The following is a 121889-nucleotide window of genomic DNA, read 5'->3' on the forward strand; positions in this document are numbered from 1 at the left end:
AGTTTGTGACTCTCAGTGGTTTAACAATACAAACAAAATAAAGATTCCCCCCACCTCCTAATTAGGCTGCTGAAATTTAGAAAGTGTGGGAAAACAGGAATAGAAAGGATTTAAGTCTGAGAGCGCTTGTTTTGGTACTGAACACACCTTCCTGGGCTCAGCATGTGCTTAGAGGCAAACTTGTCCTGCAATTGTGTCTGCCTTCCTGAGCCACTATTTTACACCTGGCTTCAGCTGGTGGACCTGGGGTTGTAGTTCTTACAGGGAAGTCTGTCTATAATAATAATAATAATAATAATAATAATAATAATAATAATAATAATAATTTATTATTTATACCCCGCCCATCTGGCTGGGCCTCCCCAGCCACTCTGGGCGGCTTCCATAGAAACCAAAAATACAGTAAAATATCACACGTTAAAAACTTCCCTGAACAGGGCTGCCTTAAGATGTCTTCTGAATGTCAGGTAGTTGTTTATCGCTTTGTCATCTGCTGGAAGGGCGTTCCACAGGGCGGGTGCCACTACCGAGAAGGCCCTCTGTCTGGTTCCCTGTAGCTTTGCTTCTCGCAATGGGGGAACCGCCAGAAGGCCCTCGGCGCTGGACCTCAGCGTCCGGGCAGAATGATGGGGGTGGAGACGCTCCTTCAGGTATACTGGACCGAGGCCGTTTAGGGCTTTAAAGGTCAGCACCAACACTTTGAATTGTGCTTGGAAACGTACTGGGAGCCAATGTAGGTCTTTCAAGACCGGTGTTATATGGTCTCGGCGGCCGCCCCCAGTCACCAGTCTAGCTGCCGCATTCTGGATTAGTTGTAGTTTCCGAGTCACCTTCAAAGGTAGCCCCACGTAGAGTGTATTGCAGTAGTCCAAGCGGGAGATAACCAGAGCATGCACCACTCTGGCGAGACAGTCCGCAGGCAGATAGGGTCTCAGCCTACGTACCAGATGGAGCTGGTAAACAGCTGCCCTGGACACAGATTTGACCTGTACCTCCATGGACAGCTGTGAGTCCAAAATGACTCCCAGGCTGCGCACCTGGTCCTTCAGGGGCACAGTTACCCCATTCAGGACCAGGGAATCCTCCACACCTGCCCGCCTCCTGTCCCCCAAAAACAGTACTTCTGTCTTGTCAGGATTCAACCTCAATCTGTTAGCCGCCATCCATCCTCCAACCGCCTCCAGACACTCACACAGGACCTTCACCGCCCTCACTGGTTCTGATTTAAAAGAGAGGTAGAGCTGGGTATCATCCGCATACTGATGAACACCCAGCCCAAACCTCCTGATGATCTCTCCCAGCGGCTGCATGTAAATGTTGAAAAGCATGGGGGAGAGGACAGAACCCTGAGGCACCCCACAAGTGAGAGCCCAGGGGTCTGAACACTCATCCCCCACCACCACTTTCTGAACACGGCCCAGGAGGAAGGAGCGGAACCACTGTATGACAGTGCCTCCAGCTCCCAGCCCCTGAAGATGGTCCAGAAGGATGTTATGGTCGATGGTATCAAACGCCGCTGAGAGATCCAGCAGAACTAGGAAACAGCTCTCACCTTTGTCCCTAGCCCGCCGGAGATCATCAACCAGTGCGACTACTTCTGCACTAGAGTATGTTCCAAGCAAATGCCTCTACAGCTACATTCACTTCAAACGTAACATTTTCCTTTGTCAGCAGCCACAGTCTCATTAATTCCAAAGGTCTTAAAAGCCAATTGTTTCAAAAAGAAAATAGGAAGAAAGCAAACAGATGAATGCTTTCACCCAGACACTAAGCTACGGCCATATGGTAGAGATCAAATGTCTGGATTCTTAGAGAAAGGCTGGAGTGTATTTTTAAAATGTGGACACTCAAGCAACACATGTATGTGACGCACTCAGAGTCGGAATGACATTCAGGAGTGAAACCACCTGCACCATCTGTTTCAAAGAGAAGAAGAGATCTGTGGTCCATTATGCCATGGGAGCAAAGAGAGTAGCACTGCTTGCATTTGCAACTGTTTATTGAAAGGGCTACATGAATGCTACTAACGCGTGGGTAGTACAAAAGTAGGGGCGGTAACATTCAGCTTCTAAACAATCCAACATTTAAACGGTACAGAACTTAGAAAAGGTACTGATGAGAAGCTGTGTCACTTATTGTTGCAGGTGTCACAGCAGACACAACCTGGCAGGCACCTGTGACCCATGAGTGACATAGTTATGGAATGCGAAGTAGCACAGGGGTCCATCACCATCCCAGCAAACAGAGCTCCATGAAACAAGGTGAAGCGCAGCTTTTGTTAAGTAACTAGCAGCTGCAAGGAAGGGCGGGGGCGGGGGCAATTACCAACTTTCTCTCCCTGTCAACATCCTGACAAAAGTCTCATTAGAAGTTCCTTTCACTTCAAGGGAAACCTCCCCTAATCCCAATGAGAGATTTCCTTCCAGTGCAGCTTCTCAGAAAGGATTTTGGGGGTGGGACATCTATCACAGTCCTATGGTCAAATTCATCGTACTGGGATCCCACGGGTGATTTACTTGTATTGTCAAATACAAGTGCGTCGTGCCTTCTCCTTTTTGTGGTCTGGAGGATGCCTATTCCCAGTTCCCACGGCGTCGTTTCTGCCCGAGCTGGTGTGTGTGTGTCTGTTTATAAAAACCCTGAGTGGAAGAAAGCGGGTGGTTTGCTGAGCTTTCAGGGTTGCGTTACTACGAATTTGTCTTTGGGTCACTTAGAAACCTGCAAGGTGGTGGTTGTGGTAAATGGAGGCACAGACTACAATCACACGAAAAAAAGGAGGGAAAAACACTTTCGGAGGAACCGCCCGACAGGTTCCTCCAGAAACCCCCAGCGCACTACGGGCTGCGGCGCCAGCAAAAACCTTCCCGCAGGTGGAAGGCAGCAGGCGAACGCCCTGAGGAGGTAACTGGTGACTATGCAAGCTGTAGCCACTGCTTGACAAACCTTCCGAAGGGGAGGCTAACGTGAAGCCGAGCTCGACTATACACAGCAGAGAGAGGCGCCTCGGCTTGAAAATGCCGCGCAGCGCCCTCCCCCGCCTCTTTACTGGTATACGCGTGAGCGTTGTAATTTTGGGAAGCTCCTCTCTTCCCTCTCTATATCAGCCGCCCTCAAGCGGTGGCTTCCAAACGGAACCGGAAGTGGGGGAAGGAGCGTGACTAGCCTTCGGTTGCCCTATCTCTATGTTGTTCTGCGCCGGCGGCCGCCCCGCGTTCATAGAGATAAAGAAAGCTCCCTCACGGCCTTTCCGCTTCAAAGGTTCTAAACTTCCGTGGCCCTGCGCGCATGTCACGAGGCGGGACGAAGATGGCGGCGCTCTGCGGCGACGGCGGCGGCTTCCGGTGTCCGGCGATCCGTTGAATGGGCGAAGCGAGGAAGTTAGTTCCGGAGGAAGGCTGCTCCCGCGGGTGAGAAGTTAGCTCTGTTTCTTGGCTTGCGCAGCTCTCGAACCCTGTGCTGTTCACTCTTGCGCGGTGAGTTCCAGAGACGTCGCTGAAGCAGCAGCAGCAGCAGCAGCAGAATGACGAGCAAGGGTAACGAAACGCGGAACCCCGCGGAAGGTGGACCCCCCAAACTGCAGTTTGTCCCCTTCAGCAGCGCCTTGGATGCTGGCTTTTGGCATGAGCTGACCCAGAAGAAGCTCAATGAGTACAAGCTCGACGAGACCTCCAAGGCGATCAGAGGCTATTACTATAATGGCAAGTACACCGTGGGCCGTTTCTCTTCTCCAGGGGTGGGTGGGAGGGATTGTTGACCCCAGTAATAGTGGTTCATGCTGCTGGATCACGCCCTGCGCAGGTTAAAGGCAGGTTCTCACGATGCTGAGGACGTGTATGCTGACAAAATGAAGCAATTATAGCATTGCTTCACTACGCGAAGTGTAACCTGCTCCTCCTGCGCATGTTTACTCTCGAATTCCGCGGCATAGGATATTGTACCCAACCCCACACATTTCACTCGGAGTAAGACCCACTGAACTGAGCGGCAGTTAACTTTTGAGCCAAACGTGCATAGGATCTCGGGGTTTTCAGTTGATGAGGATGCTTTGTGGGGCCCCCCTGCAGAGGCTTCAACTTCAATGTCCATGTCACTGAAAAAAATGTACTCATTTATATTTGTATACCGTTTAATCATCAAGACTTCTAAGCAGTGTATATAAAGCAGTATAAAATATACATCAAAATACTGGTTACAGATAGGTAGCCGTGTTGGTCTGCCATAGTCAAAACAAAAAAAATTCCTTCCAGTAGCACCTTAAAGACCAACTAAGTTAGTTCTTGGTATGAGCTTTCATGTGCATGCACACTTCTTCAGATACCACACGAAAGCTCATACCAAGAACTAACTTAGTTGGTCTTTAAGGTGCTACTGGAAGGAATTTTTTTTGTTTTATCAAAATACTGATAAGATCAAATGTTGAAAACAAGCTCCCCTATGTTTTCCCCAAAATACAGTGGTACCTCGGTTTAAGAACAGCCCTGTTTACGAACTATTTGGTTTATGAACTCCGCAGAACTGGAAGTAGTGTCCTGGTTTGCGAACTTTACCTTGGTCTAAGAATGGAAGCTGAACGGTAGAAGGGCACTGGCAGCAGGAGGCCTCATTAGGGAAAGCACACCTTGGTTTAAGAACGGTTTCGGTTTAAGAACAGAATTCGGGAACAGATTAAGTTCATAAACCGAGGTACCACTGTATAAGTAAAACTGGCGGTTTGAAAATATATAAAATAAAATGGTATGTTGAAATTCATGCAATAATTAACAAAGCTTTTAGAAGGCACCAGAAGCAATTAACGTGTTTGACTAATATCAATGGGCAGGGAGTTCCAGACGGTAGCGATTGCCACACTGAAAGATCTGTTCCTTGGAAGCATGGAGCAAACATGACATGGCCCTTGTAAAACTGTCTGTTCTGCAGATTGAAGCAGTCTGTTGGGCATATAGGGAGAGTAAAGTGATCCCTCAAATAAACTGACCCTAAACACTTGAGAACTTATTCTAGCAAAGAAGTGCCATGTCCCTGCACTGCAACAACACAGTCCCAAGTCAAGTCTGTGGAAGTCTTTTTGCACTCAAACTTAAGCCCCTTATGTTTTATCTAAGCTTAGGAGCCTAGCTTGCTCTGGATGACAGGAGTCTGTGGGTACTGATAGACAAATTTATTTCTGTTTCTCCTATCTGGAACAGAGAAATAGGAAGTACTTCATAGTTATTTTCTGTTAACTCCTTTCCTCTTTCTTGAACAGCTGGTGTTTCACTCTTTCTCCATTAATGTGTGAAGAAGCCCACTGACTGCATACCACTGCCTCTTCAAATTGAACAGAAAAAAATTACAACCCCAAATTATTTATCTAGGCTATCTACTTTACCTTATAGTGGTGGGTGGGTGAGGAGGGGGGAAGGAAGCAGAAATACGTCCTTTTCAATCACATTGTCCTTCATAGAATACTTCTTCTGTGAAATGGGGAACCAGTTATGAAACCACCATATGAAGAAAGACTATCTTGTGAGGAAAGCGCATATATACTCAGTCATTAAGCAATCTTATGAGGGAGTATATTAAGATTGTTCCTTGTCTAGCGCACAATGTTGCTTCCCTTATGGGAAAAATGTACCATCAAACATATACCCATAGATACAGCCATCCTAAAAAACTTTTTTTCCGTTTGTTCTTCTAGGAGATCCTGCTGGTATGCCAGCTCGTTTAACACTGGAATTTAGTGCTTTTGATATGTAAGTAACTTAAATGGTTCCTATGTTATCTTTATTTCTCTATTTCTCCGCTTGCAAGCAGCCACTATGGCTTGACATATGCTTTCATATGTAGCAATATCTGTGCTGTTCTTTTTAGATTTTTTTCCATTCTGGATCCTCACAATGCTGACATTGCATTAGAGCAATTCCATTTCTCCCACACCATCCTACTTTGCCTCCTAGTAACCAAAAAAATCAAGACTTCTTCTTTTTTTAAGAACTACAATGACCCTGCAAAAACGCTTATGTGAGAATGCTTTTTTGCACACCATTCCTCATTTACTGGTTTTAATGACGCTTAGGTGCTGTCCTTTTCATTTTTACTACACCCCATTCTATCATTTGGTAGCATGGTGGGAAAATGTTTCTCAGCATTGGAATTCTGAATGAAATTTTAATATATAAACAGAAAACAAAGGACTGTCAGTACCTTTTCACATGCACATGAAGGTAGAATGAATTTGTGGAGGGGAGACGAAGTGTGACATGACAAGTGTTCCATAAAACTGGGGTCCCTGAATTAAATGCATGGTTCCTGCTAGATACAAGCTGTGCATCCCAAGTGATGGGGGATTCAGTGATCAGGCAGGGATATAAAGGAACAGGTGTCCTTGAGGTATCATGGACCCAGATTGTTAAAGAGCCCTGTAAACTCAAGCAAGATCCTTGAACATTGTCAGAGGAGCAGGGGAAATCACTTCCAATGGTCAGTCGGAAAACAGAAATGATTGATGAGCAATACTATGTAAAGGGTGTGGCATTCTAGAGATAAAATGATCTATGGATTTTGTGACTTCCAGTAGATTAGCATGAACTTTGAATGCATGCCTTTTAATATGTCAGATGTGGTTTTTAAAGCCCCATCCTAGCTGTAAAAAGAGGACATGCATCTCTACTTGTGAAAGATGATCCATGGTCCTATTCCTCTTTTCGACAACCAGGTGGAGATTCTGCAAAACTGAAGAACAGTGGCCTTAGGCATAACTGTTTGCATTCTGTTTCTGGTTGGAAATGTGCCTCACTCAGTTTCTGGTTCTTCTCCCATAGCTATATTTTTATGAGACATCTAATCCAACTTCGGTTCCTTTTCCCTCTGCGGCTGAGATCCATGCAAATAAATGTTAGATGAGTTTGAAATTGTTCTGGTTTGGATATGCAATGTATATTGATCGGGGTGGGGGAACCTGTGGTCCTCCAGGTATTGTGGAACACACAGTTGCCATCAGCTTCAGCCAGTATGGGCAGTGATCAGGGATGATGGGAGTTGTAGTTCAACAGCATCTGAGTGGTCCATGGGTTTTCCACCACCCACCCCTACGTAGCAGCCTTGCAAAACTGAATAAAACATCCAGTTTTCATAGTTTCTTTCCAGATGTTTGGGGGGGGGAATGTGCAGAGTACCAATAGCTCTGGTTTGTGTTAAAACCATAACAAATACTGGAATATAGTTGGAAGAGTTTTTGTCTTTTTCCTTAGGAATGCCCCAACACCAGCACATTGCTGTCCTGCTATTGGAACATTGTATAACACCAATACTTTGGAAGCATTCAAATCCTGTGATAAGAAGCTTCTTCTTGAGCAAGCCGCAAATAAGGCAAGATAAAAGTGTTACTATTGGAAGCCGCTTTTGAAAACAGCACTGAAACTGTGGCAGTGGCGAAAAGGACCTATGAAGTTGTGATCCTGGAAGCTATTTACAATGTGATCCTGTACATGCTTATTTTGAAGAGAGCTCTGCTGAGTTCTCCAGTTGAGTGTGTGCAGGATTTCATTATTTGTTTCTCAGGCTCACTTCAGGAATGAGATTAAGCAACTTCAGTGCCATATATTGCCAGAAAATTGTATGTTGTGTGGTATTGGCTTTGGTGACCTGTTTTGATGCTATCCAAGGAGTAGAAAAATAAAGGCTAAGATGACAAATCTCAACACAGATTGCTTTATTGAGTTTATTGCCCTCTGTCCTCCTATATGGCAGATATTATACCATTGGGAAGCAAATACATTAACCAATATATCCACTATTTCAAGGAACTTTTATTTAAGCATTTAGTGCCTTCCCACTGAGTTCATTGGGCTCAATCAAGGATTGTGGCCTAATTGATGCAAATGTTATGCCTGTACTGTACTCATAAGCTGGTTTAATTCTGAAGTTTTTTTTCTGAAATAACTTGATCATTTGTAGCTTTGTGAGAATGCTGAGAATTCTAATGGCAATATTATAATGAAACCTTGACTGTTAATGCTGTTTAAATTTGCAGTGTAGGAATGCCCATGTATTTGGCCTTGTAAAGAATGTAGATTACTGTTACACGGTTTTTGAAATACCTTCTATATTTCTAGCATATGCTGTTGGGAGAGATCAGGGGTCTCTCTAGGCCAGTGTTTCCCAACCTTGTGCCTCCAGCTGTTTTTGAATTACAACTCCCATCATCCCTGACTAGCAAGACCAGTGGCAAGGGATGATGGGAATTGTAGTCCAAAAACAGCTGGAGGCACAAGGTTGGGAAACACTGCTCTAGGCCTTTGCATTTGAAATAAATTTCAGATACAGCATGAAAGTGAAAGCTCTCCATGGGAAAAATTCAGATGCACAAAGAAGGAAAGGGAGCAGTCCACAGAATTGCATGTGTTCTCCCCATCCGAAATGAATTCTTCTTTCCCTGTTCAGCATTATGTATGATTATCGTTCACCTGCATGCTCTGACTAAGCTAACATTAGTCCATTTATTTAAGTAAGTCTATTCTGACTTGGTGGCATAAAACATATAAGAACAGTATATATTAATATTGTTGCAATGATGAGACAAATTCTAATACTTTCCTTTACTGATGATGATTTTCTTTTTCTTTTCTACTGTTAGATATGGGATGCAATAACATCAGGGACTGCTGTTGAGAATCCTATCTTACTGAACAGATTTATCCTATTAACATTTGCTGTGAGTAAATGGTGTTTTTTATTTTAAAAAAATTCTAGACGATTCACAGCTAAAAACAAAGCATTTGCCTAATAGTCAACGAAGACTAGCTGATGGGTCATGAATCTAATGCGCCCAGGCTGAAATGTCAGGTTTACACTGCAGTCTTCTGTGATTCCTGGAAAGGAATCTTCTGTGTCTGGAAATACCCCTTTCTATCCTTGACATATAGAAAAATGAGAGCAAGTGGTACTTTCTAATTTATTAAGGACCTAGTTTTGTACTGTATAAGAAAATGTTGTGCGTCACTGTAAAAGCGATGCCACAGTGAATGTGATGGCTCCTAATTTTGATTTTACAGAATTGGGTTCCTAGAATCCTATTCCTAATTGGCATTTTGTAGCCTATGCTGGCCTAAAAGTTTTATATGCTTCCCCTCTGCTATTCTCTCTGTGCATGTCAGTGAAGTGTAGTTTATGGCAGTACCCAGTTGTCTGACATTGCATGGGTACATTGGGAATGCTGTATTATGCATTCGCTAAATGGCTAATTTGAATAGTAATCATTGGATCAAACAACTATTTCCAAGCTATTACGTTTTGCAGTTATTTCATTATTGTAGTTTTAAAATGTTCTAACGTGTTCATACAACTTCCTCCTTAGGATTTGAAGAGATATCGTTTCTATTACTGGTTTTGTTATCCTGCACTTTGTCTCCCAGAAGGCATCCCTTTGATTCAGCAGCCTGTGTGCCTAGGTGCAAAGTTCTCTGCTACTCAGGTATTTTTTAAAACAACAACAACAACACTACTAACCTAAAACTTTTAGGAATTTTTTTGTTGTCAGAATGGTTTATTCATTGTAGCACTAAGTGGGGTGTGCGTGCATGGAACAAGGTCTGTTCATTCAATGGGATTTACCCCATTCTCCTCCCATGTACCTCCTAAACCTGTTTTGGGTTTCCCTCCAATCCTCCAGAACTGCTTTAGAGGCAGGGAAGGGGCATGCAGAGGGAAGGAGGGAAGTCCCACTGCGTGATCGAACCTTGTTCCCTGCACACCACGACTTAGTTGAATCCCACCCATTACTTCTTTATTTATGGAACTCCATTCCTGTATGTGGTACTTAAAGGAGAACCTCTGGGTTTCCTAAGGCCACATTCCTTCACCCCAGGCGATAACCCTCACCGACACTGCTTCATGTCCTTCAGCCCTACTGTTGGGCTGTAACGTATCCTTAAACTGTGAAAATGCCTTTTGTTTTCCTGGATGGAAAGTGGAGAGAGGGATGTCCTCTGCCTTCTGTGTGGTTGTGATGTGTAGAACAGGTGACAATATTGTTCCTGAGTGCCTTTGTCACTGCTGTTGAGCACATACGTGGCCTTGGTACACTAGTGACCTGTATGTGATGAAATGGGGTGGTGGCTAGACCTCAGGTGGTGGGAATCTCAGTCTGAACTAAGTAGCATTTAAGAAACAACACTGAATTGAGCAAGCCTGTGTTCTGTCTTCGTTTTAGATTGAAGCTCTCCAGAATGCATATGATGAACTTTGTCAGAAAGAAGGCCTTACAGCTCTGCCTTTTTTTCTAATCAAGTACCACGACGATTCTGTTCTTGTCTCCTTGCTCAGAAACTGGGACGACTTCTTTTCTGATCCCAAGGAGAAGGTAAAACCCACCCTGAACACAAGATTCTCTATTGCAATTCTCATTTACACCTTTGACTCCATTTACTGGCTTCACAGGACATGAAAATAATTCCTAGATCCATAAGCTTTTTCTTGTTGAGGTTAGGAGAGGAGAGCAGGTTAGTTGGATATCTGAAAGAGGATTTTACGTAGGTTAGTTGGGTGTCAGACTTTTCTAAGTGCTGGAGGTCACTTACTTTACCTTGCTGTGCTCAGATGCTTTATGGCTTTTCTTCAGCCTAGCTCTGATGCCATAAGTCAGGTATGGCCAAACTTGGCCCTCTAGATGTTTTGGGACTACAACTCCCATCATCCCTAGCTACCAGGACCAGTGGTCAGAGATGATGGGAATTGTAGTCCCAAAACATCTGAACGGCCAAGTTTGGCCATGCCTGCCATAACTGAACCAGCTTCTGGGGTAAAATGGCTCGGAACAACTGAATGTTGCAAGATAAGAGAAGAGGCTGGATTTTGCTCCTTTCTCTCTTGCATACTAGGAAGTAGACCTCCCTTCCTCCTTTTTAAATAAAAGGGAAGGCATGTTTAATAACACAGACTCCTCTAGTCATTAGCCAACTCCGTTAATTTAGCCTTTTGACTGGGGCAGCTACTCAGGCACCTGCTGCTGGGTAGGGGTTTCACCACACATCAGGTTTCTTCCCTCTCCTGCCAGCAGATCTGCTTTATTTATCCAAGATGCTACATGTAGAGCTTGTGTGTTCCTTGATGGTACTTGTCTCGCAAACTGATGAATGTTAAAATGTAAATGGAAAACCGATGTGCTGCAAGGTTACAATTGTATATGTTCAGCTCTGTGTCTCTTGCATATTTACAGTTGTACTGTGGTCAAATAAAATTAGCATACAGTACATACTATTAGTATTTAGTAAGTGTATTAACTGTTAATGGTATCTTTTTTTCTTTGCAGGTGACAATTGGTGTTTACGATCCCTGTAATTTTGCCCAGTATCCTGGTTGGCCACTGAGAAACATCTTGGTCCTGGCAGCACACAGATGGTATTTATTATGATTCCTTAAATGTGGCTTTCCCCATGGCTACAAACCTAAACCCATTTACCTTGAAGCAAGTCCCATAGCTCCCCTTGCCTCCTAAATTTCCAGAAGGTTATCCAGCCCTCTGGATTGGATTTAGTGAGGGGGACAGGGAATCACCAAAAATTGCATTCCTACTCTAGTATGCTGATGGAATCCTTTCATCAGAAGATGAACTGCACTTCATAGTACCCTTGGTTATGGTTAGGATTGGATCTTTCTCTGGAAAGATCACCAAAACATGGTATTAATTTATGAGCTTTGGGATTTTCTACAGTATTGTCAGGGCAAGAGGCTCCTTCAAATTTCAGTTTTGTGTGATAACCCTGAACTGACCTTTGGCTGAGCCAATTGTACAATGCATACCAAGAATTTACAAATGAAGATTGCAGTTCTTAAGAGCCCTCCCATAGGTTCCGTCTATTGAAACACAGGTGATTTTTCTGCTATGTGGTTTAGCAGAGCACATTGCTCTCGCAGATTGCTTTTGGTGCACTTGTTCATCTTGCTGTTCCTTATTACAGTGAATAGGTTTGTCTCTCGGAAATGTATATGGCCTGTTGGACTGTATCCAAATCAAATCCTGCTGGGAAATTTTCTTGGCATCACATTCAGATAATTACCTGTTGTTAATCCTGGCTTTCTGGCTCTGCTGCTGTTACAGAGTTCTTTATTTCTGACAGGGGCAGCCACCTTCCTTCTGTTCAAGTACTCTGCTTCCGAGACAGGACCATGCAGGGAGCAAGAGACATTTCACACAGCACCCTTTTTGAAATAAAGCTTCCACAAGTGACACAGAATTCAGGTAATCCATTTGGACGGGTGGGGCTCTGTGTCTAGTGAACTGTGGTCAATATTCCTCCTTGGGAGATTTTTTTCCTCTCTCTCTCCATCATGCTGTGATGATGAAAACAGTGTGGTACTCATCCCTGACTTTGTATGTTAAAAGCTGCTATCAGTAAAGGCTTCTTCAGTGAAAAGGCCTTGGAAGGTGCCCATCCTCTCTAAATCGTATGCCAGTTTTGAAAGCGTTTCCTGTACTTGGAAACCATTTATGCCTCTGGTGTTTCCATTATGGTGTACTCATCAACGTAGCTTTTCACAAAAAGCTGTTCAAGAGGAAGGTGGCCTTGTTTCTATGGCATTAATTGCCAGAGATCATGCTAGAGGCAACCAGCTAATAGGATTTGTTTTGGACCGTTCATTTGACTTCATAGTTACCTTCTTTCTTGTGCTTTATTGTCTGAAAAAGGCACACTTGCCGTTCATCCACAACCTTCTGAACCCATCACTTCATTAAGAGGCCTTTTTATTCGCTTCAGGGACATCAGCAAGTCCTGTTCTCCAATTGTATATTGGCTGCCAGGCCAGTTCCAAGGATAATTCAGAGTCTTAGTTCTTTAAGCCAGGCAAACCCTCCTGTTGGGCAGCGTCAGGCAGCAGATACTGGGAGTAGGCAACAGTGGTGCAGTGCTGAAAAACAAAGACGTGTGGGTTCCATGGCCTGCCCTGCATCCTCTAAGCTGACCTGCTGCCTTTAGGTATGGTGGAGCACGCTGACACATCAGTGCTGAAGTAAGATTCAGGACCGCAGTGCCTCAATGACCGCCTCTCCCCATATGAACCAACCTGGACCCTACAATCAGCATCTGAGGCCCTTCTTTGTGTACCCCCTTTTCTACAGTGGCTCCCATCTTGCAGAATGCTGTCCCCAAGAAGGCTCACCTAGCGCCTTCATTACATTTCTTAGGTGCCAGGTGCAAACATTCCTCTTCTCCCAGGCCTTTGGACAATTAAGAAATCTATGCCCTTTTAAACTCTGGGTTTTCGTTTGTTACTTCCTTGTGTATTTTTGTGTTTTTGTATTGTAATCCTCAGATGAAGGGTGGTATAGAAATTTAATAAATAATATAAACAAACAAACAACCAGTTCAGTTGGCCTTTTTGTGTAGAAAGGGGGGGTAGGGGGAAAACCCCCATCTTGTCTGCCTCAGGCAGAAAAATGTCTTGGGCAAACTTTTCCCAAAGTAGACTGAGTTTCCATCTTCTCCCATATGATTCTGCCCAGTCTCTGATCATCTGGGGCTATTTTGTGTTCCCTGCAGCCTTCAGAGGTGTATTTAGTTAGTGGCAACATGCAAGAGTTCCTTTTCTCTCTTATGTCATTCTGTTTTCATTTGAATGCTTTTCTGTTTTAGTGATCATTTGATTTCTCTGCTAGTTACACTTTTTTCAGTTGGCTCCCAGTTTTAATAACTGTGAGCTGCTTTGGCCTTTTCTAGTTGTCTGGAGTAAGTGGGCTGTACATTTTATTTCTAATATACACTGTATGTTTAGATGTTCATCTCCACAGATTGGGATAAAATGTGATTTGGGGCCACTCGAGGAGTTTAGTAGCTCAGTTAGGGTTAGAATGTAGGTCAGATCCATCATTCCTTTGATTTGCATTACTTGATTCCCATTTAAGAACCTCAAGAAACTGAGCTTTTAAAGTAAGGCAGTGCTAAAAAAAGAAAGAAATAGCTGCCACTAGCAACAATGCCAGTCAATTGCTGCATTATGAAACTGATTACAGAGCTTAATCTGCACTCATGTGTTGGCTTCAGAATGTAAAGTATGCTAGAATTTATTTTATAGATTACTACTCTATAAAGTCCTCAGCTGCACAATAAAATATTCTATCATCCAAAGTCTCACTTTTATGGCAAGTTCTAGTGAAATCTGGATTCTTGTAATCTAGAATACTTTTCAATATATTCTAGAACAGCCAATAGCTTTTTTCTTTTTTGCAAGGTTTCCACTAGACTGACGTGGGACACCTTTGAAATTACAGTAGTGACTTCATATAACTGTAGTTCTCCACTACTCAAACTTTTAACAATTTGCCATTTACGATGAGTGGGATTTTGCTGTCTCAAACAACATTTGTATTCTTCAACACAGTTATTTTTCTCTGGTGAGGCAGGTTGTCCAAAAGCTGTTGGATGGGAGAAAAACCAAAAAGGAAGCATGGGCCCAAGAATGGTCAATCTGAGCGAGTGCATGGACCCGAAAAGGTACGTACCATTACAAGGCTTCACACTCTGAAAGGCAGCTTTGCAAGATAAGAAATACAAGTTGGGAATGCCACTTAAATACCTGAGGAAGCCAGCTCTTAGCATTACGGACTCATTCACTATTTACTCACTGTCTACAGAATTGTTTTTATTTTTTCCTAAAGAATCTCTTGGCCGTTAGGTCACTATGTGTACTTACTTATCAGTTCCCATTTCTTTTCTTTTTTAAAAAATAATTTTTATTAACAGGCCAATCAAATCACATTAATTCCAAATCACATTAGTTCCAAATTATACAGCCAAATTTTAAAAATTTTATTGGGGGTACCCATACTTCGAGCTCCGAAAGGGATCCAAACATCACTCTTGTTGCTGCTTTAATTACACAGTTCTGTCCAGATAGTCTCTTTGTTATTTTCCTCATCTTCTTGTTGTTATCATATATTCCTTTCTTTGTGATCTCTGATAATCTTCACAAGCGGGTTGAAAACAAACATATCCTGTGTGGATTTTACACTCTCCAAGAGCCATATCACATAAAGGACAGGCGCCATTTCCACACCTCCGCAAAGAACATTCCCACAGTCTGTCCGTTGATTTCCACAGGCCTGCGAATCTGTATCTCAGGGGGCCCTGCCAGGTCAAATCCACATTCCGATAACCATACATTCACATTCCAATGACCATGGTCCTCCTCCCCCTCGTCCTCCTGTGGGCAGGCCTGTCTTAACAAATCTCCATTTGAAACTGCGTCACAAAGCTTTCTTTCCATCCGACGTTTCCACCAGTCCTCTGTTTGATCAGTAATTCATTTCCACACAGTTCTTAATCTCCTGCTTGTGATTAGTAATTTGCAACAATTCTTTCTCTCTGGGAGGGAGGATTATTGGGTACTCACATAAGACAAAAAAAGAAAAGTTTTTCCTCCCCCCCTTTCTGTTTCTCTCCGACATACCGATCTTTTAATGATGAGTCTTCACTTGATTTATTGTCCAGCCCGTCGCTTCGCTCACAGAGATCCTATTAATCAGCAGTCTTTACTCCCGATCTTCACTTGAAGTATGTGCATTTCCTTCTATTTCCAATTATATATTTCGAGCTGATGCAAACCAGTGCGCGATTCGGAGACAGCCTCCGGGAGAGCCGACTCCACCTGAGGGCTTCGTGCCTAGTGTCCTCACCCCCTTCTTTCGAATCTGGGGGTGAATTATGGACACAGCAGGCAAGGCAGTACCCCCCCCCCATTCCCTTGGGGGGCAAGGGAGGCTGCATACTCCCATATCAGCCTCTTAATTACCTCGTGTGGGTCGGAGAGATGTTATTGTCGGCCATCTTCCAATGCGCCCCCTGGTGGCGCCCCCTGGTGGCCCCCCCCATCAGTACCCATTTCTTTGACAGTTTGAGGACTCTCGGTTCTTGGTTATCTTGTAGATTGCAGTCTTCCTAACTACGGAAGCCTCTGGATGTGAAAAAGGAGTACAATGGTACCTCTGATTATGTACTTAATTCGTTCTGGAGGTTCATTCTTAACCTGAAACTGTTCTTAATCTGAAGCACCACTTTAGCTAATGGGGCCTCCCGCTGCTTCTGCAACTCTGCTGTGCGATTTCTGTTCTCATCCTGAAGCAAAGTTCTTAACCCGAGGTACTATTTCTGGGTTAGCGGAGTCTGTAACCTGAAGCGTATGTAACCTGAACCGTATGTAACCCGAGGTACCACTGTACAGTAGAACCTCTACTCACGTCCATGATCCGTTCCAAAGGCCCATCCTTATGGCGAAACGGGTCAATAATAGAAGCGCCGTTGTGCGCAGGCGCATCCGGCAGCAGCCCGCTTCTGTGCATGTGCGGACGGTGGCAGTCGCTTCTGCTTGTGTGCGAATCACGGCAAACCCGGTGTTTACGTCCGGGTTTGCCGTGGTCACGACTTGGAACAGGCCTAAGTAGAGCGGGACGTAAGTAGAGGTTCTAGTGTATATTAGCAAGGGAGGTATGTGCAGCAGCTGCGCTGGTGCCTTTCAAACTTCAATGAATCCATTCCACAGTTGTTTTTTGAGGCCTACCTGTTACAGAGGATTCTGGGTACATTCAACTCACATTAGGCACTGGCGAGGCATTTTTTTACTTAATCAGTGTCTTCCATGAGCTGAAAGGGCACCTTAGAGCACACTCAGCACAATCCTTGGGCCACATCCTGCCCGCGAGCACACGGTGGACGTGCTCTGTTTCAGCGAGGCTTGTTTGCCATTACTGATTGAAGGATGCCAGGTTGAGTGGAGTTCCCATAACAACATCTATTATATTCTGCTGATTAAGTTTTATGAATCTTGTGCAAAGAACCATGTAGGAAATGCAATCTGCTTTAGGAACAGCAAATCTCTCATCATTTGTTACCTTCCTCCCTTGTATTTGGGGCTCTGAAGCATCAATTGCAGCTTCCCTTGAGAGTCAGATTGGAAATTTAACCCAGAGCCAGAAGACCACAGTTAACTACTTGTTTATTACATTGACTTAAAGGAACATAATTTGCATAACATAACAGATGCCAAGCTGCAGGTCATGAAAAGGTTGGTCGTTTTACAGCATTTAAATTTTGAAATTGTTTCCTGCTAGTATAGAGAAACTCCCATCAGCCTCCGGAAGCTGTGCACAGAGAGAATTATAGAAATGCCAAAAGACGAAAGGCTTTCCCCTCATGGTTCATTGTTTCTGATATTTCAGCAATTTTACCAATGCATTTTCAGGTTTTTCTTCCTCCCTTCTTAGATGGTGAGATTTAAAGCCTTCTTTTTAAATTAAAGTTGTGGGTTCTTGGGAGACTTGGGGTTTTGTAAACTAGAAAAGTACCATAAGGACTTGTATGTTATAACAAGCAGGAAATCTGCAGCTGTAAAATGGTCTGTTCTGTTTCCCTGCTACATTTTCACCCTAATTGTGAGGAGAGCTTAACATAGCCATTTGGGGCTTCTCTTACAATTATTCTGATACTTTCATAAATTTTGATGCCAAATTCTGCTTTCATATTTAGATGAAAAGCTAAATTAAGTTCTAAATAAATACATGAAATCTGGAAAAAAAAGGCCTGCAGAAGTTTGCTGGAGTATGTAGCAAAATATTTTTGCAGACAGCTGAAGAATTCAAGTTACCAGGGTAGTAGTTTTATTTCAAGTTTGGTTTTACAAAATTGTTTATCAATATTTTAGATTAGCATTCTTTTCTCTAGATTGTGTCAGATAGTGTTACAACAGGGTTATATTTGGATATTGTATGGATACATTTTATATTTTATATTTAATATTGGCATAATTTACAACCCTTCCAGTACAGTGGTACCTCGGGTTACATAAACTTCAGGTTACATACGCTTCAGGTTACAGGTTACAGGGGGCAGATTCTGAATGGGGAGAAGAAAATCAGAAGTTCCATTGTTTAAACCAACTTCCAGTTGAATTTAAATTCCATGAACAGGCAGACATTGTTCAGTGTCGCCCTATAAATTTTTCACTATCTGATTTCCCATTGTAAATGAGCACATCATATCTAGGAACACAAACAGGTGATAATTTGTTCTTGTTTCTGTATTACTGGGATGGAAATAATTCTGACGGGTTCTTCTAAGTGACAGAGCAGTACAAGAGTGATCTCTTTGGATGAGGGTGTTATAATCTGATCTGATGCTGCCTCTGTTACATGTATAAAAAGCTGATAAGGCTTTAACCAAGACAGCTAAATTTATTGCAGAACCTAAATGTTAGATTTTCTTTTTTGTCCTATAGCTTTTAGACTGTGGTGATATTAGTTGTCTTAATACAGTGGTACCTCGGGTTACATACGCTTCAGGTTGGTTACAGACGCTTCAGATTACAGACTCCGCTAACCCAGAAATAGTGCTTCAGGTTAAGAACTTTGCTTCAGGATGAGAACAGAAATCATGCTCCGGCGGCGCGGCGGCAGCAGGAGGCCCCATTAGCTAAAGTGGTGCTTCAGGTTGAGAACAGTTTCAGGTTAAGAACGGACCTTCGGAACGAATTAAGTACTTAACCCGAGGTACCATTTGGAGATGGGGACAAGAAGAAAATGTAATGCACTATTGTAAGCTATAATTAAAATACAGAGGAGATGAAGGACATCAGTGGTGTACTGATGTTTCAACCGAAGGGGGCGAGCATAACCAGTCTTTAACTTCCTGTTCTATTTTAATTTATAGGTTAGCTGAATCATCGGTGGATCTTAACCTTAAATTGATGTGTTGGCGGTTAGTGCCTACTCTTGACCTGGAGAAAGTTGTGTCTGTGAAGTGTCTTCTCCTAGGAGCTGGTACGCTGGGTTGTAGTGTAGCCAGAACTTTGATGGCAAGTACTGAAGCTACTCCACATATTCAAACCTGTCCCATTATTTTGTATCAGTATCTATGAAGCAAAATAGGTGTCGAATAAGAGTCCTCCTTTCTTCCTCCTGTTCATGGGATTCTCTCTTTGACAGCCCCTACCCTGGAGGCTCAAAAGTGTGCTCACAAAAGAGTTGTTAACATGCAGAAAGCAGGCTGGGCCATAGTATCCTTCGCAATGAGATGTACAAAATTTGCCAAACTATACCTTAACAAATGAACACTATCTACCGTATTTTTCGCTCTATAAGATGCACCAGACCACAAGACACACCTAGTTTTTGGAGGAGGAAAACAAAAAATATATATATTCTGAATCCCAGAAGCCAGAACAGCAAGAGGGATCGCTGCGCAGTGAAAGCAGCAATCCCTCTTGCTGTTCTGGCTTCTGGGATAGCTGCGCAGCCTGCATTCGCTCCATAAGACGCACACACATTTCCCCTTACTTTTTAGGAGGGAAAAAGTGAGTCTTATAGAGCAAAAAATATGGTAATTAAGGTGCATTTAACTCTCCAGGAGTTTGGAAGGGAAATGGTTTCTATCAAATGGCTGCATCATTTGTTTTTAGCTGCATTTTTAGTGGTGTAGCGCAGCTTGTGAAATATCAACCTGAATCTTGAGTAAAAGCCTGGGATTAACAGGAATAAAACATAAACTGTGATTAGTGCATATATTCCATTCTACTCTTCTATTTTACTTTTGCTATTAGTTGAAATAGCATAATTGTTCTCAAAGTGTGAGGTGGATTTCTCTGAGGAGTCATTGAATATGGAATGAGCACACTACTGACCACACTTAGTGTGTGTCCGGAGGATGGCAACACAAGAACGGGCCTTTTCTGTGGTGGCTCCCTGTTTGTGGAATGCTCTCCCCAGGGAGGCATATCTTTAGGCTTGAGGCAAAAACGTATATAACTAGGCCTTTGGCCAATTAACATTCTATGGCCTTTTAAATGTGTTTGTGGGAGAAGGGTTATTGGTTTGTTTTTGTATATTATGTATTTTGTGTTCTCATTTTGTAATTTTTTTGTTGTGAATCACTCTGTCTTTGGATAAAGGGCGGTATACAAATTTGACAAATAAAAAGTAAAAAAAATAGATTAGTGGTAATTCTTGCCTTACTCAAAGAACTATTTCATTGCTTGTGGTTTTCTACTCAGGGATGGGGAGTCAGGAAGATCACATTTGTGGACAACGCAAAGATTTCTTATTCCAACCCTGTGCGGCAACCACTCTATGAATTTGAAGACTGCCTCGGAGGTGGGAAGTCCAAAGCACTTGCAGCAGCAGACAGGCTCCAAAAAATATTCCCAGGAGTGGTGAGTAAAATGCATTGAGATGTGATTTAATGATCAAAACACTTTATTAGTTTCAATAATGGCCTAGGATTTCTTCTCATGCCCATTCTTCAAAAGTGAACTAAGCCACAAGGAAATAATTCTGATGTTACGGTGACTGACTAGCTTTGACAGCTAGTCATTTACACGGAAAAAAGAACTGAAATTAAACCTGCTTGAAGCAATCAAAATAAAAATGAGGCACAAAGGAAGAGTTTAGGAAAAGTAAGCTGAGCACTATTTAGCTGTGCTTAGTTCTTCATCAAAATGAAGTGACAGAGGAAAAGTGTCATTTAGCACAGAGTGTTATTCACACAGCCATAAAAATAATCTCTACCACCATACCATTTATAGCAAATACAGGGTATATCTGTCTTATTAGAGACCCTTACTTGAAATGCATGCAATTGCAGACTGATAATTCTAATTATATTTGCTTGAGAGTAGACATACCAGCTTATTATTTCAGACAGCAATTGCAGGGGAAAAATATTACACGTTGGCGGAATCCAGTTGATCTTTCTAGCATGACTGCTGCAACGAAGGCATCTGCTAACTGCTTCTTCAAGTGCACGCACCCCCCCCCAAAAAAAGATAGGTTGGGGACTCAGGAACTGTCTGGGACAGATTTTGAGGGACAGGGCTACAGCTGAGAGGAGAATTGGCAAGAATAGCATGCCTCCCCATTAACTGGTGCCTCTCCTTGGACCGAAAGCCTTTTAAACCAATCATCAGCTTTCCTCAGAGAAAACCTGGAACTGGAGTGTTAAACCAGGATGCCATGCAGCATGAAGTAGAAAATTCAGCACCTTCCTAAATTATATTTATTTGCATATTTACATTTCTAACTCACCCTTTATCAGAACATTATATTAGAATAAGCTCCAATCACATAAACAGTAGGCAGCCATGGAAAGATGGAAGAAAACTAGCCCTACAGGTGTTGTCTGAAAGACTGCGCTGTATATTTTGGATTGTATTCAGTACTGTGTGCACTAAGTTCTGCCCTTCCTCTGCTCTCCCTGTCTGCTGCCAAAATCTACTCTAGAGGATCCCCAACCCTTTGGAGTAGATTTTGGGGGTGCACACAGGGCTGGAGAGGAGAGGGAAGCTCCATTATGCAAGTGGAAGCCAGTTGCACAAGCTGAACTGTTGGACACAAGGCTTTATATAAACATTTCTGCCCCATCAGTTCACTCCTCTGGGTGGCAAGAACAATAAAATGAATAATAAAACCAGTCATAATTAGGCTTTGTCTGCACGAGACATATGGAAACTGTTTCGATTTAACAGTTTCATTATTGGTTTTTATTGCAGTTGGAGCTTTTTAATTAGTCTCACAACCGTCTCACTTATACAAAATATTTCTCCATTCGTAATTATTGACAGCTTTTACTAAACGGAACTAAATTTCTCAGCCTTGTGAATCCTCCAACTAACTCCCTGTGCATAGGTTTTGTTGTGTAATCAACAGCCTTCATATTTGGGCTCTGCTTTTGGGATCTGACTGCTCCCTTTTTGAGGGACTACATACTGTAACTTCCCTAAATCTCCTAATCTTGGTTGGAGTATTAGGAGTATGCTGTGGGCTTAGGTGTTCCCCTTTCACGCTCTGAATTCTGGTAATGGCCTTTGACTGGCCTTGACTGTCCAGGGGTCCTTTACCCCCTTTTTTTTTTTTAACCTTACTCAAACATCTCAACCACACTAAATGGCCCCCCCACCCCCCACTTGTGTGGGCAACAATCCTTAGTAGATCCACTTTGCCCATCTTTCAGAAGCACTGTGTTGGATACAACCACCTGTGGTTTTTCAAAGGTGCTATTCCATGCTACTGAAAGATTCTCTGCAATTTGAAATAATATGTTTTTCTTATGCCATCTGCTGGTCAATAAGCTCAACTACACAACAAATCTGAGCTTTGTATTAACAATACAGTGGTACCTCGGGTTAAGAACTTAATTTGCTCTGGAGGTCCGTTCTTAACCTGAAACTGTTCTCAACCTGAGGTACAACTTTAGCTAATGGGGCCTCCCGCTGCTGCCGCGCCACCACCACGCAATTTCTGTTCTCATCCTGAAGCAAAGTTCTTAACCTGAGGGACTACTTCCGGGTTAGCAGAGTCTGTAACCTGAAGCATCTGTAACCTGAGGTACCACTGTATCTTATATGCAGTCTTAGGTCACCCTGTGTTTTTAAATGTGTTATTTTAAAATGAAACCCATTTGGCTGATTGTACACACAAATAACAAGGTTATTTTTGAAATACTATCTTCTTTCAACTAGCAAATCAGAGTGTGCTTCGTGTACTGAAATACTGTTTTGACATGTACCACATGTAATTCACTGAATCTGAGTATGGATGCTGCTGGTGTACCTCCCAGCCCATTGCTCAGCAGCTTCCCTGGCCAAGCTGACAGAGGTGCTCTTGGAGGTGGTTTTGTAGAATATCTTCACCGTAGTGCTACGGTAGCCTCAAGTGTGCTGTGACAGCAGGGCTGGTCTCTGCCTCCAGAGACATACAGAATCCAACAGTTCTTGAATGCTGTGGGGGATTTTCTTGTTGACATTGTTGATGCTTCTGCTGAGGCCCTACTCTGGTTTTTGCTGGCTGTTCCCCCCACCCCCACCCTGCAGAGGGCATGTGTTTGTGTCCTGGGTAGAGTTAGGTATGTGGTGGGTGGTGGGAGACAGACAGAACACAGTGAAAAATTGGCAGGCCATTCAAAATAGTGGAGGTACGTAGCTAGTAATGTCACAGGCACCTTTCTATTAATGCCCTTGATAGTGATGCTGTAGTATAGCATACAAAAGAGCCAGGCTTGCTGGTGTGAGAATGACTTGTTTTCTGCTGGAAAGAAAATGAGGATTTCCTGACAATGAGGAGTACATACAGGGGATAACATCATCTGGGTAGATTCGTGACAGCAGAGAATTCCATCAGGAAAACTATAGTCTCTAGGAAGGCTCTTAATGTTTCCACAAATGTATGGCTTGCCTTTTGTTTTTCTTTTGTGAAGGCACAATAAACTCTGCATTAATTATTCTTAAAACAGCTGTCCAGTAATAGGGAACCTTTATGAAATGGCCCTCTCTCTCTTTAAAGCAGCCACAACTGCAGCCCAGCTGTGATTCTAAATGCAGATGAAATAATCCATGTTATGATGATTAAAATAGTTCTATTCTCCTCAGTATTGCAATTTTGCTGGAGCCTGCTGGTGCCTGCTGGCTTAATTACATGAAATAACCAAACCTATTAACAAGTGGGTTTACCTAATTATGGTTAAAAGTTGTATTCTGTGTGAAAATATGTGTGTTACTCTTTTCTTTCTGCTTCATTTTTTAGAATGCTGAAGGTTTTAATATGAGTATCCCAATGCCAGGTCACCCAGTAAATTTTTCTGACGTCACCTTGGAGCAGGCCCGCAAGGATGTGACACAACTGGAGGAGCTCATTGATGCCCACGATGTCATCTTTTTGTTAATGGACACCAGGGAAAGCCGGTGGCTTCCTGCTGTTATTGCAGCCAGCAAGAGAAAGGTATCCTACTTCATTAGTATCCCAGAGGCCATGATGTAAGTGGCGCATTGTAGTCTGTGGTGGCCATTCAAAAGCTTTTGCAGTTGCTGTTTTAACACGAATCAAACCCTTCAACTGCAAACATTTCCCAATGACTTAATGCTCATAGCTATCTTCTGCTTGGAATCTCCCTCAGACTGAAACAGCTTAGTTGTCAGTGTTAGTGTGACATGCTCAGTTCCATTTGTGCATTACTATAATCACATTTCTGGCTGGCCCTTAGGGCAAGACCCTGTGTATATATCCTAATATTTTGAAGGGGAGTGGTATCCAGGAACATATCTCTGCATACTTGCCTGGCAAAGGATAATGTGGATTGTATTGTATTAAAATATATAGCTTAGAGTTTTGATCTGGTCTTCTGCTGCTTCCGGTTTTTTCTCTTTTAATTTTGTTTTCATAACTTTAATTTGGCTTGTAAAAATTGAATAAATATTAATAATTTCTTAAGGTATTTTTGTAATTCTGCTTATAAGCCTAAGGGTAACTGTAGTCTGTTGAACACTAAGGATGCTGGCAACTGTATTTGATCTGTCAGGTTGTGGCTTTTAGTTTCCATCTTCAGCAGTTTTTACCATAAGAAAAGAAAAGAAAAGAAAAGAAGCTTATATGTGTTTGTGGGAATAGCTACTGAAGATCTGGAGAATTATCTTCTTGTTTTTCCAGTCTGTAGAATTACTAGAGGTGGAAATCATCAAGCTGAAATAAAATTAGTTTACAGGCTATGTATATGATAATTCTGAAGTGAAACCTGTGTAGTGTCAAATGAAATGATGTAATGAAATTATCAGAGTATATAACTACTGTACTTTTTGTTCTTGTTCTAAGCTTTGTTGAAATAGCAAGATATGGGCAAGATCCCAAAGTACAGTGGTACCTTGGGTTAAGTACTTAATTCGTTCCGGAGGTCCGTTCTTAACCTGAAACTGTTCTTAACCTGAGGCACCACTTTAGCTAATGGGGCCTCCTGCTGCTGCTGCTGCGCTGCCAGAGCACAATTTCTGTTCTCATCCTGAAGCAAAGTTCTTAACCTGAAGCACTATTTCTGGGTTAGCGGAGTCTGTAACCTGAAGCGTATGTAACCCAAAGCGTATGTAACCTGAGGTACCACTGTAGATAACAGGATGGGTCTCTAAACCTCTCTCTCTCTCTCTCTCTCTCTTGCCTTGGGTTTGTGAACTCATCTTAAGTCAAGGTGTAGAAGCGAAGTTGGAAAACAGGGATCTAGCCATGGACTTGTATCCAACTATCCCACAACAGTTGCAACCAGTGATGCCAGTCAGTGGAATGGGGAGAAAAGCAAGCCCTTTTGGGTGCTTTTCTCTGTCTCCCTGCAGTAGCTGCTTTCCTCCCATCTGATCTAGCACATCCTCCAGCCCTCTGTAGTATATTTGGGGCAGGCATGGAGGTTGCAGGGAGGGAAGGGAAGTTGCTGAGAATGACTTCGCTCCCTTTTCTACTTATGGAAGCCTTCAGTCAGCTGAACGATACCATTGGACACAACTCATAGTTTCCAATCTGGGTTTGTACATAGTTTTCTGTTTGGATTTACACAGAATAACTATGGCTTCCAGCAAGCCTGGGAGGAAGGAAAGGAATCACAGTGCATGAAGGTGGTGAGGGAATATGTGCATCCAAGGCTCCTTCATGTAGCACAGGAGCAGCCAATGTGTTCTCCAGATGTTGTTGACCTCCAGCTCCCATCATCCCCGATCACTGGTCATCCTGGCTGCGGTGGATAATAAGAGTCAAAAGCACCTAGATGCCGTGTTGGCTACCCATGATGTAGTAGCATTATCAATAACTTATTTCATCTATCAGTAACTTATTTTGTAAGCAATATTTACAATATATTGCCATATTTCTGTAATTTTTACTCCACAATAAATAGGTTTTTGCTTGTTCACCTGCATTTGATTTGATTATCACTTTCTATACTTTTCCTTGTTTTGTACAGCTGGTAATCAATGCTGCCCTGGGATTTGACACCTTTGTTGTGATGAGACATGGACTGAAGAAGCCAAAGCATCAAGAGGTGGGCGATTCTCCCTGCAATAATCCTTCAGCTTCAGCCGATCTTCTGGGATCATCGCTCTTTTCAAATATCCCTGGTTACAAACTTGGTTGCTACTTCTGCAATGATGTTGTGGCACCCGGAGATGTAAGTATAAATGATGTGAATTGCAACTTATTGTTTTATTGTATTTTATAGTTCTTGATTTTTAATACAATCTGTCTCTGCAACCTTTCAGTGTGTTTTTATTATTATTATTATTAAGAATATCACTTTAAAATCATTATATATATATATATATATATATGCTTTCGTAGATTTTCACGGGTACAGGAATGCAGGTTTTGGTGTCCTCGGGTATCTTCCCGTGTAAAAGTTGGGGTGTCTAGGCGACGTTTCGACGAGGTCTCACTCATCATCTTCAGGCTGGTGCTTTCGGCTTCTTGTTGCTGGAACAGAGCAGGATCTCAGTGTTTGAGTTCCTATAAATACTGTTGAGGAGGTGTGGCCTCCAATGTTCTAGGCAGAGAGGAAGTTCCCAGGCTAGTGTGCCTTTTCTTCTTTTGTTCCTTAATTGCTTGAGGGATATCTTGAGTGATTTCTTGAGTGATATCCTGAGTACCACTTAGGTGGGTCATTAGGTGTGGATTAGTTACTAAAGCCTTTGTGTCTTGACCTCTTGAACTTTGTGAAGAGTTTTTCTGAGGAGATGGGTGTACTACATTTAGTTGTGCTCTGGCTTGGCTTCGTGTATAGGGGCGAGCTGTGGTTTTGTGGCCTGTGCCAGCCAGATCTGTGTAGGGATTGCAGGGGGGTGCAGCATCCGGAGGTGCCACCATGGTTTGGCTACTGGATGGTGTCTGTAATTTATCTGTGGAGAGGGTCTGGGTTTGGGTCTGGTGTGGTTGATTGGTGATGGCGTTCTGTGTGCCTCTGGATCTGGTGTCAGTTTTTGTGGGGAGGGCTAATTTCCAGATGTCTGGCAAGCGGGATGTGTCGTCACGCTTGTTCATGTTGTGAGGGTGTTTCTCTATCTCGATGGCTTCCATGATTATTCTCTTGTGGTGATGTTCCATGTTAGAGAGCAATTTGGAATCTGCAAAATTAATTTCGTGTCCTGTTTCTTTCATGTGTTGGAAGAGAGAGGAAGTTTTTTCTTCTTTTTTGACGGCATTCTTGTGTTCTGCGATACGTGCATTTATTCGTCTGTTTGTTTGTCCAATGTACGTGGCTGGGCAGACTTTGCAGGGTATTTCATAGACCCCTTGGTTTTCCAACTGGATTTTATCCTTGGGGTTTCTGAGGATATTGGCTATTTTTTGGTTGGCGCAAAAGGCTGTTTTGATATTGTGTTTATGGAGGATTTTGGGCAACTCCAGCCCTATGCAGAATCCATCTCTTCACACGTTCCAAACTCCTTCCAGTTCATAGAAACAATTAAGAAGCAAAACCTACATCCCAATGACCTACTTGTGAGCTTCGATGTTGTATCTCTCTTCACACAAGTGCCCATTAATGAAGCCTTGACAGCCATTCAAAACAAATACAATCCCCCCGAATACATCTTGGACCTGACCAACCACTGCCTAACCAACACGTACTTCATCCACAATGGACAAAGATACAAACAGATAGAAGGAGCACCTATGGGATCACCCCTCTCACCGGTCATCGCAAACCTGTACATGGAACACTTTGAAACCAATGCTTTAGACAAGTCAGAACACAAACCCAAACTTTGGCTCAGATATGTTGACGACACCTTTGTAATTTGGCCACACGGGAAGGAAAAACTGGACAGCTTCCTCACACATCTCAACAGCCTACACCCCAAAATACAATTCACTATGGAAATAGAAGCCAACAACCAACTTCCCTTTCTTGACGTCCTAATCTACAAAAAACCTGATGGCTCCCTAGGACACACTATCTACCGGAAAAAAAACACACACCAACCGCTACTTACATGCACAATCACACCACCACCCTGCACAAATAAACTCCGTAGCCAAGACTCTCATCTCCAGAACCAAACGCCTGGCTGACAAAGACCACTTGACAACTGAGTTACAGAATCTCTCAAATGTGTTAATTGCCAATGGATACCAGCAAAACAGGGTTACGAAGCTAACCCAAAAAGAAACACCCCCCAAAAACCAAGACACAGAAGAAAACAATGGCATGGCCCTCCTTCCTTATATCAAGGGCACTACAGATAAAATTAGCAAAATCCTCCATAAACACAATATCAAAACAGCCTTTTGCGCCAACCAAAAAATAGCCAATATCCTCAGAAACCCCAAGGATAAAATCCAGTTGGAAAACCAAGGGGTCTATGAAATACCCTGCAAAGTCTGCCCAGCCACGTACATTGGACAAACAAACAGACGAATAAATGCACGTATCGCAGAACACAAGAATGCCGTCAAAAAAGAAGAAAAAACTTCCTCTCTCTTCCAACACATGAAAGAAACAGGACACGAAATTAATTTTGCAGATTCCAAATTGCTCTCTAACATGGAACATCACCACAAGAGAATAATCATGGAAGCCATCGAGATAGAGAAACACCCTCACAACATGAACAAGCGTGACGACACATCCCGCTTGCCAGACATCTGGAAATTAGCCCTCCCCACAAAAACTGACACCAGATCCAGAGGCACACAGAACGCCATCACCAATCAACCACACCAGACCCAAACCCAGACCCTCTCCACAGATAAATTACAGACACCATCCAGTAGCCAAACCATGGTGGCACCTCCGGATGCTGCACCCCCCTGCAATCCCTACACAGATCTGGCTGGCACAGGCCACAAAACCACAGCTCGCCCCTATACACGAAGCCAAGCCAGAGCACAACTAAATGTAGTACACCCATCTCCTCAGAAAAACTCTTCACAAAGTTCAAGAGGTCAAGACACAAAGGCTTTAGTAACTAATCCACACCTAATGACCCACCTAAGTGGTACTCAGGATATCACTCAAGAAATCACTCAAGATATCCCTCAAGCAATTAAGGAACAAAAGAAGAAAAGGCACACTAGCCTGGGAACTTCCTCTCTGCCTAGAACATTGGAGGCCACACCTCCTCAACAGTATTTATAGGAACTCAAACACTGAGATCCTGCTCTGTTCCAGCAACAAGAAGCCGAAAGCACCAGCCTGAAGATGATGAGTGAGACCTCGTCGAAACGTCGCCTAGACACCCCAACTTTTACACGGGAAGATACCCGAGGACACCAAAACCTGCATATATATATATATATATATATATTACCCTGAGAGCACAGTGGTCCATTTGTTAGCATTCGTTTTAAAAGATAGCCTTTAAAACATTTTGCACAATTAGGCAGATAAAAAGAACTAGAAAGTATAACATTGTGAGAGCTGCCTTCCTTTGTAGTCCACCAGGGATCGGACATTAGATCAGCAGTGCACAGTCAGTCGACCAGGATTAGCCATGATAGCAGGAGCCCTTGCTGTGGAATTAATGGTATCCATTTTGCAGCACCCAGAAGGGTAAGTCATAATTGTGTGGATGGAGTCACGTTTTCACAAAACATTGATAAAATTAATTAATCAAAATAATAATTCTAGATTATTAATAAATGGAATTAATTAACTGAATACATCTCCTTCCCCCCACTTTTTTTGTTAGTGGCTATGCCATTGCCAGCAGTAGTGATGACAGAATGAATGAACCTCCCACCTCTCTTGGGCTTGTGCCACATCAGGTTAGTAAACCAAATATAAATGCCGTTGGCTTGCTTTGTCCTGATATAGAAATGTGTCAAATAGACCCACTTGGCATATAACACTGAACCCATGGCTAAGCATGAGTATGCGACCATGACAATACTCAGAGTAAAAATTCTGGTTTCTTTGCACCTCCCTTGATCTGGCTGCTGCTGTGCCACCTGGAGCTAGGCCATGAGTTGCCTTACAAGTGCGAATCCAGGTTGGGATGTGTTATGTCTCCCCTGGAAGTAGTGAGAGGAGAGGGGATGTGGTCTGTGGAGGGTTCTGAGGGCTAGGGCTGCCCTTAAGCCTGAGGTTCCCCCCATCCCCTTACAAAAGATTATATCCAGCTAAATTATTGCGCACAGAGAATAAATGTTGCCTCTGCAATATAACTTCTTCCTCCTCCTTTGCCTTATTTGAGCCCCCTCAGCTGTCCCTAAATCTGCTTCAGAGGTTTGGAAGACACGCCCCACAAAGCAGATTTGAAGAGCGTTGAGGTGGAGGGTTAAGTTCTGCTGCAATTTCAGGAGACGTTCTAGACATGCAATGGTTTAGTTGGATGTAACCCAATATTGTTAACTAGTTAAATCCACTTGCTATGGCATCCAGCGACCTGTTTATGCAAGAACCTTCCTTTTTACCGTATTTTTCGCCCCATAGGACGCACTTTTTCCCCTCCAAAAATGAAGGGGAAATGTGTGTGCGTCCTATGGGGCGAATGCAGGCTTTCGCTGAAGCCTGGAGAGTGAGAGGGGTCGGTGCACACCGACCCCTCTCGCTCTCCAGGCTTCGCACAGATCTCCGTAAGCCGTGGGAGCCCACGCCGGGCTCCCACGGCTTGCGGAGAGTTGCCTGCATGCCGAAGGCTGGGCGCACTGAGCTCAACGCGCCCAGACTTCGCGCAGCTCTCTGCAAGGCGCGGGAGCCCTGCGCTGGGCTCCCACGGCTTGCAGAGAGTTGCCTGTTCTGGGGGCTGGGGTCAGGGGAAGCTCGGGCTTCCCCCGCCCCAGCCCCGCGCCTGGGGGGAAAAAATAATTTCCCCCCCTTTATTTCCCCCCAAAAAAACTAGGTGCGCCTTATGGGACGGTGTGTCCTATAGGGCGAAAACTACGGTAATTCTTGGTAATTAAACTGATTATTATACTAAGACTAGTTTTTGGGGTTTTTAAAAGTGCAATTACTATTGGGTTTTTTAAGACACCAGTGGATGCTGCCTCTTAAGTGACCCCGACAATTCTCCTGTTACTTGTTAGTGCTGTTAACGTTTTCACAACTACCCTTTTGCTCTTTTCAGCAAGGAAATAGATTGAGATAAGACTAGCTTGTAAAAGCTAAGTTGTACAAAGTGCTAAGAAATCATCAGGGTTTGTGTGTGTGTGTGCTTTCAAGAGTTGATTGTACAACGATGCATAGTTGCACTGCAACATGTTATCCTTTATGGTCAGTTTTTTCTTTTTCCCTCATTGTTTTCACAAATGCTTTCCTGCTGGCTAAGAAGATGTAATACTATCCCACTTCTGTTTGCTGATACCATATCCATTTAGAATTAGGAGGGAGAGCTTTCTTTGGGCCAGAGCTCTCTCTTCTTATTCTTATCTGAATCAGGGCAAATTTAGGTGGTGGACCAGAAGCTAATTAATTTGATCTTTTCCTCTTAGTAGTATTTTTCTTCTTGTCCTTTAAGGTCTTCTTGCTGTGAAGCAGTCATCTTCTCTGAATGTTTCACAAACTAGACACAAATGCACAGAACTATATCACAAAAATTATTAGTAAAATTATTTCCTTGTTAGCGGATAATTTCTTAAGGGTTGCAACTCTGAACCTTCTGTGGCAGAGATTTTATTTATTTATTTCATTTGTTTATATTCTTTCTTTCTTTCTTTCTTTCTTTCACTAATAGCCTTTTTCTCCAAAGAGCTCAAGGTGGCATACATGGTTCTCCCCACCCCACCCCCATTTAATGCCCAGTACAACCCTGTGGTGTAGGTTAGGTGGAGAAGCATTGAGTCACCCAGCTTCAAAGCTTCATGGCTGAACAAGGATTTGAACCCTTATCCCCCAGGTTGTAGTCCGACACTAACCATGACACTGCAATGGCCTGGATGGGTTTTAATTTAGTATTCAATTTTTATTTTTCTTACTACATGCCCTCTTCAACATCTTAATATCAGCTCAGTTTGTTATTTCCCACAGTTTTTGCTTCAGAATAAAATACCCACTTTTGTTTTGATAATTTTTGTTTTTAAGATTACAAAGCAAGGTAGATAATAGTCTATTTAAAGAACCAGTTCAATAATTTTGTTTCCTTTAAAGACACTTCAAAATTAAAAGGGGTCATCCCTCTTGCACTGGCCATATTGGTGCAGGGTAAGATGCAGGTAACAGTTTACAGTAGCAATATATCAAATACTGTGATTGAAGTAAGAAGGCATATGTCAAATTCATATAGGCTGATTTTCTGAATATATACTTTAACGCAGTCATGTTCAGTCTGTTACTATTTATATAAGTATTTATGTTTATTTATATAAGTATATTCTTAAAATAAGCTGGTTTATATAATAGTATATTATTTGCAATTCCAGTTGCAAAAGAATCTGAGCAAGGATACCATAATTTAAACAACAATGGACATGTAACTAGTGAGTTTGGGGAGGTACTACAGTTTGCATCATGCCGTTAAAAGATTCAAAGATCGTTTACCTCCCCCCCCCCCCAAAAAAAAAGACATTTAGAATTGAAGTGTTTGATCCTTTACTCTTATAAGATTGGAGAAGATTTACAAGGATTTGATAGATCTGTGGATGCTGTATTCACAATCAGAGTAGCAATTGAAGTACTGTAAACAAATACCTGTATGAACTGGTCCAGTGCTCCATTCTGGATTAATGATTCTTCTCAATCATGGTTTGGTTTTTTAAAAGAAAATGAAACCATGCTTTTAAGAACACACAGATGTCAGCCACAGAACTCTTGCTTCAGCGCGATTACTGTTTTAGCCACTGAGGAGGAAAGAGATAAAACTAAGAAAGGTGATCCCTTTTATTGGTCTACAGGATCACATTACCTTCTTTGTTCCTCCTGAAGGGCTTATTAAAGCTGGCTGGCTGACTGGAAATTTCAGTTGCACACACAACTTCTGTAATACACAGAATTGGTTAGTATCAAGCAGCAGGAAACAGAAGAGTCTGCACCTTTTCCATTTCAGAATGGCTGCAGAGGAAGAACCTGAACAATACATTCAGTAGCAACAGTCGTCATGCTTTCTTCTTTTCTCTCAGTTGTTGCTTGCTGCAGTCAAGAAGTTTCAACTCCAGGTGGTGCTGTTTCTGTATACAGTGAGATAAAAATGCATGCTAGTCCTCCTACCTGCACAACCAAAACATATCATGTGCCAAGTCAGTTTCAGCAGAAAGGCCCGCTGAAGTCTGTCTACTTGTGCCACAAATAATGGGCATCTTGGCTATACTTTCTTCAAAGGATGGTGCTTGCAAAACTCAGCCAGCACAATATTAATATCATATTGCTGCCTATCTCTTTGACTTGCAGATTCGAGGGTTTTTATCAAGATTTGATAACGTCCTTCCCGTCAGCCTGGCTTTTGACAAATGCACTGCCTGTTCTCCCAGAGTAAGTTTGGTTTTTAATGTAAACTGTTTTTTCCTCAAAACAATGCTTCTGCTTTGTCACTGTTGCGTTTTTTACATGCAAGGCTTTCCTTTGTTTATTTTGAGATGTGTACTTTATGTCACTGTTGAGCATTGTGCTACTAACTAAACCTTTCTTAGCCAATATAATCTTAAGTAATTTTCTACCCTCCTTTAAATATGGAATTTCCAAGTCTATTGTCTTAAATGAAACACCTCTTTTACCTGTACAAGGCGGTAAATAATATCTTCATTTTTTAGATCTGCGTTGAATGAAAATAACCCTGCTGCTGTCACCATTGTTACAGGCAGTCATTTAATTTTTTTAATAAAAAAATGTTTACACACACACACACACACACACACACACACACACACACAGTGGTACCTCGGGTTAAGTACTTAATTCGTTCCGGAGGTCCGTTCTTAACCTGAAACTGTTCTTAACCTGAAGCACCACTTTAGCTAATGGGGCCTCCTGCTGCCGCCATGTCACCAGAGCCCGATTTCTGTTCTCATCCTGAAGCAAAGTTCTTAACCCGAGGTAATATTTCTGGGTTAGCGGAGTCTATAACCTGAAGCGTATGTAACCTGAAGCGTATGTAACCCAAGGTACCACTGTATATGTATCCTTCACAAAGTCTTTCTAATGGAGGTGAGTCCAGCTGTCAACGGAGGTGACCTGCCTCATTACCACCATCTCTCCTCCTTCCAAAGCCAGAATTTGTGGTGGCAAGTGGGAGTGCGGAAGGCAGGAAGACCAAAAGTAGCCAGAGTCAAAGCCAGTGCTAGGCAGAACCAACTGATTCTAGTTTTGAAGCCACCTTCCTCCCCGCTGAGGCAACACTTGTAGGAGAAAGAAGCTGACAGGCCGTGCAACCCCCCTGGATTGTTTGCAAGCAAGAAGGGAGACAGGTGGGGCCGGGCTGAGAGCAGGATGAGATTGTTGGTGCTCCCTTTGCCCTAATACACTCAGATCCATGGTGCATGACTCTTTTTATTTTATAGAAGTGTGTGTCTTCACTGGCCCTTCTCCTTCCATGTCTCAGTTGATGTAGCATGTACCTTCTTCCACTCCTTTCCAGTGATTGATAGTGCTTGAAGCTAAGTAATAATTGTCAAGTTTGTTGTTAAGCCACTTTGGATAAGCTTAGGAATGTGGAAACCTCTTTAGCATGGATCCTTTCCTTATCACTCTGGAAATGGCAGACATTGAATGTTGGTTGGAAAGAGCCCATCCCATAGCTTCTTTCCCTGCTCATTTTGTTCTAGTTCCCAGGAGAGCAAATGTTAGTGTGGAAAGGAGCTCTAATGGATTCCCCTTGGTCCTATTCTGTTGTTTCTGGAAAAGCATGGGGGAGATCATGCAATACTGCACTTCTAAGATATTCTCCAAAGATGCCCGCAATCTGTTTGCTGAACTCCGCCACTTTCCCCTATTGGCCTAGCCTCAAGCTCAGGGTGAAAATGAGCTCAGTACTAGCCAAAATATTTTTCTGTCTGAGGTGGAACGCAACTACCCAGTTGCTAGGGCTAATACAGTGGTACCTCGGGTTACGTACTTAATTCGTTCTGGAGGTCCATTCTTAACCTGAAACTGTTCTTAACCTGAAGCACCACTTTAGCTAATGGGGCCTCTTTCTGCCGCCGTGCCGCTGCTGGGCAATGTCTGTTCTCATCCTGAAGCAAAGTTCTTAACCTGAGGTACTATTTATGGGTTAGCGGAGTCTGTAACCTGAAGTGTATGTAACCTGAAGCGTATGTAACCCGAGGTACCACTGTACTTTTATTATTTATACCCTGCCCATCTGGGTGGGTTTCCTCAGCCACTCTGGGCAGCTTCCAACAAAGATTAAAAGGTAAAAGTACCGCTGCCCGTACGGGTCAGTCGTGACCGACTCTGGGGTTTCATGCTCATCTCGCTTAACAGGCCGGGAGCCAGCGCTGTCTGGAGACACTTCCTGGTCACATGGCCAGCGTGACAAACTGCTATGGCGAGCCAGCACCAGCGCAGCACACGGAAACGCCGTTACCTTCCCGCTATAAAGTGGTACCTATTTATCTACTTGCACTTAGGGGTGCTTTCGAACTGCTAGGTGGGCAGGAGCTGGGACCGAAGTCCTAGGCACTGAGGTTTTACCCACAGCGCCACCCGCGTTCCAACAAAGATTAAAAATACATTAAAACATCAGTCATTAAAAACTTCCCTAAACTGCCTTCAGATGTTTTCTAAATGTCAGATAGTTGTTTATCTCTTTGACATCTGATGGGAGGGTGTTCCACAGGGTGGGCACCACTACCAAGAAGGCCCTCTGCCTGGTTCCCTGTAACCTTACTTCTCTCGGGGAGGGAACCGCCAGAAGGCCCTCAGCACTGGATCTCAGTGTCTGGGCAGAAAGATGGGGGTAGAGACACTCCTTCAGGTATGCTGGGCTGATGCCGTTTTTTAAAATCTCATTGCAACTTTCAGGTATCAATTTCTGCCTTTATCTATCACTCGCTCCTTCTGATTGTGCCCCCAAAAGAGGCTGATTGACCCTTACAGCTGGCTGGCCCCAGATGAACTCTTTAGGTGCCCCGTATTCATTTTCTCCTCTCACACCCAGAAGCCCATTCCTTTTCTTCTTCCTTAATCCTTCTCCATCATACTTTGGCAAAATAAATGACACATACATGCTAACCAGAGTACACTATGCAAACATGCACCAGTGTAATGAATTATTCTCATTATTTGGCTTCTTCTTACTCAGAAGTTTGACATTTAGTGTAGACTAAATCAAACATACGTTCACAATCAGCCTTTGAGGCCTTCTCAGTTCTACAGCAGTTTTCAGGGGTAAGTCCATGTTTAAGCAATCACCTTGACTGGGATATATTGCTGTGAATGCTGAGTAGGTCTGACTCATAATCTGGCTCGCACATTAAGTGCTATGATTTCAGTCATGCCAGATTCATTGCCGGCATTTCTCTTTAATTCCAGAAAACAACAGCACATCCTTCATACACCAATTTTAAATATCTAAGGCCTTCCAAGGTGGTTTTGGGGATTGGGTTGGGGTCAGGGACATAGTATAAGAAAGGCCTTATAAAAAAGTGGAACCTTTCCTGCTATAAATTCGCCTGTTGCAGTGGAATGCCAGTCAGTCTTGCTAATATAACTGCTGTACTTTGTCAAGACTACAATAACCTTCCTGACATTTGCTGTTCAAATTCCTCATAACGTATGAGAGCATGAGCTGTGAGCCAGGAAGCCTCTGGTTCAAATATTACTTCATCTGAGAACATACTAAGAGGCCTCAGGCAAGCTGCCATTGCCTCCGTCCCAGTCCCTCCCCCTTCTGCTATGTGAGAATCAGCTTACATGACTGATACAACTGAAACGATAGAAATGCTTTGATTTTCTTTTCCATCCCCCTGCCCAAAGTGTGGAAGTAAAATGCAGATGGAACCTTTTCCCTGTTTCAGGTTTCTGAAAAAAATTGGGAGGGATGGGGAGAGATGTGTTAGGAAATGATTTCCTCATTGTGGTCATTTTAAGAGCCCTGCTTTACATAAACAGGTTTGATGATTTAATAAAATCTGACTTGGGTTTTAACAGCTGTGCTATTCCCATAGTGATCACTTTTCATGTGGTGAGAATATTAAATTACTTTTTCTGCTGAAAAGGTTGCTTCAAGGGTACATGTATTTCCTTACAGTATAAAAGTAACATTTATTTACATGTTCAGCTTGAATTTTTAGAATCAAAATATGCTTTGTTGCCTCATAGGATCAAGATTTCTGATGCCAATGACAAATATAACTATGGCAGTTCAGTTCTGTACGCTTTCCCCTCTCCATAATGCATTAAATTGTCATAATTTCAACACTGACATTCCCCATGTTTCTGGCTGAAAGTTTCTTGGTGCTTGAAACTACGAATAATTTCTTAAAACTTTTTTTTTAATGATGCGATTTCTTTTAAAATCTCACATCCATTTTTTCAGTATATACAGCTGATGAAAGCCCCTGTATAGGCATCTTAAGAGATTCCATTTCATACGTATTCAGTTCCAGAAATTGCCATGTTTCTTTTGGTATTCATGTTGCAACTGTGTCAGAAAGAGAACTGAACAATCAAGGTCCAAGTTACACTTCTGTCAGATAGATTTTCAGCTCCATAAGGTAGCCAGTGAGGAATTTTGATGTCCGCTGTGAAGCCAGTACCTGAATTTGGGCCTGAATTTGTCTTCCATAATCACCCTTATTAGCAGTACAACTGTTATGACTGGAATGACAAACAGCTGCCTCTAAGATTAGTGATCATGTGCAGCCACTTGGATGATTGTTGCAAAACAGCATAGTAAGTATACCCAAGCTTCATTTGTGCTAATGCTGAAGAGTGTTTCTGGACTGTTCATCAGGAATAACTGTAGCTTAATCTCAGCTGCTTAACCAACCATATAGACATCACCACCATAGAGTAACTAAAGCTAATTTAAGGTATCCTTTCCTCTCTTTTTTTAAAAGGTACATCCTGAATTCAGTACTAGCTTTTTTAAAAAAAGAAAATGTGATTTAAAAAGAGCGGTTTAACACATGAGGCAGAAGAATCAACATGTATCTATACTGATGTCCTGTGAATCTTTTGAAAAGTCAGTAGGCAGAGATACAACGCAAATGGAATCACTGCAGTGTGGTTTGGTTATTTAAAGTAGTTATTTAAAAAAACTACACCAAAGAGATACGGAGATTACAACTGTCAAGCATAAAAGAAACTGTGATATCACATTTCTGAAAATGTGAATAGTAAAAAGTAGAGCACCATTTCACACTGCTTCAACATTTGTAGTGCTTTGAAATTTATCTGGCTCCTTATGAAATATCAGTGATGGTACAAGGGACTGTAGGGTTTATTTGAGGAAATTCTTAAGCTACGATTCTAAACATAGCTGTTTGCATGCAAGTTCAGTTGAAATTAGGGGTGCATACCTCCAAGTAAATGCATTCAGAACTGAGGTGTGATGTCTTCTATAGCATGCTTGATTTATTGTGCATAAAACATTGTGAATTACCAATTAATACTACGCTTATAAGTTGAAGGCTCTATAGTTCATTTTTTAGAGTAAAGGTAAAAGGACCCCTGACCGTTAGGTCCAGTCACGGACCACTCTGGGGCGCTCATCTCGCTTTATTGGCTGAGGGAGCCAGCATACATGTGACATATATAAAAGGTCTATTTGCAGTGTAATCTTATGTATGGCACGATATGGCCTGGTCAGCGTCCGGGTCATGTGGCCAGCATGACTAAACCGCTTCTGGCGAACCAGAGCAGCGCACGGAAACACCATTTACCTTCCCGCTGGAGGGGTACCCATTTATCTACTTGCACTTTGACGTGCTTTCAAACTGCTAGGTTGGCAGGAGCAGGGGCATCGGGAGCTCACCCCGTCACGGAGATTTGAACCGCTGACCTTTTGATCAGCAAGCCCTAGGCTCGGTGGTTTAGACCACAGAGCCACCCACATCCCACACATTTTTTTTATTTTTTTTTACCGCAAAGGTTGCTTGAAAATTTCCCACAGCTTAGGACATGGGGGCTGTTTTGGTAAATGGAACAGTATTGGTAATGTTCCCAGTTGCAGGGGACTTGGAAATAGTGGCAGCCTGTATGTGAGGCACAATTTTTGTGGTGCTCAAGATAAATTTATCCAGCATTTAGTGGGACAAAAGAAGAGTTAATGCTTCTTTGTGCCTACATGAGTGAAGATGGAAGAAAAAGTGGCATGTGCGTCAAAACGATTTTGCCTTCCAATTTAAGGCCATCCAAGTTTGTTGATAGGCAGAAAAAGGCTAGCCAAGTTTAAAATACTGGAAGGTCACTTTTCACCTTCCACAGACTAATACTGATGTTTTTCGTAGCTCTTATAACCAAAATAAAGATCTAGCAAATACATGAAGTTACTTCCTCCATGGATTTCAAATGTAACATAAGAACTGAATTACTCATACAAAGCCACTTAAGAGAACAAAGGCTTTGCAGCCTGAAAGAAAAGGAACTGTTATCCCATACTCTCATTCTAGTCAGTTGTGGGGAGGGGGAATTGCCTGTGCTTTTTTGAAAAGAAACACAGATGTATTTTAAAAGCCTTGGTTTAAAATGAATTCTCTGTAAAATGGTCCTTGACAACTCTCGATCATGTGTCATTTTGCACAGCTGAACTCTCTAACAAATAGATTTGGTTCTTCACTCTGGGCATCTAGCCACTTATCCACACAATGCAAGCCTAGCTTTGTTTCACAGTGAAGACATTAATTTGAGTGCTTTCATCGTGTTTAAAAAAATTGGCTGTCCTTTTTAAGACCTTGCAGGAACTACTGGGACCTGGTTGTTGATAGCCATCTTAGTCTGCAGTTTATATATATATATAAAAGGTCTATTCTTATGTATGGCACAATATGGCCTGGTCCCCAGTCTGGGACACGAAAGCTGGCCACATAATTTTAAAGTGGTAATCTCATCCTAAGCAAGAAGAACATCTTGGCTCGTACGATTATGAGTTTTACTTGTAAATAGGAACAATAGTCCTGGTTTGGCTGAATTGCAAAACTGTAGTTTAGCACTACTTGAAAAAAACATTACCTTTTTCTCCTGTGAGGCCATGAGGAAAAAATCGGAAGAATCTGCTTTTTTGCTTAACCACACTTTGACATTACATCTGAACTGGGATCTTTGGTAAGTTTAAACTGTGCTTTATTGAAACAAGCCCAGATCAGTAACCACATTTGATCGCGTTCAGACATAAAGACAAACTGCAGTTAATTTAAACTAGTAAATATATGTTTCTCATCACCTTGCAAGTAGGAGGGAGGGGAGCATGCAATCCAGGGACTCACTCAGGTTTGTTCACAGAGTTAATAAACTATGGTTTAGCATTACGACCAAACTATATAAAGCAAGGGATATAGTAAGGAGCTCCTATGCTTAAGAAAATGCCATATTATGAAGGACACTGTAGCCTATGAAAGGGAATAGGGAATTAATTTATTGAACTTTGACGTCTTACATTATAGTGTTGTCTTTGTTTCTATTTAGCTTTTGAGCAGGGGTAGGCAACCTAAGGCCCGTGTGCCGGATGCGGCCCAATCGCCTTCTCAATCCGGCCCACGGACGGTCCAGGAATCAGTGTGTTTTACATGAGTAGGATGTGTCCTTCTATTTAAAATGCATCTCTGGGTTATTTGTGGGGCCTGCCTGGTGTTTTCACATGAGTAGAATGTGTGCTTTTATTTAAAATGCATCTCTGGGTTATTTGTGGAGCATAGGAATTCGTTCATATATTTTTTTCAAAATATAGTCCAGCCCACCATATGGTCTGAGGGACGGTGGACCGGCCCATGGCTGAAAAAGGTTGCTGACCCCTGCCTTTGAGTGTTCGTGTTGTTGGAAGATACATTGAGACCAACTGATAGTGAAAGGCAAGGTAAAGGTAAAGGGACCCCTGACCATTAGGTCCAGTCGTGACCGACTCTGGGGTTGCGCCGCTCATCTCGCTTTATTGGCCGAGGGAGCCGGCGCACAGCTTCCAGGTCATGTGGCCAGCATGTCTAAGCCACTTCTGGCGAACCAGAGCAGTGCACGGAAACGCCGTTTAGCTTCCCGCCGGAGCGGTACCTATTTATCTACTTGCACTTTGACGTGCTTTTGAACTGCTAGGTTGGCAGGGTAGAAATATTATAAATAAATACATGCTACATGCAAAAGTGCACAGGAGAAGCACAATGACCAACATTGCTTTACTGCAAAGCAGCATTGGGAGAAGACAGTTTGGCACAGAAAAGAAGTAGGTGGAGATTTCTTAACCCCTTTCTAATTCAACATCTGATTATTATTATTATTATTATCATCATCATCATCATCAATAAATCTGAAAAATACGGAAATTAGGGTGCCTAGAATTGGAGAACTGGAAATATGGCAGCTGTACTAGAAGGACTGAGATGATTCTAGAACTGAAACCAAGTGAGCTATTCTGACCTTGAATGAACTGAGACTCCCAAGGAGGTTCGGAAGGAATCGGGACATGTATGTTTGGCAAAAGAGAGCCTTACAGTTTACGGACTAGTGAGAGTTCTGCCAGGGATGATTCCTTCAGAATTTGCTGGGTGCCTGGAAGCCGAAATGTGAAATCCCTTCTTTTCAACTGTGCCAAGTTTAAATAGGATTTCCAAGCCTAAGAACTCTTTTATAGCAGATGGTGGTCTTCCCCATGGCAGCCCCTAAACTGTAGAATTCCCTCTCCTCAGAGGTGTGACTGGCTGGCAACTTCATTATGTACAGTAGTTCTTGTCGTATGCTGATGGTGCACCTCTTTACCATGGCCTTGGAAATCTAAGAGATTTAGGGTCCATCCTATTCTCTTGGCTGTATTTTTAAAAAACGGTAAAATTCTCAAGGGTCTTCCAGCCAAGGAGAACAGCTTTTCAAGGGCTGCAGACAGAACGGCGTTGCGGGGAAGCCCTTTTCCATTCATGGAAAGAAAGTTAGGATCCAAGCCATTGTTGAGTGTGACACTGCGAGGAGCGGAACAGCTAAACAAAGAATTCAGTTTTAGCAGACGAGTAACACACTTCTGCTCCACAGAACTTAAAAGCAGTTTATTTATTTATTTATTTAGTTCTGAGACTTTAAAAAGCTTTCAGATACGTAAATTAGATAAGTCATTTATGTTGTTGGCAAACGTACAGAGATAGAGATTATGAAAGTTAAACCTGGGATTGAGAGTTTGGCTGCTTTAGCTTCTTCTATATATATATATCTATTTCCACATTTCTAATTTGGAAGGTATTTGTCACTTAGGGCTTTCTTTTAAGAACTTTGAAAGGGGAAGATCACAGTTCTTTCCTCTCTGTTCTCCTCTGTTCTTTTTTTTTTTTAAGAGCAAATCCTTTGATAAATCTTTTTCTGGCACAATGTTACATTAACATCCTTACGTTGTTAGGAACATGTAATCTAATTCTCTTTAATTAAAGCCGGAAAAGGTTTCATTTCAGGCTTTGGAAAGTGGTGTTCCATTAGGGGGGAAAGGAACTGGTATTGCCTTAGAGGTGTTGGGTAAAAATCACTAGCATTGTTCTTCCTATAGATAAAGGGGGGGGGGAGCCCTCCAAAGTATTGCATATACTATTATGATACAATAAAAAGAAAATAAACCTCTCCTGAGGCATTTTTGTGATAACACTTTGGTCAACTTATAGTAAAGGAAGAGGAACTGTGATGTGAGTGGAATACAGTGGTACCTCGAGTTACAGGCGCTTCAGGTTACAGACTCTGCTAACCCAGAAATAGTACCTCAGGTTAAGAACTTTGCTTCAGGATGAGAACAGAAATCGTGCTCCGGTGGCGCGGCAGCAGGAGGAGGCCCCATTAGCTAAAGTGGTGTTTCAGGTTAAGAACAGTTTCATGTTAAGAACAGGCCTCCAGAACGAATTAAGTTCTTAACCCGAGGTACCACTGTATTTTGGGCTGAAGGAGAGGGGGGTATCACTTTGTACAGTGGTACCTCTGGTTACAAATTTAATTCATTCCGGAGGTCCATTTTTAACCTGAAACTGTTCTTAACCTGAGACACCACTTTAGTTAATGGGGCCTCCCGCTGCTGCCGTGCTGCGGCGGCGCGATTTCTGTTCTCATCCTGAAGCAAAGTTCTTAACCTGAGGTACTATTTCTGGGTTAGTGGAGTCTGTAGCCTGAAGCATATGTAACCTGTAGCGTATGTAACCCTGTACTGTAACCACTGTACTGATTTATATTTACTTTGTATACTGTTTGTAACCCGAGGTACCACTGTACTTGTTTACATTGAAAGACATCTGCCATTTTACTGCCCATTCACTCAGTTTGGAGAGATCCTTTTGAAGCTCTTCACAGTTGCTTTTTGTTTTAATCACCAGGAAGAGTGAACATTAATAAAAATTAAAGTGGACCCAGGGTTGTAGAATCCTGAGGAAAAGTTGAGAGTGTTGCTTGCGAGAACCTCAAACTTCTTGGGGGCTTGTACAGGCAGAGCTGCTAAAGTTAGATGAGTGCTGCATGCTTTTAATCCACCCAGCGTGGATGGCATGAAACTCTTTTTCCATAAGAATAATGAACAGAATAGCCCTGCCAGGAAATAGGGCCAGCATATGGCTCTCTTGAGAGTGTTGCAAGCCAGAATGACACAAATGAGTGATACTTGAAACTTATAAAGAGCCTTTCAATCCAAAAGTGGAAACTGAAATGAAACAAGATGGAGGAGAAAAGCCTCAGTGCCTTGGCCAGATACCTTTCTGAGCACGCCATACAGTAGGCAGATATTTCTGCTTGCCATCAATCACACTGCAAAAATAATCTGCCATGCACTTCAGTATTGACATTTATGAGCACTTTTACTGTCACTCGGGAATAGACCAAACACTTTCATATCACTACAGATCTTCTTACTGATACCAAAACAACAGTCTTTCATATAGATGGATTAATAACAGGAAGCTTTTATAGTTGCCACATCCAAGGGTATTTTCTTCCACACACTGATTGTTTTTTATTTAAAATAGTTATTGCAGGAAAGTGAGGAGACAGTTCTACATCCACAGGTTTGGGTACTGCAGCCAAAAATGATGCCATAGCTGACTTGTGGTTGGTAACTCTCCCAAGTATTTCAACATAGACCTCCCCATCCTCTTTCCCTCCTGCTCCCCTATTTCCTGTTTGCACCTAGCCTGCAGTCTGTTTCACAAACTTTATTTTTATTATTGTGGCCATAAAGCTATATAGTACATTTATAACTACAATAAATATAGATGCAGTTTCATTTCTGCACTTGCTTATTCTCGTAATTATTAACGGTGAATCCAACAAGTCAGTTGCCAGATTTAAATTTTTCAAATTGTTTCTGAGGCAGAGGGCGTGGTCTGTTGAGATTTGGCCTAGCCATCAGGAGACGGACCTTTTGCTGGCTGTTTCACTCATTCCGCCTGTGATACTTCCTGTGCCTTTCACTGCTCCAGTCTCTTACTAGCATATATACTCTTTTCCCCATGGCATCCGGGTCTGTCATAATTCCAAATGCTTAATAATTGCTCAAAAAACAACATTCTTTTGTATTCGCCCACATACATTGGGCGGAATAATTGCCTTGTCAACAAATCCCTTAGTACACTGTGTGGTGTGTGGCATAAACAAGTAGAACTGATCAGATTTTAACAAGCAGATTGAGCACAAATCTAGCACAAAAGTGTACAGGCATGTGGAAATTACCACAGCTGGCTTTAATTCTGATGCTGTCTTCTACATGATAAGAGTAATTTTCAAGAACACATGGCCTAAGAGAACTAGGTCTGGATTACATACCTTGCAAGCTAGATCCTATCAGTCATAGAACTGCAGAGTTGGAAGGGACCATGAGGGCCATCTAGACCAGCCCCATGCAGTTCCTGAATATTTTGCCCAATATTTTGTGACTCGAACCCATGACCCTGAGATTAAGAGTCTCATGCTTTGCCAGCTTAGTTTATCCAAGGATAGGGATAATGTCTGGATTCTTTATTGACCTGAAAAATTGTGGAAGTATTTTGAAAAAAATATATGTAAACCCTTTATATTTGTGTTGAAGTAATATTCAGCTAGGAAGAGTCTCATCTCCTCATTAGCCTTGAAATTGTGAAATATCACTATCCCATATTTTCCGGCAGGAAGTATTGACATGTGTTTTGATTAAATACAGTGGTGCCTCGCAAGACGAAATTAATTCGTTCCGCGAGTTTTGTCGTCTTGCGATTTTTTTCGTCTTGCGAAGCACAGTGTCGGGAAAGTTTTGGAAAAGCTTCAAAAATCACCAAAGTCTTTAAAAACCTCAAAAAAGGCTACCACACCGCGTGCTATGAGTTGCTCCTCGAAGTCAAGTCGCAACTGTATTAACGGTGTTAAGAAAAAGGAAACAAACTTGCAAGACGTTTCCGTCTTGTGAAGCAAGCCCATAGGGAAAATCGTCTTGCGAAGCAGCTCAAAAAACAAAAAACCCTTTCGTCTTGCGAGTTTTCCGTCTTGCAAGGCATTCGTCTTGCGAGGTACCACTGTACAGTGTTTCATTTTCATAAGTTCTTTATTCAGCTGCTAGATTGAATCACTTCACTTGTTCTCACACAGTTCCTCAACTACATTGATATACTGGACATATATGGTAAAGCATTCTGGGTAATATTTGGTGCACTTCTTCCGTCTTTTGGCTGTGTAACAGAATTTCTTTTCCCCTTCCCCCTAATTCTGTTCTGTGGGTTGCCCCAACCCTATGGAGCAGCTTTGGGGAAGCTACATGGTGCACAGGGAGGCAGGGTTGTATTTGAGGGAAGCAGTTCCATGTGGTCTGAGAAAGAACCTTCTCTGCTATCTAATGAAAATTTCCCCCCTCTGAAGCAAGTGACCTCTTAACTTCCATAGTCCCCAGCCAGCATGACCAGTGCTCAGGGATGCTGAGAGTTGTAGTGTCCAAGAGCATCCAGAAGGCTGTAGTTTTCCCATCCCTGCTTTAGGAGTAATTCCCAATTCACACTAGTAGGTATTTCAACAGGGGAGAAATAGTTTAAATCAGTTATCAGCACCACCATTGCAGCAGATACAGCTTGAATGTTCTAAAACATGCCCATTAAAAATGTAAAGATGCATTTAACCTCAGTTGTAATTTGGTCCAGATACTCAGTAATGAGGAGCCTCTGAGTCTTGAGACTGCACTCCCAAGGGGAGCTAGAAGTTCCAAAGTTGCATTTTTATGTTGTGGTTAAACTAAAAAAAATGCCCAGAAGGCAAAAATTAGCTGAGTTGTCTAAATGAATTCTTCCACTTCCAGATGCAGTAAATGTCCAAAACAAATATACTATGCTATGAACATCAACTCAGGTGTATAGATGCCTTTGAGAAAATGAACCGTATCAACATATATAAGCAAGGCATAGCTAAAGTGTCAGAGAGAGAAAGCGAAGGCAGCAGGGTATGGGGAGATGTAGGGCGGCTTATGTGCACAATTCAGCCAATGAAGGCTGAATACTAGGCCCAGAGAGCATGAAAGAGCTGGAAAGGTTAAAACCATGTTCAAGACTGCAGTTTGAAACTTAGGGAATAGATGTATGGCTAGATGCCAGTGTTCCCTGGCTCTGAAAGGAACACCATCCAAGGAATGGAAATTCAGTTCTCCAGGGGTAAACCCAGAAGCATAACAGGGCAAGAGTAAAACCAGAGATCTCCTGAGCATAATCATTTAAGCTTTTAAGGGATTACTGCTTCAACATAAGGGGGGAAATAACAAACTCCAAGTTTGTCATTATTCCTCCCTGCCCTTGCTTTTCCTTGAGTTGGAATATCTGAAACATCTTTATATCCAAGCTGTTGTTCCCTGCACTTGGCTAATACACTAAAATCCTCTCTGCAAGAAGAATGTGCTTCCATATGCAAGGGGGCGAGGTGAGGTGTTTTCTTACCAGTTTCTACCCACATGCTATAGTCCAGTGTCTTGCATCACATTCTGTTCTGGAGGGTTCCTTGCCCTATGGAGCAGCTTTTCAATGGATTTGGAGGACTATAATGTGGGAGGAACTAGTTAGCCCTCCCGCCAACAATGCAATATGGAAGTCCCTTCTGCTCACACATTGGATCTTTGCGTCCGATCTGTTAAAAATTGTGTTCCTGTGCTTTGTGCTTTCTTTATCCGTGTGTATTTTTGTTTCTGAGTGATGCTAGTGTTTTGAAAGCAGGCTTGTCTTTTGATTCTTGCATATCGATAACCAAAATCTGGCCTGAATTTTTATGTGCTCTGTGTTGTTCTTCCAACAAAATAGATTAAGATCAACATCTTTGAGAGGATGATAACTGGCAGCTCTGGAGTTTGTAGATTGACTTCTGTGTAGGGCATGCTCTATATAGATACATCTGGTTAGGTTGTTAAATAACTTCTTAGAATACTGAAAGATAGTTTTAGAAACTACCGACCTCTCTAAGATAGTAGAATTAATTTGCTTTGTGCACCTTATACCATCATAACATTAAGACAATCCGGTGGGTGGGAGCCTGTTACCTTTTCTCTTCCAGTGTTTGCACCTTTAGGTTTTGCTTTATCCTCATCACCATTCTTTGAATTCAAGCAACAATTAAGATGTCTCCAGGCACTGCAGTTGTGTGGAGAGGTTGCGGCTCCTGTAAGCCATCCAGGAAGGCTGAGCATTGCTATTCATCTCCACAAAACTTTTATGCATATATATTTCCTAATCCTTCTGTATATTTCAAAGTCCCTGCTTTAGCAGTGCCTTAGCATTATACCTCCTGTGGGCCTTAACTCTCTGTTCCATTCATCTGTCTTTTCCTCATACCTAGCTCTTTCACTCAGTTTACAGAGCCAATTTTCCTTCAAGCCTTTTTTCAACACCCAATGAAGTTTTATGGACGCCTTTCCTGAGCTTTTCTGGCCTCATACTATCCTTCTTTCCACCTGATATTGCCCTCACCCCCCCCCAAAAAAAATCCAGCCTGAGCTTGTTATTTATTCCTGTTTTATCCAATTCTAACTAATCAAGACAAGGGCAGTCTTATTTCTATGTTTTGAATAACATGTATCGAGCTGTTGGTGCTGCTCTGGATGACTACAAAGGATAGGGCCTTCTCTGTGGTGGCACTGTATTTAAGGAATTTGCTCCCGGATCAAATCCCCTAGTGCCTATCTGATTACTTTTGTAAGTCACTTTGGAGGCCCTGGGCCAGATTTAACTAACCCTGTGTGCTAGCAGAAGCCAGCACAATGGGGCTTTCCCCACCCCCACCCCCATATCTGCTCTGGAGGTTCAAGAGAACCTTCACAGCAGTGCACAGAGGGGAAACAAGGGAGATTGCTCCATCTGGCCATCAGAAACACTTGTACTGATGGAATGATCAAATCAACTCCATCTTCTATGACCGAAGGTAGGATAAATTATATTTTAAATGAACGTTAGGTTATAGTGGTGGTACTTGAACTGTTCACAATTTATTCAAATTTTGGGCCATTTATTTATGATACTGAGAGCAGCTTACATATGGTTCCCAAGCGTGTGTCCCCCCCCCCCCCCGGCACCTTAGAAAGGCAGACCTGCTTAGCTTCAGCGCTGGACAGGATAACGGCAACACTTCCTTAAGTCAATACTGATTTGCCTCCCCACTCGCTTTCAAAGAAAACCTCTGATAATAGTGTCTGCTTTTATACGCAGCACAAAAACTTGATGCTATTTCTTTGGGAATTATACTGCATTTTTCTGCCTCCCCATTCTTACCATGCACGTTACCTGGAATACCAATTTGACTAGGTAGCTGTGCTGCAAGATGGAAACCTGACAGTTTGATTCAGGATCCTGGACTCCTTGTGTAATTAGCTGCATAATGCTGTCAGCTAAAAGCAATCAACACTGGCTGCAGATTTGCAAATGAATGGTTGCAGCTGAGAGAGATTCCTCTGAGTTTCCTCCTTTAGCAATGTAAGGCCTAGCTGGATACTTCTAAAGAGATGAGCGAGCAACAGGAGGTATATGACTGTTTGAAGACTCAGACTTAAATAGGATTGAATTTCATGTATTGAAGCCTAAATTTCATTGTTTTTTTAAGTAAAATATCCTGTATGTGAGCTGTTGTCTGGGGTTCCTTCATTCAGAAATTAACTGAGATAATGTTTGCATTGCAGCTGTATATAAATTGCACTGGTTGCAAGGGACACTGCTGAGTTTCACAAGTGGCTGTGAATATCGTCATTATTCATTTGCAAGGTGTCTATCCTTGAAAAGCCGAGTATTGCAATGTGTATTTAGGTAGTGTTAAATTAATTTTATTGTTCACTTTTGGCATAGGCAGAAGTAAATCTATATTGTACAGTATAGAAGATTAAACTGGCTGTGATTTATATGTTTGTTTATTTTTTGTCTACCTTTTGTTAACAGCCACGTGATTTGTTTTGTTTTGTTTTGTTTTGGTCTGTTCTGTTCTGTTTAAGTTTGTTTTGGGATTTGGTTCTGGAACAACGGCAAAAAGGAGTAACACCCTTCCCTCTTGTCTTTTGTTTTGCAGGTCCTTGAGCAATATGAAAGAGAAGGCTTTAATTTCTTAGCAAAGGTTTTTAATTCCTCACATTCCTTCTTGGAAGATCTCACAGGTCTGACTCTGTTGCATCAGGAGACCCAAGCTGCTGAGGTAAGCTTCTTCAAAGTCGATTGGTTGTTATAGGAGCAGCTTTTGTGAATAAAATGCATACACATACACATATGCTCACATACATACACCTATTACTCAAAAACTCTTATGCCAGTCTGTTTGTGTGCGTACACCAACCGTGAGACTTAAGTAGCAGTTGCTGTTCCACAACAAGAGTTCCTTTACAATTGTAAGGAAAATACAATGGAGGAAAGTTGTTTCTTTCATCACCTGGATGCAAGTTTCCCAGAAACGTGTGGTTGGCCCAGTATTGGAAATGGGATGGTGAAGCTGACAAATCTTTCGTCTGGCTTTGCTTGGAATATCAAGCGAGGTTAAAAATGAAGAAGGGAATCAGGGCAAGTATCAGCATTGAGTCCTACCTGGGTGCTAGGCCCATGGCAGCTGCTTAAGAATGCCAGGTGGCAACACTGGCCTGGTGTAGTTGCTGCAGTTTTATTATTAGATGTCGCATTTGACTTTGCTGTTGACCTTTATAAACTTCAATTTTTTGGTATATTTTATAAAGCTCTTTTCAACTGTGGATTAATGTTGAAGTCTGACATTTTTTGTAACAGGAAATTGGTTTGAAGTTATGACCAGAGAACAGTTATTAGAGTGCAATTTATCTCCTCAAAATATGGATAACCACAACTTTTTCCACTGTTGCATGACTCAAGAACTACTTTGTCTATTTAGCTTCAAAATGTGCTGTGGAAGAAGTATTATTTCCCCTGAGAAAAGAGATGGGTCAAATATCAGCCAGTTAGTTTCTTTAGATGTGTCTGGAGGCATTGCTACTACAATCAGCCAGTGTGATGTAGCGGTTAGAGTGTTGGACTAGGGCCTGGGAGACCTAGGTTTATACCCCACTTGACCACAAAGCTCACTGGTTGACCTGGGGCTGAGAGAATGTGACAGGAGAAACATACCCCACAGGGTTGTTGTGAGGATTAAATGGGGAGGGGGGAACCATGTACCCCACCTTAGAGAAAGCTGGGTTGGAAATTTAAGAATAATTAAAATTGATGAACAGTAAAAGGACAAGGGTAGCACTCTGCTAGAAACAGCTGTTCTCTCAGCAGAGCCAATAATATAGCCCTGCTTCCATCTCTCTTTATTCTAGTCTGATGGAATGGCTGCTGTTAGGTGAAAAATCAGTGGAGGGACCAGCCTGATGGAGCTGGTCTTCCTAGCAGAGTCAGTGAAATGGCCCTCCAGCCCCCCTCCTTTGGAAATGGCTAGTAAAAAAGGGGGGAGGAAACAACAAAGGAAATAGACAAAGAATTATCTGAATCACAGATGTAGAATTCACTGTGTAGATTCAACATTACAGATACACCATGATCAAGCAACTTATTGTAAACTAGGCATGCCTCTTATTTACAAGGTTGCTGCCTGCTCAAATTTTTTTAGCCCACTCTGCAAGGCATTCCCCTTATTCATGCTGAGCTACTCCAGCAATTAAAAGTGAAAAACAATAGCCTGCTTACTTACAGAGGAGCTCTGGGTCACCATTACATATTTGCATAACTTTTGATTAGGCTGCATGCAAAAAACTTGAAATGGCAGTTTATTCATCAAGTGAAACAAGCAGGTGTTGTTGCTAACATAGCCATTCATGCAAGGACTTCTGCTCGTTGAATGGAAGCTCTCCACCTGCTCCCCCCTGCCCCCCACATCATCACCACAGAGGATTGAGGGGACAGATTTGGAGAGCGAGTAAAGAAAGAAGAGGGAGGGGAAGTTCTGCTGTGCAAGCAGAACTTGTACAAATGGAAGGCCACAACCCCAAAAGTTTATATTAGGGGTTTAGAAATGACAAGGTATCCTAAAAATGCCAGTAAATATGTCTTACTCTCACATCTGGTTTTAATCCGGCAGGAAGTCATTACCAAAAAAAAGCTAGGGAATTTCATTGTATCTTCATCATGGCTTTATAATGCAATAGCTGTTGAGGTCAACTCCCACTTCATCTCAAGTGGCCTTGTTTGCATTGAAGGCTGTTCACTTGGGGAACTTCTTCTGCTTGCTCCCAATCCTTAGCTGATGTGGCTGGTCTGTCTCCATATATACCTAGGGTTTATAGCTAGTTCAGAGAGAAAGCATATTAATAGTCTCTAGTTAGGATGCTGAGATGGGTTAAGACAATCTAGATTCATTGTGCGAATCATACAGTCTGACTTTTGAAACAGACTCTTAAAATTCTTTACATATTAAGTGTTGCAGGGCGTGTGTGTAATAATAAATATCGTATATAAATCAGTACTCATTGATGTATAAGCCTTTTGCTTTATTCTGTCCTCCTTTCTACCTCTGCATCCCGCCATTTCTTCCTCCAAAATGACTGTATTTCCTCTGTGCTAAAACCCTCATCTTTCTTCTAAAGGTATCTTATTTAGATTATTATAGTATCCTCTTCCTTGGCCTTCCCTCCAAACGCCTGTTCTTAGTAAGGTAAAGGTAAAGGTACCCCTGCCCGTACGGGCCAGTCTTGCCAGACTCTAGGCTTGTGCGCTCATCTCACTCTATAGGCCGGGAGCCAGTGCTGTCCGCAGACACTTCCGGGTCACGTGGCCAGCGTGACATCGCTGCTCTGGCAAGCCAGCGCAGCACACGGAACACCGTTTACCTTCCCGCTAGTAAGCGGTCCCTATTTATCTACTTGCACCCGAAGGTGCTTTCGAACTGCTAGGTTGGCAGGCGCTGGGACCGAACGACAGGAGCGCACCCCGCCGCAGGGATTCGAACCGCCGACCTTTCGATCGGCAAGTCCTAGGTGCTGAGGCTTTAACCCACAGCGCCACCTGCGTCCCTCTGTTCTTAGTAAACTAAAGAACAAAACAAGAAAACTTGCAAACTCTCTGAAATGAATTAATTAATTTAAACTGTTGGAAACAGTAATTGAGAGTAAGCTGCTTGGAATCTGTTTCTGGAAAAGTGATTAGAAAGTTTCTTGTATTTTCCTTCTAGTAAAATGTCTATTCTGTAAGGTGTGGTGTGTGCAGCAGAGAATGCGTTCCAGTGCCCATATAATCTATATGTGGTATATTGCATCTCTTTGCCATTGAATTTCATTTTGAATTTTCATTGCATTTTCCTATAAGACAATCCTGCTAATGTAGTCACCTACCATCCTCACCTGAATTCTTTTGAAATTTGATGATACATCCTGCAGTGGAGCTGCAGTTCATTTTCATCCAATTTAATAGGATTGTAGTTTCCTCAGAAGTGATAATCAGATCAGAATGTCTGTGGCAAAGGTGCCATATATAATTTTAATAGCAAGAGGGGGCAGTTGCCCTCATCTCCTGCCTATGGGCATTCCGTAGACATCTGGTTGGCCTTTGGAAGAACAGAATGCTGGGTTGGATAGGCCTTTGGTCTGATTCTGCAGGGTTGTTCTTAACATCTTTCTTTATGCTTGTCTTACAATTGGTATGATAAATCTTCTGGTCCCAGCCTTTGTATTTCTTATCAAATTACATGAATGCAGGTGAAATTCTGAGGGTTTTTTGGGGGGGAATTGGTTGTACTGAAGGACTGCACAGACAGAAGGTATGTAATGCTCTGAAATCAGCTGCACATGGCATTAACTTAGTGAATTTACTTGACTACTCTGCTCTTCTAGAGAGCAGCATCCTGTCTCCTTGTTGCTTGTCCACTCTGTTCACATCGAATATTGTTTTCATTTTAGATCAAGCGCGAAGCTCTTGCCATCACGAATAATGCTGTTTGTAGCTTGTACCCTGTTAAATGAACAATTGTGCCAGTTTCTTGACTGTGATTATTTTGCCCAAGAGATTTTTAGTCACCAGTAAGAGATGGTTCTAGACACTGGAAATAATTGGCAGTAACAGCAAAGATAGATAAGCTTACTTGATCCGTTGAAGCTTTTAACAGATCACTTTTTGTAGCAGAGCAATTACTGAAGGATGGAAGGAAAAGACAACACCAATAGCTAATGTATTCTGACTCTCAGCTTTTTGTCACAGGGAAAAATGAAGGCAGATTCTTCCCCTTCCCTCAATTAAAAGTCTTCATGTAATTTTGGAACTTTAATAGCTTATTTAATCTTTAGAACATACACAGCACCCAAAGATTAAGGGTCATAACCAATTCCTAGTCATACTGACCCATTGTAATCAATCAATTAAGTCTACTCTGAGCATGACTTAATTGGATACCACTGTATAAGTAATTCCTTGCACTGGGTTTTGAACATAAATATATTTGAGAGGTCTTTGCATCCCACACTCTGTTCCTGGTTTTCATATCTTTTCACCTCTTCATTCAGAACTTTTAATTTGTTTTCAGTGGCAGAGGGTGTTGAAAATATTAATTGACTCACTGCCTTCTGAAATATTACAATAAATGCTGCTGGCCTTTTTGCCAAGGTAAAGCTTAGAAACACTTTCTTTCCCTCCAGTATACTTGCAATAGTTCTGAGTTGTCTCTGCCTCCAGTATTGTTTCACTCGTCAGTAAATGAGCGATCTATTGCAGGCTATGGAATGGATTCAAAGACTCCTGTACATGAGTGGAAGGCATTTTTGTGCTCAGATTTTCTTCCCAAGTTACAGAGTCTCCCAATCATCTGAAATGGTTTTGGGGTGGGCAGGTAGCATAGGAGGAAACTGGCACCTCCTTTCCCCATGCGTGGTGTCTGCCATTTTATGCTTGAAAATATTTTGTATTCAATCTGTAGTAGAGAGCTTCATTTATTATACAATATTAAGAGAGAAAACTCAGAAGTGTCTTGGAAGGAGTTAAATTGTTTGTAGGCTTCAACTTGGCAGAAGGGCCAGCAGCATTTATTGCAATATTTCAGAACACAGTGAATTAATTCACATTTTCAACAATGTCCATATCTCTCCACTTGCCCAGAGGGATCTTTGGACCCAACCCTTTGTGATCAAATTCTTACTAAAAACTTGACTAGAACTATAGTTTAGAAAGGTAAAGTATTCTAGTACTTAGGCTGTAGAGTCAGAGTCAAAATGCCATACATCTGTTTAGTAGTAATACCTCAAAGCCAATGTTGTATGTACTATAATACTAGTAATACTGTAACGTTTTATGTAACAGTAATATTATATAATAGTGTAATAGTATAACAACTAGTACAGTGGTACCTTGGTTTACATACGCTTCAGGTTACATATGCTTCAGGTTACAGACTCCGCTAACCCAGAAATAGTACCTCGGGTTAAGAACTTTGCTTCAGGTTGAGAACAGAAATCGTGCTCCGTTGGCGCTAAGACTTTTTAAAGCAAGTAAGGAATGTTAATTGAAAATATGTGAAAAATAAATATCACATCTGCAATTTGTCAATCATGGCTATTTTTAAAAGAACCACAACAAATCCCTACCCGCCCGTCTTTCAACTATATCAGACATGGCCTCCTCTCTGAAATTTATGTTTGCATTTTTAAAGGTTACGTTGTTTTTGCAGTAATAGCAATAGTTTAGCTTAGTTTAGTTAATTTGGTCTAGAGACCATAAACATCAGATACAGAACTGGGTTATCAAGACAACCACAACTTGCCTGCACACAGATTGTGCATTTTTAAATAAATAAATAAATAAATAAATAAATAAATAAATAAATACACTATCAACAATAATTTAAATACTGACAGTTTTGATTCAGAACTCTGATGTTCCCTTTAACAATTGTGTTCTAGGTTTGATTGCTACCAGAAGTTATGTGGCTGGTTTATTTTTTGGAATCTTAGGGTTGGAATCAGCCATTAAAACTGAAACATAAAATTCAGCTAAGTTCCTAAAATGTAAAGAAAGTACTGGGGAGAGAAATTGTGATATACCCTTATAAAAAGTACAGTATAGGAGAACATATGCTAGCATTTCAACTGAGCCATTTTTCCAGGACAAACTCTCAAATACCAATACAGTCTCACCCTTTCATAACTGTAACAACAGCAACAAGAATAAAATATTTATATGCCGCCCATCTGATTGGGTTCCCCAGCAACTTTTTTATTATTTTCAACGAAAAAGATTTCGTCACTTGATGACATGTGATTTGCTTTGGGTGATGCTTGAGGGTTGGTAATAATAATAATAATAATAATAATAATAATAATAATAATAAAATAATAAAATTAAAAATAAAAATATAATATAAAGTAGGCTTTAAAAATTAAACATGTTAAGAGAAATCATAAGATCATAGGAAATTTGCATTTAAAAATGCCCTTGAAGAATTCAGGCTCTTCATACTAGCAAACTTCTGAGTTTTCATGCACCTTTCAGAACACAAAACTATTACGTCTGTGGACAGCTCACCTCATATATATTGTGTAATTATTATACCTGGTATATGTTGCGAGCAGTTGCCAGTTGTGGCATACTGCTTTCCAGTCTTGCATATAAAAAGTGAAGGAGTAATAAATGGCGCTTTTAAAGAGCTGTAAATTCCTTGCAATTTTGCTCCTTTGTTGTGAAGCACCCTACAGGGATATGGTTTTAACCTCTTTCTGTGTCTTGGCTCTATGAAAGTGGATTGCAGTTATGAAAAAGTGACTAATCTGTATGCGAGGGCCTGCCCACATTTCTAAACCCCAGAGCAGCGTACCCAAATCCCGGTTCAACAGTTTCAAAATGTGTAGCCCCTTAGCCTGCCATTCTTTGCTTCAGGACAGACCTCTACATAATGCCCTCCTACTACACTTTTCTCTGCAACAGGAGCCAGACTTTTGCCTCGCTGAGCCCAGTATCTTGTCTCTTGGGGCTCACATTTTGCACCGTTGATTCTTTGCTCTGGAAAATCTCTGTCTGAAATGGAGGCAGCCAGTATTTTTATGAAAGCTGAAATAATCTAGAGGGAGGCATCCGTTCTCATGGGGCCCATTCTCTTTTTGTCCCACTGTCAGCTTTCTCCAGATAAGAGTTGCAGGTTTTTGAATATTTTGAAACCAGCAAAAGAGAGATGTGAACAGACCACGAGTACTGATTTAACATCCAAACCACCTTCAACTCTCCAACCGTACTTTCCTATCCTACAAAGCGCTTGTTTAATGCTGTTTCTATTTACTTTGTTGACCAGCTCAACCCACTCATGGTTTTAAAAGCAGAGTGACTCAATCATAGCTCTGCCAGGCTGGGCTACATACTATGAGTGCTGTCATTTTGAGACATGGGTATCCGTATTTATCTCGTTCTTAAGTTTTACCCGTATACAGTGGTACCTCAGGTTAAGTACTTAATTCGTTCTGGAGGTCTGTTCTTAACCTGAAACTGTTCTTAACCTGAAGCACCACTTTAGCTAAGGGGGCCTCCTGCTGCTGCCGCGCTGCCAGAGCACAATTTCTGTTCTCATCCTGAAGCAAAGTTCTTAACCTGAGGTAATATTTCTGGGTTAGCGGAGTCTGTAACCTAAAGCGTATGTAACCTGAGGTACCACTGTACCAAATAATTTGTACCAATCACTGCCACATCTTATTTACTCTGAATAAAGACTGTTTTAGTCTCTTATTATCTTACATTTTCTTGACTCTGCAATCAATTCAGAAAACACACTAAACAATTCCTTATCAAGCAAGGTACAAAAGTTTCCTGTTGTCCTCCTATTGTACTTGAAACAAAGATAATTCTGGGGCTTTGGCTTTAATTTTTATACACAAGAAGCCTGTAAGTCCAAAGAATGCTAGCTTCATATGGTGTGTAGTTCAAAAGTTATTTTAAAACCCCTGCAGGCATTATGTATGTTGTGGGTTCATTCCCAGGAAATTAGCCCTTCTGGAATAAACAAACAATGGATATGGAGAATCTAAAACCCTTTGTACAGTCTCAAACCACCATGCAGTGCTGTTAATTGTATTTCCTCCCTTCCTCCTAGGTCACTTGTATCCTAGACATATAACCCCACGTCTAAGATATAAAACAGCTAACTAATCACAAGGGGGTAATTGGTCAGAAAAAAATTCTCTTGCAAGCGTAATGAAACATAAGCTTTAACAATCACATTTTGGATAATGTAACTATGGCTTGTGATGGTAGAACTGAATTGGAAAATTATAGAGATGATGCTGCGAGAAGCATGAAACAATAGCGTTCTTACCCCTTCACGTTTTATAACAGTAAAAATAAAACGTCTTTTAAAGATGGAATGTAGTTTTACCGGGAGTATTTTATTATGTTGCAGGAAACAGTACCTGCTTCTTACATTATGATTCTATCCAAGCTTCCACGTACATTGAAAAGAGTAATAAAGTACTATAAAATTTAAAAAGCTGATCAATAATGGGTGGTGTCTAGCTTTTGCAAACGGTTTGAGTTCCTGTTTGAACTGAACTTTTACACTGCCAGCTCCATGTTCCATGGCCTGGCCCACCCCAGCTAAGGCAGACACACGTCTGAGAGCCATGCCTTTATCAACAAAAGAAACACTTACAGCAAATCCCAAGGTGCTTCAGATGCTCATGAACACACACTTCTAGCCACTAGGCAGCTGTCCCTCAGATCTGCACCCTGTGGAGCAGTTGCAGCAACAGTGAGCCCCTGCCCTCTGCCAGCTTACATGTCCTCTCGGGACAGGTTGTTGCTGTTCTTCCCTCTTCAAGCCCCTCCTGGTCCTAGGAGACAGCGGGGCAGAGGAAGGTGGGGAGTCTAGTGACCTATCTGTTGCCAGAAGAGCCCCTTCTTCTTCCGCCCCATCCTGTGCACCCTCCTCTTTCTCGGACTGCCCCGGCTCTTCTCCCTGCCTCTGCCCCATACTCTTCAGAGCCCTGCCAGGCACCTTACAAAAGTACATGAGCTCGTCGAACCAGAATAATATAAGTATAAGAATCAACATGACTGAGCCCAGCTTCATACTCCACCCCCATAACTTCTCACTCTCATGGGAGACAACTGCTAGCTGCAGCTACTTCTCTGTCCTGTTTTAAAGAAGACAGAGAGAGACTCGTTCTAGATTAAAGTGTGAAGCACTATATGCATGTGCCTGGCGGTTCCTGGCATTCAAGCATATGCCCAGCATTTTCAGAACTAGTTTTACTCTTGTTGGCATAGCCTGACACGACTTGAAGAATCCCTACTTGTTTGCCTGAAAAATTGTGTCGAAGGTACATTCGCCAAAAGGAGTCATTCGGTCTGGATAGCCTTGGACCCAAGTAGGGCGTGCAGACTTTGCATGAAATGGAGAGCATTCTTACTGTTGGTCACTAAAGATGGGCTGCTAATGGAGAAGGGAGGCAGGCTTGGTGTTAGCATAAGCCACCCAGAAAGAGGTCTAAGAGTGCTAGAGAAAAAGGCAGGTGAACTTTTGTGTCCTGCGTAAGTTGTGAGTACTGAGATGACTAGACATCTGTAGTCTAAAAGCTTTTGGAAGCATCAGCCATTGGGAATCAGAAATGTGGGACAAAGGAGAATACAGGCGTACCTTGGAAGCTGAACGGAATCTGTTCCGGAAGTCCGTTCGATTTCCAAAACATTCGAAAACCAAAGTGCGGCCTCTGATTGGCTGCAGGAAGCCGTGGAAGCCCCATCAGATGTTCGGCTTCCCAAAAAATAGTTCGCAAACCGGAACAGTCACTTCCGGGTTTGTGGCATTTGGGAACCAAAGCATTCCAGAACTAGGCTGTTCGAAAACCAGGGTACGACTGTATAGTACTCTAGTTGCTGTAAAATGTTCTGAAAAACGTAGATTACTTTCTTTATGCTTTTCTGGTCATCATAATATTTGCATCAACCATATTGTGGCTCATACATTTTTAACTGTTTGACATGTTTTGGGGAGCACTGATTTTAAAGCTATGTAAATTAGACATTTTTATTTGCCTGCAAGCAAAATTTATAAATCTTTTGAGTAGTTTTGTATTTCAGAATATCCACCAATTTTTAGCCTTTGGGATAGACTGCAGTTATTGCTTAGGTAGCAAGATAGTTTAAATTTTATTCTTCTTTAAATTTTTATTAGGTCTTATACACACACTATTACAGCTAGGCTTTTAAAAATCCTTTCGGATTGGTTGCCAAATAGATAGTTTACTTAAAATATTTTTCCTGATGAAGAGTTTGAGCTTTTCCATGCAAATTGTATTCTACTTCTTTCAGTATGTTCTAGGCCAATGAAGAATAGATAGGCTGCTTGAGACACTTTCTGCCATTCTTAGCATTTGAAACTCCCATTGTTCTAGGCACGTTTTGCGACAGGGAATTTCATTAATGTAAGCAGTTTCTGAGCTCTGGAAGCAGTACTGCACCTAAGATTTCAGATTAAAATTGCCACTGCTTGAATGAAAGGAGGACCTTTTTCTGCCTTTCCCACTTCTTTCTAGCCACTCTCTGAGGACTGCAGAAGGGACCCTCATAAGAATATTAGAGGGGCAGGCAGGGGGAAGCATGGCTTTGTTTTTTGCAGTCTTCAGATGAGAACTAGACCATGTGAAAAATGAATATAAGATTTTAGCTGCAGTTCATTCATTTTCTGCTTTTGTATTCTTATAAAAAAGCGTGCCTAGACATTCCATTGCAGTGCCCATAACCCAGGTTTAATGTGCCATTTAGCTCCTAGCTTTCATATCTCAGTTTCTAACACTGGTCATTCTCATGTGATGAATAAGACAAAACTACATGCAGATAAACCTTTTGCTATATTTAAAAACATAAATAATAGCATGCTGTGTCCACATACAGACAATCACTTGCCTGGTATATAGGCCTCTGTAGGTCTTTGGAGTTGGAAGAGAAAAATTTGGTTGCAGTTGTACAAATTACTTCCAGATGTAGATTTCAATAAACACATAGTGTTGTTGCTTTACCCGAAGGTGCTATAAATTTCCTGAGACAAGTCTGCATCTAGTAAACTGTTGAGTATTTGAATACTAATGAAGTCACTGTATTCTGTGTAAATGCAATCTCTTAATGCTGCATGTTTCAGGACTTTTCCACTAAGATGACTTTTAAAGAGTATTGTATTTTAATAGTCAGGGCCGTCTTTAGCACATGCGGCGCTGGGGGTGCAAATATCCACCCAGTGCCCCCAAATTTAGTTTAGCTGCCCCCAAATTAACTTTAATTGAGCTTTTTTGTGAGGGGGGATCGCTCACCTGTAACAATGATGCGAACAGCCGTGTGGGCGCGGACCCTTCCCCACAGAAGGGACACAAAGTGAGGGAGAGTGGAGGGAGAGGCCACCACGTCCTTTTTTGCCACAGGTACCTGCTGGGTGCTGAAGTCCCATCCCAAGTAGTTGGGCTCGGCAGGCGCAGCCATGGCAGCCTGAGGCAGATGGGTCTTGCCGCCGCCATCCTCGCACGGCAGGAACAGGGCAGGGAGGAGGCAGCCCGGGCGCCAGCTTTTGCCTCAGCACCACCTCACAGAAACGGCTCAGCTGGCCCCTCTCAGCTGGCCCAAGCACCACGGAGGAGGCTCCATTGCTTTTCACTGCTGCCGATAGAGAGGGGATGGTATACAGTACGTATACATTTGGCGCCCCCCAGAATTCAGCACCCAGATGCCCCGCACCCCTTGCACCCCCGGGTAAAGACTGCCCTGTTAATAGCTGACATCTATGTTTGTATATTTACGACCCCAATCTGTACAGAAGTTCCTTTAGGAGTTCATGTTAGAGTAAACAATGGGAGGGTGGTTACGTTTTGATGGTGATGTAGATGCACTTTGGGCCATACCTCACAATTGCCATCTGCAAATTTTGTACACATGGGACTGGGTCTAAACATGTCCTTCCATTAATTCAAAGGCTCCTTCCATTCATTTGTGCAAGACAGTTTGATCCAGGAGACATTCTTGCTGGAGGAAAGGGGGAGAGGTAATTTTCACACATTTCTGCACGCACACACCCGGTGCCATGAGGTTCAGAAGGTTTCCCAGTCCTCCAGAGCATCCTTCGTCAAAGTCCTTCATCCCAGTTGTTTATAAAGATGTTGAACAACAACGGGCCCCATGACAGAACCCTGAGGCACTCCCCTTGTCCCTTTTTACCAGGATAGTAAGGAACCATTAGTGAACATTGTTTGGTTTCGGTCAGTCAACCAGTTATAAATCCACCACCTAACAGTTAGCTCGTCAAGCCCACATTTTACCAGCCTCTCTGCAAGAAGCTCATGGGGTACTTTTTCAAAAGCCTTACTATAATCAAGATTCACTGCATCCACAGCATTCCCCTGACCCACCAAGCTTATAACTCTGTTAAAAAAACCCCAATGAAAATAATAAAAATGCAAAGATGATTGTAAATTGTAAAATGTGGAGGAAATTGAGTGGGGGCGGAGGGAAGTGGGAGGAAGGACAAAAGAATAATATGATGGATTGAGGAAATGTAAATGTAAATGTATGGGGGGATGGGGAGGAAATGGTGTTGGTTTTGGTACATCTGCATTGTAATGTAATATGTGAAAACCAGAAAAAGAAAAGAATAAAAATCCCTGTTTGGCCACTATGAAACAAATTCTCAAAGTGATGGTATAAGACCCAGACTACAGGTTACACAAGCAACATGTGCCTGCCTTTAATCAAATAAAATGCATCACACAGCACCATCAGGCTTAGAGTTTCCCTGCCCCTTGCAAGCTATAACCAATAAAGTGGGCAGAAGCAAGGAAACTCTGAGCTGCTGACAGAAGCCACAGGTTTCTCATAATATGTAGTTTGGTCTGAAGCTGCATTGGGCATCTAAAGTAGAATATATAAATATTCTCATTTCGGTTTCAGCAGGAAAAACCTGTCCTGAGAGCTAAACAGCTTTCAATAGGTTCCAGTATTTCAGAGAGGCGACACTTTTATTCCTGGTTCTAAAATTATTGGGTTGGGAGAAGTTAGCCTATTCAGTCTATGCTGAGCCTTTGGGGACAGCCCATGTAGTTTGTTTGTGGTTAGCAAAGCTAAGTTGAGCAATTCTTCTGGAAGACTATTGAACTTGAAATGAAATGAGACTGTAGAAACCACTGTTGGGAACTGAAAAGACAGGGAGAGAATGCCAGCCCAGAACCATGGCAGACAGTGTTTAGTTTGGAAGCCAAATGGAGCAGAGCCAAGCAGCAGTGCAAAACGCACAAGTCACATGAGAAATTAAATGAGTCTCAGTCGGTGGAGAATGTTTAAATGTGGCCTGTGTTTTAATAGAGAGACATGGAGGGACAGAAGCATGATAACAGCATGGAATGATTTTCCTGCAGTGAGTTATCTCTCTTGGCTTGTAATACTTGTAAAGGGTCGCTGCTGTTTTGCTCATTTCACGCCTCGGCTCAGTATACCTGAAGGAGCGTCTCCACCCCCATCGTTCAGCCCAGACACTGAGGTCCTCCTCTGAGGGCCTTATGGAAGTTCCCTCACTGCGAGAAGTGAGGTTACGGGGAATGAGGCAGAGGACCTTCTTGGCAGTGGCAACCTCCCTGTGGAACACCCTCCCATCAGATCAAGGAGATAAAGAACTACACACCTTCTAGAAGACACCTGAAGGCAGTCCTGTATCAGGAAGTTTTAAATGTTTGACATTTTACTATGTTTTTATATGTACAGTGGTACCTTGCGTTAAGAACTTAATTCGTTCTGGAAGTCCATTCTTAACCTGAAACTGTTCTTAACCTGAGGTACTACTTTAGCTAATGGGGCCTCCTGCTGCCGCTGCACTGCCAGAGCATGATTTCTGTTCTCATCCTGATACAAAGTTCTTAACCTGAGGTACTATTTCTGGGTTAGCGGAGTCTGTAACCTGAAGCGCCTGTAACCCGAGGTACCACTGTACTGTAAGCCGCCCAGAATGTCTGGGGAAACCCAGCCAGATGGGTGGGGTATAAATAATACAATTATCATTATTGCTGTTGGTGTCCATGCACACCTCTGTTTATCTCCCAATAGCAGCCACTCTGTTTAACCCCCAATAACAGCCACTGTAGTTTAGCTCTCACATTTATGCAATATCTTATTGGACAGAGCTGTGATGCATGTTAGGTTTCTGTTTTGGGGGAGGGGGCAGGTTGCATTGCCTTGCTTTATTGAAATAATCAAACATGGCAATACAAGTGCAGCTACTGAATCTGAGGGAAATCAAGTCACTCCTGCCTTTTCTTGGCAGGGAATTCAGACATCCAGTGACAGCTGTGTGTGTGTAGGACTGCATTGTTGCCACAACAACCTGTTGCAAAGGGAGAAAGCCCCCTGCATTTACTTTCTGCACAGCCATTGGAGAGAACTCAGTTTCATCTCCTCTCTAGTGTGGGCCAATGCTCTGAATAATTTCAAATTGTTAGCACTGGGAGCAGATGAAAGGGGACCCCTTGGCTATAGGTGGTACCAAGGGGCCAAGAGTGAGCAAATGCAAACCCTAAAAATAGCCTGACAGTCTGTTAGCCCAGCATGTCTGAATGTGGATATAAACTTGTTTCTGTTTGTATCGTATCATACACCATATTAAAGATTAAATGTGAGGTGGAGCTTCCCTTCCTCTCCCCTCCACCCCCCCCCCCAGCAGTCTACTTCACCTTTTCTGGAGCCCTGCTGCCCCTGGCCATTCAGGCTTCTGCAGCTGTCCTTACAAGTTTTTGGATTGGGACCATAGTTTAGACGGCACTCTAAAAGATTTTTTTTGCCTTAAATTCTTTCATCAACACTCACCGTAGTTTACTATGGAAAGGTTGTTTTAGATCTGCCATCCATCTGACTCTCTCCTTCCTGCAAAAAGAGAAGCACAAAAACTTGTGAGAGCATGCATAAGAAGACTATTTTGAAATGTCATTGTGTAAGACTTAGCGCAAGCCTATAAAGATTTTTATTTGCATTGACTTATTCTGTAACTAACTGGCAGCTTTATGGATTCAAAAGAAGCTGTAGAAATCCTATTATTACGTCTTCCGGAGTTCCTTATATGATTGCCTTCGCTTTTTTTTGCCAATGGCTTTTAAACAGGGGTGGGAAACCACTTCCAGCCTGAGGAATTAAACCTTGCCAACTTTCCAGGGGCATGGCAAGAGGCAATTTTTTTTTTGGGGGGGGGGTAGTTGTACATATTTTACATTAACATTAAATACTTACAGATTTAAATATTATGCATTATATTTACAAAATCAATATATTTTATATTTCTATTTTATGTTTAGTTCTAGGGGGGAAATTGTGTGTAAAATATGTCTACTCCTAGGAAAAGTGTGGAAAGTGGCGAGGCAGAACAAAATGCTTAACAAATGATTCAGATGTCATGTGGCTGGTGGCTGGATGAAGTTTGCTAGAAATGGCTTCATGGAGGGGCTTGGTGGGTTGAATTAGACCCACATATCACAGATTTCCCACCACTGCTTTCTAGTGACTGGAGATGCCAAAGTTGTCTTTAAAAAAAAAAGGCTTCTTTTTCTTATTTTGATGATGTTTGATTTTAGGTCTCAATATTTTGCTTCGAAAATTGATAAGGCACTGCAATAGTTCATTTACTGTGCTTATTTACTGTGCTTTTTTTTTAACGAATACCTCAGCTATTCTGATTTTACTGATTTCGCTGAACCTTGTTTGTGTATCGTTAGCAACTCACTGGATGCTTCCTAACACTGAGCCAAGAGATGGAAGGAAATCATCTTTAAGATACTGTTTTTACTTCTAAAATAAATCTGGTAAAATTTGGTGCCTTCTAGAGAGGGGAGGGAGAAGGGAAGAGAGCACCCTTTAGGCACCTGGGATACGTTTATGTCAACTTCACTTTTTACTTCCTGACCCACCTCTCTCCTGGCCCCTGTCTCTTGACAGTTGGAAAGAGAACTGCATTGCAATGACAGCTACCTCTCCAAGGTTTTAGGAGCCGAAATAGTCCTGTGGAGCTATTTCTGGCTGTGGAAAGCCGGAAAGAAAGGCAAGGTATAAAATTATGCAAGGGGTGTGGAGAAAGATCGGCCTCTCTCATACATAGCACTTGAACTTTTGGCCATCCCCTGAAGCTGGATGCTGGAGGATTCACAACAGATAAAATAAAGTACCGTACTTTTCCGTGTATAAGACTAGGTTTATTTCTTTAAAAATCATGCTAAACAATGGGGGTTGTCTTATACATGGGTAGTGCATTTGATTGGTTGCTGCCATAGCTGTTAGCAGCTATTGTGCGTGTTACTGGTTGCTGCATCAATGGGTGGTGTTGATTTGCTGACGCTGCGGCATTTGGGCGGGTGATTGGCAGCTTCTGCTGGTGAGGGGACAGACAAGATGCAGATTTCGCTACGCGTGCGGGAGAGTGATTATCAGCAACCCCCCCCCCCTAAAAAAAACTCAACAACCCTGGTTAATCCCCCCCACAAAAAGCTCCACAACTCTGGTCAATCCTCCACCATAAGAGCTCAACAACTCTGTGCCATCTCCCCCCATTTCCTGAAATTTGAGTCCCCCAAAATAGGGGGCATCTTATACATTTTATACATCTTTTGTACAGAAAAGTATGATATTCGCCTCACAAAGTGCATAGCTTAAACCATGGAATTCACTCCCAAAAGATAAAGGGATGGCCACTTTAAAAAGGGGATTAGACAGATTCGTGGAAAATTGGGCTATGTTCTCCTTCCTCTCAGAGGTAGCATGCCCCTCTATGGCAGATGCTGGGAAACACAGGTGGGGAGTGTTGTTACACTCCAGTCCTGCTTTCAGGTTCTCATAGGCAGCTGGCTGGCCACTGTGAACACAGGATGATGAACTAAATGGGCCAGAGGCCTAATCCAGCAGCCTTTTCTTACGTTCCAGTTCCTTGATCATTTTTGTTGTCGTTTTCTACACATTTGGTGGCTTAACAAAAAACATTGAAAGGCACTCGTGTTTCCTGATCCTATGAAATGTAATAATTTGTCAGCTATTCTTTTCGAAGGTAAGCCCAAAGGCTTACCGGCTTTGCATCATGCTGTATACTAATGTTAATATCCCTGACCTTTTAGAAAACATGCTAATTGCAGCAATTTACTGTGTTGCAGTAATCCTGCCCCATCTCCCTTCCCTCATTCACTGTGATGCTCTGATGTCATGTTCATGAAAGCTCTTGTTTCTGGGTGAAGGAATGTTGGCAATTCAGATTGTGAAAGAAACAAAAAATCCTTTTGCCAAAAAAATTGCTTTAATATGTCAAAAGTGTTACTACACTATTCGTCTTCAAGGTAACCCAGTGAATTCTGCTCTAATTATCTCATCTTCAGTCTCAAATTATCGACATCTTCAGTCTCAAATTAGCTGCTCTAATTATTATTAAACTTGTATATGACCAGAAGGGAATTTTAAGTTTTGGTCAGTATAAGTTCCTTTGAACACTTATTTAAACAGAAGGTTGAATCCATATTAATGTATTACATAGCAAGTATATTTCTGTATATTCCTGCCATCCTAGCAGTTCAAAAGCATGTCAAAGTGCAAGTAGATAACTAAGTTATCTGGCGGGAAGGTAAATGGCGTTTCCTTGCTCTGCTCTGGTTTTGCCAGAAGCGGCTTAGTCATACTGGCCACATGACCCAGAAGCTGTACACCGGCTCCCTCGGCCAATAAAGCGAGATGAGCACCGCAACCCCAGAGTCGTCCACGACTGGACTTAACCGTCAGGGGTACCTTTACATTTCTGCTCATAGAAAAATACAAAAAAGTGGAAATGTAAGGGTATTAACTTGTTGGCAAAACTTTATTTGGCCGAATAGTAACAGTAGCTGCCAGTTCATCTGTTCTTTTACATGGTGTTTCTCTCAGGAATTATTGTATCCTCTAAGCTGTGATCATCAAATTCTTCTCAATTACAGTTTATGATTTGACTTAATTTGGTATTTCTGGAGAGACGTCACAGGTTTATAACTTTAAATCATGGTAAATGAAATGGAAGCATGTAAATATGGTCCTAGCTAAATTTCTTTTTATTGTTAGAGAAGAGGGAAAGTAAGATTAACAACTTGCTTTACAGTGAAGATGAGATCTTACTGCACTGGATTAATTATTGTGTCAAACAATTCTAGTTTCTAATGAAAATCAGATGCTGTACAAATTAGGTGCAAATTCTGTGCGTCTGACACCAAATGTCTCTGCAACAGTGTCATCCCTTTGCATTCCAGGTCATTGTGCACTTGCGTGATATCAGAAACCCATTGAAAACACCTGCAAACACCCTGTTCCACTCTACCCCCATTCCACCCTTTTAGTGATGTTTCAGTTACGTCTTTGATGTTTCTAGATCACTTCCAGGTTCGGGGCTCTGCGCGTGTGTACGATTGTGCACATACTGGTCGCTCCTAAAACAGGAATTGCCTGTAGTTCAACCTTCGGGTATTTTATTTCTTGGAAATGCATGTATAAAACAGTGTTCTAAAATTCTTATAAAAGTGAGGTGCAAGACAGCTTTTCTGAAATCCTAATATGGGGAGAGCTTTGGAACTGCTATGGAATAAGGTTAGTAACTGGCATTGTTTTCACTTTACGGGGATGTGGTAAGGACCTTTCTTTGTATCAAGCTGAAGTAAATTTAGTGAGTGCAGTTCAGGGATTTGTTTAAGTACCGCCTGCATGGGAACTTCATACAGTGCTGCTTTAGCTTTTAATGGACGAAGAGGGATTGTGGGAAGCAAACAGTGTAACATCAAATTTTAAAAAGTGGATTGGTGGGGAGAAGAATCCAGGAGATTACAATCTATTCTGTGGTAAATTGGTGGAAAGCATTATTATTTATCAAGCATATAGAAGGTCATATAATTAGTCGTCTTAATATGCCAATAGAGTAAAAAATAAAAAATTAACAGAGTTGCTGCTCCACTGAGAGATCTAATATTTGGTATTGACAGAATTTACACAAACATCAGCACCAAGCTTTTCAGTTAGCAAAGGAAGTAAAGTCAGCTACCTCTGGGAAGTTTTGCACTGATGACAATACTGCTGTGTTAGATCACAAGTAGTAGGAATGGAGCACTGATTTGCATCATGAAAAAAATCAGAAGAATAGCATCCTCTCCCAAAGGTTCAAAATTAGCAGGGCACCAGGCGCATTTTGCACCTAAAGATTCTCCATTTGCGAGCGCCTCAAAAAGTCTGGGTGCTATTTTTTGTGCATGGCTGACATGCAAGGATTACTGAAATGTATGTGCTTTGAAGCCTCAAAGTATATGTTAAGGGTAGGCAATATGTTAAGGAGTTTAACAGTAAAGAGTAGTGTTTTGAAAACTGAAGTTTGGTACCAGTATTTTTATTGTAAACACCCAATTAAACATGTATTATCAATTTCTGCTAAAAATATGATATTAACAATGTGTCACTTACGTGAATTGCGTATTAATTCATGCTTATCAAAATAATTAGTAAAAAGTGTTGCTGACACCCCCCACCCCCCACATGACAACTAGACATTCTGTTTGGCGCCCACAACCCAGGTCCAGTAAGCCATTTGGCTCCCAGCTTTTCTATCCCAGTTTGTAACACTGCCTCTCCCTGCCCCCCAAAAACCCCAGAACCTAGTTCTTGTTGTGAGAAAAAAACCTGTCTTGCCTACCTTTCAGGCATCTTTCTGCTGCTTCAAACTTCAATGGAGTTTAGGAAATTCAAGCAAAATAGCAAAGGCACTAGGCAAAGTGCAGTTCGGCGTTGCTCACTTATCTTCCAGTCCAAATAGTCCCTCCCTCATGCCTGCCTTTCTCCTATCCAAATCTGCAGCTGCTCAGGTGAGGAGGAGCAGATTCTGTTTTGCTCTTGACTTGGGAAATTAGTGAGGGAGCATGAGGAGACCCCGCTGTGGTGTTGCCCCTCCCTCTGCCCCAGAAATTTCCCTGAGCTGTGAGCAGGCTTGTAAAGCAATTAGAGACAGACAAACAAAGACTACCTCCCACTGGCCCCTTTCAATACTAGCAAAGGAGAACACCAGGACAGGACATACTGGAGCAGGCTTTCTGGTGTCATAGGGGGACACCTGACCACCCTAATCCATGGCTACTAATTCTGATGGCTATCTGCTACCTCCAGGTTCAGGGAGTTGCTGGAGAGCAACAGTAGGAAAGGGCTTTTGCCTTCATGTCCTGCCCCTGAGATGTTCAGAGGCATCTGGTTGGCCACTGTAAAAGGCAGAATGCTGGACAGGTTTGGTCTGATTTAGTAACGCTGTTACATTCTTAGGTTTTGGAAGCTATATCCCCCTTGTTGGCTTCCCCTTCCGCTGCAGTCTCCCATGCAGGATTAGGAGACCTTTCTGGGCAGATTTAGTGGGAGGACATGCATTTCACCCCATGCCTTGGTATTTTCCATGGAAGACTGCCACCATGCAACCCATGAAAGGAATTTATAAGCTACCTCTAGGTAAAAATGTGACAACCAAATTCTGGCGTGTATTGTTGAAAGACACTCATACACAATTCAAAGAGCTGGTTTTGTCGTATATATGACCTTGTTACGTGAAGAACAATCTTCTCAATGTGTAGGCAAGTATATATGGGATCAGCAACAAAATCTTTATTCAAGAAGCCCCAACTTCAGAAGTTAAGGGGATAGTTACTAGGCTCCAGTGTGGTACCTTGAGTTTGGAATGCCTCCTTAAATATTTTCTTGTCACTGACCAAGTTTTCTGTTTCTTGATGGAATTTAACTCTTGACATCTTCTGGTTAAATTCTATATACAGTGGTACCTCGGGTTAAGAACTTAATTCGTTCTGGAGGTCTGTTCTTAACCTGAAGCACCACTTTAGCTAATGGGGCCTCCTGCTGCCGCCGCACGATTTCTGTTCTCACCCTAAAGCAAAGTTCTTAACCCGAGGTATTATTTCTGGGTTAGCGGAGTCTGTAACCTGAAGCGTATGTAACCCGAGGTACCACTGCACATTCTTATCTTTGTAGTAAGTGTGTTGTAAATGGGTTTATGTTTGTTTATTTTGGCTTTTGTACTGTGCAAGTTTTTTCCCCCTTTCTCTGTAACATACTTTTGAACATAATTTTCAGATGGCAAGTTTTTTTAAAAAAAAGAAGTAAAATTAGCACCCATGTTCAATAAATACTTCACCTAAAACATTTTTGTTTCATCCTCATAAAACAGGAGAGGAGAGTCAATACTCCTTGAGTTGTTGTTGGACTCCAATTCCCATCAGTGCCAGCCAGCATCACTAGTTCTGAGGGGGGTTGGAAATTGTGGCCCTCCAGATGTTGCTGGATTACAAGTTGGCCATCCTTGCATTAAATACAGCATCTATTCGAAGGGGTGTCTCTTCTTAAGTTGGGGTGGCTAATTTGGACATCCCCCAGTAGGGTGTGTCATTTTAGGGGGTGAAAGTTAATTTTTGCAAATTTCTTCTTCACTCCTTATTTTTGTAATTTGAAAGTTGAAAACTTCTACATGCCCTAATTCCCGCAGCCTCCTCTCTCTCTCTCTCTCTCTCTCTCTCTCTCTATCTCTATATCTCTCCACACACACACACACACACACACAGAGAGAGAGAGAGAGAGAGACAGAGAGAGAGAGAGAGAGAGAGAGAGATGATTTCCCCCCCTTTTGCTTGTGACATAGTCCCTTTTTGTTCCATTGGCACACACTTGTTGATGTAAAAAGATGCTGGCACAATCTGCTACTTCTCTTCAGATTGCCAGGGTCAGTCTTAAGGCATTGGAGTTACTATGAACATTTCAGCAGTGTATATTTCAGTGTATATATGTAGCAACAACTGCTAGTTCACACATCAAATTTCTCTATTGGAAATGGTCAGGAGGGATTTTGTGCAGAGGAGCAAAAGGATTCAGGGTTTCTCCTGGCATTCTGCCACTTGAACGCTTTGCTGGAAAGTGAGCATTAAGGGATGCAGTTCTTCTTTTTAAGCTTTTACAAGCATGCTTTGTTTTTAATGTGTGTTGCAACTGAAAAGCAAGTTGCAGTAAAAGTCAATGAATGCAAATCAGAATGAAAGTTTAGTAGACAATTCCTATAATCCACCTAGCCACCATTAGCTGTTGTCATGCCCTTGTTCTTACCTGCCCTAAACAATTTACCTTGGAAGATGCAGAAAATCAAATGCAAGGTAGTTTTCATAAAAATTGTAGTCAAACCGTTCTCGATTGCGTGGTTGGTGCAGAAATAGCAATGCAAAGTGAAAACATGTGCCTGACAATCTGCCAGGACCTTTAAAAGTTAATGAAAACAGCAAGGAAAAGGAAAAGTGAGATATACAGGTTTATGCACAGAATTTTGCTTTGGCTCTAGGTTACCATGGCAAAAGGTAACTGCTGAACTGCTTGCCTCTAAAGGTGCACAGTTATATACTCTCCCTCTGTTACGTGCACTATTAGAGCTTTTCTTCTACTTTTAGTTTACTCCTGACTGAGATTGGCCAATTGTCAGAAGTTGTTGGAAAAAAGAACCATTTGCTGTTTTGAGTAATTTTTTAAAAGGTACTTTCTTCTCCTGGTATATACTCGTAATATGTACTCACATGAACTCCTTACAAAGGAAAAAAAAAACCAGACAAAGGAACCCCCTTAAACTCCCCACTGCTTGGAAGTGGGGAAGGCATGACAATATAATCGGCTGTTGGGATGTTGTGAATCATTGTTTTTACTGACAAATGGGAAGGGCAACCCTCAATTCACAAATGCTCCATCAATGAGAGCGATGTTTCATGATTTCCTCTCTTTGTATTTAAGCTGGCATAGAATCTTCACAGTAAGCTGATGATTGGAGTAAAGTTAAGTAAATGAGGCCTTCAGGATGATACAACTTTGGTACAGAGCATTACCTGAAAAGTCACTTCCGTTTTTCTTCTGCTAAGTTTCCTGATTTGAGAAAAAATAAAAGGCATTTCTCCTGAATCCAATCTTCTAAATGGCAAGCAGTTGTACTTTGCCTGCCAAGAGTTTATTTCACATGTGGTTGATGCCAATTTTCTTCTCACATATGCGAAATTCATTTGGCCCATAGTAAATAAAATACATATAGTAGGTTTTAAAAAATATATTTTTGGAAAAGTGTTGGCATTTAAAGGAAAACATCTTATTTAATAATCTCTCTCCTTCAGTAAACAATTAAGATTTTAAATCTCATTAGAGACTGCCAAATAACTAACTTTTAAGACGCAAAAGTTCATGGTTATGAAGTATTTTCATTTTATTAGGTTATTCTTGGAAAAGTAAAGTATCATGTGATAGTGCATCACAGTACATGCATGTGTGTGTAATTCAAGCATTGCGCAGTCATTTCCAATGACTAGAGGTTTATCAGTTCCCTCTCATAGAAGAGAACAGAAAAGTCTTTATTCAGAGTTTGTTTAGTGGAACTCCTTTAGTGCCCCTTCACAGTAGGGTATCTTACAGAATGACTCTCATGGTAATGCTCTGTAACAAATAACTGGCTTGCTGTATGTATTTTTTTTAAAATAATAAACTTGCCACTTGCATAACCTCTTCAAACCATTTAGCCACATCAAACAAATATACAGAGAAGATGCAATCTACAGCAAAGTTTTTAGTTAAATTTAGTAGTTTAGTTTGGTAAGGTTTCTGCTTAAACATCGTTTATCAAAATTATTCCCTTAATAACAGAAAAGAAAACAACACTAAAAGAATCAGATTGCATTGAAGATCCCCAAAGCTCTTATGACCTCTTCTGCTGCCCACCCAAGGATTTATTTGCAGCCAGTTCCAAACAGCTGTGCTGTTTTTATTGGTTCAGTATATTTACAAGATTTTGAATTGTAACTAGTGGTGTCCGTGTGCAAGCAGAGCCGACTTCAGCCCGCTCAACATAACTTCCCCCTCCCCCTGCACCCATTCAGATACTCTGCAGCGCGTTGAGGATCCCTCCAGAGCAAATTAGGGAGCAAGAAGGGGAAGTTCTGTTCCACAGGTGGAAGTCTTGTGCGATGTTGAATGCTATCCTTTTATTCTGGTCTTACACAGCTCTGCAACAGGGGTTGAAGAGGGGATACAAATTTTAAAATATCCATTCAGTTTTGGCTTCTTTGTTTGAAGAAATGAATGGTGGCAAACACCTTGGATGACAATGGCCCTGGCCATCAAGCGATACCTTGGGAATGTTCTGATAACTGCTTCATCCTTAGTTACAAATACAGTGGTACCTCGGGTTAAGAACTTAATTTGTTCTGGAGGTCCGTTCTTAACCTGAAACTGTTCTTAACCTGAGGTACCACTTTAGCTAATGGGGCCTCCCGCTGCCGCAGCGCCACCACCGCGCAATTTCTGTTCTCATTTTGCAGCAAAGTTCTTAACCCAAGGTACTAATTCTGGGTTAGCGGAGTCTGTAACCTGAAGCATCTGTAACCCAAGGTACCACTGTAGGGAATAGTTCTATAGTTGATGGGGAAACCACTGAAAGTGCCTTTCTACATGCCTTTGCTATTTTAACTTGGATCATGGAAATAATATTCCAGGGTGTATTTTTAGTTCACGTTTCAAACTGGAATGGGATATAAGAAAGAAGGTCGCCCCTCTTAAAGGCCACCATTTAGTGCATACTGTAGTACCTTCAGATTGGCTTCTACTATTGTTTTCTCTAATGCTTTTAATTTTTATTTTCTTTATAAAATCCTTTTGGTACAATCTGACTGCTATGCTTTAGAATCCTACCGTCCAACCTACTTTCAAATATTTGAATATGGCAATCTTATTGCATGTTCTCTAGACTGAAGGCACCCAACGCCTTCAACCTTTCTCCCATAGGACTTGGTCTCCAGGTTCCTCACCATCTTCACTGTCCTTCTCTCGACAATTCTAGTTTTAATAATACCCTTTTTCTGAAACTGGTGCTCAGAACCGGCCATAGGCTTGTGAATTCTTTGAAGGCACTTTAATTATTGTTTCATTCTTGGATAAGCCGTCTCCTTTTCTATTTTGTGTATATGATGATCCTTTAAAGCAAACTACCGTGAACTCAGTACCCCTAGAAAATGGGACTTAGGAAATACTTCTCTTCATAAGTATCAGTGTGCAGGCATTGTCTTAACAAGTGGAAGCAGGAGTACGTTTCTCAAATCAACTTGCAGTCCATGGCAATTCAGACCTAGCACCAAGGTAACACTGGAGTGATACTACTATATATTTTATCTTGTATGGTACCTAGAACAAAGTACCCAAGCAAAATCAACCCACAAGCATGATGGGTTCTAGTTTATCATTGAGTAACTTTCTACCACTATAGAGCTATAGACTGCTTTCATTGGAAGAATCTAAAAGAGCACGGAGAAGGAAAATCTGTTTTTAAAAAGTTTATCATAGTAATCATTCTTAGATTGGATGGGAGGTATGCATTTATGACTCCAGATAGTCTATATTGCTAGAAGGACTAATAGATTGAAAACCTTTTTATACAGCAAATTGTTCATACATTTTCTCCATTAAGTCTAGCCAGAATATCTATCCCTTACTGCATACATACGTCTATTTGCAAGCTAGAAGTTTTACTGGATTCCTCTACTCTAGTTCAAGCTTCACTTACGTACCTTTCCATTCAGGCTCTTTGCCGTTATTGTTTGTTGATGAGTTTTTCAGCTGTACTGTCAGGTCAGAGGAAATGGAAATATATAGTGGGATGTTTTCCATATGCTGAAGATGTAGTAACTGATATTACTTCAAAATTACAGTACAGTTAACTGTACTGAACCATTGCCTACTTCTACTCATATATAATATTTTCATTATTTTAGTGTTCACATTTAATTTTAGATATGGAGTAATTGCTATGATTGTTTTTTATCCCCCAGTTTCTATTAATTGTGACACATATTTATCATGAACCCCAAGTTCCAAACAAATCAGTGGGGAGTAGCATAACTAGGCACAGAATCACAATTTCTACCATTTGTGATATCTGCCATTCCTTTAAATTGTTCTGCATAAACAATTTATTAATACTTGTGATGGTACAATAATGTTGGTTCACTTCAACATGCTTCTTTAGGAGTTGTTCCTCCCCACATGTCAAAATTCCAAATGTGCTCACTAGCCCAGAAAATTTTGCAACCACTACAAGTAATATTTTCTCTGTGTGGGACAGCCTTCGTTGCAAGTTGTGACCCATCTTCTGAGGCCAAGTGAGATCTAACCTGAAACTGCTGCAAGTGCTAGTCTTAACCTTCAAGTCCTGTGTTAGGTACAATGCAGATACTTCCACAAGGAAGTCAGTAAATATCACCTTCAAAAGGTTTAGGAATGAGTCATTTTTATTTAGGCCAGTGCTTGCAGAATCTATTGTAGTTTAATCTATATTTCTAATAATTTTAGGCTTTTGTATTGTGATACGTTTATTGAATATGACCATTTGTTTCACTGCACTATAAGCATCCTTTCCTCCCAAAAGAAATGGAAGATAAACACATTTAAAGTACATAAATAATATTGAAAGCTGGAGAGACTGCTGTTGACAGTGGGTGCAGGGAACATAGCAGTCTGCCAAGAGCTTGGTCTACTCAGTCTTATTTTGTGCTGCTTAAGATATGGGCATTTATTAAGCCTTAATGTTATGATTTTCCTTCACTTATTTTTTTTCCCCTTTGGAAAATTTGAATCATATCAAATGGCTGGGGAAAATAATATTTGCCAAATGAGCAGATACAAGAAATCATAATGCAAGGCTGCTTTTGATTTCAAACTACAAAGTAGACAGCAATGTGAAGAAAACTGAGGTCACTGTGGAAGCATGAACCCAAACTTTCAGAAAGACTTTGAAGCAAATATAGTGGTAGGATGTCATCAAAAACTAAATAAATAGCCAGTGAATCCAAGAAGAATGAAATCTCATATCCCAGACATTACTTATTATTTATGCCTGCTTTCAAAGACAACTATGGGCTAATTGAGGGCTGCTTCTACCCAGCGGGTACTGCAGTTTTTCTGTGACATAGACATTTATATATATTTACATGTCCCCAACATGGTATTTGTTCAGGTCTATGGTTTTCCAGTTTGAACAACTAGATTATGTTGACGTTGATCTAGGTTAGGGGGCAGCAAACTTTTTCAGGAGGGGGCCAGTCCACTGTCCCTCAGACCTTGTGGGGGACCGGACTAATTTTTTTTTTTTAATTAATGAACGAATTCCTATGCCCCACAAATAACCCAGAGATGCATTTTAAATAAAAGGACACATTCTACTCATGTAAAAGAGGCTGATTCCCGGACCATCTGCAGGCCGGATTGAGAAGGCGACTGGGCCACATCTGGCCCCCGGGCCTTAGGTTGCCTACCCCTGATCTAGGTGTCGCAAGTCCTGAACAGAAAAGAATAGAAGAACCTGCTTGATCAGACCAAAGGCCCATTGAGTTGAGCGGTCTCACAGTGGCCAACCAGATGCTGATGTGAAACAAGACATGAGGGGAATAGCACTCTCCTGCTCGTGAACCCAAGCAGAGGCATACAGTTGTAAGTCTTTGCTTTGGAAAAGTATAAATGGAAAAGCAGAGCAACTGGCAACGTTGCTGACTTCTTTTGTAAATTACAAATCAAGTAGTAAACTGGATCTTATTTCCTTCCTAAAACAGTGCAGGGGGGGGGGGGCTAAGAGAAAGAAATAGACAAAGGAGGGTATGGAAGCTGTGTACAACATATCTTTGCCATTTAAAACCAGTAACTACATAGATTGAAGTGTTGCAGCATTCTGGCATAGCTTCTATCACTTTGGTTGGTATGATACTCCTCCACTTCCTTGGAGTGTAGGACTCCTTGTGAGATGGGACACTGTTTCCTGCAAAGGTTCCAGTGTAGGGAAGTCTAGTAAAATATGGGATGTCTGCCATCCCTCATTAAGATCCAGTTTGGATAATAACTTTGTGATTATATTTATTGTTCACAAATGTGCCCCCCCCCAAAAAAAATAAACCATCAAGAAAGAGCCCATATCCAAACTTGAAGAGAGATGCTAGAAGAATATAGAATTTCTGCGTGTTTATAATATTCCTGAAGTGCAATGAGTTTCAGCCTTTTGCATTAACAGAGTCTGTAATGATATTTTATGACAGGAGAACTAAACATGAGTTCAAAACCAATCTCCTTTTCAGGCTCTGAGCAAGGCACGTACTAGGCTGAATTTCGAAGACTTTTATTCCCGTTGCCTTAAGTAGAAGGAAAGCTAAGAATCTGGGGGTAGTTGTTTTTCTAACTTGCAACCTTCCTTTATATAGAATTTCCTAATTAAATATCTTGGATGTCATTGACATTTGGATCAGAAAATTCCCATTTCCTTTGGCTTTGAAACAGTTTTATTTTTCCCTGCTTAAAGGAAAAATTTAATGTTGCATTTTATGAGTTTATATTAAGAATGTTTGGCCTTCAGTTTAATTAAATTAAATAACCTTCCAGGCAGTGGTCTTGATTTCATTTTGCAGTGCAAACAGAAACAATTTATTTATACCTGCTCATTCTTCTTCTCTTTATTACCGTCTATTGTTGTTTCTTCCAATTTGTAGATTAATCAAATCTTGGAACAGCTGCACTGCAGTTCAAGTTCTAATTAGGATCAAGATTTAAAAAGAGTAATACTTTAAAGGCAAACTCTTTAAAGGACTCTTACTGAGGAAGGTTTAATCTGTTTGCAATCAATACCCAACTCAGATAATTCTGCAGTTAAATTCTAGAAATTGGTATATCATGAAAACAATGATATAATTGTTACAGAAGAATGGAGATCTGCCAGAAGAATGGAAGTCTGCCACTAAATAAGTGTATGAGAGGACAACTTGGAAATCTAATGCAGAACCATCTCCTTGTAAAAATAGTCTTGGCCAAGGATACCAATCAAATCTACCCCAGTGGAGCAGGACGTCTGTGTCTTTCAGATTCAAAGGGCAAGATAAAATTTTCAAGATGAGAGAAGTCTCTTAGGGATGGCAAAGTGGTGACCTCCATAAGTTGCTGGACTGTACCTCCCATCTTCCCAGCTGACAGGATCAGTAGTCAGGGAAGATGGGAGTTGCAGCCCAACAACATCTGAAGCCACACTGGCTATGTCTGCTCTAAGGTCCTCTATGATGGACAGCCTCTCAGATCCTAGTCAGCAATTAATAAGGAACCATATTTTCCTTTGAAAGTAAATTCCAGGGATGCAGGGTCTCAACATCTTCAGTCTCATGTTGATTTAAGAAATGTTATTGAGGCCTACCAGATATTGTGGAAACCACTCCCATGAGGAATTGCAGCCCCATTCCCCACAGGCACTAGTGACCTCTTGCAGCCTTACAAGATATTTGCAGAGCTTCCACTTGTCATTTCAGAACATTAAAAGACTGGCAAACCTTCCTCTGCCTCAGCAGCCTTTGGTAGGAAGGAGTGTTTGCAGAAAGTAGTGTCCTTGTAGAATGCAGATCTATGAAAGCCCACTCTTCGGATAGCACAGCACTGATAAATCCCTAGGTGGAAATTTCATTATCATATGTTTCTGGTCTGTGTGGATTAGCTTAGGCCATTCGTCTGCTGAGATAGAATATTGTCTATGCTAGTATTGTATTTGAGCAGGAGGTGTCTGCTTTTTCTAGGGAAGTCCCTAAAGGGTGGAGGCAGTGACTTTCTCTGGAACTGGAAATAAGAGAAAACTAATTGCTGAAGATGAGGGAGGGAGGGGAGTTGCTGTAAAACGGTTAAAAGCAAGAGCTAATATTAACCGCACCACTATGCTCCTTTCCAGAACACACAGTCTTGTGAACATCATTTGGAAGGCGATGCTTGATATGGCAAGCTTTGTATTAATATATTACTTGTAGCTTTGAAGTGAAATTGGAAATTGGCAAGACAAAAAAAGTTAAATAGTGTAACAGTGCTGTGTTATTATCTGCCAGTCCTCCTTTCTGAAAACTTATTGAGGACACAATTGAAAACAATTAAAAATTAAAGACTTATGCCAAAGGACGGCTATAAGGTGCCCAGGGCACCTCTTTCCCCACCCCCCAATGTCCAACTCTCATCCCATGATCAATTGATATCAGAAGTCATGAGCCAACAGAAATTGCACCACCTGTTCAGTTCTTAGCATAGGGTTGCTGACAGAGCTGCTTCCATTCTATTGCTAGATCTGGATTGAAATTGGACTAACATGATATTTCTCATCTGAGAAAACCTGGGGAGTGACTCAGGGGATGCAGAGTGTGAAAACTGTCTCTCCCGCTTTTGTCAGCAGGGGCTTCAAAGGATCCCTTTTTGTCTTCAGAAGAACAACTCAGGATCTAATACATTTATAAATACAACACATAAAAAGGTTTATGTCTTCATTTGTCAAGATATTGGCTTGTATTCATATGGAATTCTGAAAAACATCAGCAACTCCTAATTATGTAACCATCTGAACAATTCTGTAGCTAATTTAGTGTAGTTTAACATACTAAAGTTTGAAACAATTGAAATTGGCTATATTAAACTATATTATTTGGGCTCCAAAATGAACTTTCCATTCCATATGACCCAGTTCTAGCAATAACATAATTGTGTCTGCTCCTAGTTCTTCTCTGAAGGCTGAGCTGTGTGATTTAACACTGCAATGAGGGGGAGAGTGTACATGGGCTTGGTGCTTCCAAGTGTGTCATGCAACACCCTATTCCAGGAAACGCCACCCTCTATTGTTTCCAAGTCCTTGTGCACATTACCTAATTTAATTGAAAAATTGTGGTGTCAACCGGAATAACGTCTTCACAAAGGAAGGGAGCAATTTAAATTTGTAGATTCAAAAACGTGTACTTGGGGAAAATATACATATATTTATAATATGGGATTTACAAAATGGGGATTACCGTTATTAACCACAATATGCTGATGACATCAAGCTCTGTATTTCATATCTGATTAGCCCGGAGCAGCTGTCTTGGCCCTGAATCAGTGCCTGGAGGCTGTGGTCAAATGGATGAGTCCTGTTCAGCTGTGTACGTTTGCCACTTTTGGAACAGGTACATAGTGACTCAGAACCCCCACCAAGTCCATTCCTTTTTGTAGGATAAGCAGGTGGCAGTGCTAACCTGCAGTGCTTTCCTTCAATTGAACTGGCATGCCTTTGTTCCAAGCCAATACACAACCCTTGCATAGTTCCCTGTGTCTCTGCAAGCTGAAGGGATGGCTACTCCAATTCGCTCTACATGGGATTGCCTTGGAAGACTTTCAGAAGCTGCAGTTAATGCAGCCTGACATAGACAGGCACAAGTCCTGTGCCAATTTCCCCATGAGGGGAACTCAATTCAAGGCACGGGTATTGATCCTTACGGCTCTTCATGACTCAGATGTGAACATAGCTCAGAATGACATTTCTCCCACCATGTGACAAACTGCCGGCTGAGATTATCACCATCAAGGGCTCTGCTCCACATTCCTTTCCTTGAGCAGATTTGGAAAAATGTGGTACAAATGTGTGTGGTTTTTTTTAAAAAAAAACTAAGTAGGTTTGAAAACTCATGTAGCTAAGAAAATGACATGTGAGCCTGGAAGTTCCTAGCTCAAATCTCACCTCAGCCATAAGCTTGCCAGGTAACCTTATAGCAAGTCACTATGTATCCCTCTCGTCCATTTTGCCATACACTATGGAAGGTAATACAATACCTGACCTACTTTACAGAGCTTTTATAAGGATTATTCATGTAACTAAGCCAGTTTTGAGCATATGAGATGCAGTCTAGAATGCTAAATACGGTGTATAAGACAAGGTTTTTTGCTAAAAAAAAATTGGGGTCATCTTGTACATAGAACATGGGCATCTGGGGGGATTTTTAAAATATTTAAACATACGTCCGGGATTTTGGCTTGGACGGTCTGAGGCAGTCCCTCCTGCTGCCGTCCCCCCTTCTCCCCCCTCCCCTGGGCTGCATGCTAGCGACTGGCTCGCCTCCTGAAGCCCCTGCTGGCTCAACCACCAGATCGAGAGCAGCTGCCTCAGCTACCTCTCCTTGCCCTTCTTTCCTTTTTCTCCTCTTCCCCTCTGCCACCGAGGGGGAGTGTGTGGTGCCCCAGTCGCTGCCTTTGCTTCTGCACCACCGTGCACTGCATGCAGCCCACTCCGGAAACTTTGAGGGTGATCGTCCCAAAAAAGATCAACAACTTGCTGCCGCCAATCATCCAGATTTTCACTTCTATTTCAGGATTTCATTTTCTTAATTTTGGGTTCAAAAAATAGGGGGCGTCTTATACATGGAAAAGTACAGTAGTTTGTTTTTTTTAAAAAAGCATACAGGCACCTCCTGATTTGCGTGGGGGCTGTATTCTGGGTCATTGTGTAAATAAACCCGTTACATCGTCTTCCAGGTCTGAAAACAACCTGTGCATGCAAGGTCGCACAGTCTTTGAGTGCATGCAAAACGGTGGTTGCCTGTAATCTGATTCCCATGCACCATTTTAATTGCTTGTACTGGAATTCAATGATACTGAACTGGAAGTGGGCAGACTGCATTGCAATCTCTGGTACTCAAAATGGGTGCAGCTTTTTTCAGTGCAGAAAATATTGCAGGGGGTTGACCTTCCAATTGTACAATTCTGAGTCTATGAGATGCCATAAGTAACTTGCATTATCAAATCCTATTCACATTGTTTCCTTTTTTGACTTGCTGCCTTCTAGACTGTTCAGCGTTGTAGCCACCTAGTGTAGTTTTATAGAAAGCTGGAGCATAAAATCATCATCTTCATAACTTTTTACTTTTTTAAAATGTTCATAATGAACTTGTAGAACTAACTGCATTCTAGGGGATATATCAGTATGTAATTTGAGGTGAAACAATTTGTAAAGGAAAATGATTTTCAAATGGTAGGATTTTATCACATATGAGAATATTTCAATACTGGCTGGTAGTTTTTTCACCTGTAAACTTGGAAATAAATGTTATGATCAGAAAGCTATGATCTCATCCAAGATGATGGAAATCAAAAGCTTGGCAAATTAAGTCACACATCATTCATTCATTGAGATCAGAGAGAGAGAGAGATTATAAGGAAAGTACAGCTTTAATTCTCCATAAACATGTTGAAACAAGACTTTAAAGAATATTAAAAACTGCAGGGTGACCCACACCCAACAAAACATCTGCCAGAGCAAAGGAGTATATGAAAACTAGAATAAATGGCATGGTCTTGTCACTAACAAACCTCTTTTATGAGGTCTCTTTTGATAAATCAGTTGCAGTTAAGTAGTGTTGTTGGGATAAAATTGTACATATGGTGGTGGTATTGAACTATGTAAAATAGAATTATTTAAACTGCAGATTGTAATACAGTGGTACCTCGTAAGACGAATGTCTCACAAGACTGAAAACTCGCAAGACGAAAGGGTTTTTGGCTTTTTGAGCTGCTTCGCAAGACGATTTTCCCTATGGGCTTGCTTCGCAAGACGGAAACGTCTTGCAAGTTTGTTTCCTTTTTCTTAAAACCGTTAATACAGTTGCGACTTGACTTCGAGGAGCAACTCATAGCACGCGGTGTGGTAGCCTTTTTTGAGGTTTTTGAAGACTTTGGTGATTTTTGAAGCTTTTCCAAAACTTTTCCGAAACCGTGCCTCGCAAGACGAAAAAATCGCAAGACGAAAAAACTCGCGGAACGAATTAATTTCGTCTTGCGAGGAACCACTGTAATGGTAGTTTGTGGTGTGTGTGTTTTTCATCCTTTTCATTACATTGATGGGCTAGATTTTAAAATGTTTAGTTTGAGATGAAACTTCTCAACTCTGAATTTCCTAACAAAGGATTCCCCTCCTTTTTTTTGTATGAAAAAAATCTCAAATAGGGGGTGGAAATTGGATTGGCAGAGCAGAGTTAATCCTTCCCCATCCTTCCCCCTCAAAAAAAAAGCTATTTTTATATAATATGCATGTAGTACACCAGGCTGACTTCCATCAATTGAAATCGCAATGTAAAATTCTATTGGTGAGATAAACATCACACAATAACAACCCCAAATTAAAACTTTAACAACAGTATTATCAAACTTAAAAGAGCAGGCACATCAGATAAAACACCATTCTCCACAAACTTAGCCTGACAAATTAAAAGCCTTGAGGAATTGAAAAAGTCTGAGAGTTGAAGATGGAGCTCTCTGAATCTCATGGGACAAGATGTTCCATAAAACTGGTGGAGCTGCTAAGGAAGGCCTTACTGGGCAGGCAGGCTGGTTCGGGAGGAGGAAGTAGTTCAGCAAATTGACTACCCCGATTTACAAAAAGGTTTATTGAAATAACCCAGGATTACACCATGGCTGGGGAATTTGCGTGGGATCAATTCCAATCTGTTACCTCTGAGGATGTGGACAGGCTGCTTGGACGAGTGAAACTGACCACCTGTCTCCTTGATCCTTGCCCATCCTGCCTAATAAAAGCGAGGCGGGAAGGGCTGAGCGATGGGCTCTGCGGGGGGGTGAATGCTTCTCTCTGTGAGGGAGCCTTCCCAGACCCGCTGAAAGAGGCGGTTATTAAACCGCTTCTTAAATATATATATATATATATATATATACACACCCAGCCAATATGGCCAACTATCGCCCAGTCTCAAATCTTCCATTCTTGGGCAAGGTGATTGAGCAGGTGGTTGCTGAACAACTCCAAGCTTGCCTGGAACCATTTGGACTGAAACTGCCTTGGTCACGCTGGTTGTTGATCTCCGGTGAACTAGGGACAAAGGTGAAAGCTGGTTCCTAGTTCTGCTGATCTCTCAGCGGCCTATGAGACCATCGACCATAAGATCCTTCTGGACCATCTAGAGGGGCTAGGAACTGACAGCACTGTTATAAAGTGGTTCCGCTCCTTCCTCCTGGGCCGTGTTCAGAAAGTGGGGGGGGGATGAGTGTTCAGACCCCTGGGCTCTCACTTGTGGGGTGCCTCAGGGTTCCGTCCTCTGCCCCATGCTTTTTAACATATACATGAAATTGCTGGGAGAGATAATCAGGGGGTTTGGGCTGGGTGTTCATCAGTATGCGGATGATACCCAGCTCTACCTCTCTTTTAAATCAGAATCAGTGAAGGCAGTGAATGTCCTGTGTGCCTGGAGGTGATTGGAGGATGGATGGTGGCTAACAGATTGAGGTTGAATCCTGACAAAAGTACTGTTTTGGGGGGACAGGTGGCGGGCAGGTGTAGAGGACTCCCTGGTCCTGAATGGGGCAACTGTACCCATGAAGGAGCAGGTGCGCAGCCTGGGAGTCATTTTGGACTCGCAGCTGTCCATTGGGCTCACAGCACGTCAATTCTGTGTCCAAGGCAACTGTCTACCAGCTCCATCTGGTATGCAGGCTGAGACCCTACCTGCCCATGGACTCTCTTGCCAGAGTGGGGCATGCTCTGGTTATCTTCCACTTGGACTACTGCAATGTGCTCTACGTGGGGCTACCTTTGAAGGTGACCTGGAAACCACAGCTAATCCAGAATGCGGCAGCTAGACTGGTGACTGGGAGTGGCCGCCGAGACCACATAACACTGGTCCTGAAAGACCTACATTGGCTCCCAGTACATTTCCGAGCACAATTCAAAGTGTTGGTGTTGACCTTTAAAGCCCTAAATGGCCTCGGCCCAGTATACTCGAAAGACCATCTCCACCCCCATCGTTCTTCCTAGACACTGAGGTCCAGTGCTGAGGGCCTTCCGGCGGTTTCCTCACTGTGAGAAGCGAAGTTACAGGGAACCAGGCAGAAGGCATTGTCAGTAGTTGCGCCCGCCCTGTGGAACACCCTCCCACCAGATGTCAAAGAAATAAACAACTATCAGACTTTTAGAAGACATCTGAAGGCAGCCCTGTTTAGGGAAGCTTTTAATACTGGATAAATCATTGTATTTTAATATTCTGCCAGAAGCCGCCTAGAGTGGCTGGGGAAACCCAGCCAGATGGGTGGGGTATAAATTATTATTATTATTATTTATTTGATTTTACATTGTGGCAATGGGGCAGAGGAGTTGATTAACCTGAATGAATGCAGATATAAAAATTGAAAACTAAGCATTAAAAAATTGCTGAAGGGTGGGAAACAGTGGGACTAATAAGTGTGTGTGTGTGTGTGTGTGTGTGTGTGTGTGTGTGTAATTCTTCATAATTATAATGATTCTGATTCGGTTGTGTGCACTAATTTCATAATAAGTATATTGTGCAATAAGTGCAGTATGCCTACCAGTTGTAGGCTGCAATCTTCATAAAAGTAGCAGAGCTGCAACTAATCTTTGCAAATACTGTATTTGGATTTACTGCTTGAACAACTTGCTCACCCTGATCCTATCCAACCTCTTTTACCTGAGAAAGCAAATAGTGCAGCCAGAATGTTCAGAGAGGTCCCAGTATAGCCCATGCAGCTCATTGTCTACCTGTTTGTTACAGCAAAAAAATTGTTACCCCTAATACTCAGCCCTCATTTTCAAGTTTCAACAGGAAAATGGAGAACGATGTTTTTTATCCACAGTACAGCAAAAAGTTACCTTTTCCCATCTGAAGGAAACATTATTTACGGAGTTCCCTTGCTGCGTAACTTCCTTTCGTAGACTACGCAGCAAGTGCCCTGGTTACATTGGCACAGAACTGACCAAAGAAAAGGCCCTGAAAACAAAACTCCCATCTTCTGACGATAGAATAATTGTGCTGAACTTGTTCTGTAATTACTGCCAAAGCAACAGTTACTAAATCCGTCTGAAATATAAAAAGGTAGAAAACCGTGAGAGATGAGATAAGGCTTGTGCTTTGATTGGCTAGGAAAGTTTCTGTTCACACTTGTCTGGTACTACTTACAGAGCTTTCTCTCTTTGTAGCCAAAAGCATTTTGTCATGTTGATACTGGCAGTGCAACCGCTCTGATTCTAAAACTGTATGAAAGAACTTCTTTTATCATTTCTAATATGTAGCTCCAGGCCAAAACAGACACAGCAATATTAAAGCACTATGTTCAGAAGAAGTAAATTCCCCCCTACACAGCCTTTGGGAATATGACTTCAATAACGAACTCTGAAGCCGTCCTTTATCATAATGACAACTGTTGATTTTCCTGTAATTGTTCAGCTGAGCTCCCACTGCTTGTCACCTAATTAGCCATCTGGCCATCCGTCCTTCCAGGATTTTTGTTTAAAATTGTTCGCTGGTTAACACCCAAAATATCAGGAAGATGTTCCCTAATATCTCTTTATGTTCTTGGACAAGCCAAGGACAAGCCTTTATAACTGCACCTGCAAGCTGTTAGGAAGTCTTAGTGGGGAAAAACTAGAATAAAGCAAACAACAGCCTCAAATTATTGAGGTTTTAAAACTATACACCTAACATTGACTTTGTTGCTCAAAAAGGAATAAAATGCAGTCATGGTAAACAGATCTTACAGATGCAGATGTTAGTGTATAGGGATTCTCATTGCAAAACTAATTATTTTGCTTTTCTTCCAAAGATTTAATTTTTTTTAAAAAATACTCTATTATGTTTTGTGAAGATAGATGCCTCTTACAAGAATATTTATATTTGTATCAACATATTCTTGAGATTTGCTAATTTGGAACAACCATTAATTTCTGTGAGATGGATTCAAAATCCATGTTGAAATAAATGGAGGTTGTACAGCTTCAGCAGTTGATGACTGTGTCCTAAAAATATCTTTCAACTAGTTACGATGCCAAAGACAAAATTAAATGTCTCTTTAAATCTCTGGTTAAAAGTAAAATGTTGCCACTGTGGAATCTCGGGAGACCAATTTGTGTACTCTGTAACGGCTGGCAAGTACAGCTAAACTTTCTTCATCCTCATGCTATTAATACTATGTATTCTTTTTTACCTCTAAACTTCAATTGCTCGCACCAAATACAGCTTCCGTTTCTTAGCACTTTCAGTAGTTTGTAGGAGTCTCTAATTGTTAGGGGTTTCCTTCTGAGGAAGGCAGCCCATGGGATTGTAGGAGGGATGCATTTTAGGGAGGTGCCTCTCGTATTTAGGTTGTAGGACGCGGGTGGCGCTGTGGTCTAAACCACAGAGCCTAGGACTTGCCAATCAGAAGGTTGGTGGTTCGAATCCCTGCAACGGGATGAGCTCCCGTTGTTCGGTCCCTGCTCCTGCCCACCTAGCAGTTCGAAAGCACATCAAGTGCAAGTAGATAAATAGGTACCGCTCTGGCGGGAAGGTAAACGGCTTTTCCGTGCGCTGCTCTGGTTCACCAGGAGCAGCTTAGTCATGCTGGCCACATGACCCGGAAGCTGTCTGCGGACAAATGCTGGCTCCCGCGGCCTATAGAGCAAGATGAGCGCCGCAACCCGAGAGTCGTCCACGACTGGACCTAATGGTCAGAGGTACTTTTACCTTTACCTTTAACCTCTTAGGATTGCTTTCCTTTCAGAGAAGGAGAGGAATTTGTTTAATTTTTTTTGGATGAACTTTGGATGAATGTTTTTTGTTTTGTGTTTGGGGCATATATGGAGCCAATTGTCAGTTTAGTTTGGCCTTCTAGTACCCCTTTAGTAAAAATGAATCTGCCTTTTTTGTCTTTTAGCACTGTTGTGGCTTCAAAATTTAGGTCCACCTTTGTAAAAAGATTACAAGACCAGGTTTCCAAGCCCATACCAATTAAAATGGGACTAATCATACACAACAACATACTCCAGAGTTAAGTAACTTCATCTGTGCCCAATAACAAAGCAAATTAACATTTAAACAGGGAATCCCAAGAGGGCAGGTATCCCAGACAGAGTGGCCCAGACAGGTTTCAGAATCAGGAAACTGAAAATAAGCAATCTCAGTTAAAGCTGCCTGCTTTGCAAGCTTGGCTGTTTCTAAACAGTTTAGGTGACGTAAAATTGAAGCCAGAAATGTCAACTAGCCAAAATGGTAGTGAATGATTATGTTGACATTTGGGGAAAAAATGGAAAGGAGGGTTATTGGGTAGAAGTGAAGACCAGATCTTAATTTGAACAAGGCAGAACTTGCTATAAAAACCTTTACAAAGCAAGCGCAACAAAATTGTTTATGGATCTCACAGCACAATACCTGGGTTTACTCAGTGGGATTTAATACCAAGAGAAACACTGCAAGTACATTCTATATAGGTTTGCTTGTCACCAAATCTGATGTTTTCTTGTCCCCAGGCAAAAATATTTTGATTTGTCTAGCATAGCCAATGGTCAAGGATGATGGAAGTTGTAGTTTAAAAATTAACCGGGGGGGGGGGGCACTGTGTTGGCTACCCCTGGTCTAAGTCTTTACAGCAGGCCTTTGCCTAAGCTGGAGTTGACTGATGACTTAGATTAATCCTGTTGGTAAACTAAAACAGAATATACACATTTTGAATTTATTTCTGTGTTTTCTTGTTATTATAGTTGTGTGTGTGTGTTTAAATCCAGTTTTTAAAGTGGTGTTTTCCATTTCCTAAAATTCCTAAAAACAGTGTCTTTAAAAATTGGTTAATTTTGAAACTGTTTCCTTGGCTTGTTTTGTAAATGGTTAGCTGGCCTGGATAAATGAATTCTGCACTTTTAGTTCTTCCTAAGCAAGAGATGAAAATGATAGAAAACCATTTAACTAAATAGTTGTGTGTAGCTGAGATGGGGTTAGAATCAGATGCGCATATATGGAGTTGAACAGCAGAGTATATCTTTTTAATGGACAGTGTAGCAAGATCTGGCCAATTTACACAAAACAAGATCTATATTTAGGGAAATGAGTTAAATGGTGCCAAAGTAAAGAAAGAGATGATCAGAGCTGTTCTTGTAGCCTGTTTACTTTGGACTGAGGAATTTGCCAGCCCAAGGCCTTGCATTATAGCTGTACAGTACAATCTTGTCTCCCTGTATTTAAATCCAACACATTCACAGTTTCTCCCTGAAAAAGCTCATGACATGGAGCAAAATAAAACAAAAAAATAATAATGATACTTTACAGTTCTCCTACAGACATGCATTAGAGGGGGGAAACAGAAGATAAGCACCTTCTCCTCCCCCCCCCAACATACACCCCTATCTTCCCCTTCCCCCCAGCTGGGCATCTTTGGACCACTTCACTGCCTCATTCACTTCTTAGTTGTTGGGCTTAGAAATCCCCCTCTAGCAACCCCAGTTAGGGTAAAGGGCTTAGGAGTTATTGGCCCTGGTAGCCTTCATGATGAGCAGGAATTTATTCCTTATTAACCCAGTCCAGAACATTTTCAACTCCTAATTCGACTGACACTAATAATGCAAGCTTGCCCATTCTACTGGGCAGTTATAGAGGTTTTTCCATTTGAGAAGGAACAGCTAATAAATCCTGCCCTTAAGATCTATGTGTCAAAGAATATTGCACAATTGCTTTACGGTGTTGAAATTTGGGAAAGTGGTGTCAAATCTGAACTAGAAGTTCTAGAACTATAATTAATTTATGGGGGGCTTCCTACTGGGACTGAGTCAGCTCATCTTAGTGCTCAGTTGGATATCCCCTCAACAGCAGCCAGGATTGATCTAGCTCAGGGGTCTGCAACCCGCGGCTCCGGAGCCGCATGTGGCTCTTTTACACCTTTGCCGCGGCTCCGGGGCGGATACTAGCGAGGGGAGGAGACGCATTGTGCGCCCCGACACTCCCCACTGTGGCGGGCGCTGTACTGGCTGTGACGTCGCATGGGGGCGGTGCGTGCGTTAGTCACGCACCGTCCCGACGTCACCTTCCCGCCCGCTGTCAGATCGTGGCTCCGGAGATATATTTGTTTTAAATGTCGCAATGGTTTTGCGGCTCCCAGTTTTTTTCCCCTTCGGAAACGGGTCCAAGTGGCTCTTTTTGTCTTAAAGGTTGCAGACCCCTGATCTAGCTTATCTTGGATACTGGCATAGACTAAATGCCTTTGAGGGACCATATTCTCACCTAGCTCTGCTAGTTGCAGCAACTAAGGATAGGACATTGGTCACAAAAGTGTCAAGATAAACTTAGGGCTTATATTCTCCAAATATCAATATTTATCCTTTAGTAGGTATGAATTTAGAAATTGGGTCTTGAATCATGGTGCCAACCAAGACAGAGCATCCATTATCGCTGCCTGTTATTCTATTTGGTACCCTCAAATTAAGGACAACCACTCAAGGCCTCACTACAGTGGTGCCTCACAAGACGAAAATAATCCGTTCCGTGAGTCTCTTCGTCTAGCGGTTTTTTCGTCTTGCGAAGCAACCCTATTAGCGGGTTAGCGGATTAGCGCTATTAGCGGTTTAGCGGCTTAGCGGCTATTAAAGGCTTAGCGGCTTAGCAACTAAAAGGCTATTAGCGGCTTAGCGGCTTAGAAAAAGGGGGGGGAGCGGGAAAAAAATCGCAACTCGCAAGATGTTTTCGTCTTGCGAAGCAAGCCCATAGGGAAAATTGTCTTGCGAAGCAACTCAAAAACAGAAAACCCTTTCGTCTAGCGGGTTTTCCGTCTTGCGAGGCATTCGTCTTGCGGGGCACCACTGTACTTTGAGACACAGACTTAGGAAGTGAGCAATTATTCATCATCATCATCATCATCATCATCAATAATAATTCACAGGTTTCTGCACACTGGGTTGATATTTGCATTGAGCCACCCACCACTACTCCCAAGATCTTTCCTGCTCAGTTACTTTCACTTCAGACCCCATTAGTGGATTGAATTGATTGGTAGAAGCAGCAGCAGCCACCATGTGGCGTCTCCTTGGCTCCAAGCTTCAGAGGACGACTGGAGGTTTTTCTTCCAGGTGGCACAGCTCTTTAGACAGCAGCTTCAAATTGCAGCACAACAGACAGGTTTCCCTTGTCCGTCTTCTTTGCTTGGAGCTGAAGAGTGGGCTGGAGATGATTACTGACTGCTTTAGAGTTCTGGTCTTCAGCTGGTCTTCAGCAGTGGCTCAAGCCCTGATCAAAGGTGGGTTGCAAAAGGAGCACTACCACCATGCAAATACTGTATATGGTAAATATATGATCTCCAAACACATGTTTGGATGAAAAGAGGGTTCTGGGTCTGAAGAGACTGATGATATCTGCTTTAAGAGGGGCAGTGAGGAGGAACCTGCGGGCCTCCAGCCATTGTTGGCCTTCAGAGTTGTGCAACAGGGTGCCATGTCCTTAAGCATTAAATGGTGGTTGTAGTACGTAAAGAAAATATAGAAAGTTGTTTTAAAAACCTTAGTTATTCAAAATGGCAATTATGCAGCATTATTAAAAGGTGGATGTTGTGCTGTTAGCCTTCCAGTGAGTAGCACTATGCATAAACCACAGCTATGCCTTCTAATGTGCACTCATATAAATTGCATTGTCTTCATTATCTTCTGTTGCCTGACTTTTGGGGGGTTGTGTTCAGATAAATAAACTAATATTTTCAACTCTTAGTCAAGAGATATACTTAACAGTCATAAGAGCACATTATTCTGAACATTAGGTTCCATATTTTTGTAACAGTTTGGAGTAAATTTAAGAAATTTAAGTAAATTGAGGGCATTTATGAAAGAAGGGGCCAGGAATCTTACTTGTACTATATATCTGCTGGCTGTATTAAGATGCTTTATGGAGAGAATTCATTTTGCAGCTTTGCGGCACAGTCTCATTTTGGGAATGCGCTAAAGATATTTGCAGCCCTCGATTCATATTACAAAAAGTAGCTTCTCACACCATCACTCACACTGGGATTAGTGTGCTCTTTCTCTAGTCCCTGTTGATCCCATAAAATGAATGTAATTGCATTTGTATAATAGCTTAAAAAGATCAAAGTAGGTCCCATAAGGGGAGACAGTGTTGAGAGCCAAAACAAGCTGTTTGGCTTGTAAGCAATTGGAAGCCTTTAAGGTACTGACTCACATCTGCAGCATACTCTGCAATTCTGACTGCTCTATAGCATATGTTATAGCACATGTTGCTGAAGAAGTCATTTCTGCTTTGGTGAGTTGAAGAGAGGAAACGTCAAATTCTTTAGATACCAACGCCTTTATCTACTCCTCTCAGGTCTTTTGAATTGTACTATGCATGAGTTCGTCTTGAAATCACAATAACCAGCACTGGACACCTCCCTTGTTTTAGGATGAGTTTTCTTTTGTGGGAAAATATTTTGCAACATTTACAGTTTCCTTATAAATACATCTAAATATTAGTTGACACTCAATGAAATCTTTAAGCTTTGTTCACTTCTCTCTAAAGGAAAACATTTCAGGTTTAATTCAATTTTAAAATGTTGGATAGATTAGAATTATGCAGATACTGCTTATGGAGAGCACAATATTGGCTACCCTAAGTTTAGTTCATCATCAACAGACATGTAGCATTTCATATACAAAAGGAAGGTATGAAACCTTTAATATGTCATTTCCTTTTTAAAATATATATATAATGTTCAGGAGTGGACTTCTATCTAGCAGGAATGTTTTCTGCTTGAATAAGCATCAGTTGAATAATCTTGCTAGCAAATGTGTCTTGAACATAGAATTAGCATTGATACTGTTAAGTGAACAGTGGAGAGCCGTAAAGGCAGCCTTTATTACATAAATAAGAGTGTCATTACTGAGTATACGGTGGTACCTCGGGTTGCATACTTAATTCGTTCCGGAGGTCCGTTCTTAACCTGAAACTGTTCTTAACCTGAAGCACCACTTTAGCTAATGGAGCCTCCTGCTGCTGCCACGCCGCTGGAGCACGATTTCTGTTCTCATCCTGAAGCAAAGTTCTTAACCTGAGGTACTATTTCTGGGTTAACGGAGTCTGTAGCCTGAAGCTTATGTAACCCGAGGTACCACTGTATATGTATAAATGAGACAAATCATTTCTACTCCTGAGGGATAGCTCAGTCGGTAGAGCATGAGACTCTTAATTTCAGGGTTGTGGGTTCGAGCTCGACATTGAGTGAAAGATTCCTGTATTGCAAGTGGTTGAACTAGATGATCCTCATGGTCCCTTCCGCTCTATGATTTTATGTGCAAAGTGCACATAGCAACATGCTGTAAGTGACAGATGCACTTCAATAAAAGAAAAGTTGATTTTGTGTTGTAGTTGTTAAATTAAAAAGATTGTAATCAAGAGAGAAAGTGGTGGGAGAATAAAAGATACAATTGGATATATGTAATTGGCATCCAGGTAATAATTAAAATCCAGCAGATGATGGCCTGGTTTGCACATAACGCTAAGCCAAACCAAGGCTAAATATGAATGCACAAGCACACACAGTAAAATGGGATTAACACTAAGCCACACCACGACTTCACTCAGAGTAGCATAGCAGCAGGAGGAGGAGGACTGGTGAGCAGAGAAGCACCTGCTGCATTTACTGTGAGCATAGGTGCCAACTCCTAGGGGCTGAGGCAGTTTGGGACCCCCAATGTTTTTTGAGGTGGCTGCCCCCCATTGTTCCCAGGGCAGAAGAGGGCGTGGTCCTGCTTCGGTGACTGACATCTCACCACCACTGGCTGGGGCAACTTCCTCATCCTTTCCTTGCATGGCAGTGGGAGGGGAGACGATGGGGGCCACCACGTTCGATTCCTCCCCCTGGCTCCTTGTGATGTTGTGCACATGGTGTCAGGATGTCATGTTGGGGCCCCACAATCTTTTTCAGTAGTTAGAGCCTCTGACTGTGAGTATTCACATACTTACGCGTTCACACTTTCCCATGGTTTGGCTTAACATTCCATATTCACCAAAGTATTGTTGGCATCCTTCTGCCTCGAGAGGCAGTGGAGTATGGCTCGGTCGGGAAGGTGAAGTCAAACTGCTCCGCCAGCTCCCCACAGGGTATTTTGAATGTGGAGAAACAAGGTCTGCATATTTAGCTGCAAAAATTCCAAATGAAAGAATCTTTAAAAATAAGGGGAAAGAAGGAAGATACGAAATAAAGGGAACAAATGTTGTATTTGGAGTGAGGAAATTTGTAAACTTGGGAGTAAACTGATGCAGTGGAAGATGTACAGAAGCTTACCAAGTTGAGGAAAGGCACAATCATCATGTTAGCGGCTGTGCTGTTAAAAACCTGCAGACTTTTCACAAAGTCTGTTCTGACATGGCCTTTAATATGAATGCTACTCTAGGCAATTAGTTCACCTGGTAACAACCTAACACACCCTTTCTCTTTATCATTTCATTCCTTATTTATACATTCAGTGTAGTCGTTTTTACCAATACAGCCTGGACAGTGAGCGGCCTTGAGCTGGCTGTGGTTGGAGATGCAGAATTCTGTGGACCTTCACCAGACCCTGCAAGGCACTTCTTATCATCTTACTTCAGAAGTTCCTATACACAAAGTTTTAGGAACATGTAATGCATGAAGAGAAGAAAATGCTTATTATAGATTTATTCTATATTAATAAATAATTTTGTAAGATACACATGCCCTCAGCCTTACATTTAATTCTTTGTACTGAATTGCTAAAGTTTTCTTACTCTTGATATATGTTTTTCCACTTCTGCTTTAGTTAGTAATTGTTTTCAGGCAGCTTTGTTGCAGGAAGCAGGTGAAAAGCCTTCATTGTTCCATAGAAAAACATTTGCTTCACCTAGAATTGTTTTTAGCTGTGAATGAATAGGAAAAGAAAGGGTAAAGCCCTGTTTTTATCTCCTTCCTGTTGTACAAGATAATTTCACACATACGGGGGTAGTAGATACGTAGTCCTGCATGGGCTTAATATGAACCTGAGATTTAAACTCCCAAGTTAATATTTAAAAGCCAATACATAACTGGAACATTCATGTATTCTGCTCAGGTGTGTACTTTTCTTACAGACTAGCCTTAATTTGACATTGAGCTTATGATTCCCCTGTTCATGATCTCTCCTGAAATTATTTCTAGCTTTGCCTCAGTTCTTTCTCTGATCAGGTTTTCTTTGCTGCAGTTACCTTACAAGCTTTACTGAAGTCTTTACCAGAGTTCACTGACTTCTGGTCTTCGAAATGACAGCTGCTGGACTCTTCTTCCCCACTTGGAATCCTTCTTAGCTTCTGCCTTCTGTTATTTCAGCTTTAAGGTGTTTGCTGCGTCATCTGTTGCCTATAGCAACAGTGATTTCTCAGTTCCTATCCCTTCTCTGGAATCTTGCTGCTGCTTAAGTTGTTTGGGAGATGGTGAAGAGATATATCAAAGGCTAACCCTTTTACAGCGCTTAGCCTGCCCTTTTATTCTCTCCAAACAGTTGCCACATTCTCACTAATATGATGAACCCCATTGGCCTAGAACTATGGACCAATAAATTTGAATGGAATGTCCCACAAAATGATCTGCTATATTTTGACCTTTTCATATTCTACTGAATCATATAAAAGCCAAATGTAACACCAAATTGTTGTAACTGAAATCTCGCAAGTTACATAGTCTTGAGCAACAGCATCAGTTTAACTGCCTCTTGCAAACTACCAATTGAACCCCAATATGGCAGCTGTAATCCAGCAAAATCTGGGGAGCACCATGTTGGCTATGTCCACTTTAGAGAACGGCAGAGTTGGCAGATTGCAAGGTCAGCCTTGAATATTTGTTCTATTTGCAAAGTCTCTTCATACCTAGTTTAAATTATTTGGTTACTGTAGGGCAAGCCTTCCCCAATCTGGTGCCTTCCAAATGGTCATTCTGGCTGGAGCTGATGGGAGTTCCAGTTCAAAACATTTTGAAGGCACTAGATTGAGGTAGGCTGCTGCTAGTTGGAGCAACTAAGGATAGGACATTGGGCACAAATGTAGGCTGCTGCAGAATCTTGTAACTGAAAAGGCAACAGTCTATTAAATCGAGATGTTTGTCTAGGTTCAGCCTCTCAAAATACAGCTTTTTAAAACCAATTCTTCAAAATTGAATAACATTCCCATCCAGGGAATTTCATTCAAATTCCAAGAGAGCCCAGTTTTGGCACCAAATCTGAAGCACATGTAATCCTGAGTACTCCCTCTACAATAGATACATGCATATAGTTTAATAGTAAAGTAGCACTGTGGTTTAGTAAGCACAAGCTCCCTTTTGAGCACATCTTTTGCTCTTGAAGAATGGTTTGTATGCGTTATGTTGATTTCTTTGTACTTCCTTACTTAACCGTTTTTGTTTTTTTAAAAAAATATTGTCATATTTATACTGTATAAAGCATAGCTTGGGGTGTACAGCTAACAAAATCCCTGCCTGCAAATGATCAAAGCATGGAAATAAAACATTAAGCACAAGAAAAATACAATCTTTCTTTTCCATTCCTTTTTGGCTTCCACACAGTATTTCCAGCTGGGTATGTGTTGCCATGAGATGAAGTGGAATCAAGTATATTGTAAGAGAGCACATTGTTCATCCGGATCAGTTCCATTCTAGAAAGGAAAGTTAGCAACTCGTACTTTCAACAAGACTGGAGGGAGGATTCCTTATGGATTATGAGCCTTGTTGCCTCCCACCCCCATAATTTCCAAGGCAGCAGGCATAACTGGCAAATAAATGTGCAGGCAAAGTGAGCGTGAAATATCTACTTGCATTTCATTAGTTATATTAATTCATACAGTATGAACAGTTTGGGAAGCTCTGCCTTTTTTTGGATATGTATGTGCTGTAGATAAAAAAACTAATTTGAAGGATTTTCAATATAACACCTTTAATTACCAAGCTACTTGTTTGAAATAACATTACAGATCTAATAAGTTTCCATATTAAGAGAAGAATACATGTTTCAGATTCTGTCAAGTTTTTAAAAGTGGATTACGCTAACTTCTTTCTTATTGTTTGTGATAATTGGCATATTTATATTATATGTTGGACAGGATGATTCTCCACCTGCCTCTTTTCTAATAAATCTTCAGACTGATTTACCTTGAATTTAGAAAAATATTGTTTTGTGTTTCAGCTTGGTTTATGTATCATTCTCATAGCATGCCCAAGCATGGTATATTGGATTGCCTGCAAGTAGCTTCCCCAGTCTTTTTTTAAAATAGTGCCTCTTGGTAGTTTCGCTTCCCTCAGAAGTTTAGGGGTAAACATTCTCTCTGGCAGGCCTAAAATTGTGGAATTCTCCCACCTAAGAGGTACTTCTGGCTTCTTCCCTATATGTTGTTGTTGTTGTTGTTGTTGTTTAGTCGTTTAGTCGTGTCCAACTCTTCGTGACCCCATGGACCAGAGCACGCCAGGCACTCCTGTCTTCCATTGCCTCCCGCAGTTTGGTCAAACTCATGTTGGTAGCTTCGAGAACACTGTCCTCTGTCGTCCCCTTCTTCTTGTGCCCTCAATCTTTCCCAACATCAAGGTCTTTTCCAGGGAGTCTTCTCTTCTCATGAGGTGGCCAAAGTATTGGAGCCTCAGCTTCAGGATCTGTCCTTCCAGTGAGCACTCAGGGATGATTTCCTTAAGAATGGAGAGGTTTGATCTTCTTGCAGTCCATGGGACTCTCATATAACCTCCAACAAATGCTGAAGAGACACCTCTTTACCCTGGCCTTTGACACCTGAGATGTGTGGAGAATGGAGAGGTTTGATCTTCTTGTAGTCCATGGGACTCTCATATAACCTCCAACAAATGCTGAAGAGACACCTCTTTACCCTGGCCTTTGACACCTGAGATGTGTGTTTTTAGGGCCCACTCTATTCCTGTGACTGTACTGTATTTTAATTTCTGTTTAAAGTTTTAATTGTAAATTAAGTTAATAGTAGTAGTAGTAGTAGTAGTAGTAATAATAACGTAAAAGCTCTGGCGTTTGCTGCCTCATAATTTAATGTAAGAAAGAGGCTGTCTATGTTATGCCATACCTGAAATTACCAATTGTATAAATGATATGAAAGAGCACTGAAGATACTGAATATCATTTTTCTTCCTTTTTCCATTTCAGATCTGGGACATGAGCGATGATGAAACACTCTGAAAGCTCAGTGAATGGAGAGAAAGATGACCCACTTCAGGGTGTGTTGGTCTGGTTTTTTGGTCAGTCATATGACAAATTAATGATTGCTTACTTAACTGTGGCTGTTGTAAATAGAAACACGTACGGTGCACAACTTTTATTGGGATGGGACAGTATTGCAATTCAAGGCACTTGTACTATGAGTGTAATTTCTCTTTCTATTGTGTGTGAAATATATATATAAGAGAGTTACAATTAAAATCTCTCTATTTTTTTCAGCTTCTAAATATAGCTTATATTTAAAATACCTCTGAAGAAAACTTCTTTGTTTATTTTTCTCCCAGTTTGACTTTTTCTTTTAAGTAAACATTCTGAACAAATTATGCCTTTTGAAACACTTCAGGGATTTATGGCCAATGTATCCTTGTCTCTGAGGTAGACAATAAGAAATTAGTCACATTGAGAATAAATAGAATGAGAGGGTCCACATGTTTAGTCTCTCAAAAAGACATTTCCTCTGGTTGTTTCTGTGTATGGCAACACTCTATATATTCTCAACTTTTAGTGCCTTTTTAAAAAAAATGGTAGTTGATAACTCATCATTTTCTTCCTTCCAATACTAATAGTCCATCTCTGCTGCCTCCATAGCGAGGTGATTACCATGAGCCTCTAAAGTATAATGAATTTAAATAATAATAAGGAAATCTATGTTATTTACTGTTTTTAATACAAGTATTATTTTATCTTCTTTGTCAGCACATAAACAATGAAACAGCTATGCAGAATCTTCATGCTAGCATTTTGTGCCCTTTGTCATTGGACTACTTTCTCAAATCGTATCTGGTTGCAGTCACAAATCTGGAGAGGCTCAAAGTAGCCAGATTATGGCATATCATGTTAACAGCATACTTTTAATCTGTATATTGCTCACTGAATCTTGTCTCTACTTGATTTCTTATTTCTACTAATTACGAAACCCCTGTTTATTTCGTCTTATGTTTTCTATCTAGTTAATCTAGCTCTTGGGAAGGGGTGTGCATTTTTTAAAAATCTCAACACTTAGAAGCTGTACGTTAGCAATAGCAGAAATAGGAAGTACAGTTCTCATGTGTACGCAAGTGCAATCTTTTAATTTAAAATAATGAAATTGCATAATGGCCTTCAGGCACTACTTGCTGAGGAAATTCAACATCTCTGATGACAGACTAAAACTCTACACTGGGAAAATTTAGTGCTCCGCAGCTTGCACTGAGTCACCAGCACAGACGTCATTTGTAGATAGTGAAACAGGAAACTCTGTTTTGAAATTCTACAGTCTTGATTAGCTGAGAGTCCAAAACAGCTCGGGGTCCCAGGAATACTCTCCAATGAATGTCTGTCTTGACGCTTGGATTATCAAGATTGAATTTGTCAACTCTTTTTCCCCTCCGAGAGTTTTAGCTATATATGACATTTTAAGCACAGGGTAATACGATGTTTCCTTGCTTAGTAATTCCAGTAACTTAGAGTTGTATAAGACTGAGCTTGCTTCCTGTACATATGCTTCCCAGATGTCTGTGCTGTGCAGAAGTACTCCACTGTGACTTAGAAAACCTTCTGTTGTTTAACTTTATTGTGTTTTCCTCTCCCCTTACAAACCAGAATGGCGCTCTTGCTTGCTTGCTTGTACGCTTGCTTCTAGGTGTGTTTTTCCCCCTTTGTAAAATGTTTTAAGCACTTAATTGAGGAAAACATAATGAAAGATTTTATTCTAATGAGTGAAATGTACATTAAAAGAACTTCCAAATACTTTTACTCACTGCCTTGTTTGCATAGATAGACTTCTGGCACCACCATCTACTGTTGTCGTTTGATAATGAAGGAAGTTGAAATTTGAGCTCTGGGGAATGAATGGGTGTGTGTTTTGTTGGCATGATTGTCCAAAAGTAAAAGTCTTGATTATTATTATTATTATTATTATTTTGTCATAACAATGGAACCAGAAGTCATACAATTAAGCTGAAAGGTAGGAGATTCAGGACAGACAAAAGGAGGAGTCTTTTTTAATCAACACCACTCCCACATTAAGTTATTTGCCCTAGACCAAAGGCCTTCATACTCTCTGCATCAGTCTGCACTAATGTTGCCAAGTTAATTGTGTCTTCATTTAATTATCATTTTACTTCTAAAAAGTATTACTTAACCTGTTCTTTCCTGCCTGAGCAGGTCACAATAAAATTTCAAGTTCACAATACACAATAGCATTTTCATACACATCCAGAAATACAAAATCAGCTAAAACCAGCAAGATAAGAAAGACCTGGGCACACAAATGCATTCTTGGCTGACATAAAAAATTCAGGAAGGGAGGGAGTTCCATAATGGTGGGGGGAACTGTTGTGAAGGCCCTGTCTTGTGTTGCTGCATACCAAAAACTGGCCAACTGCTGTATACTCAAGAAGGCCTCCCCCCCAAAGGTCTTAATAGTTGGCAGTCATTTATGTAAGGTTCATAAAATATATAACAATGGGTACAAGAAAGAATTATGGGCAACCCTACAGCAGAACTTCAATGGTGTTAAGGAGCAGCCATCCAACTCTGCTTTCTGGAGACAGCCCTGTAGCTAGAAGCAGAATGACTGTCTCACCATGCCTTAGACTGAGCCCACTGAGCCACTCCAGAAGGATATCATGGTCAATGGTACTGAATGCTGTTGAGAGAATTAGCAGAGTTGCTCTCCCCCATCCCACTCTCAGTAAAGGTCATCCATCCATCAATGTGACAAGGGCTGCTTCAGTTCTGTAATCAGGCATGAATTCAGGTGGGGAAAGGGGCATTGTTCTTTCTGCAAGAACAGCGCGTGAGATATAAGCAACCAGTTTCGCATTACACTGCCCACTGCATGTCAGGGAAGCAAGTGAGAAGAAGCTGGCATTGGTGTGGTTGCTGATACTACTGTTGATGTGGGAGCAAGGCAGGGAACCTTAAAACTACATTTGCCTGACCCAAGAAGCTTCTCTAGGTTGATGCTGTCCCACCCAAACTTTCGGGGGGAAGTTCAGACAACTTTTGTTGTTGTTGTTTCAAGCACTCCTATACAGGAGTGGATTGAATTCAGTTGCTAAGAGTGTTATCTCATAGCTCTCTATTTTTGTTTGGTTTGGGTTTTTTTGCCTTTCCAGAGTTATATGTCTTTTCCAAGACAAGGTGGTTATTTTTCATACACCATGAGTGCTGTGCATACAGGAAAGGATTTAAGCTGTAATGTGAGTCATTTCTGACATCCTCAATATTTATCTTAGGTAGACCTTACTGCTACACATGTGCGCACCGACAGTTGGGCAAGCCCAAAGGCAATATCTTCATAGGGTACCTGTAGAACAAAGGCTAAACTACTACACAGTGATATTACTCAGACTGTAATAATACTGTAGTTGCACAAGTGTCACAGAGAGCAAAGACTGATCTTCAGAATATTGCCTAATACTTTAAGTCCTTTGTCTAGGTCAGCCAAGCTGATAAACTTTGTGTCGTGCAACAACAAAATAATTGTGTGAAATGACTGGAGTTTTAGCATCCTTGGCATTGGCACTTTTGAGTGTTGTTCCTAACCATTACCTCAGTCATTCTTAAAGTAGGCCTGTAAGGTGGTCATGCTGGCCACATGACCTGGAAACTGTCTGCAGACAAACGCCAGCTCCCTTGGCCAATAAAGCAAGATGAGCCCCGCAACCCCAGAGTCGTCCACGACTGGAGCTAACGGTCAGGGATCCTTTACTTTTTAAGGTAGATTAGTACACTGGTACCTCAGGTTAAGTACTTAATTCGTTCCAGAGATCCGTTCTTAACCTGAAACTGTTCTTAACCTGAAGACCACTTTAGCTAATGGGGCCTCCTGCTGCTGCTGTGCCGCCGGAGCACAATTTCTGTTCTCATCCTGAAGCAAAGTTCTTAACGTGAGGTACTATTTCTGGGTTAGTGGAGTCTGTAACCTGAAACGCATGTAACCTGAAGCGTATGTAACCTGAGGTACCACTGTAGTGTTATCCTTATCTTGCAGACAGTAGCCTGAGGCCAGGTAGCAAAGTTTGTCTGTGGCTCAGGTGAGTCTTGATGTGGGACTTCCTAGCATATGCATTTAGCTGCTGCTTTGCATCCCTGCTAACATGAATGTACGTATATTATATACACTGACTATGACTACTCCCTCAGTGTGTGTATTGGCCCTTAGGTATGTTTGGGGTAGAAGCTAAAGTGGAACCATTTTCTATAGATATGGATTCCCCAAAAAATACAGCGCCCACCCCCATGCACACAATAAATAGGCTCATTCAGCATATCTTAGTGAACTCTCACTTAATACATTGTACAAATCAAGGTTACTTCTGTTACTGTATTTACAGAACACTTTTACTGAGAGGGGAGGTTGTTGTCCTCCCCAATTTGGCTGCTGTGTGGATGCAGATTGCTTGGCACGTATGCGTAGTTCTTCTTCATTGGTTGAATCAAGGTTGCCGTAACTTTTACCAAGTGGTTTCTTATGTAACAAGGGGCCTCTAAAAACAAACAAGTTGGGAATTTTCTGGCAGCCGTTCAATACACAATCCATTTACAACTGTTATAGCTCTCTCTCGGTGTTTACTTTCTTTGTTTCAAAATAGGGACTCTGCTAGATTATATATTGAGCACTTTTAACTAGGCTAAAGATGCAGGATTTCTCTCTCCTACCCTCTTCCAAAATAAACAGTTTGGCCATAAAATGTGTGGTAGGGTAGAAGGCAGATATCCTTTTTTACCATTGTTACTGAAGGTAGCAGATGCTGAGGACTCTTTCTGCATAACTTACAGTATACAATTTCTCCAAAATAGATATGGCATGGTGGCCTCTAGCTCTCATTAGTTGAAGCAATGGGAAGGAGGGCATCCATAAATATAATTTCAGGGACAAACTAAAACCTAACTTGAAAGGAGAGAGGAGCAGCTGAACTGCAGCTCAAATCTCTTGTCATCAAATTTGACTCAGTTTGTACCAGGGCACAAGAACGGTATAACACAGTAGTCCGCCTCTGTTGCTGAACTTACAGCTTCCTTCATACTTGGCCACTGGCCGTGCTGAAAGAGGCTGATGGGAGCTATCTGTTATTGCTGTCTGGAGGGCTGCATGTTAGCCACCACAATCTCAAAGTATATGCAGCAGTAGTTCTCCTGATAAATGGCTCAGGCTTAAGAGCTGCCTAGCTTTGAATTGTATGTAAGCTACTCTGAACTCCTTGGAAGGAGGTCCAGGCAGAGCAAACAAACAAAGGCATTCCAGTAAATAATATTTAAGAGTTAACATTGGACTGTGGCACCACATGGCCAAATCTTAGCCAGTGCAGTTTCTTGCTCCATTGTTATGGGGCATCCCTGTAAAGGAGCCTGAGGGGGTACTGCATGTCCAGATGGCCAGCTCAGGCCTGACGGGTCCGTGATCATAAGGGTTGTGTAGATATGATGTACATCGTAGGGAGACCCTTAACCTTGGTCAACCCCTACCAACCACCAGTCAGCAATTGGGTTGGTTGATTTCTCAGCACATGCCAAAACCTTCTGTAGTCAATAAAGTTGAAGCCTGATTTAATCTCAGAATTGTTGTCCTACATCTTGCCTAGGTGCCTACATGCCTAGGTCCACAACTAACCTTTGTGCCGTTGTACCATTCTGACCATGGTGTTGCAATGCCACTATATCCTTCAAATGCAAACTGAAGTCAGGAGTGATCCACACCTCTGCCCATATTTGGTTCATGTATCTTGTACTTTAAGGTCTATAGAAAGTTAATGGTCATTTATCTTTCAGCTTTCACCATTAGATGAGAGTCATGTTTTGATTGCATGCTTCCCCATAAAACGTCAACCATAGCTGTCAATACTGCAAAACTGTTTAGAAAGCTGTTTTTGTCCTTTTCGAAAGACGACTCATGCCTACTGTACAAATGCAAACTACTTTGAAAGCAGGTCAACTCCTGTAACTTACCCTAAAGATTATCCTCAAGGACAATCATTTTGTAAAGGTGCTAAGAATTCTTCATTGGAGAAGTGTACCCAGGCACAGAACATGTACTTTCCTGGCACCAGCAGACAGGGCCACAAGATTCTAGTTGGCATAACCTGAGGACAGGGAGGGCATCTCACTGCTAGAATGACTCTAGTTTTGAAATCAAACCAGTATGGTCTAGCTATGGGTGTGGAGCAGCAAATTAAGAACTGCTAGTGGAAACATGCTTAATATATGGCAAACGTTTTAAAGCCAGCTCACTCTCTGTGGGCTCATTGTTTGCCAACTTGCATTTCGGTGCCCAAGTTATATTTCTAATGCAATTATTTTAGTAATTTGTGAAATAAATATGTGACTAGCAGTGTGTGTGTGTGCGTGCGCGTGCATTTGTGTGTGTGACGCTGAGATATAAGGAGAGGCAGAGGCCCATTCATTAGCAGGTAAGTATTTTTCAAATGCCAAAGTTTCCCTTGCCAAAGTTGGGAAAGGACTTGGTGAGGAAAGCAACTCAATTTGCAAGGTATTTGAGATAATGGCTAAGAAGGGGTTGGGGAATTTTGGATATGCAGAGAAGCAGAAAAGAATAGTTGCGACAGACTAGAGCAGCTCACCCTCAGAATTTCTGTGGCCCACCAGTCCGATGAAGCACCTGAATTCTTGCCATAGGGAAGCTGTGCTTGGGCCTGCTTCGCTTGCTCAAAGCCATATCTGATGATCAAAGGCTGCAGTGGGGTGTGAGAAGAGCAGCAACTCCTTGTGCTATCAGATAGTAGATACTATTAAACAAGGCCATCAGGTAATGACTTCAAGCCCTGGTGAATGAGGAGCTGAAAAGCGATGTGGTGCCGTTATGTAAGAATGAGGACACAAGGACAGGGTGCTGGTTGCCCCTCAAAAGTACTTCACACAGTGCATAGTTAAACTGTACACACACACACACACACACACACACACACACACACACACTTTAAAACATTTTAAAACTTTAAAACTATTTTGAAATGGTAACATACCCTCAATGCTAATATTTTAAAGATTGTGGGAACAGTACCTTAACCATCTGCACAAATAAATGTTTTTAGATTTCTCCTGAATGTTATTGAGAGGGAGGCACACCTCAGTAGGAAGGCTTTTCCATAAAAGGAGGCACCAGCATCCAGAAGCCCCTGTCATTGGGTCAGTGCCAACCCGGCAAAGTGGATTTAAAAGAAAACTAGACTATTTCCCCTTACATTTTTGAGCCATCGGGTAAACTGTGTGCAGGCCTGGGTTTCTTACCAGTGCTTGACTTAAGAGTGGCATATAGAGGCAAGAATGCCTGTTCTTCACAGTTGCACAACAGTATGTTGTAGACACAGTGCAGAAAAGTACAAATGTTTTAAGAGGCCTCGTGTTTGTGGCGAAGAGGAAGACACTCGCCCCGCTTTCCTTGTCCAACTACAACATGACAGCCCTGCAGTGTTGCCAGTGAGTCTTACTATCTGGTGGTTACTGCCACCACCACACTTTTTGTGGCTCACAGCCCCATAAACAAGGGGGGTGGGGAATGGGCAGGCATGATTAATTGTTAAATCCTGGTATCCCAGACTTAACACTCCTTGCGGCTTCAGCCTTGCAATTTATGCCGTGTATGGAGCCAGCTCTCTAGGCCTCTGATTCTCCCTGACAATAGAGCATATTCATGGCTTTACTGACTTTGGTTTTGGGCTTCCAATAACATGGAACCCATAGCTATTTAGGCACATGGGGATTCCCAAATCCTGAGACTGGCAAACACACTGTAGCTCCACTAATCCAATGATGAGACTGTAAGAAGAATATAATAGGAAGTGGGCAAGAAGGTCCAGCAGAAATACTGAAACAAAACACAGCCCAATGACTCCAAAACCTAGCCCTTCCCCTCTCTTTTGCAGGAGTGACCTCTGACCAATGTGGTCAGGTTCTTCATGTGGGCATCTCAAATACTCTTTTTGAAGAGAACTGGAGGAAGATACCTGACAGCTTGTCTTATAGAAATGGTGGGACCAAGAGACCAAGGTCCTGTGTGACAAGGTTTCAGTAGGCTCCGTTCCCTTTGATAATTGCAAACATTTAGCATAAGATGATAGCACCGTGGGTGAAATAGTTTGGCTTAAAAATTCAGGGGAAGATCATGTCTGTGACTTCGTTTTGGAGAGAAAGGCCATTAACAGCTTCAGACTTTACTGTTCTTTGCTGACTGGGAATACATTTGCAACAATAAATTCCAATTGTGATTGTGCTCAAGAGACTTTAACCACTGGCTTGCTGGCAATGGGGGTGGGTTGGGGGTGGGAGCGAGAGAGAGGAGTGGAACAAACAGCATCATGCGATAAAATACTGTGTACAAGGGCAGATTGTCTTTGTTGCCGCTGAAGTTCCAGCTCCGGTGCCAAGATTTGATAGCTGTGGCTTAATTTAGCTGCCTCACGGAATGACAGCAGCTGGCTCTCTTATGATTAAGACTACCATGAAAAATAGCGTCAAATGGCTAGATTAAAAATGTCATTAACTATGCCTGGACTTCAAAGCAAGTGATATGCTGCTGTTCAAGCGCAATAAATAAAAATACCTGCCACTTAGGACAGGCAGGACAAGGGTGAGGATGCAACAAGAGATGTACTTTCCTCCCACCTCAAGTAAGAGTGACCCTTTTCTTCTCCCCTGTAGGAGTGAATGTCAACCAGTTTTTAATAAGAAAGTAAAGTTGGGCACTTAGGGAACATCAGTTGGATGCAGACGAAGGCCGCTGTCTGCCCTAACAGCCTGAGCGTGGTTCTTTGCACTTTGGCCAATTCACCATCATTCCAGGTTCTGTTTGTTGGTAGTCGTGGTGGAGGTTTTTCAATGTTTTGGGGTCCACGGCTCCCTTGAACAACTACTGGTACATTCTTTCTGCGGCTCCCCTGTAGGGCTCAGGAGCCCAGTTATATCATCCCTTGTCTGCAGAGCTGGCAGCCCCTCACCCCTTTTCAAACACCCTCCCTTATGGAGTCTTCCCTCAGCCTCCTCTCCCCCCTCCTTGGGAGTCCTCTGGGCAGCTGAAGCTGCTGCCCCTGGTCACTGAGCCGCCTCTCTTGCCCCAAAGAGAGGTGCCTCCTCACACTTCCCCACAGGAGCCTGGGAAGCACCCTCTGGCCAGCCCCAGAGGAACCCTTCAGCAGGAGAGCTTGTAGCCAGGGCAGCTGCAACAAACAGCTATGCAAGCCTTTGGGAGGCAGAAATGAAAGAGGGCATCAGAGGAGGGAGGGAAGGAAAGAGGGACAGAGGCCATTGTTGCCCACAGCGCCCCGACTATCATTCAAGATACCCTAAGGTGCCATGGAAGAAATATCAACAACCTCAGATATGCAGATGACACAACCTTGATGGCAGAAAGTGAGGAGGAATTAAAGGACCTGTTAATGAGGGTGAAAGAGGAGAGCGCAAAATATGGTCTGAAGCTCAACATCCAAAAAACGAAGATCATGGCCACTGGTCCCATCACCTCCTGGCAAATAGAAGGGGAAGAAATGGAGGCAGTGAGAGATTTTACTTTCTTGGGCTCCATGATCACTGCAGATGGTGACAGCAGTCACGAAATTAAAAGGCGCCTGCTTCTTGGGAGAAAAGCAGTGACAAACCTAGACAGCATCTTAAAAAGCAGAGACATCACCTTGCCAACAAATGTCCGTATAGTAAAAGCTATGGTTTTTGCTGTAGTGATGTATGGAAGTGAGAGCTGGACCATAAAGAAGGCTGATCACCGAAGAATTGATGCTTTTGAATTATGGTGCTGGAGGAGACTCTTGAGAGTCCCATGGACTGCAAGAAGATCAAACCTCTCCATTCTGAAGGAAATCTGCCTGTGTTAGGCAACTAGGTGACATGCAGTGAAATTTAGACATACAAAATTGTTAAAAAGTCATCAAAATGTAATAAATTAATATCTAAACTCCAGGTTGTGCTAATGTGACTTAATTTTGGAAATGGAGGTGTATCTGTATGTTTTATCATTATCTGCATCACCCTTCCATATGATTTTCCATTTACCCCCGGTGTCCTTTTCCTCCTGGTTTTCAGTGCAGGGTAGATTGAAATACTTTTGAGTAGGACTACTCAGTGTCCATCTTCAGAGGGCTGCTATGCTGCAGACACAGTGAAGTGTTAAAATAATCTAGGGCTATCTTTGACCAGCATGGTAGCGTATCACACAGTTTTGGAACATGACCTAGTAAGATGGTCAAATAAATGTTCAGCTGTTGAGCCAGAGCTGTTGATCTATTCATGCATTGATTGAAATATTAAAATATGCAGGTATACTTCCTGGTGACTCACACCTGAATGTGAACTGCTTCCGTTCATTTTGATGGTTGCTTCGTTCACACCAGTCAGCACTGGGTGGTGTATTCTGTTTATGTTACTTTTATCTTGCTTCTTTTTCTTTTCTTTTTGTACTACTTTGGCTTGTGTGTGCTCCATTACTATTGTGATCATTCATACACAGCTGTTGCTTACCTTCTTTTTAAGAATAAAGGTCCAGAGTCCTGAAGCAAAACTTAGGGGGCTGTGTGTGTGTGTGTGTGTGTGTGTGTGTGAGAGAGAGAGAGAGAGAGAGGAGAAGAAAGAAGAGGATGAGGAGGAGAAGTTTGGATTTGATATCTCGCTTTATCACTACCCTAAGGAGTCTCAAAGCGGCTAACATTACCCTTTCCCTTCCTCCCACACAACAAACACTCTGTGAGGTGAGTGGGGCTGAGAGACTTCAAAAAAGTGTGACTGGCCCAAGGTCACCCAGCAGCTGCATGTGGAGGAGCGGAGACGCGAACCCGGTTCACCAGATTACGAGGTTTCAGTCTTAATTGTTGTGGGTTGCTAAGTTTTGGGTTTTTTGTTTGCTTTGGAAGGATCATTGAAATAGGACACATTTTTAGCATTCTTGTATTCTATTATAACAGCAGTCACCACTGCAAACATAGAGTATCAAGAATGCATATTTATATGTGTTTGGTGAGTGTTTGGCCACTACCACTGTGAGCCTGAATAGAGAGCAGGAGTAGGGATCTGCTGGTCCTCCTGATGTTACTGGAATACAACTTGGTTAAAAAAAAAAAAAACCACCTCAGACAAGTGGTATATTGTATTAAAAAAAAAAAATGCAACTCCCATCAGGCTTGATCATGGACCATGCAGGGCAGGGCTGATGGGAGCTGTAGTTCAATATCTTGAGGGCCAAAGGTTCTCTATGTCTGGAGTAGAGCTCTGTTCAAGTATGTTGTTCCCATGGCAACCTTACCTCTTAATAACATCAGCCTGCTTTGAGTCCTCCGTGGTCTTCCTTGTGTACTGGGTATGCTAGGTAGTTGTTTTTGTATCAAAATTACGATCACATGAGAGGAAAGGTCAGTAGCTACATTCTGCATCACATGTCTGTAGAACCAGAGTAAGGGAATGTAAAAAGAACAGGGCGTGTAGATGCAAGGGCTTTTTAAAATAAGAAATGTAGGAAGCATGAAAATGAAATGACAAATGTCCCTTATGAAGGGTGCTTTATATCAAAATCAATGTGACAGTTTTAGTAACAGACCAACAATGTACAGTGAGTGTAGCCCGTCATCCATCACGAGAAGGGCTGAAATGATCTTGTGTTAATCGGATGCAGTGTGCTCTTTCTTGAACTGAGTAACAGCTTTGTCATAAATTAAAAGTAGCCTATTGTAGCAAAAATGCTATTTTTCCACCTCAGTTCTATGTGAGCATCCAGAATCTCTGTTTAGAATTCCTCCCACGCCTGTGCAGCTAACAGAGAAATCTGTTAGCTGGATATGAATACTCAATCAAAGTGATACAACAGTCAGCGAATTATGAAATTCTAGAAGAGTGTTATGTTATGAAGTGGCCTCCTGATTGTGTTGGTGAAAAGTTGGAAGATCATGTTCTGCGAGAAATGGATCCTTGATAGCTTGCAACAGGTCTAAGGAGTCTCAAAACCAAATGATTCTGTACTGATTTGTACTCTCACCTTCATGTTCTTTGGGTCATCTGCAATACTGTTGTTTATGCTTTTGAGTCTGTGGTGTAGAGCTGCTATTATCCCATATGCTTCATCTTTTTTATAGCACGCATTCAAAGCAGACAGTTAACCAAATGTTCAGGACAGAATTACGGAAGGTCAAGGCATCAAGGCCCTGACTGGCAACCAATCATACAAGTCGGCTAATTTGAGTCAGGGGAAGAAAGGGGCATGTTTTGCCAGATGGATAAAAGCAAAAATAATTCTTTGCCAAGATATATGGCATTCTGAGTAGAAAAGGAGTGTTTGAGGAAATGGATCCTTCATGTTCCCCTTTTGTTCCTTATATTTGCACCAAAAAGGTGGAAGGGGGTAGGAAAAGATAGACAGAAGAATGCAGTTTTGCCATTTTCTCTTGCAAAACCCTCTCCCTCAGTCCTTAGTTCTCACAAATGGTAGATGAAGTTGTGCACCTGGATTGGAGGTGAGGGAATGAGACAGACAAACGGTTTCCTGTGCATAGAAAACGTGACACTCTCCCTTGCACCTGATCTTTCTCCTAACATGTTGTTTATTCTACCCTGTGGCAGATCATTCTATCTGGTAAGTTTGTACCTATAATGGAAGCAGTGGAATCCAGCCACATGCTTAACCTACCTGAGAAACTAGGCCTCTGAAGAAATGCAACAGGGAGAGGTGGACTAGCAAGATAGGCTTAAGCCTATTCCCTGAAAGGTCCTATGTGGTATTTTGTTAGACCATTTCCCCAGTACTTCTATGCCAGTTTATATACTGGTAAAATACATGTGCATGCATGTATGGTTCTTCACTCCAATAAGCCTCAGCTCATTGCGTATCTTTCTAAATAATTAGACTCTGAAAAGAAAATTATATTCTAATTGCCTTCTGTAGGAAAGTTCCTAAATTTCAAGGGAAACAAACTCTTGTGTCACAAGGTATTTCAACAAGAACATTAGTTTGAAAATAAATAAACCAGTTTCCAACAGGTAGACTGGCTTCCTTTTGCGGGTTTTCCTCAATAGCTTGAACCCTTGTGGCCTGTGGCTTTGTGGTTTAGATTTAAGGATTGGGGTAAGGTTGTTTTGAAGAGGAAAAAGTGTAGCAGGAAACCTTTTGTCACCAGGATCCCTGAAGCTTCCCATTTAGGAGAAGCAGCAAGAGCAAAGGAAGCATAGTCTGTGGATGAGGGGAAGAATAAGCACTATGGAGTGGTTAAGAGAAAGCCATTTCAGTATTTGAAACGGTCCTGTTACATGGGACATTGTCTGTCTGGAGAATGTGTTCTGTGAAGCGCATATACAAAGCCACAGCTATCACAGCAGTTTCAAAAAGTGTTCAAATAAAAATAGAGGGGGTCACAGGCAGCTATCACTAGCAATTGTGCATCTTTTGCTAATATGAGAAAGGATAAGATAAAATGATCTTTTTTGTTGCTTACATTGAACAAATACCTGAAGAAGCTTCTCATTGCTAACACAATACAGTATTGTAATAGTAACTGTAAATCTCTGTTGCAAGCACAACAGCTGGATACGATTAAGAAGCTAGATCAGGCCTCCCCAGCCTGGTGGGCTCCAGATATGGGGGACCACACTTCCCATCATCCCTGTCCAATGGCCATGCTAGCTGAGGCTGGTGGAAGTTGTAATCCAAAACATCTGGGGAAAGGTTATCTGCACCATTGTTAAGAAAGGGTTCTCCCCACATTGTGCCCAGTATCCTGTGGAATGTTTAAATGACGGCCCAATAAATGTCCACAACCAGTGAACCAACACAAACCAGTACTGTGCCAGCAGAGGTACACTGTGTCCATCTTTGCTTGCTTAGGGATTATGACTTTTTAGCACAGAGTGGTGGTGGACGTGTGAAATCTCTTATCAGTTTTTTCATTTAAAAAAACGCCACATGCTTACATGAGATTTAAGAGCACTTTATTGTTCATTAAGGCTACTTTTAAGTACAAAAAAGATGGCCTGCCAAACCTTTTTTTTAAATCTCCAGGTGAAACAAGGCCACAAAAGAATGATATATTACAGATTTACAAACACGGAGAGCATTGTTCAAGCTGAACTGTAGATAATGTGGCTCTGTGAAAAAAACTTCATGTAACAGTGAGGTTACTCTCCCTCTGCCTCTTTCCACCCCAACCCCTTTGGCTTTCTCAGAGTAATTATGTTTCCCATAGAGTCTTTATTTCCAAATGATTATACAGGAGACAACACATCTCACTGAGCCTATAATCCTAAGCACAGTTACTTGGAAGTAGGCTCCACCAAAATCAGCAGAGTTTCCTTCCAAGTATTGTGTATTTAAGATGAGGCGCCAATCTTTGCCCCACCACAAATCCATTTACCTATCACAGATAGGTAAACTTGATACTGTAACATTGTGCTTAAACGAAATGTCAAAGGAGTTACATATCTCAGAGTCCATCTACAGTCATTAGTACTTTCCTGTTAGACCGCTCAGTAGCCTGTAGCAATAACACACTAGTGGCTATTAATTGCTAATGCAGTGTTCTCATAGAATAACTGTGTTCCTGCACTTTTACTGTATTACAGACATCTACAAACAAAAAAAGATCAACTTTTTTCTCCAAACAGACAAAAAAAAAGAGAGAATGATTACAGTAAAGGAAAGGGAAAAATTAAATAGCTACATATCATTAACAAATTAATTGTTCCTCAAAAAATACCTACAAATTTCTCTGTACATTCTTTACGCACAGCGTAATGATGGTCTTAAAGTTACCTATATAAAAAAAGTGTGTTCTTTTTTTCTCCAATTTCCTTACGGGGAGTAGGGTACCAAATGCCAAAGCAGACAGAGCACTGAATACCCAGTATGAAGATAGTGAAATGGGTGGCAAGGGTCCTTTTCCTGCTTTTTCAAAAATAAAAAATAGGCAGTCACACTTAATATGGAACAACAGAAACAAGTTATCTTATGTGTCTTGACCACCTATGCCTTTTTTCATATTGAATAGCTTTACTATTTTAAACAAATGTAAAAGCCAGTATGGACCCAATACTGTAACACAGCCCAGAATACATCACATGCAGTTCTGTCTTTCACCTATTCATAAACTCTCAATACAGCCAGTCTTGTCAGATAACCCAATATAAAAAGCCCTCGTTGTGACTGTACTGGGGATTGGTGGAATGTGTGGGTGTGGCTAAGGAGTGGGTGGGCCGCTGCATTTAACAAAAAGCTGAGAAGCTCATTACTACTAACACAAGTCTCTTCTTTATGCCTGCCTCTATTACCTAGTTAGTGGCTATTAATATAGCAAATGAAATAAATGCAAGTAACACATTTATAACCGTGTTTTCGTTTTCTTTTTAAATGGAGGAATGTACTGGTGCCTTGGCCTAGGTTTATAAGCAGCCTCAAAAATAAGATTGTGAAAGGCAATCTTGTCCTGGTAAAAATATTTAGCAAGATAGCAGTTTTCTCCAACTGGTAGCTTTCATAGATATTCTTTAGATTTTCATAACTGTGTATGAAGCAGATGATGATGCAGATTTTAAATCGTTCAGTAATGAAAGAAACTATAGAAGTACCCCACAGCATTGTATATATACTATAAACTGCTTAATTTGAGGCCTGACCTGAGGCTGTCCATGGTTGCTGGCTGCTACTAAAGTGAATATCAAATACAAATATCAGAGTACAACTGTACCAGCAGTAAGTCTATCTAGGACTGTTACTGAAAAATAAAAATAAAACTAGTTCTCAACGAAGGCTAATAAGTATTATATTTCTTACTGTCTATACATTAATAGATACCAGCTATTTTTTTCATAAAACATGCATCTTTAAGCACTATTGAACCCTCTGACCTCAGCTCTATTCTTACAAACTGCAGTGTTAAGAAACATTTAAAATGCCCATGAATCGGTCAATTATGCAGTCCAGTTGCAAGCATTAAGCGTCTGAAATCTAAGAGATTTCTAGAGAGAAAGACCTATAACCTGTATGAGACTTCCCCTTCCTAAGCAAATTTTGCTTTCTTGCTTTAAAGAGAGACAGAAACATCATCTTTAGACTTTTTTTTTTTCAAAGCAGTTTGCCCTCAGAATATAAGCATCGTGCACAAAGTTGCTATGCAACTCTAGACCTCCTCCAATAGTGCAAATCATACATGACAGTTCTTTTCAAGTATATACATACAAAGTTACTTCACAAGGGAAACAAAAGCAATGGAAGCAAAACCCAGACCAAATTCTACTCTCAAGAAGCTAACCAAAAGCACACAGCATTTGGGTCAACCAACTGTACAGAATGGCTTTTTAAAAAGTTATTACTTTTATTTTACTTTTGCCCATTAACTTCCTTCTGTGGTTTGTTTGTTTTTAAGGGGGCAGCAGATTTGCATCAGAGGTTTCTTTGGTAACTGAGGCAGGGGGGGGGGAAAGAGTGCTACATCATAAAATTTATTTCTTAGTCAAATAGTTCCTGCTATCATCTTATAAAGGGCACACGTATAAAAAAAAAAAACCCCAAGCAAATAAACACAAAATGTGTTTGAAACTAATCTCTCATATCCTCCCCTCCCAAACACTATTTCAATTTGAGCACTGCTCCAAGCTCAGTCAAACCATGCAAACTGATGTTTCAGATGAAGAAACTGTGGTCCTCTCTTCATGAGACTACAGAAGGGGAATGATTATGATTGACCATGTGGGAGGAAGGAGGAGAAGACGACTGGCCCCTTCTAGAGGCAGACTCGGGACTACTGGACACGCCATCCTTTGCAGCTTTGATCTGAAGCCACGTTTCTCCAAGTGCTTTGGTAAAGTGGTCATCGACTGATCCAGTGATGGATACAGAGTTTGTCACTGGCTCTGGCTCCTTGTAATTTTTGCCAAGGCTCCTGCGGAAGTGCTCCTCCACCACTGGATCACAGGCAGTGGTAGCTAAAGGGGGAAATGAAGGGGTGGGGGAGAAAGACGAGTAAGAAGCCCATGCTTACCCATGCGAGCAAAAACACTTGCAGTTTTTTCATGCAGCGACCTTTAAAAATGCATAAAATGACACCCCTTGCAAATAAAGTCCTAACCTACCATTTCAAATTAATATATTTGTAATACTTAAAGCATCTGTTCTTTACAGGTAAGTAGCAAAAAGAATAAGAAACGGTGTATCGCACAGAAAAGAGGCTTCTAAAACAAGAGACTGGGTATTTGAAAAGGAAAAAGGTTCGCCCCATAGAGTTGTATATAGCCTAGCACAAAGTGAACATTCCATCAGCACAAGGGTTTCTGCTTATGCAATGGAACATCCTCTCCCACCCTTTGTTCTAGGTGTTCTACCAGCCCTCTGGAGAAAATGTGGGAAGGGCATGGGAAGTCCCATTGTGCAAATAGAAATTATTATGCTGCTGAATACTGCCCATCATTTCTTTTGTACCAGTTGGAAGTGGATCCCCAATACAATAAGCTTTCTAATAGGTTTGCTTCCCTTAAAACTCATTTGAGCATATGGAGATATAAATTCTCATTCCCAAGGAAGAGCAAAACAAAAGAGATGCATTTATATTTGAAGGGATTTTTGAAAAGGTGTACATGAAAACGGTTCCATTTCAATACGCAAGTTACAGTGCAACATTGCAGCTACATTTTGCAGCTATGTAATACCTTTGTTTGCACACTTGCTGAAATGTGCTCCTGTAAAATTGTTGTATGAACAAAATGTTGCTAATGTCAGAGAAAATAAATAAAAATTATTGAAACCAGAAAATTACAGTATGTGGGTTTAAAAAATAGGAGAATGACATTTACTACACCCAGTCCTTGTCTTCAGGTTTCTGTTCCCTCTTGTTCACTTTCTTCTAGAAAAAGTCATAATTTACATGTTGTCTCTAATATATAATTTGTGTCTGGCCCCTATTTAACTGATACTGTCATATAATCTCAAAGTCAAGGGTACCAGAGCAAATGAGTCACGTTTAGGTCCAGTTGAAATCAGTCGGAAAACTTAGGTCTCTCATTTCAGCGGTACTGTGCATGACTAACCTGCTCTGGATGCAACCCAAGGGGAGACAAGGCTGCTCCCCTACTTGTGTGTTTTATGCAAGAATACACTCTTAGTTGAGTTAGCACTACAGTTCCATATGTAATGCTACAGAAGATAGCAACAGTAAGACTCACAATTGGACTTAAGAAAATATGCTCAAAACAATGTTGAAGCAACACCAGGTCCACATTTTCCAAGCACAGAAAGTACAAAAAATGTTTGGGGGTGGGCCTTGATTTTCTCCATCCGTTACATTTGCTCGTAAATTCTGGCATGAATCAAGCTTTCTGCTGCCAAAAGACAGGGAGGAAGATCCCAATAAAATTTCTATTCCAGCACACAATTACAGATTTAATTTGACCCTAGTATACCCTCTCCCTTGAAATAAAATAAATATCCCGCTCTACTCTTAATTTGTTGCACATGTTAAGAGTTATTTGATGGCCACATGAAGTTTTCAAGTCCTCAGAAGGAAAACTAGAAATGCAGCAGTATTACTTACTGCTAGATGGTCTCCGGTAACTCGCTGGCATGGCAGTTCCACATCCACTGTGCGCGATTGGACAATGAGATAGATTACAGTTACGATTGATTGCAGAGGCACATGTGATTACAGATGGACGGTTCTGAGAGGCAGAGAAAAACACAATCAATAAGCACAGTTATGCCTCTAAGTAAAATGAAGAGTTGTTCGTTTTTCCAGCTGAACAAGGCACACACAACAAACAAAATGGTAGCTGCTAGTGAGCATAAGGAGCAAAACGAGAAAGCCAAAAAGATCTGGTATCAATAAACAGCTCTCTATTTAGTACAACGCACAAAGTTCAAGCACACTAAATTTGGAAAGCACTCAAGTGTTGAAGAAGATCTGCAAATTCAAAATACTCCTGTAGTATGGGGATTAATGGCAGGACAACAGAAATGGATTTCGCAAGCCTTTACGGTCACCAAGGGATTTAGGATGGAATTCAGTGTAGTGCCAAGGGTATGCACACAGCAACAGGGTGCATTCACGCAACAGGAATTGCCCCTAACCTGTTCTTCATTTCCCCCAGCCCTCCAGAGCAGATTTAGGGGATAGGGAAAACCCTGCAGCACAAGTGGACCTCATTCCGTGCGTGCAACAACTTAGCTGAATCTCGTCCTTCTATTTCAAGCCATGAAAGATAAGCACCGACTATCTATTACACAATGCTCTAAGGACCTTAACACTCTTGCCACATTTGAACACTTTATAAGCATCAACTTATTTTGGCTACCTGTTTGGACATTGGGAGGGCATATACCGAGCCTAAGGTGGATGTATTGATGGTTATTGTATTGTGAGCTAAGCTGGGGAGGTTTCCTGCTTTTCCTGCTTTTTTCCTCTGTTTTCTTTTCTTTAATAAATTTGCAATAAAAACAATTTAAAAGTTCTATATATCCACCAGGGAGGTGAAAGAAAGAGGATAAAAAAAAATTATGCAACCATGTTCTGATATTAAGCATGAAGAATCTGCATGTTGTTTTGGGACTGCAGATAGTGCATGTCACTAAGTGTGAAATGGGCTTATCACAAAGATGGCTGGCAGCAATTGCTGTGACTTCTGCTGCTAATGCAGAACTGGTACTGGGCACAACCATGATCAGCCAGTTCACACAATACACCTACGCACAACATCTGTATACCCCAAAGAAGGTTGAAAGACTACTCACTGAAAAGGGGGAAATTCAATGTATGAACTGGTCCTACATGAGACAAAGGGAGAAGGGGGTATTCTCAAAGACCTTCCCCAAGGTCCACACCTCCCTTTCTCTTGCCTGCCATCCTCACCACAAGCAGAGAAGAATGCTCAAACCAGACAACTGCCACAGTGGCACAAACTGCAGCTAGTCCAAAGCCATAACTTAAGAACTATGCTGCCTAAGGACAAGACAGGAGGAGACAAAAGAACTTGGCTGCTGCCAATGCTAGCAACCCCGTGCCTGTCTATTCCCCTTTCTTGGGACCTAGTTCTACTTACGCATTTCTGGGCCACTTTATTCTACAACTCTTTCCACCCAAACATTTGGCTGGCAAGTACAAGCAAGCACAGTATAAGGATGTCTGGACACCTGTAAGTAGGAACACGCATTGCTGTTTTTGGTGACAGCCTCATCTTCTCCATATGGTGTACTTCCTTCCCTGATCATAAGCAGGGGTGGCCTGGCACCACTAAGTGAGGAGATAGGGGATGGCACAAATTAGTATTAGTAGGTTCAGCAAGGCTGGCAATGTTCTTCAAATACAAAGAGCATCTCTATGGCCAGAGAACTCCAAAATGCAAACTTTCCTTGCAAAAAATATCAATTTCATTTAGTAATTTTTGTTCTGTAAAATTTTATTCATTCTTTCTATTTTGGCCAGGTTTATAAAAGAAATGCAAATTTTCCTACCAATAAAAATATATATATTGTTTATATTTTGTTCTGTTAAAATTTATCCATTTTTTCTATTTTGGCCAGGTTTAGAAAAGAAAATTAACTAACAATCAAATAACTGATGTTATACATTCAACTAAGACTCAATAGTGAATGATATTTGAATATCTAAAAGTGTGACACTGAATCTGCTTTTTTATTGTTTAGTAATGTAATCAATTTTTAGGGAACCTTAGATATCTATGCTACTAGTTACTTCTACAAGTTTAATTTTAGAGAAAATGTGCTAATTTAAAAATCATTGGTACAGTAGTACTATAACATAACAGTTGCCTTATGTCAGATATTGTGAAATATCGCAATGTTTAACTGATTATATATCATGATGTCGAAAACCAGATTATCGCCCAGCCCTACACGCTTGCACATAGTAGGTTTGGGAACTGACACTTGGAACCTGCAAGAGATGGTCAGTAGCAAAGCTCTCATTAGTTGCTACATGTGTTGACCCAGAGCTGTCAACTCAACCGGCAACGCAGGAAAAGTAGAACGCTTCGGTAGACAGAACGCTTCGGTAGATTAAGAACATTAATCCATCATCAACGAGAGTTAACCACACCTTTTCAAAGCAGACCGTATGTATTTTACAGGTTTATTTTACAAGCCTGTGGCAAACAGAGCTCGAGACACTCCAAAGAGCATTGAGCTGACATGGAAGTTGAACCCAGGACCAAATTCAAGACTATCACCTGGAGTGTCCTGGTTCATTGAGATTAGTTTAGAAGCCTGCTCAAAAGGTGGGCATTCACAAAGGGGCCAAGCCTTTCATCCTTTATGTGCTTTAGCCACAAAAACCTCACATGACATAGGAACCAGCAGAGAGATTTCATTGTTTAACACAAGTTCAGTCAAAGCACCCTAAGAGGAGATTATATTTGACTGCAAGATCAAAGATAGTCAGGCTTCAGCAATCTAAAAACAAAAGCGGCAGGTTGCTGCTGTTTGTTCTGCTTCTATGGAGAACAAAGCCATTTGCATCTTCCTGAACCAATAGCAAATTCAAACATGCCTAGGATACTTATTACCAAAGGAAAGAGAGGAACAGTGAGGAATATTTAGTCCCACTGATTTAATCCTTTGTATTCTTCACAATGACTAGGTACAGTGTACCCTATATATAGGCGAATCAATAGATAACAGCCCAATTACATTTGTAATAGGAACTCTGTGGATCGAGATGACCTGGCTGCTTCCTCTGTAGGGCTGTGGATCTTGCTGGTATGAAAAGCACTTCCCCATGACTCCAGTCAAGAGGAGAGTGTGTTGGTATGGTAGCTGATTTCCATACAGCTTTGGTAACATGATTACAGTTGTGGACACCCTCCTTTCACCATGTACAGGCAACACCATTGAAATGAATGGAAGCAATGCTAAAGAGCTGCTTGCTAACCCTTTTCTCTCTCTTAAAAAAAAGCATGATTAGCATAATATCAGCAAGCAGCATCCAATTTCAGACAAGAGTTCAATCATGTTCCAAATACAACAAAACGTCTAACCATCTGGCCATAACCTCCCAAGTATAATCCAGTAAAAACAGTTCCCAATGTACTTTTAGAGTGGCAGAGTTGGCTGCCAAGCTGAGAAACAATAGTAAGACTTATCAAAGAGCCCTAATGTCGTCAATGGGAGCCTCTCCCTTCCTTGTCTGTCATAAGAACCGGCTACAGAGAGGCAGTGGTGTATGCAGAACAGCAAGAGCTGGTCTCGTACAATGGATTATACAAAATAATACACCAAATGATAACGCAACCACTTGCAGGGCAGAGTACAGATCACATCCCTGATATATACGTACAGTATATAAGGATTTCAGAGCAACTATGAAGTGCCAAATAAAAAATAAAAGTGTTAACAAAACACTTAAGAATGCTGTGTGAGAAGTTCTCCAAACTTTTTTTTTTAATTCCCAAATTTCCAAGAGGAATGCTTGTGTGGTTATGCTTGTAGTAAATCAACAAGGAGACCATCTCAATACATTAGCAAGCATATCTGTGCTATCATCCTAGTTCACATAGGTTGCAATTTCCAATATGCCACTTCCTTTTTATAAAGTATTGTGCTTCTTCCCATGTATCTAAGAGTAAAACAGGAGGGGAGCATTGTGGGAAGAACAGCTTGGCACAAAACTAAGTTGACGGAAAGGAAGTATAAACAAGACTGATTTATCTTTATTCGGTAGGAATTTTCCTAAAGGAATGAAAAAATGCCCCTCTATAATTTTATTTTAAAGCACAAACAGCCAACCAGGCCTTCAGAGAAAAATGCTGGCGCTTGCACCAAATATCCTGCTTACTTGACATAGGAAGTCCAAGAGGGGGGGAGTTATAATAACCTCCAGGTAGAGGCTGGAAAAGCAGAGTTCTCAGTCAGCAGAAGGAAGGAAAAATGGTGCCTGGGGCTCTCTACACATCTGCTACATAGCCTAGAGACTGCTCACTGTTCAAAAGCTTTTTGCATTCTGGGTCAAGGTCAGGCTTCCAGTTATCTCTGTCTCCCCATGTTAAAGAGCAGCAAGTCATACCAGACCTTTTTCTCCAAAAGGTCATATCACATCCCTCTCACAGTTTCTTCCCAGAGAACAATGGATATTTTCCAAGGCTCATGTTATAGCCAGATCTTAAAAACTTGCTATAGAAGATAAGTATCTAAGAGCCTTTGAAGATTTTTTCCCTAATAATCCGTAAGAAACTAATACTGGCAAACTTTAATTCAAATACTGTACGTAGATGGGAGCTCTTAAGTTGTTTGAAATTATGTGGGGAAAGGGTTCTTTCCAATAAACATATCTTCCAACTCATTGAAGTAAAATATGCAGGGACCCTTCTATGAGCTAAAAGGCAATGCAAGCTGCAATAGAGCAGAGAACGCTAGCCCACTCTGTCTCCACGGTTCGAAGGTCATTGTTTCTTACTTTTTTGAATGTGAGATCTTTCTATGGTGGAATTTCCACACCTTAAACTTGCAGTGGTGCAATCCAGAATCTGTATTTATCTCCTTATCACTTTTGAAAGATACAAATCACCTGCAAACGAGGATCTGTTACTTTCAGCCAGCTCCTGAGGAGACCCTTCTGATCAGAGGCAGCAGGGGCAACAACTTTGCCTGCTCCTTTTTTGATCTCCAAGACTGAAGGGAATGCAACAGGGAGCCTCTTCTGCTGTCCGAAGGCCCTCTGACTTCAACAGAGTTGAACAGGAGGAAATACGTATGAATGATTTTCTACTTGCTATCAAGCGATATTATTTATTGGGACATGCTGAATCAGATTGCTCAGTAATTTATTGATAACTTGCTGTTGTTTCAATTGCACCTGAATCTCCTTGTGGTCAGGGTGACTTACAACCATCAAAACATTTGTGACATTTTAATCTGCATTTATGTGCTCACAGGAAGAGGAAGAAGGCAAT

The 121889-nt window shown here is 41.6% G+C and overlaps 2 protein-coding genes across 6 annotated transcripts in view; one reads left to right on the forward strand and one right to left on the reverse strand.

Moving 5' to 3' along the window:
• Positions 1-3179: 3179 nt before the first annotated feature.
• Positions 3180-99752, forward strand: ATG7 (autophagy related 7). 2 transcript variants are annotated; one of them, XM_028718894.2, is made up of 19 exons: positions 3180-3698; positions 5678-5732; positions 7230-7347; positions 8615-8692; positions 9335-9451; positions 10190-10339; positions 11288-11376; positions 12096-12217; positions 14378-14468; positions 18675-18819; positions 20014-20172; positions 23537-23731; positions 25728-25931; positions 29194-29309; positions 29449-29524; positions 33081-33161; positions 49272-49394; positions 97947-98017; positions 98715-99752. In XM_028718894.2, exons 1-18 carry the CDS (start codon positions 3521-3523, stop codon positions 97977-97979), a joined length of 2130 nt encoding a protein of 709 aa, XP_028574727.2. In that variant the 5' UTR covers positions 3180-3520; the 3' UTR covers positions 97980-98017; positions 98715-99752. The 2 variants fall into 2 exon arrangements, with proteins under 2 accessions (XP_028574727.2, XP_028574726.2); XM_028718893.2 differs by having other exon boundaries at positions 3181-3698; positions 97947-99752.
• A 14595-nt stretch (positions 99753-114347) lies between these two features.
• Positions 114348-121889, reverse strand: part of VGLL4 (vestigial like family member 4) — a 100275-nt gene continuing 92733 nt past the window's right edge. For all 4 annotated transcript variants that reach the window (XM_028718897.2, XM_077924831.1, XM_028718895.2 and 1 more), the window contains 2 exons: positions 116525-116648; positions 114348-114923 (listed from right to left, as the gene is read on the reverse strand). In XM_028718897.2, coding sequence (XP_028574730.1) covers positions 114649-114923; positions 116525-116648 — 399 coding nt within the window. In that variant the 3' untranslated portion in view covers positions 114348-114648. The remainder of the gene's footprint in view (positions 114924-116524; positions 116649-121889) is intronic.

This window comes from Podarcis muralis, chromosome 2 (genome assembly GCF_964188315.1).
Source record: "Podarcis muralis chromosome 2, rPodMur119.hap1.1, whole genome shotgun sequence".
Lineage (NCBI taxonomy): Eukaryota > Metazoa > Chordata > Lepidosauria > Squamata > Lacertidae > Podarcis > Podarcis muralis.

What these genes read in the sequence shown, in the direction of transcription:
- ATG7 (XM_028718894.2), top strand. Translation starts at nt 3,521, where the DNA reads ATGACGAGCAAGGGTAACGAAACGCGGAACCCCGCGGAAGGTGGACCC. An exon ending in GAATTTAGTGCTTTTGATAT is followed by an intron (nt 5,733 to 7,229) that starts GTAAGTAACTTA and finishes CTTTTTCCTTAG; the next exon opens with GAATGCCCCAACACCAGCAC. An exon ending in TTGGGCTTGTGCCACATCAG is followed by an intron (nt 29,525 to 33,080) that starts GTTAGTAAACCA and finishes TTTGACTTGCAG; the next exon opens with ATTCGAGGGTTTTTATCAAG.